This window comes from Sminthopsis crassicaudata, chromosome 3 (assembly GCF_048593235.1).
Source record: "Sminthopsis crassicaudata isolate SCR6 chromosome 3, ASM4859323v1, whole genome shotgun sequence".
In the NCBI taxonomy this organism is placed as follows: Eukaryota; Metazoa; Chordata; class Mammalia; order Dasyuromorphia; family Dasyuridae; genus Sminthopsis; species Sminthopsis crassicaudata.
The window spans coordinates 370,734,953-370,879,131 of NC_133619.1; positions in this window are offsets into that span (position 1 = coordinate 370,734,953).

Below are 144,179 nucleotides of genomic sequence, written 5' to 3' on the forward strand. Positions count from 1 at the left end.
TCTGGGAAGTTAATAAATAAAAATCTTGAAGTCAATCAGTTTTCATTTTAATAATTTCCATAATCAATTCACAATGTTTGTTCAATTTTCTCTAGTTAAATGACTTTGTCTCAGGCACTGAAATTTTATAATACAATGCATGTTAAAGTATTTTGAAGTTTCTCCTTCTATATCTTTATCTTTTTCTTACATACACAAGAATACCTTTGATACAGTGGATAAGTATACTGAACCTGGAGTCAAAATGAATTAAGTTCTATTTCTGATTCAGACACTGAAAAAGTAACAACTTCTGTCTCAAAGTAAAATAGGAATCACAATAGTACCTACTTGATGGAGGTTTTGTGAGGATCAAATTGAGTAATATTTTGAAGTGCTTAGGATATATATATATATATATATATGTGTGTGTGTGTATGTATATATATATATATATATATATATATATATATATATATATTGAACTGTGGAGATGATCTGAGAAACTAAAGAGCTCCTTGAAAGTTTTTGTTTGTTTGTTTGTTTGTTTGTTTGTTTGTTTTATGATAAGAAGAGGATTTCATGTGATTTAACTTTAATGGCCTAAAGGAAAGCTGAAATCGGTATGCCAATGGATTAAAGCAGAGAAGAAATGAGAAAGAGATTGTCCAAAATGTTATTAAAGAAAACTGTAATAATCATTTAAATATTAAAAAGTGTCCAAATGAGTTTCTGAAATTGCTCAAATCTTGAGAAAATAAGGAGTAAATAGGTGATTAGAAATGGGGAAAAATCAACAGTGGACATACAGGCTCAGCCAAATGACCTTCTCTTTTTTCCTTGGGTTAACGCCTGTTATAAGTTAGAGAGGGTTCTAAAAAAACCATATCTGGATATACAATCAATCTATTTTTAGTGTTTTTCTCTGGTAAACTATTTGAAATATTGGTGTAATATGTTAGCTAAATTGTAGTTCTGTGCAACTTAATTTCCATTTCCATTAAATAGGACTTTGATCTTGTCTTTTGATGAGATCAAGATTTTGCAAGTTATGTGCACAGTAACTGTTTTATATTTTATATTTTTAAAAATTTCTTTCTCATAGTTTTTTTTTTTTCTGCTTACCCTAGCCTTTCCAAATAATCCTTCATACTGAAACACTACAGGCTTGCTGGTTTTTTTCATTCTCTCTCTCTCTCTCTCTCTCTCTCTCTCTCTCTCTCTCTCTCTCTCTCTCTCTCTTTTTCTCTCTCTCTCTCTCTCTTTTTTTTTTCCTGAGGACATACAATGTCTATAATTAAAATATAGACAGATAACTCTCTAGAGAGGAACAAATTTTCACTATTCCAGGAAAGAGAACATAGTTTCTGCAAATTGGGTGACAATTACTAACTATCCAAAGGCCCATAATTTCTGGTTACTCCTAGGTTTTGAAACACTCAAAGCTAATTTTCAACTTTGCTCATATATGTGAAATCCTGGACTCCTAAACATATGGCAAAAGCTGGTTTCAGCATCTCTGTTAAACAGTACATCTGTCATTGCAAAATTAAATTATAAATAGCTCTCTGTGGAGATAAACATACTATAGAAGTCAAAGAAATTGAGACTCATTAAAAGTAAATCTTTTAAGATGCTCTTTTCTACCTAGTTTTCCCCTGCTATCATATAAAATATTTCTTCTTAACCAATAATCTAAGTTTTCCCAGTGTATAACCAATTCCCAGAGTATAACCAATGACATACATATAGTCTATCATCCATCCATTAACCCCCAGGAATTGTTAGAAGCATTGTTATAAAGAAAACTTCCACTTGAGTTTTACTTGGATATCACAATGTGACATGGAGATGAATCTTGCTTCTTTTATTACCAGATCATAAATAGAATCTGGAGGAGATAGTGAGACAGATGACTTTTCATAGTTCTGTTTCACTTATTCTAATTCATAAACTAATTCCCAAGTATATATATTACCCACATGTTATCACTAGTCTTTTTTGATAATGAAAGATAAAACAATAATGGATCACAAATGAGACTAAGTCCTACCAAGCTGCAAAGAATTCAAAATCTGGCACACTGAAAGATTATACATCTGTTGTTTGAGGGCTAATCTAGCCATACTAGCCATAGTTTCAGAATCCGGTTCATGACAGGATAAAAATTTTTTGAGACTCGGAAATTATTGACAGTTACAGTGGGGCTACTATATCTGTGTAACGACCCTTACTAATTATATTCTAACTCCATGAAGTATTAAAATATTAGTAGAAGTAGCATATTCTAGGGGAAGAAAGTGTAGATAGATTCATCACTGATGGATTATATTTGAATATAACTGCAGAAAAAAACTGACAAAATGATGGTAAATCACTTTCTCTTTCAACTTTGTTTTCAATCAGTAAATAAATTTTTATTGAGATCTGTTTTTATACATATCTGTACTGATTTTTGGAGAAAACAAAGCATAAGATAATTCTTAATTCAAAGATTTAAAAGTCTGACTATTGCATAATGAGTAATGTAGTCAGGAGAGTAAGAGTCTAAATCAGAAGGGATCTCAAAGGTCACCCTAGCTAACTGTTCCCTGAATATACAAGCCTTTAATTAAAAGATTCCAGAGAAAAGGTATCCATTACCTCCCAAGTGAATTGATTCTATTGGTGGATAGATCTTTTCCGCTATGTCATGCTACTTTGTAAGTTTCTCTTTAAAAATGTACATAGGAATTTATAATCTAGTGATATAACTGTGAACTATAGGTTCTTATGAAAATAATTAAAGTGAAGTTAGTTTAATCAAGGTTTTAAGGGGTGGATAGAATTATAATAAACAGATAAGAATAGCTTTAATAATGTGTTTCACAGGATCTGTGTCCAAATAGGATAAAAAACCTGAGAATTTTGAAAGTATCAAACATGATTTTTTTATGTTTATGTCATTCTTATACACTCAACAGAAACATAAAGGCAAGTGAAATAGACTGTCACCCATTCATCTTCAAGAGAGACTTTGATATCTTTTAGGGAAAAAAAAAGAAGAGGATGAAAGCAGGGACTCTGTTCTCCTGAAAGTAAGAATGATGATCTAGAATTCTATCTATTACTACTACTGCTGCTGCTGCTGCTGCTGTTGTGGCCACTATTTTTATTAATACTACTACTACTATTGATACTACTTCTATTACTAGTTCTACTCTTACTAGTGACACCATTGCTACTTCTACTACTACTTCTAGTAGTAAGTTCTACTACTTACTACTACTGATACTACTATTTTACTACTATTACTGCTATTATTACTATTATTTCTACTACCACTCCTTATAATTCTACTACTTCTATTCCCCCTACTCTTCTTTCTCCTTTTTACACTATTACTACTATTACTACTACTGCTACTATTACTATTATTAATACTACTACTATCATCACTATTACAAATCATTAGTTTAGGAAAATTATCGTTTAGGTTCAAGATTACTGTCTTATTGCTATCCATTAAAACAGACATCTAATCTGAGTCTTGAGGGAAGATAAGGCAATGAAAAAGAAAAGGTGAGAAGCAAAGCACTTCAGAAATGGGGGAAAGCCAGTATAAAGACACAAACATGCAAAACTGGAGAAGGATAAGGATGGACCCCTTTCTATTGCCTTTTATATTTCACTCATATAGAAGATTATTTTTTTTCTAGGCTGAAACAGAATCCTAATTTGAATAGCTAGAACCCTTATTTTTGTACAGTGAGTAGTTCTCAACTTTCTGAATTCAAAATAAATACTGGTGGTCCAAGCCCAGAATAATGCCCCAATTCGTTTTAAAAGTACCTATTTAGCACCTTGTCAATCTTTTGTTTTTCAATTGACTTTGGAAAAGGATTCTTAAAGAGATTTTGAAGGGGATATAGTTCAGTAAGTTGAGCAGCAATCCTTCAATATTATTGACTGTATAGAAGTTATGTAAGGAGAAACCCGAGAGAAAGCCCTAAATGTTTAAATGAAGGAAGTTTTTCCTCTTTTCAGAGGATAATTATTTAATAAAGCAGACAGGAAATACAAAAACAGAAAATATATAGTCCATATGATTCTTCTCCCTGAAAAAAAAAACCCTTAGATTGACTAAAATAACCCTTTTTCTCACCTAAGAAAACAACGATCAAAAAAAAAAATTAAGGAGTAATTAATTCCTCACATGTTCAAGGAATTAATCACTTTAAAATCAAGTCTACATATTCCTTATATTGCTAACTTCTTGATATTTTGGAAAGTGTTGTTGAGGAAAATAGAGTTCCAAATAACAACTCTCCTAATTATAGTCATATATAACCTTCTAGTTGACCTGAAGAAAACAGAAAATAGAAACAGAGTATGAAAGAAATTCAAAGGCCACTTAGTCCAACTTGTATGAGTCTTTATAACATCATCAACCAGGGTACTTTCAGCCTCTATACTACACTTTCAGAGATGGGCAGCTATTCAATGGACACCTCCATAACATATGTCAAGTGAATAAGCATTTATTAAGGGCATCAGGAACTAAATGCTAAGTGATAAGAATAAAAATAGAAGCAGCAGAAAGACAGTATGACACACAAAGACCTTACATCCAAATACGGAAAAATAATACATAAAATGAAGCTGAAAATCTAGAAACAGAAATAAGGGCTCCATTGTTGAATGGAGCCCAATAACAAATGAAAATTGTTCTTTCAGTATTTTTCTTTAAAATAGAGGTTCTGGAAGAAACATCCAATCAGAGCCATATAGGCATTACCCTTCATGATAGTGATACTGATGGTTCTTATATTTTGAATAATATAACAAGCAAGGCAGAATTTGGACATATTAGTTAAGGTTTGTCCCTTGAAAGCATTACCCCTCTCCTTTTTTTAGATTGTTGTCAAGCAGAGTGAAATCTATATTTAGACTAGAAAGGCCAAATTGTAAAACAGTAGGTCTTGGTACTTGTTCAGGTTCAGCTGTCTTCTGAACTGGGATGTTTAGAGTGTGCTCTATGACAGGCAAGTCATTTCACTTAAATGTTCATCAGAATGAATATATATTAAAAGTTGACCCATGTCTGTTATGGTCTAAATGTTTTCTTGAGAATAAATGACATTCTTTTTGTCATTTCTCTCACTTAGCCATTACACAAAAATAACACGTTGAAATGTGAAAAACCTAGTCAGGGCATTGGGCTTTTGTGTCTATGTATAAAATATTAAAACACAAAATTTTATTTTATTTTTTCATTGTTACTCATTTGGGTAAATCCACCAAAACTGACTGGTTATTTAATTCCCCATAAACAAAAGTCTAACAAGAGTTAATAGGCTAATTTTTAGCTATGCCAAAAAGGCTTATGAAACTGTGCAGACCCTTTGATCCAGTAATATTACTACATGATTCGTATTCAAAAGATGTACATAAATGATTATAGCAGCTCTTTTTGTGGTGACAAAGAATCAGAAATTAAGAGGATGTTCAACAATTGAAGAATAGTTGAACAAGTTATGATGAATGATGGTTTTAAAAAACTTTAGAAGACTTGTGGGAGCTAATGAAAAGTAAAAAGAATTAGAAGAACATAGCACAAAGTAATAGAGGTATTATGAGAATGGTGAAGAATGAAAGATTTAGCTATTCTGAAAAATACAATGATCCACATTTCCAAAAGTCTCAAGATGAAAAATGATATTCATCTCCAGAGAGAGAATTGATAAACTCTAAAGCAAATTAAAGCACATTTTTCAGTTTTTATATTTTTCTTGCCTTTTTTTGCAACATAGCAAATATGGAAATATACTTTGCATGACTTCACGTATGTAATCAGTGCAAATATATTGCTTGTCTTCTCAATGGGTAGGGGAGGGACTAGAGAAAGGGGTAATATTTGAAACAATTTTTTAAATTAAAATTTTTAAAAATTGTACATTTAAAAAAGAAGCAAGTGGCCAATATAGGTCATATTTTTTTCATAATATTTTAGGAACAAGAACTTTTTGAATCAACATATTCATTGCTGGTGGATTTGTTGGTTGTTCTGAAATGCTCCAGATCCACAGTTTGTACTCCTCATCAAAACATTTATTTTAAGTGATCTTCTGATTTCTTTATTTTGTATTGCCTAAAGAAGAATTTGGGGACTGTAAGAAGAGGTACATGCAAAGAGCATCTTAGAGTAGTGGAGAAAGTCCTAGTTATACTTCTAGATTCTTAATCCTGGTTCAACCATTCATTAGTTGAGTGTCCTTGAAGACTTATTTTACCTTTATATGCCTCAGTTTATTTTTTTAGGATGGTCAGGATAAAATACTTGATCTGACTACCTGCTGTGAGGATCAATGGACTCAATAGCATTTAGCAAAATTTTAAGAATCATCTAATATATACAAGGCAGTTAGTTGAGCATTGATACTCAAAGACAACAATGAAATAGCCAAATCCCTAAAATCTTATGTTTTATTTTACTCCAAAGATAGCTTATGATAAAGATTTTCTAAGATAGAAATTTTATTCTACTCAATACTCAAATGGATCTGTGATAAATCTGTCTGGTTTCCCTCTGATAATTCAAATTATATCTAACTAAACATATTCATTATATTTGGCTTGACCCAGTTCTCCCAGAAGCCACGGGTGGCATAGTACTGGATAGATGCGGGGGCCTTTCTTACTCTCTCTTGATATTGGTGGAGCACATAGGATGGGCTATGGTTACCTCTTGTTCTCACCATATGACCAGTCCATATTTTTTTTTCTCACTCATATTCATTGCTTTGATGATACACATTAACTTCTTCTCCTCTATAAGATATGAAGCTTCACAAGAAACTAAAAACTGAATGGATGCCCATGAATTGGAGAATAGCTGAATACATTATGGTATATGAATGTTATTGAATATTATTGTTCTATAAGAAACGCCCAGCAGAATAATTTCAGAGAGGCCTGAAGAGACTTACATGAACTGATGCTAAGTGAAATGAGCAAAACCAGGAGCTCATTATACATAGCAACAAAAAGATTATGTGATGATCAGTTCTGATAGATGTAGTTCTCTTCAGCAATGAGATGATTCAAACCAATTCCAATTGTTCAGTCATAATGAGAGCCATCTACACCCAGAGAGAGAACAGTGAGAACTGAGTATGGTTCACAACATAGTATTTTCACTCTTTTGTTGTTGTTTACTTGCATTTTATTTTGCTTCTCCTTTTTTAAAAACTGTTTAATTGGATTTTTCTTGGGCAGCATGATGATTGCAAAAATATGTATGCATATATTGATTTTAATATATATTTCTACCATGTTTAACCTGTATTGGGCTACTTGCCATCTAGGGGAGAGTGTGGGAGAAGGGGAGAAAGAAATTGGAATACAAGGTTTTGCAAAAGCTAATGTTGAAGAATTGTCCATGCATATGTTTTGAAAATTAAAAAAGTTTTAATTTTAAAAAAAGATATGAAGCCCTCCATAAATATGTGTGATTGTTTTTCAAGTCTCTTAAATTAAATTTTATAAAATTCTAAGATCTGATATAGAAATATCATTAAAGAAGAACATCAACAACAAGTGATTGAAGCCAGGATGGATTGAAATTGATCCACTGGATAAAGAGAACTATTTCTTTTGTAATCATGGGTTTCTGTTCCATAAGTCTTTGAACACTTGCATTTCAGAAGTATGTAACTGAAACCTGTGTGAGAAATCCAGGCAAGCTCTCAAAGAGGTCATTTGCCTAATCTGATGTTTTGGATAAAATTAGCTTATGATTTATTTTAAAACCATTTTTCTTCTGAGAGTGTTTGGGGAGAGTTTTCCATTGCTCTCTCCAACACAGCTCCATTTGTTATCAAAACCAAGATCTGCAATGTCACATCCAAATGAAAGCTCAATGCCCAGGCCAGGGTCACATTTGTACATTTCCCAGAGCTGGCACAACTGTTGTCACAAGAATGGATTAATGCCCTGCCATTTGAAGTCCTTGTTATAATCTTTTCTCAAAGAATGAGAGATTGGAATGTTAATGTCATGTATAATCTGTGAATTATAGCACTGTGCTATACTGTTTTGACCTTTTCAGCATTCAGAGATTTGATTGAGCGTCCATTCTCGGTTTCTCTCTTTCAACAGCTCTATTATTCTGTAGGGAAAAGGGAGACTTGCCAGACCTCAAAAACGTACTTTGTTATTAACTTAACTGAAACCCAAGGAGAAAGCCTTTCAAAAGTCACATAGAGGTAGTCTTAGGACACAGTCATCATGAACTGAAAGCCCAAGGTACCATCTTCATGACCAAGGGCATTTAGCAAGGATATGTATTAACTATTAAGGAACAAAAATGATGAAGTGTGGAGTACAGAAGTATGCCCCCCAAATAGGACGTTCTCTAAATCAATTTGTTTTTATAATTAGAGAGGTGAGTGGGATATGAAAGAAATGTTGCTCATCTCCATTGTAGTACAGACATTTTAATACTACTTTTCTCCTCAATTACTAAGGTAATAGCATCGAACTGATGATAAATAGGGAGATAACATTATGCTCTTGAAAGACAGAGAGTCTTATGATATAGCTACTACATCAAAATGAGGATGAGGTTTAGCCATTTAAAGAGTAATGGAAATTATTACACTGTGGTCTTTGTCCTTGATACAGATACCAGTTGGGCATTAAAGATCATTCTCTGGAGACCAATATATGATGAGCTCAGCTTTCTTTTCTTTTTCAGTGCATTTTGAGCATAACAATGGCTGAAATTTATGTAATCTCACAAGAGCATTGTGCTAAAGGTACTAGAGTTATTCTTTTCCTTATTATGCATAAGAAGAAACTGAGACCTAGAGAGGTTGAAAAATTTGTTCAGGGTGATACAGGAACTACTATGTTCTAGAAACAAGATTTGAACACAAATATGTCTGACTACAAGTTTACTATGCCATGCTATAATTGATTTAGAATCAGTGGCAGAAGACTTGGAAATATTGCTTAATAATACAATGGTTCTTTTTGATAATACAAAAAATGAGGGAAGAAATACATACATACATATATATGTATATCATGTAATATTCATGTTCATGGAAGAAAGTGAAAGCAAAGTGAGATCAAACTATGGAGCATAGTTATAAAGGACTTTGACCACTAGAGGTTTCTTTATGTGATTCTGAAAGTGATGAGGGAGCTTTTGGGACATATTGGGGGGAAAAAAAGTATAATATGGTCAGATGTGCTTTAGGAAAATATATTTGGTAGTTGAGTATAGAATGGATTGAAGTGGAGAGAAATAAGACAAGATTAATTAGAGGGCTAATACAATAATAGTTCAGGTATGAGTTGATGGAAGACCACCATCAGGTTTGTAACAGTGTCTTAAGAGATTATGTGACATATAGGAAAGGTGTTATAAAAGGAAATGCAATAGTACTTGTCAACTGATTAGATATGGTCCTTAGATTAAAAAAAATCCATTCATTACAGAGTAAACACATAAACCTATTCTCTACTAGATCTAATGATCCATAAGCACAATTTTAAACTTTTTAGTGTTGCTGTCATGCCATGATAGGGCACCAAATGAAGATGTCTTCTACAATCTACCTTGTTGAGATATTGAGGTCATACTGACTTATCTAAAAGTTATACTAAAGAAACCAATTCCATTAGATTATGAAAATCAAATAATACTTTCAATTAATACAGTGACAGGAGCCAAGATGTTAAAGAAAATGCAATGATTTGCCTGAGCTCTCCCCCACAACCCTTCTGAACACTTTTAAGTAATGCCATAAGACAACTCCCCTGGAGTGGTAGAATCTACAAAAGGAAAATTTTCTAGCCAAAGACAGTTTAGAAAATTGTTAGTAAAAATCTATTATGCCTGGGTGAGAGTAGAGCACAGTCCAAACCAGGATATACCAGCACAGACCCTACCAAAGGAAAACAGTATTAGGTCTTGAGAATTAGCCGTGAATGTGGTGCTTCCAGAACTCTCAGCCCACAAATAGTATGAGAAGCAGACAATGGATCAGAAGAAAATTACTGGTGTCTGTTTGCTATGACTGGGAGTTTCTTTATTCATATTCAGATCTGGGTCACAGTTCTGAGTGGCAAAACCAGTTTGAAGAGGAACAATCAAGCAATCAAGCCATCAAGCAAACCAGAGCTTGTACTTGCAGTAGAACAAGGACTCTTATCAGAGTTCCATAGCAGAAAAGAGTGCTTGTACACAGACCCCAAAGCAGAAGACAGTCCAGGAGGGAAGTATATACTTCTCTTTAGATCATACCACCTTGGAAAAACTGAAAAATTACAGATACCTTAAAGCATCTTGAGAAACAACTATACAAAACTACTGAAGATTGGGACAATGCACTCTCAACTCTGGAATCAAAGTTCTGCTTTAACAAAAAATAGATTGGAAAATGAGCAAACAGCAAAAGAAAATTCATTCCATAGAAATTTAGTACAATGACAAGGAAAATGAAAATATACACTCCAAAGAAGATAACAAAGTCAAAATCTCCAACATTCAAAGCCTCCAAGAAAAAGTGAATTGGCTTTAGGAAATGGCAGAGCTCAAAAAGGATTTTGACAATCAAAGAAGAGAAGTAGAAGGAAAAAATAGGAAGAGAAATAAGAATGATACAAGAAAATCAAGAAAAACAAATCAATAACTTGGTCATGGAAACACACACACCAAAAACAAAACAAAACAAACAAACAAAAAAAAAAACAAAGCAAAACAAAACAAAAACTGAAGAAAATAATACCTTAAAAAACAAAATAGGCCATATGATAAAACATGTACAAAAAGTGAATAAGGAGAAGAATGCTTCAAAAAGCAGAACTGGCCAAATGGGAAAAAAAAAAAAGATTCAAAAGCTCACTTAAGAAAATAATTCCTATAAATTAGAATTGAATAAATGGGAGCTAATAACCTTATGAGAATTTAAAAAACAATAAAACAAAACCAAAGAAATGGGGAAAATGGAAGACAATGTGAAATATCTCATTGGAATAGCAACTGATCTGAAAAATAGACCCAGGAGAGATAATTTTTAAAATTCCATGAATTCTATAGTCAAGTTCCAGATCTTCAAGGGCAATAAAAAAAATATTATAAGCAGCCAGAAAGAAACAATGCTCATGGATCCATAGTCAGAATAACATAAGATTTAGCAGCTTCTATATTAAAGGATCAGAGGACTTGGAATATGATATTCTTGAAGGCAAAAGAGCTAGAATTTCCTCCAAGGATCACCTCCCCAGCAAAACCGAGTATAATCTTTCAGAGGACAAGGTGGCTATTCAGTAAAATAGAGCATTTTTAAACACTTGTATCTATCCAAAAAAGAGAAGAAATAAAAATTTAAAGGACCTATATATGCAAAAAATATTTATAACAGGTCTTTTCAGGGCAAAGAATTGGAAATTGAGGGTGTGCCCATCAGTTGGGGAATGGATGAACAATTATGATGATTACATGATTGTGATAGAATATTATTGTGCTATCAGAAATGGTGAGCAGGATACTCTCAGAAAAACTTACACACATGAACTTATTCAAAGTAAAATATATTATTTACAAAGTAACAGCAAAATTATAAGATGATTAGTTGTGAATGACATAGCTAAACTCAATAATACAATGATCCAATACAACTTTGAAGGACTTATCTTGAAAAATACTATTCATCCCCAGATAAAGAACTGATAATGTTTGAATACTTATTGAAACATACCTTTTTGTTTACTTTATTTTATTGAGGGTTTTCTTGGTTTGTTTTCTTTCACAACATGAGTAAAATGAAAATGTGTTTTTTCTTCACTACTCAATTATATCCTATGTTAAATTGCTTACTTTCTCAATGAAGGGTGTAAGGAAAGGAAGAAGGGAGAGAATCTAGAACTCAAAGTTTTATAAATGAGTGTTAAAAATAATCTTAATGTATATGTGGGGGAAAATTAAAATACTAAATAAATTACAAAAATAAAAACAGTACCAGATTTTTCTGCCATTCATAGTAAAACCTATAGTGGTTCATCATCATGGCCAAAATTATTACTGTCTGTATTATTCAGTCTCACCTATTAACCCTATACTACTCCTCCTACTCAGAAGCTATGAACTCCTGATAGAAATTCACCATATCTAACCAATTCTTGATCTATCCTGATACACTTTAGCCTTATAACTGTCATGCTGCTGGGATCCATCCATGCTAAACATTTACTATCTTTACCCCTCAGCATAACACTTTACCTAACCTTTTCATCTCTTACTCTAGTAGCACTAATCAGATAAACACTGCCTCAAAAGGGAATATCAACTACAATTATCCCTTCCACATCACAGCAAGTAGGAGTACAGCTCCCCAATGATTTGGGAAATACATGTAAAAATTTTTGTACCATTTGTACCAGAAAAGTCTGAATATTTGTCTTTTTCTTTAATGGAGAATTTACCTTATTAAAAAGTTTTAGCGAAGTATTTGGTCATAGATTTTTTTGTAATCTGCTGGCCTCCATATACCATCTGTAGCTTCTGCAAAAAAAAAATTCACTTTTAATTTTTTATCCTACCTGCAATATATTGAAATCACAATGAAGAAAGTTGCAACATAGGAATGATAACTGTAATTGGCCTGTGATACTAATAACAATCCTTCTGATTTCTATGACCAAACCCTGGCTATCATTTCTCTACATGGGTCTTTCTCTATTATAAATATTTAAATTTATTTTAATATACATTACTTTATTAATCATTGGGAGAGAAAAAATAAGAACAGGAAAAACCATGAAAGAGGGGAAAAAAGCAGAAAAAAGAAGTGAGCATATCATGTGCTGATTTACAGTTAATCTCCATAGTTCGTGTGCATACCCTTTGATCCAGCATTGCTACTATTGATTGGACTTATATCCCAAAGAAATACTAAAGAGGGGAAAGGGACCTGTATGTGCCAAAATGTTTGTGGCAGCTCTTTTCGTAGTGGGCTAGAAACTGGAAGATGAATAGATGTCCATCAATTGGAGAATGGTTGGGTAAATTATGGTATATGAAGGCTATGGAATATTACTGCTCTGTAAGAAATGACCAGCAGGAGGAATACAGAGAGGTTTGGAAAGACTTACATCAACTGATGCTGAATGAAATGAATAGAACCAGAAGATCGCTGTACACTTCAATGCTGTATGAAAATGTTTTCTGATGGAAGTGGGTATCTTCAACATAAAGAAGATCCAACTCACTTCCAGTTGATCAATGATGGACAGAAACAACTGGGAAGTGAATGTAAATTGTTAGCACTACTGTCTATCTACCCAGGTTACTTATACCTTCGGAATCTAATACTTAATGTGCAACAAGAAAATTGGATTTACACACATATATTGTATCTAGGTTATACTGTAACACATGTAAAATGTATGGGATTGCCTGTCATCTAGGGGAGAGAGTAGAAGGAGGGAGGGGATAATTTGGAAAAATGAATACAAGGGATAATGTTATAAAAAAATTACTCATGCATATATACTGTCAAAAAAATTTATAATTATAAAATAAAAAAAAAGAGAGAGAAAAATCTCCATAGTTCTTTATCTGGATGCACATGGCATTTTTTGTCCAAATCCTTGGATCACTGAGCAAATGGAAGTTAATAACCTTATGAGAAATCAATAAACAATAAAATAAAACCAAAAAAATGAAAAAAGAGAAGACAATGTAAAATATCTCAATGTAATAACAATTGATCTGGAAAATAGATCCAGGAGAGATAATTTTAAAAATTTTGGTCTACCTGAAAACCATGATCAAAAAAAAAAAAAAAAAAAAACCCTCCAGAAATCATCTTCAAAGAAATTATCAAGGAAAACTGCTCTCTAATATTCTAGAACCAGAAGATAATAATTGTAAATTAAAATAATCTATCAATAGTTGATCATTCTTGCTGTTATTATATACAATGTATTCCTGATTCTGCTTGTTTCACTCAGCATCAGTTCATCCCCCAATTGATGGGCATCTACTCATTTTTCAATTTTTTGCTACCACAAAAAGACATTTTTGCACATGTGGGTTCTTTTCCCTCTTTTATGATTTCCTTGGGATACAGACCCAGTAGTGGCACTACTGGGTCAAAGGATATGCAGTTTTATAGCCCTTTGGGCATAGTTCCAAATTGCTCTCCAAAGCAGAGAGTTTTCCAGAGCTCTCCAGAATGGTTGGAACATTTCAGAACTCTACTAAATGTATTAGTGTCCCAGTTTTTCCACATGCCCTCCAAAATTATCATTATCTTTTCTTGTCATCTTAGCAAATAAGAGAGGTGTGAAATGGTATCCCAGAGTTATATGAAGTTGTACTTTTCTAATCAACAGATATTTAGAGTATTTTTTCATATGATTATAGATGGCTTTAATTTTGTCATCTGAAAAGTGTCTGTTCATTTCCTTTCACTATTTATCAATTGGAGAATAACTTGTATTATAAATTTGACACAGTTTTTTATATATTTTAGAGATGGAAATCTTTATCAGAAATACTAGTTGTAAGTTTTTTTCAGCTTTGTACTTTCCTTTTCATATTGTTTCTGTTGATTTTGTTTGTGCAAAAACTTTTTAAATTTAATGCAATCAAAGATGCCCATTTTGCTATTATAATTTTCTCTAGCTTTAATTTGGTCATAAACCTCTATTAGAAATATAATCTCCTTGAGAGGAGGCTGTGCCTTGACTTTTCTATTTTTGCTCCAAAATTTAATTGAGGCTGGAATATATATTTTTCATTCATTCAAATTTAACCTAAAAGATATGTATTCCTGTTATGTTGAGATATAAAGTAAATAAAATTATAATGTATCTTGTCCTGTTTAGTTCATTTCCTCTCTCACTCAGAGTGAAAATTTCAAAGAGGCCAAAAAGTGTCTTTGCAAAATAAAGCCTAAGTAGGATCTTAAAGAATTAGACATTACTGAAATGACTAAAAACCAACCCAGAGTTGTGAAAATAAAATGGGATAATATTTGTAAAGTGTTCAGAATTTGACATTCAAAAATGTTAAATAAAATCTTCAAGTATGATGGTGTTAAGAAGAATGAAATTATAGGAACATAAATTTAGTCTTTCATTATTATTTTTAATATTTGACATTTTTCCAACCACACAGGGATCCTAATCTAGTTATAATGCTGAGTGATAGAGGTTGATGTTTACAGGGTATCATTTTAAGAATCCTAATAAGGGTCCTATCCATTCACCCCAAAAATAAATCTCACCTTTATGTAAATGCTGTAAGATCACTTTCTTCAAAATACTTATTTGAAGCAAATAGTTTTTATTTTACTTATAAGGAGATGGATATTCAGATAGGTTAATAATTTGTCTATGTCTTAATAGCTGGAAGATTCCAGATATAAAAATTGAAGCCAATGGTCCTGATTTTAGATTTAGCACTATTTTCCTTAGGAGATCTTGCTACCCTACTTCTTATCTTTACCACTTTACCACTATGGTTGCTGGCTCATGTCTGAACTGCATAATTAGAGATGTTTACATTGCCTCAAACTAGCCCTGTGAATTATATAAATAACATAACCAATTCATTTTGTTCTTATAGACATCTTTCATGAAGCCTATTACAAAAAGGCAAATTAATGCTTGTTCACTCATCAGAAAAACTTTGGTCTGGAAGAATGAGCAAATGTTGGCTGTTAGAACTTTTAGTTCACTTTCTTCTTTTCCCTATGGCTATGGGGAGGATGTGGGGCATGCAAAAAAAGAATACATACTGATGCCAGCAGACTGAACCACCCAAAAGAATTTTCTTCTACTTTATATTTGCAAGGAAAATTAAAGTGAATCTCCCAGGTATGTTTAAAATGACCCTATCAAACTGGTTCTCTGCTCTTAACATGCTGACCCTACCACCTGCCAGTACCATGCCCAAGTGGAAAAGGAAAATTAAGCAGATTTTATTAATTGGGTGGAGGGGAATGATTCCTTCTGCTCAGGTCAGACAATTCCATCTGCCACTGAATTCCTCTGTCTCATCTTTCTTGATCCCAATTAAAACCCTGCTAGGTTCCACTTGGATTCCTGGGCAACAAGCCCAAGATTGTAAAGCTCAAACAACGGCTTGTGACAGGCCTCCAGGGCCAGTTGCCATCTGAGTCTCCCACTGGGCCAAGCCTTCTGATATTTTTCCAACTCTGTAGAAACAGCCAGAAGAAGAAAGGGACATAGAAAAAGGTAATACATCCCCTAGTGTACATCATAGAGGGCAAATCAAAGAAAAAAGGAAGCCCTAGGTGGAAGGATTTCACTGCTGATGAGACAGATGACCCCAAATCAAAGTAATTTAGAACAGATTGTAAAGGAAGCTCTTGTGATGTGTAAGTTTTCTTGAAGAACCAGTGGATTTCAGGAGGGCTCTCTTTCCTTCTCTCACCCCCCACCCTATCACCAGAACCAGCTGAAGAGAAAGTTAAAGACTGGGGCGGGGGTGGGGGGGGGAAGTAACAGTTCACTGTTTTTCCAAATCCAAGAATTATTTAACACTTTTGCTTACTCTGTATATAGGATACACTGTACTAGGTACAACATTAAGGATACGAATACAATTAATGAAACAATCTCTATCTGCAAGTGATTTACATTCTAGTAGGGGATATAACAGAATAAATATAAATACAAATTAAATAAGTTTTTTTTGGGGGGAAGGAGGACAACAAGAACTTGAGGGAGTGAGAAAAGGGTTCAAGCAGAAGGTTTAGAGTGATTATCAGAGTTGAGGAGGAAGAAAGTATTCCAGCCATTAGGAAACAGAAAACCAGTTCAATGACACAGAGCACTGAGTATCTCCCATGAAGAATGGAGAAGAGGGGACAGTTAGGTGGTACAGTACATAGAGCACCAACCCCTGAAGTCAGGAGGACCTGAATTCAAATCTGATCTCAGACACTTAACACTTCCTACTTGTGTGACCCTGGGCAAGTCACTTAATGCCAAGGGCCTCAGCAAAAAAAAAAAAAAAAAAATTAAAAAATGGAGAAGAGGGCATTTTGGGTGAATGTCAGAACCCTAAAGCAGAATTTTTGTTATCAGTTTGAAACTGAAAATTTTTAAAAATATTATATTCCAGAACTTGAGCTTTTACTGGATAAAAAAATTCCTAAAACATATAATGTATTTTAGTAGAGGGAGCAAGGCAAAGATGAAAGAATCAAATTAGGAGTCAGGAAGATTTTAATTCAAGTTTTTCCTCAGATGCTTAACTAGATCCTTGATTTAATCTTTAGTTTATGCAACATCCCAACTATTAAGCCATAATTCTGTTAGAATTTTGGATTATGGTGGTGTTTTGGGTTTATGGCTCTTTGAATACCTTTTTGTTTAGAACTGACTTCACAAGTATGGGCAACATCTGGTGTAAAAACTCAAAGAACTGCTTTGGATACATCCCATAAATTTTAGTATGTTGTCACATTATTATCATTCTCTTGGATAAAATTATCAATTGTGCCTGTGATTTGTTATTTCACCCATTCATTCTTTAAGATTAGCTTATTTAATTTTCAATTAATATTTGGTTTATTTTCCTTGATCCTTTATTAAAATTAATTTGTATTGCATCATGATCTAGAAAAGACGCATTTGCTATTTCTGCCTTTCTGTATTTGATTTTGAAGTTTTCCATGCCCTAATAGCTGAACAATTTTTGTTTAGGTTCCATGTACTGCTGAGAAAAAAGTATATTCCTTTCTGTCTCCATTCAATTTTCTCCAAAGATCTATCATACCTAATTTTTCTAGAATTCTATTTACCTTCTTAACTTCTTTGTTATTTATGTTTTGGTTTGATTTATCCAGTACTGATAAAGTATTTCTTATCAACAACATATTGTAGGATTCTGGCTTTTAATCCAGTCTGCTATCCACTTGTATTTTATGGGAGAGTTCATCCAATTCACATTCATAGATTAAAATTACTAACTCTGTATTTACAACAATCTTTTTTTCCCCATGTTATATTTTTCTCTTTCTCCTTTCCCTTCACCAATATTTTGCTTCTGACCACCACTTGCCCTTCCCTTTTATATCCTCTCCTTTTTTCTAATCCCTTTCCCCTTCTACTTCTTTTCTCCCTTCTATTATCTCCCCATTTTCTTTCCCCTTTCTCCAGCTACTTCCCTATAGTATGAGACAAGTTTCTATATTCAACTAAATATGTCTGATAGTCTTGCTTTGAGCCAAATCCTTAAGATTAATGATCACACAATGCCCTTCCTTCTTTCCTGAAATGTATAGGTATTTTTTGCCTCATCATGTGTTGCAATTTACCTCATTTTATCTCCTCTTCCCTCTTCTTCTGTACAATCCCTTTTCCACTCATAGCTTCTTTTTCATATTATCACAATAAAGTCAAATTATACTATACACTCTAAGTAAATCTTTAACAAATATACAGTTCTCAAGAGTTAAACATGTCATCTTCCTGTAGGAATGTAAACAGTTTAAGCTTTGAAAAATATAGGGTATTTTTTCTTCCTTTTTTACATTTTTTGCTTTTCTTGAGTTCTGTATTTGAAGATCAAATTTTCTGTTCAGCTATGGTCTTTCCATCAAAAATAAAGGAAAATCCCCTATTTTATTGAATATTCATCTTTTCTCCTAAAAGATAATGCTTAATTTTGCTGGATAATCAATTCTTAGCTGCAATCCAAATTCCTTTGCACTCCAGAATATCATGTTCCAAGCCCTTTGATCCTTTAAAAGGTAGAAGTTCCTGGGTAATCCGGGTTGTGGTTCCTTGATATTTGAATTGTTTCTTTTTGGGCTACTTGTAGTATTTTCTCCTAGGCTTGATAATTCTAGAATTTAGCTACAATATTTCTTAGCATTTTCATTTGGGGTCTTTGTCAGGAGTTGTTTTATGGATTCTTTCAATGCCTATTTTACTTTCTGGTTCTAGAACATTAGGGCAATTTTCCTTGATGATTTCTTGAAATATGTTGTCTAAGCTCTTTTTTTTATCATGGCTTTCAGGGAGTCCAATAATTTTTAGATTGTCTCTCCCGGATCTATTTTCCAGGTCAGTTTTTTGTTTTGTTTTGTTTGCTTGCTTTTTGAAGCCATTGGGGTTGCTAGGAAGTATTAAATGTCTGAGGTTGGATTTGAACTTAGGTTCTCCTGACTTTAGGGCCAACACTCTATCCACTACACCATCTAGCCACCCTGTGAGTTGTTTTTTTTAAAGGAGGTATTTATTGATTTTGTGTGACTGATTCTTGATGGCTCATTGAATCATTTGCTTCCATTTGTTCAATTCTAATTTTTAATGATTTTCTTCAATTAGTTTTTTATCTCCTTTTATATTTAGACAATTGAACTTTTAAATGACTTGTTTTGTTCATTAGATTTTTTTTTCTACTTCAGAAATTCTGTTTTTCAAGGAGTTGATTTCATTTTCCATTTCACCAAAGCTATTCTTTTTTTTTTTTTTTTTATCATTATTTTTTATGGAAGATTTTTTCAGAATATATGCAGGGATAATTTTCAACATTGATCCTTGAAAAACTTTGTGTTCCCATTTCCCCACCTGCCCCCCCACATTCCCCTAGATGGCAATGTAATTCAATATATGTTAAACATGGTAAAAAACATGTTAAATCCAATATATGCATACATATTTATACAATTATCTTGCTACACAAGAAAAATAAAATTTTAATGAAAAAGAAAATAAAATTCAAGCAAACCACAAAAAAAAAAAAAAAAAGGAAAATATTATATTGTGATCCACTCTCAATTCCTACAGCCCTCTCTGTGAGTGCAAATGGCTCTTTCCATCATAGGTCTATTTGGACTAGCCTAAATCATCTCATTGTTGAAAAGAGCCATGTCCATCAGAATTGATCATCATATAATCTTGTTGTTACTGTTTACAATGATCTCCTGGTTCTGCTCATTCCACTTAGCATCAGTTCAAGTCTCTCCAGGCCTCTCAGAAATCTTTCTGATGTTTGTTTCTTATAGAACAAAGAATAATCCATAACATTCATATAAAATAATTTACAGAGCCTTTCTCTAACTTATGGACATCCACTTGGTTTCCAATTTCTTGCCACTATAAAAATGGCTGCCACAAACATTTTTACACATGTCTGTTCCTTTCCCTCCATTAAGATCTCTTTGGATATAAACCCACTAGAAACACTGCTGGACCAAAGGGTATGCAAAGTTCAAAAACCTTTTTGACATAGTTCCAAATTGCTCTCCAGAATGGTTAAATCCATTCAAAATTCTACCAACAATGTATTAGTGTCCCAGTTTTCCCACATCCCCTCCAATATTTGTCATTATCTTTTCCTGTCATCTTAGTGAATCTGAGAAGTTTGTAGTAGTATCTCAGAGTTGTCTTAATTTGCATTTCTCTGATGAATAATGATTTAGAGCACCTTTTCATATGACTAGAAATGGTTTCAATTCCTTCATCTAAAAATTGTTCATATTCTTTGACCATTTATCAATTGGAAAATAGCTTGAATTCTTATAAATTTGAGTCAATTCTCTATATATTTTAGAAATTAGGCCTTTATCAGAACCCTTGAATGTAATAATGGTTTCCCGATTTATTGCATCCCTTCTAATCTTGTCTGCATTCATTTTGTTTTTACAAAAAACTTTTAAACTTAACATAAATTATCTACTTTTTGTTCAGTAAAGATCTCCAGTTCTTTGGTCATAAATTCCTTTCTTCTCCACAGACTGAGAGGTAAACTCTCCTATGTTCTTCTAATTTACTTAAAATATCACTTTTATGTCTAAATCATGAACCCATTTCAACCTTATATTGGTATACATTGGATCAATGCTTAATTTCTGCCATACTAGTTTCTAATTTTCCAGGCAGTTTTTATCAAATAGTGAGTCCTTATCCCAAAAGCTGGGGTCTTTGGATTTGTCAAACACTAGATTACTATAATCATTGACTATTCAGTCCTATGAACCTAATCTATTCCACTGACCAACTACTCTATTTCTTAGCCAGTACTAAATGGTTTTGATGATCACTGCTTTATAATATAGCTTTAGGTCTGGCACAGCTAAGCCAACTTCATTTGAATTTTTTTTTTTATTAATTCCCTTGAAATTCTTGACTTTTTGTTATTCCAGATAAACTTTGTTATTATTTTTTCTAGATGTGTGAAATAATTTCTTGGCAGTTTGATTGGTATGGTACTAAATAAATAGATTAATTTAGGTAGTATTATCATTTTTATTGTCATTTTTATTATATTTGCTCAGCCTACTGGCGAGCACTTGATATTTTTACAATTGATTAGATCTGACTTTATTTATGTGGAAAGTGTTTTGCAGTTTGTGTCCATATAGTTCCTGACTTTGCCTTGGCAGATAGACTCCTAAATATTTTATGTTATCAACTGTTATTTTAAATGGAATTTCTCTTTGTATCTCTTGCTGCTAGACATTGTTGGAAATATATAAAAAGGTGATGATTTATATGATTTTGTATCCTGCAACTCTGCTAAAGTTGTGAATTGTTTCTAGAAGTTTTTTAGTTGATTCTCTAAGTATACCATCATATAATCTGCAAAGATTGATAATTTTGTTTTCTCATTATCTACTCTAATTCCTTTAGATATATTTTCCTCTCTTATTGACAAAGCTAACATTTCTAATACAGTATTGAATAGAAATCATGATAATGGGCAGCCTTGTTTCACCCCTGAGCTTATTGAGAATGGTTTTAGTTTGTCTCATTACATATGATGATTGCTGATGGTTTTAAATAGATGGAATTGATCATTTTAATAAAAACTCCATTTATTCCTATACCCTCTAGTGTTTTTAATAGTAATGGGTGTTGAATTTTATTGAATGACTTTTCTGCATCTAATGAGATAATCATGGGATTTTTGTTAGCTTGGTTATTGATATAGTCAATTATGCTAATAGTTTTCCTAATATTGAACCAGCCCTGAATTCCTGGTATAAATCCTACTTGGTCATGGTGTATTACCCTGGAGATGACTTTCTGTAATCTCTTTGCTAATATTTTATTTAAGATTTTTGCATCAATATTCATAAGGGAAATTTATCTATAATTTTCTTTCTCTGTTTTCATCCTACCTGATTTAGCTATCAGTAACATGTCTATGTCATAAAAGAAATTTGATATATTTCCTTCTTTCTCCATTTTTCAAATAGTTTGAATAGTATTGTAATTAATTGTTCTTTAAATGTGTGGTAGAATTCACATGCAAATCCATCTGTAGATTTTTTTTTTTTTTTTTTTTTAGGGAGCTGATTAATAGTTCATTCTATTTCCTTTAATAAAATGGGAATATTTAGGTAATTTACTATCTCTTCTGTTAATCTGGGCAATCTATATTTTTATAAGTATTCCTCCATTTCATATTGACATAAAGTTGGGTAAAATAACTCCTAATTATTGCTCTATTAAATTTCCTCTTCATTGGTAGAAAGTTTTCACTTTTTATTTTTGAGACTAACAATTTGATTCACTTCTTTCCTTTTTTTCTTTCTAACTAAAGGTTTATACATTTTTTTGGTTTTTTTTCCCATAAAACCAACTCCTAATTTTATTTAGTTATTCAATAGTTTTCTTAATTTCAATTTTATTAATTTCTCCTTTTATTTTTAGAATTTAAAATTTGGAATTTGATTGGGGGGGTTTAATTTGTTCTTTTTCTATCTTTTTTTTTAATTGTAAGCCCAATTCATTGATCTTCTCTTTCTCTATTTTATGCAAGTAATCATTGAGAGATATAAACTTTCCCCTAATAATTACTTGAGCTGCATCCCACAAATTTTGGTATGTTGTCTCATTATTGTCATTCTCTTGGATAGAGTTATTTATTGTGTCTATGATTTGTTGTTTCGCCCATTCATTATTTATGATTAGATTATTTAAATTTGCAACTAATTTTTGGTTTATTTTCCCCTGACCTTTCAATGCATGTGTTTTTATTGTATCATGATCTGAAAAATGCATTTACTATTTTTGCCTTTCCGCATTTGATTTTGAGGTTATTATACCCTAATCATGGTCAATTTTATAGGTTCCATGAACCACTGAAAAAAAAAAAGTATCTCCTTTATGTCTCCGTTCAATTTTCTCCAAAGATTTATCATACCTAACTTTTCTAAAATTCTATTTACCTCTTTAACCTCTTTCTTATTTATTTTCTGGTTTGATTTATCTAGTTCTGAGAGATCAAGGCTGAGATCCCCCATTAGTATAGTTTTGTTTTCTATTTCTTCTTGCAGTTCTCTTAACTTCTTCTCTAGGAATGCTATACCACTTAGTGCATATATGTTTAGTATTGATATTACTTCATTGTCTATGGTACCCTTTAGCAAGATATAGTTTCCTTCCTTACCAATTTTAATTAAATCTATTTTTGCTTTTGTTTAATGTGAGATCAGGATCACTATCCCTGATTTTTTTCATTTCACCTGAAGCATAATAGATTCTACTCCAGCGTTTTACCTTTACTCTATATGTATCACTTTGCTTTAAATGTGTTTCTTGTAAACCACATATAGTAGGAGTCTAACTTTTAATCCAGTCAGCTATCTGCTTTCGATTTATGGGAGAGTTCATCCCATTCACATTTACAGTTAAAATAACTAATTTTGTATTTCTTGCCATCTTATTTACTCAGGTATGCTTTTCTCTTTCTTTTCTCCCTTTCCCAACTCCCAAGTATTTTGCTTCTGATCACTACCTCCCTCAAATAGTCCTTCCCCCTATGCAGCCCCTCCCCTTTTCTTATACCTTTCACCTACTTCTGTTTTCCTTTCTATTGGACTCCCCCTTTCCTTTCTCCTTTCCCCTCCCATTTCCCTATAAGGTGACAGAAGTTTCTCTATGAAAGCAAATATGTCTGATTTTCTCTCTTTGAGTCAAATCTAATAAGAGTAAGATTCACACAATGTTTATCCACTTCTTTTCCTTGCCTTAATTATACTAGTCTTTTTTGTTCTTCATAAGATGTAATTTCCCTCATTTAACTCCATTTTCTTCTTTTTCTGGTACAATTCCCTTTCCACCTCTAGTTTCTTTTTCATATTATCACAACAAAATTTAATTATACCTTTACTCTCTAAGTATATCCATAACAGAGATATAGTTCTCAAGAGTTCTTTCCTTTTTAATTTTTATTTCTCTTGAGTTCTGTATTTGGAGATCATTTTTTTTTTTTTGGTTCAGCTCTGGTCTTTTCAATCAGAAATAAATGAAATTGTGTCATTGAATGTCCATCTTCCTGAAAAATAATGCTCGAACAAGGATATCATTATATACTTCAACAACAATACTGTATCAGGATGTATTCTGATGGAAGTGGATATCTTCAACAAAGAGAAGATCTAATTCAGTTCCAATTGATCAATGATGGACAGAATCAGCTACACCCAGAGAAGGAACACTGGGAAATGAGTGTAAACTGTTTGCATTTTTGTTTTTCTTACCAGGTTATTTTTACCTTCTGAATCCAATTCTTCCTATGCAACAAGAATTTTGTTTCTGCATACATATATTGTATCTAGGATATACTATAACATATTTAACATATATGGGACTGCCTGCCATCTAAGAGAGAGGGTGAAGGGAAGGAGGGGAAAATTCAGAACAGAAGTGAGTGCAAGGGATAATGTTGTAAAAAATTGCCCATACATATGTACTCTCAAAAAAAAAAGTTATAATTATAAAATTAATTTTAAAATTAAAAAAAAAGAAAAAGAATGCTCAATTTAGCTGGATAGTTAATTCTTGTCTGCAATCCAAGTTGCTTTGCCTTTCAGTATATCAGATTGTAGGCCCTTCAGTCCTTTAAAAGGTGGAAGCTGCTAGGTCTTAGATAATCCTGATCATTGCTCCTCAATATTTGAATTGTTTATCTCTAACTGCTTGCAATATTTGTTACTTGATCCAATAATTCTAAAATTTAGCTATGATATTCTTTGGGGTTTTCATTTTGGGATCTCTTTCAGGAGGTGATCAGTAAATTTTTTCAATGGTTAAGTTTCCTTTTGGTTCTAGGACATCAAGGCAGTTTTCCTTGATGATTTCCTGAAAGATGATGTCGAGGTTCTTTTTTTTCATCATAGTTTTCGGGAAATTCAATAATTCTTAGATTTTCTCTCCTAAATCTATTTTCCAGATCAGGAGCTGTAATGTTCTGGTGAACTTTCTGGAGGTCTCCAGACCAGCCTTAGTCTCAGCAGAATAATAACCACAAGAATGGTCAGGAATAGAGTCCAAAGTCTTTATTATCTCATTTGGTCTCCCAATCTGAAGCAGTCTCTCCCAAAGTGCAGGAGGCAGGAGAGCCACTACTAATCTGATCAAAGATAGAATTTCTGTGGCTGACTTTGTCCTCATTTTAAATACACTATTACAAGTACACCATCATAGGTGTCAATCTTGTAAAATAGGTGTCAACTTGTAGAACAATACTAAGTACTAAGTACATGTAAACTAAAAAATCATTATCTTAATTCACTGAGTTAAAACCTTGTTTTAGGATTAAATCAATCATACTGAACTAGAGAACTATTAATCACCATGCTAAACTAGATAACCATTGTATTATCAATTCTATTGAGTTAACACCTTGTTGTAGTATTAAATCAATCATACTGAGCCTTAAGTACATTTCTCCAGAGTTCCTGCCCTTTACAAGGAGCTATTTCATATTTTCTTTTATTTTTTTTCATTTTTTTGTTTTTGTTTGACTGATTCTTGATCCCTCATTATCTTCAAATGAATTTTTAAATGAGTTGCTTTGTTCATTGCATTTTTTTCCATTATACAAATTCTGTTTTTCAACAAATTGGTTTCTTTTTCATATCTATTTTGTAAGGAGCTATATGCTTTTTTTCATTTCATCAGATCTATTTTCTAGAAAGTTATACACTTTTTCCATTCCACTAAATCTATTTTGTAAGGAGTTTTCTTCAGATAATTTATCTTTTTTCCTTTTCCATACCCTCTTGCAAAGTTCTCATTTTCTTTCCCCATTTTTCTGCTAATTTTTTTTAATATTCTTTTTTAATTCTTCCCAGAGAGCCTTGTGAAATGGGGACCAGCTTATATCACCCTTTGAGGTTTCATCTGTAGCTGATTTGCCTATAGAAACTGTTCTTTTCTCTCTCCATAAAAGCTGTCTATGGTCAGAGTTCTTTTTGCTTTTTTGCTCATTTTTTAAGGGTTGAGGTCTGCTTTTAAGGCAAATTAGCAACAGCCACTTTAGTTTGCCCTGGGTCAGTTCTGCTGACTGATTACCAGTGCTGAGCAATCACAGCCAGGTCCCATATTCTTCTGGGGATTAATGACTTACAATCTGCCTTTTATATTTGCTTTTGAGTGTTTCACAGCAAATCTGCTAAAACACCAGTTGAAACCAGGACAGCATAACATTATAACTTCACTGTAGATTCCCCAGTGCAGATACTGAAACACTGTGGTTTCCTTTCCTAGCTCCTTGCTGCAAGCTCCCTAAACTGTGGACTGAGCTCAGCAGCCTCTCCCCCAGTATGATTTCAACAGACCTGTTCTGAAGTTCTTCCAAAGTATCTTCTTCTGGAAATATATTGTATTCCAAATAACTATGGGTTCTGGTACTTCAAAACCAGGTCAGAGGCTTAATCTGCTGTTGATCTGATGGAAAGCTTGGAGGAGGTCAGATATCTACTCTCTGCCATTTTGGCTCCACCAACTATTCTTTAAAGAATGATTTTCTTCAAATAATGTCTGTATTTCCTTTTCCAGAGCTCTCATTTCTTTCACCCATTTTTCTTCTAACACTATTTTAAGATCGTTTGAATTCTTCCAAGAGATCCTTGTGAAATGGCTCATAATTTATGTCACTCTTTAGGCTTCATCTGGAAATGTTTTGTCTTTAGTTTTCTCAGTGTTTAAGGTCTATTCTCTGTCTATATAAAAGCTATCTGAAGCCAGAGCTTTTTTTTTTTACTTTTTTATTCATTTTTAATGGTTGAAGTCTTCTCTTAGGACAAAGATTGTCCCAAACTTACTCTATAGGTGACAGCAACTTCATGCTGCCCTGTGACTGATGTTGCTGGCTTCCCTCCCATGCTGAATGGGCATGGCTAAATTCCCCTTATGCTGGACTATTTGCTAATCTGCTGATCCACTGGCTTCTGAAGAACAAAGTAGCAAATGCTGGTGTATTTTGACTAAAATCTGCCCACTAGATTCCCTCAGTTTGCAGAAGCCTCTCTGCCTTGGGCCTCTATGCACTGCACTGTGCTGTTCTGCACTTGCCCTGTCTTGCAACCCACCCCCACTGCCTGATTGAGACAGATCTTTCCTGAAGTTCTTTCAAAATACATTCTGCTGGAAATTTGTTACACTCCAAATATTTGTGGGTTTTGTCATTCCAAAACCCATTCAGAGGATTGATCTGGTGTTAATCTGAGGGATTCCAGGAAGAGCTCAGATAAAGACATGACTATTCTTTACCATCTTGACTCTGTATCCTAAATAACAGAAAATTTGATGGTTATGAATTATAAAATATTACTAAATTGCATACAATGACAGTGAACATCCAATTGGTGTAATGAGTGTAAATTAATCCAGGATTTTATCTGTAGAGGGCCTGAGCTCTGAAAAGGTTTTCTTGAATCAAGCACAGAGTGGTGCTTATAGTTAAGCACTTGCTCAGTGTGAGATAACGGTTCTTCAAACATATACTTAATGTGATATGGTGATGTAATGGTTGTGCATGCTCAGTGTGTTGTAGTGATATAATTGTATTGAGATATTTAAGGGAGTCTCAGACACATTAGACTCTCTCTCAGCCACAGACACAGAGAAGAGTCCAGACTCCAGATTCCATACTCCAGACTCACACTTTGACCAGCCTTGTGGTAACTGTCCTGCTTCCTTTACTCCTTCACTAAGACAAAGGACTGGGGCTGATCCCGAGGTCCTCCAGAAAGCTGCTCCGAACATTACATTTACCCAAATCATTTTTCTTCATTTGCCTATCCTCAACCACAGATCTGATAGGTTACAAGGGCTACAATATTTGTGTTTGTTTTTTTTTTTTTCTTTTAAATAATCCTTTAAAAATAAATAAAATGAAGAAAACTTTATATGGAAATACTACCAACAAAAAAAGAGGTTTATTGTAATACAAGAAAAAAATAGATATAATTGAATGATATGAATGTGGCCATACTAACCCTAAAATCGGATGAGACATTATTTTGCTTAAATTTATTGTAAGGGGTATTATAAATATGTAGAAGAACTATAAGAAAAAGTCAAAGTGCCACCAGCTTCTTATGTTTGCAAACAACTGAAAAAAAGACAAAATAATAATAATAATAGAAATGGAATGAAATTGTGCTATTCTAATTGAAAATAACAATTAAAAAATGCATTCCTGTTAGCAAAGCAGCCATTTGGGGGGGGGGGGAAGGTTCATTTATTTTAGATAATGAAATAACATAGAAACAAAGTGTAAACATTCACTGTAAGCATTGGTTGGATTGGCTTTAAAAAAAAAGTTCAATTGCAAAATGTTAAAAGTGCCAGAGAAGTGTCCAGTGCAGAAATAAATCTAAAAGCACAGTATTTCAATTTTCAAAGAATATAATCAAAGAGAATGTTTACATGGATCTACAAAATTTTAATATGGATGAAATCCCAGGATTATTTTGGTGAAAAAATACCTTCAAGAACATATACTTCAAAGAAAGAAATGGGGGTAAAAGAAACTTCAACTGGATCTAAAATGTATAACTACCACCTAAGCTTGTATTGGGAGGTAATACAAAAGGGGATTTATAATTAAAACCAATGTTTGTTTATTAGTCTTAAAATCCTCTCATTCTAAGAGGCACTTAGAATCACTTCCAGTTGTTTGGTGAGCATATAAGAAAGCCTAGATAAGAAAACCTCTTTTCAAAGACTGATTTTCAAGTTATTTAAGCCCAGTTGTTGAAAAATCTTGCAAGGACAACAATTTTCATTTAAAGCATTACTGATTTTAGATAATGCCCCAGGTTATCCAGTTACACTTGGTCAATTATAAAGCAATGTTAGCATTCATTGAGACATGGATAAAGTTCTTCAAAGCTATAAAAATACATACGAAGATTTAAAGAAAGAGAAGACAATTTAATCTATGTTTCTAAAATATTTCCAATATCAATCATGTCTCATTATACTAATATAGGCTTATCTTGAGGTGTCATGTTTGCTTTTTTTTACTTTTTAATTTTTATTTCCTATATCTAATCTCTACTACTTTGTAATGGTTATATCAGAAAAAAAAAATACATTTTTCTTATTTGCTGTTAACATATATTTTTTAAAAAAAGGAAGAGGTAACTAAATGGCACAGTAGATAGAGCACCAGTCCTGAAGTAAGGAGGACATGAGTCCAAATCCCTGATACTTCCCAGTTGTATGACCCTGGGCATGTCACTTAACTCCAATAGCCTCACCAAAAAAAAAAAAAAACCAGGAAGGAGGAAAATAAGTATTTATATATGTGATAGAGCTTTACAAATATTATCTTGTTTGGTTTTCACAAAAATCCTGTGAGGTAGTTGCTCTTCTTATACCATTGAGACAATCAGAGGTAAATTAACTTGCCAAGGCTTACTATTTTGTAAGTATCTGAAGCCACATTTGGACCTAGGTCATTATGACTCCATATTCCATGGTCTATCCACCACATCACTTAACTGCCTCAAGTGCTAATAAAAATAATAAAGAAATTATTTTTAAAAATATTCATTTTATATTTCCATTGAGCTGGAACCATTTGCCATACTTTAAATTTAATTATAATTTTAAATATTACATATTACTTCACCAGTTCACTGTTTATACTAATCAGAACCTGTTATTAGTAAATTTGGCTATTATTTATACTTTTTTTAATCAAGATTCAAGCTTTGGTTTAAGTAAGTTTTCCTTTGATTGAAGTCATTAGCTTCTCTGATTAAAGAAAAAAGATCTTTGAATGTCCATAAGCCATGAATTTTGTAGTAAGGACTCTTTCCAATAATAATCACAGATTTCTGCTGATACCTATAATCCATATATAAGTTTTAGCTTCAATAATACCTAAAGTTTGTTTAACTCTTCTTACTAGAAAAATATTTCCCCTTTGAATTAATGTGATAGATACCTACTTCTGAATAAATAGCACAGAAACAATAAAAGTAAAAACCTAAATTTTATTATTCCTAAGCATAGTCAGGATTCAGAAAAAAAAAAAAAAATTACCCTGAATCCAGACAGGAATTTCTGACAACCTTTATAGAGAAAAATTACATAAGAGAAATAATTTTTAAACAAAAATTTGCTTTATGTCCTTTTAAGATCAAATAGACTTAGAAAAACAGTTATTTTTTAATTTTATGCTTCCTTCAATTAAGGTTGAATAAATTAAGGTAGAATTAGGAAAAAATAAGTTATAGATTTAAATGTGAGTTGGCAAAATCCTGCACTTATAAAACTACAAGACTACATTTCAAACAAATCACAATGAGCTAATTGAGAAGAGATTTATATATCAGCCATGAAGATAACTAAAAGATGGAAACCAGAGGATTCTTTCCATAAATAGTAAGCTAAAACCTCTTAGAATGCTTTAAAATATTTGTAGATGGTATATTGTCTTATTCCCCACTTTTGGCTTATCTCAGGAATGTCAAAAGTCTTCATATAATATTATCATTCCATGTATTAGGTTTTAGCCATGTGAGTTTGATAAGAGGAGAGTCAACTAGATGATGCAATGGGTTGAGCAACAGCCCTAAAGTCAGGAGGACCTGGGTTTAAATATTTCCTAGCTCTACAACCCAAGGGAAGTCACTTAACCCCATTGCTTAAGCAAAAACAAGAGAGATAGAAAGAGAGAGAGAGAGAAAGAGAAAGAGAGAGAGAGAGAGAGAGAGAGAGAGAGAGACAGACACACAGACAGACAGACAGACAGAGACAAACAGAGACAGAGAAAAGGAGAGGGACAGAGCAAAAACAGACAGAGAAAGAGTTAGGGAGAGACAGAGACAGGGAGAAAGAGGGAAGAGAAAGATAGACAGAGAGACAGAGAGAGAAAAAAGAGATCTAAAAAAATAATAACAGTAGAGAGGTAGATAGGTTTCAGGAGTCAGATAGATATTCAGGAGAAGTAGCATAATAAAATTGAATAAAAGGAAAAAACATTACCATAATACTCATCTTACAACCTTCTGAGACAGGAGTTCATGTAGAGCCTATGAACTCTTTTTCACATTTTAATAATGGTACTTCAAAATAATTTGATTCTCATGCTTTCCATTTACAAATAATGTAAATAATGTTCATAGAAGAAGCCCACAGTCTTCACTAGGCTGCCACAGAGGTCCATGACATAAAAAGGTTCAGAAAAGCTATTCTTAACTCTCTAGTATAATTGGCATTATCCTAATTTCACAGGAAATAAAAATGGAACTGATGGAAATCATGCGACTTCCCAGGGTCTCATAAGTAATAAGTATTTGAACAGGGATTAGGGTTCAGGACTCTTTATTCTATGTTGTTATCTTTTAAAGGAACCAGTAATTATCTGTCACAGTAAGAATGCTAGAACACATCTTTACTGAATTCCTAAGGAAAATGTAATAGTAATTTCTACATGATACTTTTTCTTTTCTTTTCACAATAACCCTGTGAGATAGTTGCTCTTCTTATACCATTGAGCCAATCAGAGGTAAAGTAACTTACCAAGGCTTACACTACAAGTGTCTGAAGCCACATTTAAACCTAGGTCATTCTGACTCCATATTCAGTGATCTATCAATCACATCACTGGAAGGAAGGAAGAGGTTAAGTGACTTGCCTTAGGTTGTAGAGCTAGGAAGGAAGGAAGAAAGGAAGGAAGGAAGGAAGGAAGGAAGGAAGGAAGGAAGGAAGGAAGGAAGGAAGGAAGGAAGGAAGGAAGGAAGGAAGGAAGGAAGGAAGGAAGGAAGGAAGGAAGGAAGGAAGGAAAACTATCTTTACATGTATTTATAAAAAAAATAAAATGCTATTAAGGGAAAAATATATTTATGCTACTTTTTGTCAACATTATTATTCAAATAATAAATATCAAAGAAAATTTTGAAACCAGTTTTGTTGGTTGGTAGAGTTTCATGACAGACAAAACTTGTACTACTGAATAAAGTACTAAAAACAATGGACTGCTTTTCTTAGTTATCTCAAAGATAAGATTGTATATTCAATCACCTTTAAGTTGAGCCACTGAATTTTCTCTTTCTTTTAAGTATCTCTGAGAATCCCAGAAGATACACTGGAGGCATTCTTCCCTCTGGACATAATCAAACTTATCCTCCTTTGTTCGGAAAATTAGAGATAAGGTCTATGACAAGAAAACCATCTGTAATCTTGCATATTTTTGCAAATTTCCATTTTATTTTATGGGGCCTTTCCTTAAAACTTGTATCTTATGACCTTTACAAATGAAATCATTTCCATTTGTGAGGTGTAAGGGTCATATAGTTTTAAATCTTCTGTATGGATATTGTTTATATGAAAGATTTAAACTTTTTTTTTTGAAACTTTTTGAAAGAAAAACTTTTGAAAGAAAAACCGCAAGTTTTTAAAATATAATTAACTAAGATCTGTTCACAATACTCTGGGTACTGTCAAATGATTTCTGCAAAAGCACAATATTGGAGATCCATGCAGATTGCTTGTGCGTATGAAAAGCAAAAATAAATAAATAAATGATGATAAAAAATTTTTTAAATGATCTATAGAGACAACTCCAAGTGAAGTAGATTTATTTCAATATGCTTTCCTACTAGACAATAACCTGCAAAGATGAAATATAGCCTGAGGCCAGTTGAATACCACACCTAGCTGTTTTTACAGAAACTCAAAATTCAGAACTTGGGACTTTTAGTCTATGAATATGTTTTCCCAATCACCTGGCTTTGTTCTTGAAAGGCTGACACATTAGAAGTTGATACCTCTAAATAACTTGTTTGATGAGAAAAATAGAATGTTTCCTGCTATTTATAGAAAGAATAGAGCCATTGTGGCCCTAGTGAAAATATGACATAGGCTATCTACATGTATAATTTCAAAGTCCTGGGAATATCACCAATTTGTAGCAGAGCTAAAATGGAAGGCAGCAATCCAGACAAATTCTCTGAACATTCTTTTCCAAATAACTTTAAAATCATGTCAAATTGGGTTTTGGAGGAACTGAGCCAAAAAAAAAAAGTGTGATATTTTTTCACCTCAAGACAATTTAAGTGGTCAGCAGGATTCTAGGTTGGGGCTAGCCCAGAGAGCAAGCAAAAGCAACACCAATGTGTAGTACAAGATCACCAGCTCAAATAAATAAAATTAATTAAGGAGATTTCACAAGGCAAAGGCAGAAAGGAATTTTATTATGATCACACAAGAAAGGATGTTTCCCTCCCAATGAACATTTAGGCAGCTAGAGGCAAGTCCCAGTTAACAGACAAGAATTATACAGGGGCCTGGCTAACACTCCCTATGGGCTGGATCTTTTTCCTGATTAGCCAGGTCAAATGACCTCACATTCTAAATCATAAATGAGGAAAAGCTTCTAACCAGCCACATCTTTAGAATTATTAAATTACCTTATATGGGAGTTTTAATGCCAAGGTGGTCCCAACTTAGTCTCATAAAGAAAAGGTCTCACTCCTTATAAACCATGTGATTTCTAGAGCAAGAAACCCTGGGCCACAGCTGACCTTCACTCAGTCTTTAGAACACTATCTCCATATTGTGAGACAGCTTTCACAATTCACTGCATTCACCAGCAATAGGACTTGGAGGTATTTGCAGCAGTAACCTCGGCAGCTTTGGGAGCTCTCAGCCCAGATATAGCAAGGGGGTTGAACAACTAATCAGAAAGAGGATGATTATGAGGGACTATGTGCTGGTATTGGACTCAGAACCCTATTGTGCTACACATATGCAATTCTGTGTCACAGTTCCAGAACAAATAGGAGTATTAGCACTTGTTGTATAAAGACCAAACTGACCACAAATGTAGATCAGGAAAGCAATCACCACACCTCTCCCCATCACATCATCTTGAAAGTCCTTAAAATTTATAAAAGCATGGAATTATTTTGGGGGGAAAAAACAGTGAGAAAAAAAAACTGAAGCATAGGGCAGGATCTTGCCTACACTTACTCAGATGAGTGCAGCCCAGCTTTAATATAAGTAAAAAAGTCAAAAAGTAGGTTGTAAAATTGGGGGGGGGGGGGACTGAATAGGTAGTAACAGGGAAAATTCAAACATAAACTCAGAAAAAGACAATATGACAACGGTTACTTTAAAGCTTTAAAACTAAATGTTAATTGCACATTGTCAAATAAGAATTGAGGAAAAGTTAAAGGAAGAGGTAAGAGTGGTAGAAGAAAAATAAATGAGAATGAGGTAAGAAATTATGAAAAGAAAATTAACAGCTTGGTAAAAGAGGTACAACATATTACTGAAGAAAATAACACTTTAAACACATAATAGTAACATTAAAAAAAAAACAAAATGAAAAAAAAATTCAAAATCTCATTGACAAAAATAATTCTTCAATAATTAGAATTGGGAGAGGGGAACTTAATGACTAAATGAGACATTAAGAAACAATAAAACAAAGTTTAAAAAAAATAAACAAAATAAAAGGTACAATATCTCACTAGAAAAACAACTGACCTGGAAAATAGATCAAGAAGAGACAATTTAAAGATTATTGGACAACCTTAAAGATTTGATGAAAAAAGATTCTGGACAGTATCTTTCAAGAAATTACAAAAGAAAACTGCTTCAATATCCTAGAAACAGAGGATAAAATAGAAATTGGAAGACTCCACACAATCACCTCCTGAAAAGATTTCTAAATATTATAACCAAATACCAGAGCTCCCAGGTAGTAGAGAAAATATTGCAAGCAACAATTCACATATGGTGAAACTATAGTCAGGATCATACAACTTTTAAAAGATAGTAGGGAGCAAAAGGCTTAAAATTATATTCTGACAAAAGTGCTAGGATTACACCAAGACTATCTTTTCCAAAAAAAACTGAATTTAATCCTTCAAGAGGAAAAAATGGGATATTTAATAAAATAGAGAACTTTCAAACATTCCCAGTGAAAAGATGATATGAATAGAAAATTTGATGCTGACATACAAGACTCAAGAGAAGGTCTTGTAAAAAAGGTAAACATGAAAGAGAAATCATAAGAAACTGAAAATAAAACTGATACTTTCCTATTTGGGAAGATGATACATGTAACTCTTAATTTCATCATTAGTTCATCCATAATCTTTTCTTTCTCTTATAATGTGAGTATGAGGAGGAAACCCCAAAACTCTTAAAATAAAAGACTGCTTCAGGGAAGGGACTCCACCCTAAACACAAACAGTTTTCATCTTTGTTATCTGGCTCAGTCCTGAAACCCACTGCATTCAATTCAAATTCTAACCCTGGCTAAAACCCAGCCAAAGACAACCTGGGACTCCACCCACAAGCTCCTTCAGCTTGCAGCCAAAGCCCCCTATTATAAAAAGTCAAACTAGAGTCCACTATTTGCAGAGATCCCAAACATGGCATCCTTACCCCTGCCATGTCAAAGGATTTCTGTCCACTGGAACCACTCTGGCTCCGGTGTCTTCCTCTCTTTACCTAACACCTTTTAATCTTACTTCCAAACCCCATAATAAACCTCAATCTAGGTTTTCAGGTCTGTAAATTCCTTTACAGGGGACTCTTGCACCGCTACTAGACATCATTTAACTCTGTATCCTTGTGCCTAATCAAAAGGGGTTGCAGGGGAGCTCTATTTGACTCCCTGCACCCCGAACCTGCCACTACACTTCAATTAAACCTAATTTCATTTAGGTACCCCTTATCTCGTTCTCATCAAGTTGCTTGGAAGCTGCAAATGTAGCAAAAAACTGAGCTTTTTTTTTTTTTTTTTTTTTTTCTGCTCCTTTGTTTTTTTTCCTATGGTAAATTTGGAGAATTGTATATATCACTAGAGAAAGTGGGTTTTTCTGTACCCCACTCCCTCTACCCAGTGAGTTACTTTTGTCTCAAAATTTCAAACACTTTCCCCTTTAAAGAGAAAATTGTAATTACATTATAAGTGTAGAACACTTGATAAGTCTTCAAAAGTAGGCCCCCACCAATGAGAGAAGAATTCACGGGTTTATGTGTAGAGGTTGTGGGGTGGAGCCAAGATGATGGAAAAAATCTAGGAAGTTGCCCACACTCTTTCTAATTTCCCTCAGAAATAACATTAAATCAAGTACCTTCATGGATTCTAGAGTGATAGAATCTAAAAACAAAGGTTTAGATAAACAATTTTCCAGCTTAAGATAACTCAAAAGGTCTTCAGGAAAAGTCTGATTCACTTGGGGAAAGGGAAGCACAGCCTAGCACAGGTAATATCCAGACACATCAGCAGAAATTTGTAAGCCACAGCACAGATGAGTAAAGGGGAGGAGGCTTAGAATATCATGTTTTGGTAATCAAAAGAGCTAGGATTAGAACAAAGAATCAACTACATAGCAAAACTGAGAACAGTCTTACAGGGAAAAAGGTGAATACTAAATGAAAAAATTGGCTTTCAAATTTCCATGTTGAAAAGACCAGAATTGAATAGAAAAATTGATCTTCAAATATAAAATTCAAGAATAAAAAGGCAAATAGGAAAGGGAAAAAATATTATTCAGTAAGCTTAAACTATGTATATCCCTACATGGGAAGATGATACTTGTAACTATTGAGAAATGTATCTTTGTTAGGGCAGTTAGAAGTAGATAGATAGATAGATAGATAGATAGATAGATAGATAGATAGATAGATAGATATACATAGACAGAGAGTATAGATAAAAGTTGTTTTTGATGTGACATGAGAATAAACTCACATAAATCATCAGCATTTCTATATGTTACCAAAAATATAAGAAATAAAAAGAATTATAAAAAATTAAGGAGTTAAAAAAAGGATTTTTCCTTGATTATTTTACTGGAAAGGGAGAAGCAGAACAGGGTAAATTATAGCATGTGAAGAAGTACAAAGATCAAATACAATAGAGGATAAGATATACACACACACACACCCCTATATATATAGACTTCATAGTCTGTAGCCCCTATTTACTTCTAGAATTTCCTCTGCTTGTTTCAGAAATTTGGAATAATATAGGTAGTATTTGGGATTAAGTAACTTGCCCAGGGTCACAAGCTAAAAAGTATTAAGTGTCTGAGACCAGATTTTGAACTCACGTTCTCATGGTTTCAGAGCTGGTGCTCTATCCACCGTGCCACCTAGCTGCCCCAATGTGATAGTATATTCAGAGAATCCTTAGCAAATGAACTAAAAAAAATTACTTGAAAGAACAATTTTAGCAAAGTTGCAGGATATAAAATAACTCTGCATAAATCATCAACATTTCTATATGTTACCAAAAAGTCCAGCAGCAAGAGATTGAAAGAGAAATTCTATTTAAAATAACTATTTAAAATAAAATAAAATATTTGGAAGCCTACCTGCCAGAAAATTTTTGAACACAACTGCAAAATACTTTCTATACAAATAGAGCTAAACAATTGAGAAAATTTGTTTATTTTTTCAATGCCACACCAATCAACTTTTAAAAAATATAAAAAATAATAACAAAATTCATTTTGAAGAACTTATGGTCAAAAGTATCAAGGAAAATAATGAAAAAAAATGCAAAGAAAGGTGGCCTATCTATACAAATGTAAAATCACATATATATATATATATATATATATATATATATATATATATATATATATATATATTTAAAATGGCAATCATCAACCAACAGAAACAAGATTTTAAAATAAGTATAAAAATAAGTTGGGAAATAAATTTACAGCCAGTATTTCTGATAAAGATCTCATTTCTAAAATATATAAAGAATTGTATTGAATTTATAAGAATACATTCACCAATTGATAAATGGTCAAAGGATATGAAAAGACAATTTTCAGATAATGAAATTAAAGTCATCTATAGTCATGAAAAAATGCTCTAAATCACTACTGATTAAAGAATACAAATTAAAACAACTCTGAGTTATGACTTCATACCTTTTAGATTAGCAAAAATGATGGGAAAAGATAATGGTAAATGTTGGAGGGGATGTAGGAAAACTGGGATACTAATGCATTGTTGGAAGAGTTGTGAAATGATCTAACAGTTCAGGAGAGCAATCTGGAACTATGCTAAACAGTCACTATCTGGTTGTATAACCCAAAGAAGCTATTAATTTAGTTTCTCAGTGATTCATTTTGCTCTTCTATCAAATACAGATAATTTGCTGACCTATATCATAGGATGTCTGTCAGGATCAAATGCATAAAGGGATTTGAGTACATTTTTAAAAATGAATATCTCTCTCCAAATTATACATGTTATCATCTGTCTGTACAATGTTAAAACCCCTCCAAAAAACTGGGAAGTTTTTAAAAATCAAGTCAAAAATTATAAATTTTAAAATGCCTGTGTACTCCCAACCGAGAATACAGTGGCAATAACTGCCAGGGAAGTTAGCGAAGTTGTTTGCAGGAAAATGATTCAAAAGAAGCTAATAATTTTTTCAAATGGTATTTTCATACCATTGACATATCTTGTCTGAAATCCAGAAATAACAGTTTCTCAGTATTGCTCTTCATTATTCACAAAAGGAAGGAAAAGCATTAATTAGCTACCTACAATGTGTCTGGCACTGTGCTAAGTACTTTGTAAATATTATCTCATTTGATTTTTACAACCCTGAGAGATAGGAGCTAATATTAACCCCATCTTATAGATAAGAATATGGAGGGAAATAGTAAGTGGCTTACCCAGAATCATATAGCTACAAAATTTCTTAGGTCAGATTTGAAGGCAAGTGCTCCCTGACTCTAGGCACATTGCTCTTGGTGAGAAATCTAGATGCCCAAAGTAATATGTACCGAACTTATCTGCTCTCAAATTTGGTGGCCTTATGAATTTTTCCCCTACAAATTATATTCTGAAGACCCTTTAAGACTATGCCGCTTTCCTGGTATTAATTAGCATACAATCTTATTAACATGAAAGTATTTATAGATCTTATTTTTATTAAAAGAGGTTAATCATCCACTGAGCAGCTCTGATCTTCTCAGTTATATTTAGTTACAGGAGGCAACAGGGCAGAAAAAGTTGTTTTGGGATATAATCAAGCCACATTTAAATATTTAAAAGTTTAAGCATCTTCAACCGGGAACTGCCTACATTTATACTTGTCCTCTTCCCTTTAAATTATATACTACAATGGAAACACCCATCATTTGCAACCTATTTGATTATATTCTCGGTTTATGTACTTAAGTTTTTTGTTACTAGATAATTCATATTCCTTCACTTCATGTTGAATTTACATAAAATATTTGTCTTTTTTATCCTGACACTTTAAATAAGAAGACTTTAATAACTAGATGATTACTGAGGTTATTTATTCTTCTTTTTCTAATGTGCCATTAATACTTAGAGATGGAGAAATTGATTGCATTTCCAGGTTTCTAGAGAAAACTCCCTAAGGCTCTGTTCATACAATAAGGTAAAGAATTGGTAATGTTCTGGTTAATTAATAATAATAATAATCACAAGCTTATCTTTCTCTTCTGGAGAGAAAAAGTAATGTTTTGCCCATTACATGCTTTTGAGAAATTTAGAGACTTTAGTTATTATTGAACTCCAATTCATATCTCTCTGGTTATTCAAACTACTTCTACCACTGGTATAGGTATTTCTGGTAATACATTTGGGAAGAGTTAATATAGCAAATGGGGTGATATGTGTTTATTGTTTCAGTTCTTCAAAGCTTCCCTTGTACATTGAATAAAAAAAAAAAAAAGGAATAGGTAAGGCCTAATAACATAACATAAAAAGACATAATTATATAAAATCCTATCTGATCCTTCCAACAGGCTCATTGTCTTTCTAACCTTGCCTGCAAAAACTATACCTTAACTCTTTAGGAGCTATCACAACATTGTGTACTCCTTACTCTATGGAGAACTGGGGCTTTTAGTGTAAACTGAATAAATTTAATACCCCAAGAAAAGAGAAAAAGAGATAAAAAGACAGAGGCAGAAAAACAGAGAGGGAGAAAGATAAATACATAAAGGGAAGAGACAGAGAAATAGAGTGACAGAGAAAAAAGAAAAGAGATAGACAGAGATAAAGGGACAGAGAGAGGAAGACAGAGAGACAGAGAGAGACAGAAACAGAGACAGAGAGATGGAGACAGACAGAGACAGAGACAGACAGAGAGAGACAGAGAGAGAGATAGAGAGAGAGAATGACAGAATAACAGGTGAGAAATTAAGAGATAGAGAATAGCAGAAATGAATCAGTGAACACAAAGATAGAGACAGGCATGGAGAAATAGGAAAAAAATTAAAGAGAGAACCAGAGAGATAAGGAGAGAAGAGAGAAGAGAGAGAGAGATACAAATGGAGAAAGAAAAAGAGAAGACATAAGAAATAAAAAAAATGAGATAGGGGACAGAGACAGAAAGAAACAGAAAAATAGAGAGAAAGAAACAAAGAAATAGAAAAAAGAAACAGATGGAGAGTGTTAGCTCATAGACAGAAAGAGACAAACATTGAATTTGTTTGAGTCAAAATTATATTTCATTTTTCATTCTGAAAAAATATTTTAAAATTAATTGTAAGTTTAGTTAAAAAAAAAAAAAAAAGGAAAAAGTGCCCTCCTCTTTTCTAAGTGATATTAGAGGGTTTTGTTTGTTTGTTTGTTTGTTTGTTTGTTTTTTAATGCAATCTGGAATTTTCTTGGATTTGTGTGAAATCAGTGGCAAGTTGCTGAATGATATTGCTGTTTCAAAGAAAAAAGAGAAATAATGTGGAAGTACTTTTGAATCAAAGAACCTGTCAAGTTATAGCAGTCTTTCTCAATAAAATACCTATCTAGTGGCTTTAAAATGAATTGGGAGGGGGAGTGTCGGGCATATGGGGGAGACAACAAAAATCAAGAAGGAAAAGGAAAAAAGGGAGTGAGGAGTCAGCAAGAAAGTGGGTTTCCATTTGAAATTTAAATTGGCAGCTGGTGCTATTTGAATGATTCTCTATCTAATATAATTTGAATGGCACAGATGATGATATTGCATTTTGAGGAAGCAAACCAAAATCTTGTGTCTGGGAACAGTAAAACCCTTGTTATTTTGCATATTTTACTTCACTGTGCTAGGAAGAAAATGAGTTATAGGTATTTTATCTGTTTTCTTCTTTCCAATAAGATGTGTAAAGGATTTAGACACAAGATGCAAACTATATAATCTTTGGATATTCACAATACCGAAGCAATTTGGGACTTCAACATGATAGGAAAAAAAATGTTTTTTCAGGGAAAAGTGTTCTTGAAAATCATTAATAATGATGCTGTTGTACTAATGTTCATTGGCCTGGTACTGGTATGCAGAAGGGAAAATTCAATTAATTTTAGAATCTTTATTTAAGCATCTTTATGGTTCAGGGAGTATGTCATTGCTTTTTACCAGATCACTATTTTTGTGCAGTTACTCTGAATTAACATTGCAAATGCATACCCTGAAATAATACATGTTCTTTACCATAGAATATAGAAATTTAAAAAATGTTTAGAATATTAAAAATGACTATAAATTGCATAAGAACAAGAACAAGTGCATATGTTTGTTTATTTCTATGAACTTATAGGCAATATTTTTTGAGTAGTGTATGAAACTACTTAATTTTTTATTATAAATGGACTTTTGTGTATGTATGTGTATATATACATGTATTATATCTACATATTATAATATATATATGCATATATAGGAAAAATAAATAAGACTTTAAAACAGTACTCAGAAATTATTTCCTTTAAAATCAGATAAATTGTTTTGCTTATTTTCTTGGAAACCTAATAAGGAACATATGAATTTCTGAATTTGATATTTATTTATTTTCAAGCATTTCTCCCCATATCTACCATCTATATTCATGGGTATGGTAGAATAACAGGACTTTGATCCAGAACAGCCAGATTGAGTGAGCACTGATACCACTTCCATAAGTACTGGTACTTAGCAATAACAGAGTATAGAACCTAGTTATCAAGAATAATTAGTTAAATTAAGAAGCTATCAGCTAGTGTCCTGATATAAACTTTTTTCTTTCATTCCCTTAATCCTTTACTTCATCTCTATTGCCTTTGTTTCTACCTTACTCAGTGGAGGGTATTCTTTGTGTGATTGCTCTAGATATGTTTTGCTACTGGGGCAAAATTCCTAGCTACAGTTTTGATGCCCTTTCATGTGCATGCATGTGTGTGTGTGTGTGTGTGTGTGTGTGTATGTGTGTGTGTGTGTGTTTTCCCTATAACTTATCTTTAGCAGTTTCTTTCCCTTAACTTAAATATAGAAGAGAATACATAATCTCACCAAATTGGGTATTTCCACCAAAGATACAAATTGTAGTACAGTATTAAATAGATAAGCTTTTGCTTTCATGAGAATCTAAAAGAACTTATCAATATGTCTTTTACAAAGGCAACCCAAGTGGATGCAGAAGCAGAGGACCTGTGATCAGATAGCAACTTTACTATTTACTACCCTTGTCCTTCGCTCAATCACTTCTTTGGGGGCTTCATGTTTCTTTATCAGAGAAATGAGGAATGGGAGGGTTAGATTAAATGAACTCTAAAGTTTCTTCTAACTCTAAATCTATAATTTTATGATTCTTTTCTTCCCATTAAAGATGAAAATATGTTTAGGTATTTTCTGTAAAATAATGTTGTCATACTGATACACTGACTTTGTGACAGATTCCAAGATTATGGATAAGGAATGTGACCTTTTTCAGAATAATACTCTATGCTATGAATAATTTGTACAAGGCATTCTAATGCTTTATGAGGATAATTAGAGGAAAGGTAAATTGGTCTTGGAAGCTCTCAGAGTGTTAGGATATGGTTGTCTAGGAAGGCTTGAAAGAATATCAAAGCCTGATTTTAATTCTGGCTTTGCTCCTTAATATCTTTATTATTTTAGATAAGTCACAACTCTGTGGGCCTCAATCTCTTCATTTGTAAATTGAAGATTTAGAATAGATGGCCTCCCAGCTCCTTTCTCACTCAGTATCAGTCATCCTATGATTCTATAATAACATAATTGTGATGAAGTAGAAGTCATATTAAGAAACAGATGAGAAGGTGTTTAGAGAAGTAAGGGAAGAAAATAAGCACTATATAATGCCTACTATGTGCCAGGCATTCTACTAAGCACTTTACATATATTGTCACACTTGATCTTCAAAAATCACCTTTTAAAATGAGTGCTATTATTTTCCCCATTTTACAATTGAGATAATTAATGAAAATAGCTTGCCCAAAGTCATATACCTTATAAGTGTCTAAAGCTAAATTTAAACTCAGTTGTTCCTCATTTCAAGGTCCAACACAATCCATTGTGCCATAAGTTGCTACTAAGGAGGACAGGACTGTGTCATTCCTGGAGGAGAAAATCCAACCTTTTATTCTCATTACTTCCTGTACTCTCAACAAGGTGAGTTTTGTTTTTAATAAGTTAATAATCAAGCAATAACTAAAAGTGATTATCCATTGGTAGGAGGAAATGAGAAGGAAGACCTGAAAAGGCCTCTTTCAGTTTGTGAGATTTGAACTGAGTTTGGAAGGAAGCTAAAGAATTTTAAAAGTGAAGGTAAGAATCAAGAATATCCCAAGAATAGGAATAGCCAATGTTAACCATAGCTTCACTTCTGAGGACATACTATGTTACAGTGATATATACTGAAAATGACCATGGGGAATACCCTCATAAAAAGGGAGTCTGATAGATTACTTCCAGCAAGAATAGATAGAGAATAAAGAAAAATTTTGGCATCTTGAACTGGAGAGCTTGCCAGTTGGAAAATATGAAATCATAGTTGTTTTGGGAAATGAGGGTTAAAAAGAAGACAATTTAGTTATATTGATTATCTAGATCATTTTTAAAAAGTCATTAGTAAAAAGACTTCTAATTATGAAAGTTATAGTGAAATAGAACAGCTGTCTAGGAAATAAAGATTTGTACTAATGATTTGTGCTATATGAGCTATAAAGTTAAAACATTAAAAATGACTTGGATTTTTCTGTGAAAAGCATTAACTTGTTTACTTACATGAGCCATGCACAGATTTATTAACAGTGAACAAATTATAACAATAGTTTGGATTTATTTAATGTTTGCAAAGCACTTGGTAAGTCATTTCATTTGATCCTCACAACCACCCCATGAAATACATCCTATCATTCTCATTTTACAAATGAGGCAAGTCAAACTGAGAGATATTAAATGACTTACAGAGTCACACAGTTAGCAAGTGTATGAGGTAAGATTAAAATTCAGGTCTTCCTGATTTCAAATCCAATTTTCTATCTTATACAGTACCTAGCTTCCTAGAAATATCCTGGCACTCAGGTCACATTTTTGAGTCTGAGGTCCTCATTCAGATCTATATATACTAACAGCCAAGATGAGGTATTTCTAGTTTCCTGTAAAGTAGATGGTACTATTATAAAATCAAATAAGAAAAGTTAGATTTTCAGAATTTGTGTGGCATATGAATATTATGGAATATTATTGTTCTGTAAGAAATGCTCAACAGGATGATTTCAGAAAGGCCTGGAGAGACTTACATCAACTGATGCCGAGTGAAATGAGCAGAACCAGGAGATCATTATATACCTCAACAAAGATACTGTATGAGGATGTATTCTAATGGACATGGCCCTCTTCAACAATGAGATGAACCAAATCAGTTCCAATAGAGCAGTAATGAACTGAACCAGCTACACCCAGAGAAAGAACTCTGGGAGATGACTATGAACCACTACGTAGAATTCCCAATCCCTCTATTTTTATCTGCCTGCATTTTGGATTTTCTTCACAGGCTATTTATACACTATTTCAAAGTCCGACTCTTTTTGTACAGCAATAACTGTTTGGATATGTATATATATATATATATATATATATATATATATATATATATATATATATATATAATTTATACTTTAACATATTTAACATGTATTGGTGTATTGGTCAACCTACCATCAGTGGGAAGGGGTGGGGGGAAGGAGGGGGAAAATTATAACAAAAGGTTTGGCAATTGTCAATGCTGTAAAATTACTCATACATATAGCTGGTAAATAAAAAGCTGTAATTAAAAAAAAAAAAGAATTACCTCAAAAAAAATTTTTTTTCAGAATTTGGGTAAGCCTATAAACAAAACCAAAAACTAACTTTCAAAATGAAAACATGGAAGGCAAAAGATACTTAATGAGTAGGGTACAAAATCTTGTGAAGGGATCAGAAAATTAAAAAAAAAAAAAACTATTAATGCCTATAATATAACTCTAGATTATTAACAATTATATAAGCCTTAGGCAAGGTACTTAGAAATTTCTCATTGGTTATGTGACATATTATTAATTCATTTCATCATTCTGAGGCCAAACAATGTTTAATGATGCCAATAAAAGGGTAATTAAAAAATGTAAGTGTGACTAAGGGCTGAGAATGTGTTTACAAATGTTGCTGAATGAAGGAATGATTGATCTATGTGTCAGGCACTGAATGAATTGTTTTCAATTTTTAACCACAGTGTTTATGGCACTAATGGAAAAGAAGAAGGAATTGATAAGGTTGAAAGTTTTAGTCAGTCCTTTGTTAGAGGATTTTTATTTTGCAGCATGTAAAAGGTAAAGATAGTTTATCCTGGCCTGGGCAGAGTTGGTCAGCCCGCACAGTTGGTGGTAGAAAGTTTCAGATGAATTGCATCTAGAAAAAGCTGACCACATAATTCACTTGAGCAGTGGCCCTAGGGAACCATTCTTTCAAGTTTTTGTTTGGTGGCACTGTAAGGTTAAATATAGTTCATCAATTTGACTGAAAGCAATGGTTATAACATTTAAACAAAGAAGCTGACAAAGGTGAATAATCATATTCTAACATCTTTATTTTAATGATAAAGAAACTAAATCGCTGAGAGTATAAGTGACTAGGTTGTGATCACACAGCTAATCAAGCAATTGACATCTCTATTGTCTAGTTCGACACAATTCAACAAACATGTTTTAAGCAAATATTGCATTAGGTATTTATAAATCAATCAGTCACTCAGCCAATAAAAGCGTATTAATAGTTTACTATTTTTGACTAGGTAAAAGAGCCAGTTCTGTGTCTCCATTCTTACCGGGTGTTGCCTCAGTCAAACTGAGACTTAAAGATCTTAGCTTAAAAAGACCAAGGTCTCTCTCTTACTGCATCCAAAGCCTTCTCCTAACATCCTGATCTATATCTTGCCACTGAATGTAGATAGCTCCAGAGGAGAGAGTGAGGCTTGTAACATTACATAGACCACTCTCATTTAAATTCAACTCATTTGCATGTCATGTCATCACTTTTCTAATGTCAGGATTCTCTTCAAAAGAGGAGCACAAACAATCACATCTATATTCTGGGCTAATTTTTGGACTATAAAGAAAAAAGTATATTGTCCTTGCCCACAAGGAGTATACCTTTCAAAATGAGAGACAACCTGGTAATATAAATATGCACATAATATAAACAAGAAAAATATTAGAGAATATTAGAAAGAAAGCACTTATGGGGGTAAGAGAGGAGAAAAACTAGAAAAAGCCTATTTCAAAATGGGGGATTTGAGCTTCACTCAATTCCTTCAGAGTTTTGCTAAATGAAAATCATGGAATGATTAAAAATTCCCTAAATTGACAACCAAGTCTCTGAAAGGTGCTAAAAGAAAGTTTCTGCCAATAGCTCTAATAAGAGTTTTATACTGACAATTCAAGCAGCAGTACAAGAGTTTAAATCAAAAGGAATCAAATGCCTGACACCTTCCCAATTTAGCTGATTGACTCTGCAACAATTTTTTTTTCCCCCTGAAATTATTGTTATTATCCAATTGTGTCCAATTCTTCATGACCTTATTTGGGGTTTTCTTGGGAAAGTTACTGGAATTATTTGCTATTTCCTTCTCTAGCTCATTTTACAGATGAGAAAACTGAGGCAAACAGGGTTAAGTGACTTGCTCGGGATCACACAACTGCTAAGTGTTTGAGGTCAAACGAATTCCAGAAGATGAGTCTTCCTGACTTCAAGCCAAGTATTCTATTCATTGTGCCACCTAGTGGCCCTCTGTAATTGTAAATGAGCTAAATGAGCTAAAATAGCACTGGCACCACATACTTAAATAACCACTGAGGCTATTGTTATAATTTAATAGACATAGTAAAATATCACACCATAGAGCAGCTCGGCAGAGATACTGGCATGTCAGCAAAGAACAAAAAAAGATTTTGGTTCAAAGCTAAATCTACTATCAAGCAGCTTGATAAGTCTTTCGAATTCCTGATAGAACAGAGTGCTAGCCTTTGAGTCTTAAAGATCTGAGTTCAAATCTTACTTCACATACTTACTAATAATGTGATTAAATGAGCCCAATAATTGCCCTGAGCTTCAATTTCTTCATTGGTGAAATGGGGATAATACCAACTATTTCATAGGGTTTTACATATGTGTGTGTGTGTGTGTGTGTATTAGATAGGATATAGTATATTATCACATATATAAAGTACTTCTAGAATATTAAAGTGCTATATAAATTTTAGTTATTATAATTATTGTTATTATCTGCAAAACTGGGACATTTGTCTCATATTCCTTTGGAAGGGAATAAAAAAGGAGAGAGAAGATTATATTGCTATTTGTTGCAATAACTACCCAAAAAATTACATATTCAGCATCAATAATGTCCTGGGTGCTAACAGAAACCAACTTTTCACAGTTTATTGCAGGATATATCACACTGACAGACACAAATTCCTGTCTTAAGTCTATACCTGGTCAGAGAAGCTGTGTCCTTTTTTCAATAAGTATAAAATATTAATTATCATGGTTTTCTTGAGATATGACAATCCATAAAAGAGAGCAGAAAAAGTAAAATTTGGGCAACTTAAGTTTAAGCATTGCTTCTAAAATGTGTTGCCTTTATCTAGAAGCTGATAGATTGTACTATGAAAGCCATAATCCATAGGAAAAACACATTGTATGTGTGCAAAAGCATGTATCCCATTGGTAACTAAAAGATTCCATCATCATTCCAAATGCCAAAATGCCTTGTTAGAGAAAAAAAACCTCAGAATTTTAAAATGATTTCTTCAACTTCTAGCTGAATCTTGAATTTTATTGATTTAGACTTAATTAACACTATTTAAATCACACTAGTAGCCAGAATGTATAGTAAGTATCTATAATATGATTCATAGAATCTGTCAACATGAATTTAGTTAGGTACCAGGAATTCTGTTAGGGACTGGAAATACAAATGCAAAGGGGAAGCAGTCCCTTTTCTAAAGGAGTTTTATTCCAAGAGGGAAATAAGCCACATATACAAAACTCATGACCAACGAAGAGAATTTTGACCAAGACATTTATAGGGATTGAGGAAAGAAGAAAGGGAAAGGAATTAGGATTCATTAGGTATTTACTATATATGCCAGACACTGGTCTAAACACTTCATAAATATTATCTCATTTGATCCTTATAGCAACCAAGGGAAGTAAGTATTATTATTATTGTTCATTTTTAGCAGATGCAGAAACTGACACAAAAATAAGTATCTTGCCCAAGCACACATAGCTAAAATGTGTGGGAGGATGGGTGTAGCATATATATGCAAAAGGGCAGATGGCAAGATACCCTTGCTGGTTAGGCCCTGGTAAATAAATGGTATATAAATCAAGGATAGGGATTGGTGGGTTGAGGTAAAGTTTCATTTATTCACCAATCTAGAAAATTCAGCTCTGGGTCAGATTTCTTAAGCTAGCTGGTGACTGGTGGTAGTGTAGGTGGAGTAGTGATGAGGAAGAAGGTGAAGTAATGTAGAATTGTAAGTCTGAAAACTCACTTTTCCTATTGAGGAGAAGTGGGGCAGCAACAGTATAGATGGCAACATGCATGTTCTAAATAGGTCCTGATTTTCTGGTAATGCTTCAACAGGATCAATAGCATTTTAGAACTGGTAGAGACTTCAAGTGCCATTTAAACTAACCATCTTATTTCCCACATGAGGATTGCTTGCCCCAAGATACACAAAAGATACCTGTAGAACAAGACTAGAGTATGGATGTCCTAAAATTTTGACCAATTCCTGTTTCATAACAGAGATACCAAGATATAGAAATTTATACCTCTTTTCTCCTCAAATTAGTGTTTCAAAGAATTGAATTAATTACACAATAATGTTTAATCAGTGCCAGTACGTGCATAATCCAAATTATATATCACTCAAAATTCACAATCCTGAAAAGAATAGGTGAATTTAGATTATTGTTCAGGTTTCATTGTTCTAAAATTTGTTCCATTGTATAAACTTTAGAGGGGCATAGCCTGTACTTTATTTATTTTCAAGTTATCAAGGCCTAGCAGGTCTCCTTATAAATAGCAGAAATTTGATAGCCATGTGCCCATTTAATTTGTTGAATAGCATGTTTCCTCTTTCCCATGTCTTCTAAAAGTGGGTCACAAGGAATATTACCAAATTTGTTTTGCTACAGGAAATCATAGAAAGCTGAGCAGTTTTGTTTATAATGAAAAATGTCTTGGCTTAGATTAGAAGTGTGTATACTAATAATTCTTATTTTAAAATTCACAGGAAAAAAGAAAGACTCCCACCATAGAAATTTACTATGGAAACAGGGAGGCTGAGGTTCATCTTCAGAAGAATTAAAGTAAAAAAAATAAATAAATAAAATAAAAAAAAAAGCTTCTCTCCCAAAAGTAATGTTAAATAACTCCCTGCCCAGAGAGAATAGAACTCAAAAAAAGAATTTAAAAAATCAAATGTGAGACATTGAGGAAAAAATAAAAACTATCCAAGAAAAACAATATTATGAAAAAAAAGTTGACCAACTAGAAAAAAGAAATACATAGTCTCAAAGATGAAAATAACTCTTTGAAAATTAGAATTGGGTAAGGGGAAGCCAGTGAGACTATGAGAGACCAAGAAACAACAAAACAGATTATAAAAAATGAAAAAATGCAACAGAATGTGAAACATAAAAAAAAAACAACAGATCTAGAGAACAAAAAGAGAAAATATAAGAATAACTGAACTATCTAAAATTACATTTCCAAAAGAAGAACTTTGACATAATAATGCAAGAAATAATCCAAGAAAATTGTCCTGGAGTGATAGAATAGGAGAAGAAAGTAGAAACTGAAAAAAAAATCTATCAATTACCATCTCAAAGAAATACTTTGTAGAAAACATATAGGAATATTATTGCCAAGTTTCTAAACCCTCAGATCAAAAAGAAAATTTTACAAGAACAAGAAAAAACAATTCAAATACATTGTAGCTACAATTAGAAATGTACAGGATTTAGTAGCCACAATAAAAGACCACAGGTCTTGGAATCATGTCTACTGACATTAAATGAAATAGGCCTGTGGACAAAAATATCATATCCAATTATATTGAATGGGAAAAAATGAAAATTCAATGAACTTACTAATTTTCAGGACTTTCAAACAAATTCAAGCTCAATAGAAATTTTAACATATAACAGCCAATATCCAAGATTAATTTCAAGGAAATTAACAAGGCAAAGTGTTTTATTTTTTACATAGAAATGTATACCAAATATTTAAGAATGACATCAGCAATAGGATAGCTCAAAAGAAGGATTGGGGTAAAGTTAAGGTAAAAATAGTAATTATGTTATACAAATGAGATACAGGGAAAGAATAGACAGAGAGACATGAGAGAGAGGAGAAGAGCTCCTAGTTCTAAAACCTTACACTGGAAATGGATTAAATAGCAAACATTACATATATAGCATGAAGGGTATAGCACCCCCCAAAAAATCTATGAAGAAATAAAGAGAGAAGAATAGGCACAGGAGGAAGCAAAGGATAGGAGAAGAAGACAAGGGAGGAATCCATGGGTAAAGGGAGGTTAAGTAATATCAAGGCAAGTTAAGGAATAGAATTAAAGCAAAGAATTAACAGGGATAGGAAAGACATGTGTGTGTATATGTAGGAGTGGAGGTGAGGCTGTGTCTGTGTATGTGTGTGTATGTATATATGTACGTATACATATGTGTGTATATATATGTGTATGTATACATGTACGTATACATATGTGTGTATATATACATAAATATGTCCTTACTTAATTGTAGCCTGCTTGTGGGATGTAAGAGGAGATGAAAGGGAAAAAATTTAAAAAAGTAAAAAAGTTATACAACAGAGAATAGGTATAGAAGAAAAGGGAAAATTAATCTGATTCTGAATGTTTTTTTTTTTCCCCTTCCTCAACCTACATGTGACTTTCTCTAGAGAATTAGTCAGAATGCTTTTGCCTCATTTGCTACTTGTTAGAATTCAATTTCTTGATCTTATATTAACTTGGCATTAAATATATATGTTAGGATTACTAGGTGAGAACTCAGGTTGTCTGGATAGTGACAAGGTGAGAATTCAGGTTGTCTGGACAATTACAAGGTGAGAACTCAGGTTGACTTGATAGAAGGAGCAATCTCATTGGCTGAAGTGGTTCTTCCCAGAAGCCCTTGCATTATCCCACGCCCATTCTCTGGGAGGATAAAAGAGACAACATTGGGCCTGGAGAGCAGATTGGACTGGAGAAGGATAAGAGTCAAAGAGGAGAAGACTCTGCACTACATCTGGCTTGACGCAGCTCTCTGCAGGAAGGGAAGTCGGCTCTCTGCAGGAAGGGAAGTCACTTCTCTGGACAAGAGTTAACAGCAACTGCCTGGAGACAACGGTTCACTACAGGAAGAAGAATCTGTCCAAAAGATTTGAGTAGACACAGCAGATCTCTTCCCAGAGAGCGATCGGCAGCTGCTTCTGGAGACGACAGCACGCTACATATATATATATATATATATATAATTTTATTTTTTCCAAATACATGCAAAGATAGTTTTCAACATTCACCTCTGCAAAATCTTGTGTTCAAATTATTCTACCTTTCACGATGCCCCCTTCCCAAGATAGCAATCAGATATGAGTTAAATATGTGCAAATCTTCTAAACATATTTCCATATTCATCATGTTGCACAAGAAAAATCAGATCAAAAGGGGGTAAAAACACAAAAAACCAAACACAAGCAAACAACAATCCCCCAAAAAGGTGAAAATATTATTCTTTGATCCAGTTAGTCTCCATAGTTCTCTCTGAATGTGGATGGCACTTTCCATCATGAGTCTATTGGAATTGCCTTGTATCTCCTCATGAAGCATAATCAACATTCCCTAAGCAATACAACTATGAGCAGCATCCCTCTGCTTCATCTAGTGACTCAATAGAGTCACTGAAACTGATCAAGATCTTTTCCTTAATTGAATGCCTTTGATTGCTATGATTCAATCAATATATGCTTCCCAACTGGTTCAAGAAGCAGGCCAGTCATTGTATTTTTTTTTTCTTTAGGTGTAATAGGATAATTTTATTCCTGATATTTGTGTAAAAGCTAAGGTTTGTTGTTTTTAAGTAACTTCAGTCATGTCCAGTTCTTTCTGATCCCATTTGAGGCTTTCTTAAAGAAGTTGTAGCAGTTTGCCATTTCTATCCAGATGATTTTACAAATAAGATTCAGAGAGATAAATTCGTCAATCAACAGGCATTTGTTAATTACTTAACATATGTCAGACACTGTTCCATGTGCCAGTATAAAAAGAAAGGCAAAAGACAAACAACAACAAAAACACAACAGTCCTTGTTCTGAAAGATCTAATTGGGAAGTTTAATTGGGAAGACAATATACAACCAAGAAAAAAAAAAAATATATATATATATATAGGCAAAATAGAGTATCATGAAAAAAGGGAAAACACTAGTATTAAGGTAGAATAAAAAAGGTTTCATTTTTCAGGTGAAATTTTAGCTTGGACTTGAATAAAACATGGAGGGTAGGAAACAATAGGGATGAGGAAGGAGAAAATTCCAGACATCATGATTAGCCAGTGACAATACTCTGAATCCTAAAGTGGAATATTTTATGAGAGAAACAGAAAGAGAGCCAATTTCACTAAATTACATAGTACATGGGCAGAAAAAGTATAAAAAGTTTGGAAAAAGAGCAGGGGGTCAGGGTATGAAGGGCTTTGAACATAAGAGGCTTCTATATTTGACTCTAGAGCAATAGGAAATCATCTGAGCATTGACTAAAGGCATGAATTAGTCAGACCTGTACTTCAGAAAATCGATGTGACAGCTAAATGGAGGGTGGACTGGAATAGGGAGAGACCTGGGTCAGAGAGATCAACTAGCAAACTATTTCAGTAGTCAATATGTGAAGGTTGCATGGATGTTCAAGAATGATGAGCACCTCTGATTTCAGGGCTTTCCTAGCACTTTTCAGGGCTGACCATCCACCTTGGTATCTACCTGGCACTTAAATCTGACTTATGGCTTCTGATATACAGCAACCACATCCCTGGTAAATTATCTAGGTTGAAAGATTATACCAGGTTTTTAAACCACAAACCCTTGAGTAAATTAGGGGAGTATTTGCCCCAAGAATGTAAAGACTTCCCTTGGTGGAATGGGAAGATGAGAATAACTTGTTTCAAAAGCCATGATAGCAGCTAAAGCAGACAGTGGAGAATACTTATAACTTGATCAGCCATCAAAGATGCATGTGGAACATCCACAGTGTGTGTAGATGATCCAAGAAAAGTCCTTTTTACTGAGAACTGACCAGAAAGTCAAGAGGAGAACAAAAATAGAGTAGTGTAAGCATGAGAGTGAGAATGAGAGCAAAAGTTAGAAGTAGAGATAGAGAAGGGGAGGGAAAAGGGGGGAAATGAACCGAGGAGGAGAAAGGAAGAGGGAAAGATAAGTTAGTGATTGACTAAATCATCATTTACAGAGAAATTAAGAAGGATAAGAACTGAGAAAAAGTCTTTAGATTTGACCATTAAGAGATCATTGGCAAGTGTAGAAAAAAGTTTCAGTTGAACAATGAAGTTGGAAGCCAGAATGCCAAGAGTTAAGAAGAGGAAATGGATATATCAGTTATAAACAGCTTTCTTAAGAAGTTTAATCACAAAAGGAAAGAGAGAGATATGGGACTACAATCAGCAAGGTTGGGTTGATAAACTGAGACTTTTTTGATGATTGGGAATACATGAATATATTTCAGGCAGTGGGAATCAACCAATAGGTTGAGGGATCTAGTGGCATTGAGACTAGTTTCAAGAAGACTGAATTCAAATCTGGCCTCAGACACATAATAGCTATGTGACCCTGAAAAAGTCACTTAACTTCTAATTGCATCAGTTTCCTCAACTATAAGGTACTATATAAATACAATTTATTCTCTTTTCTCCCTCAGTTGCTGTTATTGCTGTTGTTGCTGTTGCTGTTGTTGTGCTGCTGTTGTGATTCTTTGTGATCCTATGGACTATGACTATGGAGTTTTCTTTGCAAAGATACTGTAATGGCTTGCCATTTCTTTTTCCAATATGTTCCAGTTTTGCAGAGGAGGAACTGAAGCAATTAAATGACTTCTTCAGAGTCTTATTGTTATTCTCTAAGATCAAATTTGAACTCAGATCTTCCTGATTCAAAACCCAATGTTCTATTCACTGTGGTGCCACTCTTCCCCAGTAGACATGGAGAAATTAAAAATAGGAAAAATATAGAAATGATAGTTTCAGCAATCACCTGGAAAAATAGGAGGGAATGGGATCACTTGTGAATGTAGAAGAGTTAGTTATATTATTCAAAACAAGCTCCTATGTGAAATAGGTGTGAAGAAAACAATAGTGATATAAACATTGTGATGTGATATATAGAGTGAGATTAAATGATTTGTTCATGATATTACAGGCACATTACGCTCTCGTTTTCCTGATTCATACACTATACAAAATAAATGTTTAAAATTTCAACACACGGCAAGATAAAGGCAAGAAAACTTGATGATCTTAAATACTATGTTAGAGAAGACAGAGACACAGAGAGAGAAATGGAGATTGAGACAGAGAGAGACAGAGAGTTCTTTATGGGGGTTGTAGGAGTAAGGTCTTCAGACACACATATAGACACACATTCATAGCACTCTGAATTAACTAATGGAGCAATTGTAATATGAAAATTAGATGTTTGCTTTTATACTTCTCAGAAGAAGTAACCATTTTACTTTCCAGTAGTATTTATTATTCCTTCAATTTGCAAAAGCTGAGTCATCAGGAATTCCACACCACAGATTTAATTGCATGCACATCCACTTAGTGCTGATATGGTAGATTCTGTTGCTGCATATTTTCAAAGCGGCAATGTTTTCTTTTAATTTTTTCAAGAGTAAATCATTAAGGAAGACCTTGGATGATCACACTATGCTGCTAACATCACAGAATTGTTGTTTCTTGCACTTAAAGTTGCTTTTTATTAGTCATATCAGTTTCTTGGCAAAAGACAAACAGATGTTGCTGTTACTGACTCTTGGTTTCAAACTCTGAATGATACAAAGGACAGTCTAGGAAGGAGGAAATAGAATGAATGACTCAATTTACAGGTGACCCCTTCCTCTCCATATAACTCTTAGTAATGCCACTTATTTGATACTGAAACACATTATTTTGGACTGATATTTAATTTTTCACATGTGTCATTTCTCTTTATCTAGATTACAAAATACTTTTAGGACAGGGACCCAAAATCCTTCAGGGAAGGGATCATTACCATTCCCCCTTATGGGCTTTGTACATTTTTGATTGACTGCTTTGTCAGAAGAAGAAAAGTTAACCCTTTGCCCTTGCCCTTGTTTTTAGATAGATAGATAGATAGATAGATAGATAGATAGATAGATAGATAGATATAATTTTATATGGGCTTGTTAGAGCAAATCTCTTTGCATTGAGGAGAAGGAACATTCAGAAAAATACAATTGGAGGCACTGATGATTATCGATCAATATAACTCCTGATTCAAAAATAATTCTAATAATCCCTTTGTAGGGTCTTAGCTGATTTACTTAAAATGCATGTATACACAAGAGGCTCCAAATTCCTCTGCCTACCTTAAAATAACATCACAGAACTTCTTATATCTGCAGATATCTAAAGTGAGTTTATTGGCCTGGAAAGAGTCAACTTTCTGGAAATTTATATGAGCTACACTCAAAATGGAAGACAGAGGAAGAGACATTGAAACATATATGTCCTTGCAATTAGCTTAAAGTGAACATGTCTATATTTCTGACCCCTGAAATCACTAATCTACCTAAATTATCAGAAAGCTAACCTCTTCCATATTATACAGGGTTATGATTGTCTATTTTAATAATATGCTATTGGTGATCAATGTTCCTTCTATTTTGAAGTTTATTAGATTCCAAGCATGAATCTCAGGTTATATCAATGTCAGTATTCCCCTATCTAGGTCAGAAATGTGACTGGGGTAAAAAAGACCAAAAACCCTTTTTTTTTTTTTTTTTTTTTTTTTTTCCCTAGTCTTCTATCTTATGAAAATTTTTTTTTTTTTTTAAGTTCTGAATATAATAAATAAAATGGGGAAAAATTGACCCAGCCAATACCTCGTAGTCTTGTTTTCATATTAATCAAATGAAGGAAAAGGTACAAAAATTAATTACAGAAAAGCATGCATTAAAAACTAGGATGGAAGGAAAAGTAGAAAGTTACATATTTGCGTCAAATGATCAAATCTTGTGTAACAAAAGAGGAACCATTCTCTCTTGTCTTAAACTCCACTGGATAAAGACTCAGCAAAAATTTCATGAGAATTAAGCCAAGAGACAAAAGTACCTTGCATCTTCATTGACCATTTCTCACTCTACTTTCTCAGTCACCCTAACCTCTGCCCTTATTAGATATTTCTTTAGGTCTTTAAAATATCCTTCCCAGACAAAATGTAAAATCATAACATTAGGGCTTACTTCATAATAAACCCATGAGGTAATTATGGCTGGCAAATTTTATTCCAATTTCTTTCATTTTACATGTAGAATCTGTGGCCCAACTGGGTGAAACAGCAAATTATAGAAACAATTAATAATTTCACCCAAGATAATGGCAATGATGAGACATCATACCAAAATCTGTGGGATATAGCTAAAGCGGTAATAAGGGGAAATTTTATATCTTTAGAGGCTTATTTGAAGAAAATAGAGAAAGAGAAGATTAACGAATTGGGCCTGCAACTTAAAAAGCTAGAAAAAGACCAAATTAAAAACCCCCAACCAAAAATTAAACTTGAAATACAAAAATTAAAAAGAGAAATCAATAATATTGAAAGTAAAAAAGAAAAACTATTGAATTAATAAATAAAACCAAGAGTTGGTTTTATGAAAAAGCCAATAAAATAGATAAACCTTTGGTAAATCTGATCAGAAAAAAGAAAGAGGAAAATCAAATTGTTAGTCTTACAAATGAAAAGGGGGATCTTTCCACCAATTAAGAGGAAATTAGAGAAATAATAAGGAGTTACTTTGCCCAACTTTATGCCAATAAATTTGATAACCTACGTGAAATGGATGACTTCCTCCAAAAATATAGGCTTCCTAGATTAACAGAGGAGGAGATAAATTGCTTAAATAGTCCCATTTTATAAAAAAGAAATAGAACAAGCTATTAATCAACTCCCCAGGAAAAAATCCCCAGGACCAAACATTTAAAGAACAATTAGCCCCAATGCTATATAAACTATTTGAAAAAATAGGGGATGAAGGAGTCCTACCAAACTCCTTTTATGACACAGACATGGTACTGATACCTAAACCGGGTAAATAAGATCAGGAGTGAAACAAGGTTGCCCACTATCACCATTACTTCTCAATATAGTACTAGAAAGACTAGCCTCGGCAATAAGAGCCGAGAAAGAGATTCAAGGAATTAGAGTAGGAAATGAGGAAATCAAACTATCACTCTTTGCAGATGACATGATGGTATATTTAGAGAACCCCAAAGACTCTGCTAAAAAGCTATTAGAAATAATTCAGAATTTTAGCAAAGTGGCAGGATACAAAATAAATCCACATAAATCCTCAGCATTCTTATATATCACCAACAAAATGCAACAGCAAGAGATACAAAGAGAAATTCCATTCCAAACAAATGTTGAGAGTATAAAGTATTTGGGAATCCATCTACCAAAGAATAGTCAGGAATTATATGAGAAAAATTACAAAACACTTGCCACAAAAATAAAGTGCTCTTGGATAGGCCGAGCGAATATAATAAGGATGACAATACTCCCCAAACTAATCTATTTATTTAGTGCTATACCAATCAGACTCCCAAGAAACTATTTTAATGACCTAGAAAAAATAACAACAAAATTCATATGGAAGAATAAAAGGTCGAGAATTGCAAGGGAACTAATGAAAAAAAAAAAGTCAGAGGAAGGTGGTCTAAGTGTACCTGATCTAAAGCTATATTATATAGCAGCAGTCACCAAAACCATTTGGTATTGGCTAAGAAATAGACTGGTAGATCAGTGGAACAGATTAGATACAAAAGACAAAAAAGGGTACATCTATAGCAATCTAATCTTTGACAAACCCAAAGATACCAACATTAGGGATAAAAATTCATTATTTAGAAAAAAACTGTTGGGAAAACTGGAAATTAGTATGGCAGAAATTAGATATGGATCCACACTTAACACCATATACCAAGATAAGATCAAAATGGGTCCATGATTTAGGCATAAAGAATGAGATCATAAATAGATTAGAGAAACAGAAAATAGTCTACCTCTCAGACCTGTGGAGGAGGAAGGAATTTGTGAGTAGAGAAGAACTAGAGATCATTATTGATCACAAAATAGAAGATTTTGATTACATCAAACTAAAAAGTTTCTGTACAAATAATACTAATGCCAACAAGATTAGAAGGGAAGTAACAAATTGGGAAAATATTTTTAAAATTAAAAGTACTGACAAAGGTCTCATTTCCAAAATATATAGAGAACTGACCCTAATTTATAAGAAGCAAACCATTCTCCAATTGATAAATGGTCAAAGGATATGAACAGACAATTCTCAGATGATGAAATTGAAACTATATCCACTCATATGAAAGAGTGTTCCAAATCACTACTGATCAGAGAAATGTAAATTAAGACAACTCTGATATACCACTACACACCTGTCAGATTGGCTAAGATGACAGGAACAAATAATGATGAATGTTGGAGGGGCTGTGGGAAAACTGGGATACTAATACATTATTGGTGGAGTTGTGAAAGAATCCAGACATTCTGGAGAGCAATTTGGAACTATGCCCAAAAAGTTATCAAATTGTGCATACCCTTTGATCCAGCAGTGCTACTACTGGGCTTATATCCCAAAGAAATACTGAGAAGGGGAAAGGGACCTGTATGTGTCAAAATGTTTGTGGCAGCTCTTTTTGTAGTAGCTAGAAACTGGAAAATGAATGGATGTCCATCAATTGGAGAATGGTTGGGTAAATTATGGTATATGAAGGTTATGGAATATTATTGCTCTGTAAGAAATGACCAGTAGGACAAATACAGAGAGGGTTGGAAAGACTTACATCAACTAATGCTGAATGAAATGAATAGAACCAGAAGATCTCTGTATACTTCAATGCTGTATGAAGATGTATTCTGATGGAAGTGGAAATCTTCAACATAAAGAAGATCCAACTCACTTCCAGTTGATCAATGATGGACAGAAATAACTATACCCAGAGAAGGAACACTGGGAAGTGAATGTAAATTGTTAGCACTACTGTTTATCTACCCAGGTTACTTATACCTTTGGAATCTAATACTTAATATGCAACAAGAAAATGGTATTTACACACATATATTGTATCTAGGTTATATTGTAACACATATAAAATGTATGGGATTGCCTGTCATCGAGGGGAGGGAGTGGAGGGAGGGGGGATAATTTGGAAAAATGAATACAAGGTATAATATTATTTTAAAAAATTACTCATGCATATATACTGTGGGAAAAAAATTCAAAATAAAAAAAAAAATAAATGAGGAAAATGAAAAGCACAGAGAGTATAGACCAAAAAGTTATCAAATTGGATATTGATTCAAACATTTTAAAATAAAATATTTGCAAAAGGAAAAAAAAAATCTGTGGCCCAAAGAGGTGAAATATCCAATATTCATTTACATGGCTAGCAAATGCAGAGCTGGCATTCCCAGATCCTCTCATTTTTTAGTTTGCATTTGCTATTCTTCCAACCTACCACCCAATCCAGATGTCTATTGTTGTCATCTTAATCCCAGATTGCCAAGGGTCCTTTTGTAAAGCATGCTTTCTTTCACCTGTCTGACTTGCTTATATACTTTCTAAATTTCTACATTATAATGAACACTCTTTCGGGTGTAATCTCAGCTAATATTGAATTATTTCAATCTCTCTGAAACATATCTTTCAGAAGCAAGACCCAGAAACAAGCATAGATGCATGTTGTGTTTTGGATAAACCATATATATTAAAGCAAAACTTGTTCTTATCATAATGAATCAAGAGTGATATAAGATTTGTGGGGTTTCTAGAATGACAAAGCATCCAATCCCAACTAAAGTAAACACCAGAAACACATTCCCATACATGATGACATCTGAGAGTCAGAGAACCAAAGTATAAGGTAAATAAATACTACAATTTCAAAGTGCATATTAGTCTTACACACTTTTATTCAAGCACTGACAATTCTATACAATTATAATAAGCCTCACCCTATCTTTTCTTATGTTTAATAATATACCACAATTTATTTCCTTCCTTGTCTCCCTAAAGTTCCCCCCAGAAATTGTAATCAATAACCTTTTATATGAGCTCACATCCATGACATTTTTGGAGGAAATTACACTATGCCTGCATACCTCTCAAAGACTTTTTTATCACAATTTCTGACAGTTTGGTGGAGAATGGATATCAAAAGGTTTAATTATATAAACAAATCTTTGGTGTTATGTTAGATTATGGCAAGACATAAAGAAAAGGGAATTGGGTTAAGAGAAGAAATAATGGAAGAAAGAAAATAGGATTTGAACTGAAACAATATGGATCTAAATATTGCTATCATGACTTTGATCAAGTAGTTTATTATCCTAGGTCTAGTTTTTTCTCATATGGAATATTAAAATAGCTAATACATAAAGTGTGGATACATAGAGCTTTTAGATCCAAATCTATGGAAGTGAACTGGGTTCTAATCTCATTTTTATTTCTTATCAGCCATGTGACTTGGCCAATCATAAATTTTATGAACAGGACTCGATTTCTGTAATAGGGCCATAATAGGAGGGATTCCCCTTCTAAAAATATCACCCATTTTTATCTTATAGGACCGAATAGGACATAAATATTGTGAGGCCTGAATCTAAACATGGGAAGTTCACAATAGGAATTCAAGACCAAGAAAAAAGAAAAGAAACCAGATAAAGTAAAGCTACAAATGAAAACAACCATTAAATAACTTTGCATCTTCCTTATGTTTAGCAGAAGACTGAACTGCCAAGAGGAGGGCATTAAACCAAAGCAAACTAATTTGGGGGGTTCAGCTGAGCTGATATTATGGCTTTGGGGAGAAAGAGAAAGAGAGAGAGAGAGAGAGAGAGAGAGAGAGAGAGAGAGAGAGAGAGAGAGAGAGAGAAAGAGAGAGAGAAAGAGAGAGAGAGAGAGAGAGAGAGAAGAAGAAGAAGAAGAAGAAGAAGAAGAAGAAGAAGAAGAAGAAGAAGAAGAAGAAGAAGAAGAAGAAGAAGAAAAGAGGGAAGAAAGGAAGAGGAAATAGAACAAACAACAGATAGAGAATATCTTACCGTGTTTCCCCGATAATAAGACCTATCCTGAAAATAAGACACCCACATACTCTTTAATATTCCGCTAAAATAAGCCCTCCCCCGAAAATAAGCCCTATCGAACTTACTATGAAAACGGTCATCATGGTGATCCCCTGCGCTATATGCTGCGTAGCGGTACCTTCAGTAAGCAGCGCCGCCCTCCCCTCCCGGGTGAAACGCACGTCGCGCTCCGAGCTGCATCCAATCAGAGCTGCAGCAGTGAGCGCGTCATCCTCTTCTTCCCTGGTGATTTGCTTGCTGGCGCTACTGAGAGCAGCGCCGCGGAGTAGAGCTGAGACAGGACCATCTAAAAACTCGGTAAGTTCAGTAAGCGATGGAGAATAAAATAAGCACTCAGGGGGCATGATGGAGGCTAAAAGGGGCATGATGGAGGCTAAAATGGGCATGATGGAGGATAAAAGGGGCATGATGGAGGCTAAAATGGGCATGATGGAGGATAAAAGGGGCATGATGGAGGATAAAATAAGCCCTCCCCTGAAAATAAGCCCTCTGGTGTTTTTTAGTCCCAAAAAAAATAATAAGACAGTGTCTTATTATCGGGGAAACACGGTATTATGCTTATCATGCTCAAAGGCGCTAAATGTTGCAGGAGTAAATCTTCAACCTGGGTATGAGGCAGATAGTTTGTAAAGTTTTCCTCACAGAGACTGTGAATTTTGGGAGGGTTTCTTACCTTTCCATATGGAAAATTCCCTATTTTTAATTTAATTTTTTTTGAGGGGGAAGAATAACTTAAGTGCCAAAAAAAATTTCAATCTAAAACACATTTCTATATCTTGTCTTCCAATAACATACAGAGGCTGAATTTTAAAGGCCTTAGAATTTTCTGGCATATCTGAAATATGCCAATCAAGATGTAGAAATTCTAAAGTAAATGTAAAGCAAAGAAAACCAAAACTGAAAGTAATAATGTCTCTGTTATGAAGGCCAAATGAAATAAATTTATAAAACTGAATTGTGAACTACAAAATACCATGAGAATCAAACATAGTTTTATTATCAACATCTCTACTGTGGAATTCCCTCTCTTTCAATATTTCAACCTATGTTTTATCTGAAATGTTTCAATCATAATTTATGCAACTTTTCAGAAATTCTAAAAGGAGAGATTTTAATTCTAATGGAGATTCAGGCAGGTCAGGAGAGGAAATTTTTTTTTTTAAACAAAAGTGAGTTTTTCAATGATCAACAAACTGCAAGCACACAAAAATGAGTTTAGATTTAAATTTTTGAGCTCCTTTCTTTTTCTGACTTTCTTGTCACCCCCTACAGTTGTTTCTGCTGTTTGAAAGTCTTTGTATTATCCCTTTCCATTGTCAAAGATATGCATTCCTGCAAAAATCAATCAACAGGCATTAAACACTTACTGCATGCTAGGCATTGTGCTAAGCACTAAAGATAGGAAGAAAAAGCAAACAGAGTCTCAGCCCTGTAAGAATCTACATGGATTAACTGTGAGGTTTAGAAGGAATACTGATATTAATGAAGGGTTAAAAGGGCAATACTATACACTAAGAAAAGCAAACAGCTTTTCACACACTATGGTAATTCTTGGCTCATAACAAGTAAGTAAGTTTGAGGGGATACTTCAAAGTATTTTCCCCTGATGGAGACATGATAATCTGTGTTATTAGAAAAGTCATTTCCAGTTATTGTATTGGAATTCAGTAATTACTTTTTCAATAAAGAAAGTGAAAACTATTAAAGGGAAAAAGAGAAATAAATTAGCTTTATATCCCACACTCAATTAAACTATCATAGCAAGAAGGTAATGAATTAAGATAATTTGAGAAAAGGAATAGGGTTTTACAGAGCAGAGACTTAAACTGTTCGAAAATCCATTAAAATCTACCATAAGAAGATCAGAGCAATGCAGGCAGTCCACAGACCCTACAGAGAAATTGATGTGTGAATTTTAACTAGAAGTATGTATTGTTTCACAACCTCCCCAAACTCTCAGAGTCTGCATCCACAAAATAAATTAAGCATGCAAAGAGCCTCTCAGCAAGAGTGGACGGGAGATTAAAGCCCAGCTTTATGCTGGCTTCACAGTTTCAGTTAATAGCAAGATAGCCTTGTTCTTCAGGGCATGTGCTTAGTTTGTCTATGGAATACATAAAAGACTGAGGCAAGCCCCAAAATACAAACATCTAATTTACAAAACAAAACAAAAGACAACAAAAACAATGACAAAACCCTGCTATTATTGCCCCAACTATTCTTTGTGCCCTAGTCTGACTTGGGACATTTAGAATCCCTGTGAATTTAGAATTGAGTGTGGGGAAATGATCTATGAAAATGAATTGGGGATATATCCAAATTCCACTGAGATAGGCATAGACATTCAGGCAAAGACTGACTAGTCTAGAGAGTGACATGACTGACAAATTTCTGACCAAATATATCCCAAAAAAAATGCTTCCTTCTTCATGAAGTCTTCTCTGATTTCTGTCAACAATTCCCTACCACCTGCACTGCAACTCACTCTTGAGCATATGGCTCAAATCTTTCTTGTAAATTTATCACACATAATGTAATGCTGGAGAAACTGAGGCAAGATAAAGATTAGAGAGTTTTTAATATTTTATTTGAAAGGGAGAGATTGTGCTGAGTATATGATGTCCCCAGGGCTGATGTCTCAAAGCATCCAGCAGCGAATGTGAGTTCTCAATGACATATATATGGCTCTAAGCTTTTGTAGACAAAGGCAGGGGGGAAGGGGAGTGGTGGAATCCAAACTCTGGTGAGCTGGAATCTCCAGGCAGGGACCATCAATCCGGTTCTGACAGGCTGTGGGTAAGACCATAAATTTTTACAAACTGGGAGGCCTTAGGAAGTGTTCAACTAGAGCTAGGAAGTCTTGGACTTAGAGATATAGACAAAGCCAATTAGATATCTGAGATAGGACATCTGGAGTCTCAACTTCTAGAATGTCAGATCTCCACAGCCCTAATTATCTCAGGTCTAATGAGCAGAAAAGGGAGGTTACAACCAGGGGGATTGAGGCAGAACAATTCAAGGAACTGAGGCAGAACAATTCAGGGAAACTGAGGCAGAAAAATTTAGGGAAACTGAAGCAAGACAATTAGGGAACTGTGGCACAATAATAATTCCGTATAATATACTAGCCTGTGTATATATCATTCCTGTGTACTAAAGTCTATGTAACAAAAGCACCAGGTCTTTTTTGTCTATGTTTTGTACCTCCTTGGGTATTTATACAGTGCTCTGCACACAACATATGCTTAATAAATATTTATTTTTATTGAATTAAATCTGTCCCTCTACTCAAAAACAAATATCTTCACTCACATTGCTTGATTTTATCACTGCATTATATTGTAGTGCTGGAATTCTACCAATTACAAATTAATTTGGGTTAACAAGCATCCTCTTTCAATAATGCAAATTCTTCCAGGAGGGTTTAGGGGTCATTAGTCATTCATATCTTAGTACGAATTAGTTTCATCTGATTGCTATTCTCCTGATATCTAGTTGAGATAATTTTCACTGAAGTAATGGGAGCTTTGATTGGGAGAGAGGAAATATAAAACTTATTTCTGGAGTGTGAACAACTTTGGGTACACTTGTCAAGGTAAGAATAGGGCAGGTCTTCTTTGTCCTATCCCAACAAATTTGGGATGCTGTATTGGAGGGATTGAAGACAATGTGAGACTAATAGAGGCACAGATTAGGGGCACTAGGATGTGGAAGAAAATAAAATAAAGAAAAATTTTGTCTATTTGAGATTTTTTACCCCAAAGATATTCAGTGGTCTGTTGAAGTGAGCTCAAACCAGCTCTGGGGAGGTAATTGTTAAATTTTCAATATTATCATTTCCATATCAGAAATTATCAACCACTAAAAATCAAGATTATTATTTATTTTACTAATTTAACAAAAACATAGAGAAAATATTAATAATTCAGATTAAACTTAAAAGTGTTTCATGTATATGTTTTTCTTTCCTCCCTCCTTGGATCCAATTGTCAAATATTTACAAACACACACTTGCATAGAGTGTATAGGAAAGATTAAAGACCAGGCACAAAATCCTGTATATAATCCTAGTGCCAAGTGTCTAATTCAATAATGGATAGATCTAGGCAATCAAAATAGATAGACAACTGACAGAAACAGAAAACAAAACAAAAAAAAAAAAAATGAATTAGGCAGAACAATAAACAAGGAAGTCAAAATTCAAGAGGAATACAAGATAACCAGAAAGCAGTGGCAAAACAGTATCATAAGCAAAGCAAAACAAAGAACTTCACTGTCACAACAGTATAGGGGTTTGATTGACTTGGGGGTATCTATGCATATTTAAGTAAGTAGGGCAAGCCATGGAGATTGAAAAAATACAAGGACTGCCATTCTGATCACTATGGTATGCTTTCTGATTAGGGGATGTGCATTTGTAGAATTAATCTGTCTCACTTCAATGCCATAGTTACAAAGGTTATAAGTTGGAAGAAATTTAAATGCCACCTAATCTAACCTGCTCATTTAACAAATAAAGAGAATAAGATTTAGAGATTAATTCTAAGGTTACCCAGATAATAAAAGACCCAGGATTTGAGCCTCATTTGTTGGACCCCAAATCAATCAATTACCTACATGCAACTGTGTTAAGTATTCAGCATGCAAAATATCAAAATAAGGCAACCCCTGTCTTTAAAAAGAAGATATTCAATTGAGGGAGATTCACCAATTTATAAATAAGTAAATATAGAATATACGTAAAACAGGCTATATATGGATTTACTAAAAATAAGGATCTAGCAATTGAGGGAATCAGAAAAGCTTCTTGTTAGTATTGGCACCTGAACTGAACCTCAAAGAGAATAAACATTTCCAACATGCATAAATAAAGAGAGCAGAGCATTCCATACACTGAGGACAGCTTGTACAAGTCTCAAGGACAAAGTTTCAGTGTCATGTGTGGGAAACAGCAAGTATGTTGGTTTGGTTGGAGCACGAAGAGAAGAATTTTTAATCAGTCTAGAAAGAAAGACTGGGATCAGATAATAAAAATCTTTAAATGTATGAAACAGAGGAGTTTTTATTTGATCTTAAAAATCAGAAGAACACAATGAAGCTTTTTGAAAAGAAAAAGGAAATTACATGGTCTGGCATGCATTTTAGCATTTCCTTTTGGCCTATGTGTTAATGATGGATGAAAAAGAAGAGAGACTAAATATAGGAAAGCAAATTTGTAGACTTTCAATATTATAGTTGAGAGGTAAGAATGACTCAGATTATGATATCTATAGTGTTAATATAGAATAAGAAACAGATGGGAGATGCTGAAGAGGTAGGAATAATAAGATTGATAACTGTTGAAATTGAGAGGCAAGGGAGAGTGAAGAATTGAAGAACATTACTAAATTATAAACCTTTGGGGAAAAAAAAAATCAGTGCCCATTAAGGATATAGGTCAGTTTGTGGGAAAATAGAATGCCTTTTATTTCAGACATGTTGAATTTGAGATACTGTTGGGACATTAGAGTGGAGATGTTTACCAGGAAGTCAAAGATGCTCCTTCACTATAACATATCAATAAATCTTCAGTCTAAATCTATTGTACTGATCACCACTTTTAAGGCCATTTTTGTTCTGAGGGATGGTTGGATTGGAGGTTGAAGGGATGGGGAAGTCTTTTTCTATTAAGGACACACATCTCTATGAGCAATACAAATCTACAATGTTACAGAGCAAAAAGGAGAAGAGAATAGGGAGGAATTATAATTTTCCAGTGCCTTGGACATGTTTATTTATCATTGCAAATAAAAAGAATATTGCATGCTAAAAAAAAGTACAAGTTAGGAGTTAATTTTATAATATTGGATAATTGAGTCACCCACCTGACTAATTTTTTTTAAGATGTCTCCATCATGATATAATGTCTCAAAAACCTTATCATGGATCACACGGAAGGCACAGTTCATAGAATTCTGTGCCTGAAGTCATAAAAATCTGAATTCAAATCTGGCTTCAGGCACATACAAACTGTGCCACCCTGGGCAAGTTATTCAAATTCTGCCAACCTCAGTTTTCTCAATTGTAAAATAAGGATAATAATAGCACCTACTTCCCAGCATTGTTGTGAGGTTCAGATGAGAAAATATTTATAAGGCATCTGGCACAGTTATTAGCACTTAGACTTAGTTTTAAAATGTAACATCTGTAACAATTAGGTAGGTTGGGATAGATAGAATAATAGATGATGGATGGCTATGGATGAGTAGATGGATGGATGAGTGGAAGGATAAATGGATAGATAAGTATCTTTTAAGTTTTTGGTGTGAAATTTTGCAATTTGCTAAATGCTGGGTCTACAAATACAAGCAAATTAATGCTCCCTGTCTTCAAGTTGTAAAGAGACAGGAGAGATTATTCATGATAAGGTAGCAAAATCAAGAACAAGTCAATTCAAAAGTAAAGTGTGCATGGTTGAATCCCCTGATGAAATGATAAAGAAATAGCTCTTTAATATGACAATTATTTAAATCCTTGAAAACAACCATCATGGCATTCATGAATTCTCTCTTCTCCAGGCTAAATAATCACAGTTCCTTAAACTTTTTTCATAAAGTATGCATTCAAGATACTCCAAAATCTTGATTGCTATCCTCTGAATGCTCTCTAGCTTATCAACATCCTTGTTAATATATAGTGCTTAAATCAGAATGCAGGGGTCTAGATCTTCTATCTAGAACAGAGAACATCAGGATAATGATCTCTTTATTCCTTGAAACCAGTTAGACTCCATTAGCAACATTTTGAATGCTATGTCATATTAGTGATATACATCATTAAGATTAAAATCTCACTAAGTTAAGATTTCTACCTAGATATGACTCTTCCCTCTTTTACTTGTGAATTTGATCTTTTTATTTAGAGGGAAAGAGTACAATTGAAGTATAAGACTATACATTCTCCCTCTTAAACATTGCTCAATTCAGTCCAAAGTTCTAGTTGTTTTGTGTTTTTTTTTTAAGTCCAACTCATCATAGCATCAAGATTTTATCAATTTCAATTCAATATACATAAGTATATACATATATGTTTGTACATATACATGTGTTATATTTGTTTTACTGAAATCATCTCTGTTTACTTTTACCTTTGGCCAAGAATGAAACCTGGCTTAGAATATCTAGAACATTGTTAATATGCAGACAAAAATGTAAAGATTACATGGCTCTCTATGTCAATATAAATAGAATCTTAGTAACACCATGAGTACCACATCATGCTCCTACTATATCTTTTGTTAAAGATGTCTTACACTATGTTACTACATTTTGCATAATCAGAAAATATAATATGAGGAAATTGAAAATTACCCATAGACAAGTATGGGACTAAGTTAATAAAATAATTGCTTTAAAACTTTTCTATAGCTAAAATTCATTCATTTCTGGCTTGCTTTTATAGGGTATACATAACAGGAAAGCGAAAATAATGATAAAATGTGTACATCTAGTGTAGCTAGTATTTTCAAAGGAATTGTTGAGCAGATTTGCTGAATAGTGGTAGAATTGGTGTTAAATGGGAACATGAATAATAAGTATGAGGAAGCCCAAAAAACATAAATGCAGTGAACCTTTCAACAATAGGTTAGTCACCTGAAAAAAGTCTGGTCAGGAACCAGTTTTAAATAAACTTCCTAGGTGTTTCTGTGTCATATAAAAGTTCCAAATGGAGCTGTGAGGTCAACCTCATGGGTATTGGTAGATGGTTTCTTTGTTTCAAGATTTAGTACAGTCTATCCTGTGTGATCTTAAAAGGCTCTAATGGGAGGAATTAATCAACTTGATCAAATTAGTAATCATACAAATGGTTACACAAAATTTACAATTTGATCCCAGTCTTAGCTAAATCAAAGAACATAATTTTCCATAGAACTCTGCCCTTCACCCCCACCTTCATCCCCTGCCTTCTTATTTAAACTACGGTTTCTGTGTCACAAATGCTGAGGTATTGTTTTTGTTGTTGTTTTTGTTGTTGTTTACATGATTAGCTCCTGGCTATAAATGAGTGACAGTCAATCTTTCTAGTAGTGGAAGTAAAAAGTTGGACAAAAGAGAAAAATAAATAAAACATTAAAAAATGAGACATGAACTCATTAGCTCTGATCTGTTACCCCAGAAATACCATTAAAACAGATATGTAACCTTGAATCACTCAATCTTCCCAGACCTCTATTTCCTGACACCTAAAATGTTTCAGTATTTCAAGAATATGTATTTTAATAGGTATGGATAATCCCCTTTTAATATAGAATATGATGTGTCTGCAAATCACTATGTGATTTCAAGAATTACTACAACTAGAGCCAAGATGACACACTAAAGTCAGATACTTGCCAACCTTTCCCCCAAACCACTCCAATTTTTTTTTTTAAATAATGACTCTAAACAAATTTTAGGGCATCAGGACATCCAAAAAGATGAAGTAGAATATTTTCCAGCTGAGGGAAACTTAGGTCAGCAGAAAAAGTCTGTGACATCAGGGTGAGTGTCCAGTGTGCTAATCTGGCCCCAGCCCTGACTTCATGCCAGCAAAATAGAAATGGTTCTAGGAACCTGTGATTCAGCAGCAGTATTGGTGGCTTCCAAACCTCTCAATTCAGGTGGGAATCTAATATACAATGTCAGTGAAGATGGTACTGAGCAGCCTGGGTCCCAATCTTGGCCCCAACACTAGTAAAGCAGAACTCTATTACTTTAGCACATTAGATCTTACCACTGTAGTGAGGTCCTAACAATTCCAGGACAGAAAAAAGTGCATATGGTCAAATCTCTATAAGGATCTCTGGAAATAGTTGCATAAAATCCCTGAAGTTTGGAACACTGCAAGCTCCACCCTGGAAAGAGGGTCCCATTTTAACAGAGAGTTAAAAGCTGAGTTAATAGTCTAGGAAAATGAGCAGTCAACAAAAAAAGTTTCTGACTATAGAACTTTACTATGGTGACAAGGAAGATCAAAACACACACTCAAAAAAAGATAACAAAGTCAAAGTTTCTACAGCCAAAACCTCCAAGAAAAATAAGAATTGGTCTTAGGCTATGGAAGAACTTCCTTAGAGGAAAAATTAGGAAAAGAATTGAGAGTGGTGCAAAAGGAAATGCAAAAAGTTAATGAGGAAAAGAATACCTTAAAAAGCAAAATCAGTTAATTGGGAAAAAGGCTATGAAAGCTCACTGAGGAAAATGAATCCTTAAAAAATAAAATTGAGCAAATGGAAGCTAATGATTTTAGGAGAAATCAAAATACAATAAAGCAAAACCAAAAATATAGAAAAATGTGAGATATTTTGTTAAAAAAAAAACTGAACTAAAAATAAATCCAGAAGAGGTAATTTTAAAATTATTGGTTTACCTGAAAGTCATGACCAAATAAAAAAGCCTGATTTTTAGAACTAGAAGATGAAATAGAAATTGAAAAAATTCACTGATCACCTCCTGATAGAGATCCCAAAAGCAAAGGAGAAAATATCACAAGCATCCAGAAAGAAACAATTCAAATATAGTGGCGTCACAGTCAAGATAACAAGATTTAGCAGCTTTTAAATGAAAGGATTGTAGGACTTGTGATATGATATTCCAGAGAGCAATGGAGCTAGGATTACAATTAAGAATCACCTACTTAGCAAACTTGACTATAAGATTTAAGGGAAAAGGTGGACATTCAGTGGAATAGAGTATTTTCAAGTATTCATGATGAAAATACCAGAACTGAATGGAAAATTTAATTTCTAAACACAGGAGTCTGGAGAAGCATTAGGGGGTAATCAGGAAAGTGATATCTTAAGGGACTTAATAAAGTTAATCTGTTTACATTTCTGCATGGGATGATGATACTTTTAATTCATTACAACTTTGCATTATTAAGGCAGTTTGAAGGAGTATATAAACAGGGTACAAGTGTGAATTAAATTATATGAAGGGAAAATATCTCTTTTTTTAAAAAGTAATGAAATGAAGGAGTGAAAGAGGAATGTACTAGGAGAAAAGGAAAGGAAGAAGTGGAATGGCATAAATTATAAGAAAGAGATAAGAAAAAGTTTTTACCAAAAAAAAAAAAAAAAAGTTTTTACAGTGGAGGGAAAAAGTCAAAGGAAAGGATAAATGAATGAATTTTATTCCACCCTCAGAAGTGGCTCAAGAGACAAAACAAAAACACTCAAAATTAATATAAAAATCTATTTTACCCTGCAGGAAATAGGAGGAGAATGGGACATCTGAAAGGAGAAAGATGATTTAAAAAACAAAAAAAAAAAAAAAAAAGGATATATTGAAGGAGAGAGTAGTTAATACCAAAACAATTTTGAGAATAGACAGAGTGAAAGGAGAGAGAATAGAATAAGTAGGGAGAAATATAGTTAGCAATAGTAATTGTAAAAAAGAAATTTGAAGCAAGTTTCTCTGATATAGCCTTAAGGGAACTGAGTCAAATTTGTTAAATAATAATAATAATAAGAGCCATGCCCCAAATTGCTAAATGATCACAAGATATGATCTATCCTCAAAAGACTATAAATTTACGCATATTCTTTGCTCTAAAAATACCACTCCTAGGGATGAAATTGTAAAGATAACCACCAATTGGAGAATAGATTGTGGTATGTGTTTGTCATGGAATATTATTGTTCTATGGGAAATGATGAGCAAGATGTTCTCAGGAAAAAAAAAAAAAAATCTGGAAAGTCCTCCATGAACTCAAGCAAAGTGAAATGTACTATAAAAAGTAATAGCAATGTTGTGGAATGGTCAGCTGTAAATGACTTTGCTGTTCTTAATATTATAATGATCCATGAGTACTCTGAAGGATTTATGATGAAAAATCCTATCCATACCAGAGAAAAAACTGATTGTGTCTGAATACAGACTGAAGCATTCTCTCTCTCTGTTTCTCTGTCTCTCTCACTTTATTTTTCTTGAGTTATTTTTTTGTTATTGTTACGGTAGGAGTTTGTGTATATTAAGGAGAGAAGCTGAAACTCAAAAGTTTTAAAAACAAAATTTTAAAAATTGTTTTAAATTTAACTGTGGAAAAATATTAAATAAATAAATATAATTTCAAAAAAAAGTTGCTACAATTCATAAGCAGATGTTCAGGTCCTACGCCACTTTGAATTCAGTCAGACTAGTTTTCCTACTACATTAAGGAGATCCATAGCCAGACTTATGCTCCAAGACTTGCAGAGTTAAGACTTTTCAGAATTTTCATTTATTTGATATGAATGTCAAAAACTTATGATTTACTATCAACCCAAGGAGAGTTTAACAGTGTTGTTTTCATAATAAAATGTAGGTGTAAAAGTGTTGGGCTAGCTTTCTGGAGGTCCTCTGGACAAGAATAGACTTTATTGTCTCTTACACAGTCTGTGTCTTTCACAGTCTGACCCAGTCTCAGTCTGACCCGTCTCCTCCAACAGTCTGACAGTCTCAACAAATCTCCCTCTGAGTCTGACCTTGTCCCCAGTTTAAAAACCCTATTACAATTACATCATTACAGTATACTGAATATAAGCCAATCTAGAATGATTATATCAATGTATCAAACTAGAGGGATTATATCATTATATCATACTAGACATATGTGAACTAAAGAATCATTATCTCATCAATTCCATTGAGTTAACACCTTGCTTCAAGTATACTTCTTCAGAGTTTGAGCTCTCTACATATAGATATATAGCAGGAAAACTGATTTGAAAGCTAAAATCTGTAATAAAAGAAGGGAAGAAAACATTAATTGAGTACCTACTACATGCTAAACAGAATGCCAAATGTTTTACAAATAGTGCCTCATCTGAGCCTTACAACTCTGTTAGAGAGGTACTGTTATTATCACTATTTTAGAGTTGTGGGAATTAAGTTTCCTCAACTAGTATCTGAGGCTGAATTTAAACTCAGTTACTTCTAACTTCAAACTCAAACAACCTTGCTGCCTAAAAATTCATAATACCAATCATTTATTCATTTTTCTGTATTTAATTTTATTTTCCTGAGGTTGTATTCTTGAGTCAGAGATTGACACATTTAGTCCTTATTCATCTCTGTGCATAGTATATCTGATGGGATGTACTCAATTCTATTTCCATCTTTTAGGATTGCAGCAATGGTGGATCTGATTACTTATCACTGATCCTGTTAAATGAAAGGATGGTTGGCAAGAAGGGAGGAAGGAAAAAATAATTTATGACAAGTATATGCTAGGTACTGTGCTTAGCACTTTAAAGATCATCTCATTTAATCTTCATAATCCTGGTAGGTAGATTCTATTATTCTCTTTTTACAGTTGAGGAAGTTGAGGCAGATAGATTAAATAACTTGACTAGGAGAACAAAGGTGGTAAGTATCTGAGGCTGAATTTGGACTTAGATCTTTCTGAATACAGCATTTAGGCAAGGAAGATATTATTCCTTATTTTCAAAGAAAAAAAATGAGTTAGAGAAAGACTGCATAACTTTTTATTGATTGAGGACCAGAATCCAAGAATCTTAGACTCAGTTTCTATGATATGTAAGCATTATCTCAGCATTTTAACTAAGGTATCAGTTCCTCCCTAATGTTCACATACCAGCCTAATATTCACTCCTTAGAAAATTCAGAAAGAAACCAAATTAGTCAGTTTTAAATTATTCCACTTAAATTATTCCTCCATTGAGATCTTATCTGAAATAGTTGGAGTTTAAATTTAAAATACCTATTTCTATATTACTTCAGTTTATAACTTCAAATTTCATTTTGGAACCTGTCATATTATTCTAGCTACCCATGTCACATTTGAAATGATCATAGTCCTTGATTGCCCTAAAATTTTATCTTACATTGTTGCAGCCAGGAAGGTATGGGGGTAAATGTGTTCAGTGACCACTGTAAAGGTATGGTTTTAGAATTGGGTTGTAAAAATTTCTAGTAGAGGAGGAAAAAATAGTGAAACAATTTAGGATCTGTTCTGAGAACAAAATTAGGTAATAGTCCTAAAAATGCTTTGAAGGGGGAAATGAATCTATAAATTTCAGGTGTGTTTTAATGATGATTATGAGATTTTAGGAGAGAGCACTGGACTTGGAATCAGGAAGACCTGTCATCATGAGCTCAAAAATAATTTCATATATTACTATATGACTGGGCAAGTCATTTAACTCCTAATGTCTCAGTTTCCTCATCTATAAAACAAGTTGGAAAAGAAAACTGAAAACCAGTTCCATGTCTTTGTCCAAAACAATGGAGTCACAATGAGTCAGATGTGATTGAAAATGATTGAAAGAACAATAATTATTTGATTAATTATACATTAAATTGCTTCATGATTTTACAAAAGACATTTATTGAGCAGGCATTTGAAGCATTGTACTATATGAGAGTTTGATAAGATAGTAGGAAATCAAAGAATCAAAGACATTTTCTTTCCCTTCCAAAAACTCAATGTCTCTAGGGAGATAAGGCAAATATTAATATGAGTGTGTGAGACATATATACAGATGATGTCTTCTCAATTGGGTCATAAGTTCCTGCAAAACTGAAACATTCTTCCCTTTTTAATTTTGTATAGCATTTTTGTACATAATAGATGCTTAATCATTAATTTAATTATTCATTTATACTAACCACTTTCACCATCATGGCAAGCACAATGCTAGAAATTTAGTATTAAAGAATTCTTAAAGCAATATCATTATAGGCTATCCTTATCTCAGAAAGCTGAGATTGAGCCTCAAAGAACAAAGGATCAAATATTTAAAGGTTGGTTTCTCATATTTAGATGGAAGTCTGTGTTTCTGAGTAGATTTTAACATTTTAATATTTTTAATGATAACTTTTTTTTCAAAACATATGCAAAGATAGTTTTTAACATTCACTCTTGCAAATCCCTTGTGTTCTAAATTTTTCTCCCTCTCTTTCCTAGACAAAAAGTAATCCAATATATATTAAGCATTTTCAATGTTCATCTTAATATTAATAAACTTGAAGGGATAATGCATTTTTATTTCTGAATGTCGAATATAAATAAGCTTCTTAATGACTACATTCAACATTAACCTCTCAGGTGTTCTCTGTGGATTAGAGTAATATGCTAAAAATAAAGTGACATTTTAGTAATAAGCAAATGACTAAAAGCAGGCCTAATATTTAAACATACTTTCATTATTCTTGGATAAAGTTTCCTCCCAGGTCTTAGGAGCATATTAAAAAAAATATGGATTCTGGCTTCTAAAATTAAGTTGGAACTTAATTTGACTAATTAAAAAGCAGGTTCTAAAAAGAAGATATAACAGCCCCAAAGAATAAACAAGGTAGGCAAAAATAACTTTTGATATAAAAACAAGCACTAGGAATGTGCACTAAGTTATTCCCCATTCAAACGGGGCACTCTTATTATCCCATGGTGTGATGTTGGGAGTAGAAGGTTTTGATAAGAGACCAAACACCATGTAGAGAGTGATCACCATAGGGACTATGCTTCACTAACATAAAGGCAGATTTGTTGTAAAAGATTTTCATATACTTCTACTAGGAGACATGCTTTGAGATAGGTGGTGAAGTGAGATAAAAGTAATATTTTTCATTTTCAAAATGCTTTCACATCAAGTATCTCATTTGATCCACAGAACAATTCTCTCACGTAGGCAAGGCAAGTATTGTCCTCACCTATATTGTTCCTATAGCAGTAACTCTGGGAATTCTTAATAAGAGAAGTAGCAAAGGTATGAATGTGAAGTTAAGTACTATTTAATGAAATTAAAAAAAAAAAAAAAGCCAGCGTTTTGGCAGCTTGCTGTGAGGAAATTAAGATATGCTAGCAGGTCTTCTGTTAGCATCTTTAATATATGGATCTGGATGGGGTTGGTATTCTAGACTGATGCAGGAGTAAGTAGTAAAATTAGGTTTGGAATAATTTGGGACAAGTGGTAGACAAAACACATTAGTTTGTTAGTTCATTTATGTATTGTGGAACTCAGCTGGCATCAAGGCTACTCAAAATTATGAAGGTAAAGTTCAAGACAACTACAGAGAGAGGGCTTGGTACAAAGCACTATAAGGTGTTTTTTTTTGTTTTGTTTTGTTTTTTTGTTTTTGTCTGATTATTGAATCGGAGAAAACTTCAGAGAGAAACAATCTAATATCTGGATAGGTCCTTAGGCATGAGGTGATATTGATAAAAATCTAAGGGCATTCAGAGTCCTAAGCCAAAATGAAAGGGCTTCAAATACCACACAATTATTTAATCCTTAAAGGAGTAATAATAATACTGGTACTAACACTATGACCAACAAAAATAACTTTAAATCATATTACTTTATAGTTATAAATATATTGTTTTGTTTAATTCTACCAACAAAGGGACCAAGTTAGACCTTCAAGTGTTAACCTTATTTTGCAAGCAAGAAACCTAAGGCCTAGAGAAAGTAGAGGATTTGTCTAAGGGAACATCATTAATAAGAGGCACAGTTGAAATTGGTGTTGAGAATCCATCCATCTGGACTCATCACTTTTTTCCCCTATACCACAGCTATGAAGGAGATTCACTACAAAAACATCTTGAAAGGAAGTTAAGAGGATTTCTGTGAAATGACCCCATTACCATACAACCAGAATATTATATTAAATTTATTAGAAACAAAAAGTCTGTTAAATATTTACTGCCCTTGCCTTCATATTGATTATCAGTATGTGATATGAGATGAGGCTATGAATACCATTTTTCTTTTATTTATGAAGCTCATTCACAAAGGAATTCAAGGCAAAGCATTGAAAATATTTTGAAATATTAACTGCAGATTGCTTTTTGCCACCTTTCCTCATTAGTTGTGATGTCACTGAAAATTATAAAAGATAAACGATATCAAGATTTTAAAACTTTCTGTTGAAAAATAATGCATATATATTTAGGATCATACATCTTAAATTGGAAGGAAGCTTAGGGGCTAAGTAATACAATCCCTTTATTCTACAGTCAGTCAGCCAATAAACATGATTAAGCTCTTAATATGTGCTAAGCACATGAGATACAAAAATAAAAGGGGGGGGGGGAAATCAGTCCCTGCTTTCAAGGAGTTCACATTATAATAAGGAAGAAAAACACAAACATTCATGTAGAGACAAATGCACTCTTTCCCTCTTTCTCTCTCTCTTTCCATATATATGCATATATATATATATATATATATATATATATACATATATATATATATATACTAAATATACACACAAAAATACACATACACACACATATAGATAAATTAGAAATCATCAATAGAGTAAAGACACTTGAATTAAGGAGAGGATCAATAAAAATGATGAAACTAAGGCCCAAAGTGCTGAATTGATTTGACTATGACCATTAGGTAGATAGCAGCAGGTCTTGTAAAGTAAAAGTTCAGTACACTTCCTACTAGCAGGATATAATTTACTCTATAGGACCAAGTTCTCTAAGACACATATTAAAATACCAGGTTATAAATTAATATTATAAATTAATGCAGGATGTTTTGAAGAATAATAGCTCATATTAATATAACACCTTAAAGTTTGCATTATGCTTTATCCTTGGAAAAAAATGAGGGAGTGAATCAAAGGACAATTCTAGGGGAAAAGCAAGCCTATCAACAACCAGCAAAAATGAGACAGTCCCTTCTCTTCTTGTTCTGAAGGAAAGAATGGAAATTTTGGGAAGAGGCACAAGAAATACACCATGATTTCTAAGATCATCAAGCTCATCATTTCTTATAGCACAGTAGTAAACCATCACAATTATATATCACAACTTGTTCAGTCATTTCTCAGTTGACTTCCATGAAATACTGAGGAACAAAACCAGCAGAACCATGAGCACATCATGTACAGTAATAATAATATTGTTTTATGAACAATTTAGAGTGACTGTCATTTTGACAATTATAAATATCCAAATTAACTTAAAAGGACATATGAGGGAAGATGCATTCTGCATCCAGAGAAAGAATAGATGAACAGAAGTATTTATAGAATGGCTACACACATACACACACACACACACACACACACACACACACACACACACATACACACACACACACACACACACACACATTTGTGCCTAATGGTAACCATCTCTAGGTCAGGGAGAAGGGGTGGGAAGAACAAAAAGGGGAGAAAAAGTTACATGTTACTTTATTATATATTTAAAAGTAACAGTAAACAGTATATAATAGGTTTGCAGTTTCACTAATAATCATTTCTTCCCCCCCCCATTCTACTATGTTATAGAAATACTTGCTTTATTTTTTAAGCTCAGAATAAAATATTTTTTTAAAATAAAGAAATGTATTATGAGATATGAGGGAGAGAAGAAAAGATTGTTCAGTGATTTAATTTAAATCAGAAGAGTGAAAGGAATGAGATAGAATGGAACCTGGAGAGTAAGGCAATGGGCTATTATTATTGTGAAGTGGTTATTACTAGAGAAGGGCTGGGTTTTACCTTTGTCTCTACTGCCTTTACCTACTCAGAAGAAACAGACTAAAGCTAACATGAGAGATGTGTGTATCTACTCATTATAGAAATTCTCTCTTTTTTAAATTATTACTGTTTTATTTGTTTGTATTTTGTTAAAAATTTCTCATTTATATTTTAATTTGATTCAGGCTGCACTCAGGAGTTTTTTGTTATTATTAAAGCTTTTTATTTTCTAAACATATGCACAGATAATTTTTAACATATACCCTAGCACAACCTTATGTCCCTCCTCCCACCCTCTCCCCAGATGGCAAATAATCCAATATATGTTAAACAGGTGCAATTCTTCTATACATAGTTCCACATTTTTCATGCTGCACAATAAAAATCAGATCAAAAAGGAAAAAGTGAGAAAACAAAATTCAAACAAACAACAACAAAAAAAGTGAAAATATTATCTTATGATCCACACTCAGTTCCCACTCTGAATGCAGATGGTGAGGTGATTCAGGTAATGGAGACATCACAAGACCATTGGAACGGCCTGAATCACCTCGCTGTTGAAGACTCACATCTGTCAAAATTGATGATTGTATAATTTTGCTGTTGCCGTGTACAGTCTTTTCCTGATTCTACTCACTTCAGTCAGCATCAATTCATGTAAGTCTCTCCAAGCATCTCTGAAATTAGACTGCTGATCGTTTCTTGTAGAACAATAATATTCCATAACATTCATATGCCATCATTTACTCAGCCTTTCTCCAACTGATGAGTATCAGCTCAGTTTCTAGTTCCATTAACTGTTACAAACCTGTTTGCACATACGGATCCTTTTCCCTTTTATGTTATTTCTTTGGGATACAAGCCCAGTAGAGATACTGCTGGGTCAAACGGTATGCACAGTTTGATAGTTCCATAGTTCCATGTTGCTTTTCAGAATACTTGTATAAGTTCACAACTCCACCAACAATGTATTAGTGTCCCAGGTTTCCTACATTCCCTCCAATAGTCATCATTATCTTTTTTCTGTCATCTTAGTCAATCTGAGAGGTGTAGTGGTACCTCAGATTTCTCTAATCAATAGCGATTTAGAGTATTTCTTCATATCACTAAATATGGTTTTAATTTCTTCATCTGAAAAAATTTTATTCATATTTTTGACCATTTATCAATTGGAGAATGTCTTGTATTCTTATAAATTTGAGTCAATTCTCTATGTTTTAGAAATTAGGCCTTTATCAGAATCCTTGAGTGTAAAAAATTTTTTCCCAGTTTACTGCTTCTCTTCTAATCTTATCTACATTGGTTTTGCTTGTACAAAAACTTTTTTAACTTAATATAATCAAAATTATCCATTTTGCATCCATAATGTACTCTAGTTTTTCTTTGACACAAATTCCTTTTTTCTCCACAGATCTGAGAAGCAAACTATCCTTTATTTTTCATATGCTTATAGTCATACTTATGATTATGTCTAAATTATTAACCCATTTTGATCTTATCTTGGTATAGGGTATTAGGTGTGAGGTCAATGCCTAGTTTCTGCCATATTAATTTCCAATTTCACTAGCGTTTTTGTCAAATTGTAAGTTCTTGTTCCAGAGGCTAAGATCTTTGGGTTTACAAAGACTAATTACTATTGTCATTGACTATTATATCTTGTAAACTTAACTTATTCCACTGATCAACTATTTCTTAGTTCCAGATGTCTTGATAATATAGTTTTAAGTCTGGTATAGCTAGACTACCTTCATTTACATTTTTTCTTTAATTTCCTTGAAATTCTTGACTTTTTGTTCTTCCATATGAACTTTGTTATTATTTTTCCTAACTCTGTAAAATAATTTCTTGGTAGTTTGATTGGTATGGCACTGAATAAGTAGATTAATTTAGGTAGAATGTCATTTTTATTATATTAGCTCAGCCTACCAATGAGCAATTGCTATTTTTCCAATTGTTTAGACATGACTGTAATTGTGTGGAAAGTGTTTTGTAGTTATGTTCATAAATTTCCTGATTTTGTCTTGGCAGGCAGACTCTCAAATATTTTATATTATCTACAGTAATTTTAAATAGAATTTCTCTTTCTATCTCTTGCTGATGGACTTTGTTGGTAACAAACAGAAATGTTGATGATTTCTGTGAATTTATTTTGTATCCTGCAACTTTGCTAAAGTTATTGTTTCTAGTATTTTCAAGTGATTCTCTAGTATTCTCAAAATATCCTGTCATATCATCTGCAAAGAGTGATAATTTTATTTCCTCATAACCTAATCTAATTCTTTTAATTTATTTTTCTTCTTTTATTGTTAAAGCTAACATTTCTAATAAAATATTGAATAGTTATAATGATGGTGGACAAACTTATTTCAACCCTGATCTTACTGGGAATAGTTCTAGTTTATCCCCATTACACATCACGCTTGCTGATAGTTTTAAATAGATACTACTGATGATTTTAAGGAAAACTCCATTTATTTCTATACTCTGATGTTTTTAACAGGAATGGGCATTAGATTTTGTCAAATGCTGTTTCTGTATCTGTTGAAATAATCATATGATTTCTGTTTGTTTATTGATAAATTGAATTATGGTAATAGTTTTCCTAATATTGAACCAGTCTTGCTATAGAATTTCTCTTAATAGAAAACTCATACAGATGATGAAGTTACAGCTTCCCTTCTTCTCTCCCATTCAGGGGAGAGTCTGTTCCCATCCCAAAGTTTATCTCTATTCTTTAAAAGTATAATTATAGATTCTGTTTAATTAGTGTTTAACCTGTTGACAATAGAAAATGCTCAATCATATGTTCATCCAAATAGTACTCTCTATTGTTGCAGAAAGGAAGCCAAAAAAAAGAGGCTATTTTGGCAAATATAGAGGAAAAATAAATGGGACACCAATTTGAGCCATTGGGATTTAAGACTTGAATGAAAGGGAATATTATAATTTTTAAAAATAATTTTGCAGCGGAGCCAAGATGGCAGAGAAGAAACACACGACTCTGTGAACGTCCTTACTCCCTCACAACCAATTAGATAAATCAGCCTCAGAAATAGCGTTGGACTGATAGATATCCCAAGGACTGGAAGCACGACTTACCAGCTGAAGAGAATCTGGAGTTTCAACAGAAAAGGTCAGTTCCCAGGGGAGGAAGAAGAGATGCCAGCACAGACAGTCGGGTGCTAGTATACTGCGCCGATCACACTGGGAAGGGCTCTGGGATCAGAGAAGCCACTGAGATAAAGGAATTTGGCACAGGCTGTTAGCTCTTCTCTGCTTATAATACAGCAGTTCAAAGGAGAAATCTAAACTACTTTAAAAATTCAAAGATATATTAGATCTTCCCGGATCCTAGGGGTGACTCAGCAGATCTCGGCACTGAGGGGTGTGGCCCCTAGCTCGCACCTGAGACTAGTTAAGAGATTGAGAAGGGGGCGGATATGGCCCAAGGCAACACACACTGCCTAGCTCAGCTGGAGGGTGTGGAACTCAGCTCTGGAAGTCCCAGAGAAACAGAACCTTTGAACTAGGGACCGCGGTTTCTGGCAGACACTTCCAGTTTGAGCACAGGGGCTTTTCACGTCACCTACTATTGACATCCACACCCCACCAGGAAGCATAGGCTGGGCTTTGTGTCGCCTTTACTGTTCAATCTCAAACCTCATGGAAGCCACTAAAACACAGTGCCCTCAAGGCACAGCAGTGCTAGTCACCTCTGAGGCACTTCCAGGGAGGGGGTGGGGAACTCTCTCCCAGAGCTCTCTCTTAGCTCAGGTGCAGGGGATGCTGCATCCATCCAGTCTGGGAGGAAGCTGGTAAAGAAATAAATAAATAATTTCCTACCCCAGGGACAGACCCCAAAAGATTTTTCAAGTATGAGCAAAAAGCCCAGAAAAACCATAGATTCCTTCTACACAGAGAAAGAGCGGGTATCCAACCCCGAGGAAGTTAACAGCATAGAGTCAGCAGATAACAACCTAAAGGGGAATGATTCCTGCCCCCCATCACATAACTCTCTCCTAGAAGAGACTATTAAAAAGTTAAGAGAGTTTGAAGAAAAATGGGGAAAGGAAAGGGAAGCTATGATAGAGAATAATAATGTTCTGAAATTGGAGTTGGAAAAAATAAAGAATTCACAGGAGATGCAGGGAAACAAAATTTGTGAATTAGAAAAGGTTAAAAATCACAGGAAAGTAGGATTTCTGAATTGGAAAAGATAAAAAAGTCTCAAGAAAGTAGAATTTCTGAATTGGAAAAAGAAAATAATTCTCAAAAAAAATTAGGGAAATGGAAAAAAATTCAATAGAGCAAAATAATTCATTTAAAAATGAAATTGGGCATTTACAAAAAGAACTAAAAACTGTGAAAGAAGAAAATAACTCCTTAAAAGTCAGGATGGAACAAATAGAAATGAATGATTCACAGAGAACCCAAGAATCAGTCAAACAAAAAAAAAAAAAAAAAAAAAAAAAATGAGAAGCTGGAGAACAATGTCAAATACTTACTGGGAAAATCTATAGACCTGGAAAATAGATCTAGGATAGATAATCTGCGGATCATTGGACTTCCCAAAAACTATGACCAAAAAAAGAGCCTAGATTCTATTTTACAGGAAATTATCAAAGAGAACTGTCCAGAGATAATAGAAACAGAGGGGAAAGTAGATGTTGAAAGAATTCATCGAACTCCTTCTGAAATAGACCCTAAAAAAAGAACACCACGGAATATTGTGGCTAAGCTGCAGAATTACCACACAAAGGAGAAAATCCTGCAAGCAGCTAGAAAAAAACAATTTAAATACCTGGTTCCACAATAAGGGTCACACAAGATCTGGATGTCTCCACATTAAAAGATAGAAGGGCCTGGAACCTGATATTCCGAAAGGCAAAAGATCAAGGACTGCAAGCAAGAATGAACTACCCAGCTAAGTTTAGCATCTTTTTCCATGGAAGAAGATGGTCATTCAATGAAATAGAGGAATTCTATATGTTTCTAAGAAAAAAAACAGACTTAAACAAAAAATTTGATCTACATCCACAAGACTGAAGAGAAACAGAAAAAGGTACACAGAACCCTTGAGAACTGTAACTCTGTTGTGGGTATATAAAAAGTACTCATGGATAATTTGATTTTACTGATATAAAAGAAAAAAAGGGGGGTGTAGAAAAGGGAAGGAGGTCGTTTCAGAAAAAGGGGAAGGAATGATAAAAAGAGGGAAACTACATCCCAGGAAGAGGCATAGAAAATACACCATATCTGAGGGAATTTAGTGAGGGGGAGAATCATTGTGTGAATCTTACTCTCATCAGAAGAGGCTCAAAGAGTAAATAATTGACATATTGGTTTTTCAGAGAATTTTCTCTCACCTCATTAAAAGGGGGGAGAGGAAAAGGGAAAAGGAAAAGGAGAATAAGGGAAGGGACTTGGAGGGAGGGGGGAGGGATACTAAAAAAAGGGAGGGCTGTGCGTCACAAGGAGGGGTCTGTAAATTAAGTATCAGGGAGGGGGATCAGGGGGGTCAAGGGAAAAAGCATAATCTGGGGATAATATGATGGCAGGAAATACAGAATTAGTAATTTTAACTGTAAATGTGAATGGGATGAACGCTCCCATCAAATGGAGACGGATAGCAGATTGGATCAAAAATCAGAACCCTACAATATGTTGTCTGCAGGAAACACACTTAAAGCAGGGAGATACATACAGAGTAAAGGTAAAAGGTTGGAACAGAGCCTATTATGCTTCAGGTAAAGCCAAAAAAGCAGGGGTAGCTATCCTTATCTCAGATCAAGCAAAAGCAGAGTTGATCTAGTTAAAAAAGATAAGGAAGGAAACTATATCCTGCTGAAAGGTAGCATAAATAATGAAGCCATATCAATACTAAACATATATGTACCAAGTGGTATAGCATCTAACTTTCTAAAGGAAAAGTTAAGAGAATTGCAAGAAGAAATAGACAGTAAAACTATAATAGTGGGAGAGCTATACCTTGCACTCTCAGATTTAGACAAATCAAACCACAAAACAATTAAGAAAGAAATTTAAAAAGTAAATAGAACATTTGAAAAACTAAGTATGATAGACCTTTGGAGAAAACTGAATGGCAATAGAAAGGAATATACTTTCTTCTCAGCAGTTCATGGATCCTATACAAAAATAGACCATATATTAGGACATAAAGATCTCAAAATTAAATGTAGGAAGGCAGAAATAATAAATGCCTTCTTCTCAGATCACAATGCAATAAAAGCTACATTCAGTAAAAAGTTAGGGGTAAATAGACCAAAAAGTAATTGGAAAATGAACAATCTCATCTTAAAGAATGACTGGGTGAAACAGCAAATTATAGAAACAATTAATAATTTCACCCAAGATAATGACAATGATGAGACATCATACCAAAATCTGTGAGATGCAGCTAAAGCAGTAATAAGGGGAAATTTTATATCTTTAGAGGCTTATTTGAAGAAAATAGAGAAAGAGAAAATTAACGAATTGGGCCTGCAATTTAAAAAGCTAGAAAAAGACCAAATTCAAAACCCCCAACCAAAAATGAAACTTGAAATACAAAAATTAAAAGGAGAAATCAATAATATTGAAAGTAAAAAAACTATTGAATTAATAAATAAAAACAAGAGTTAGTTTTATGAAAAAGCCAATAAAATAGATAAACCTTTCGTAAATTTGATCAGAAAAAAGCAAGAGGAAAATCAAATTGTTAGTCTTACAAATTAAAAGGGGGATCGATCCTTTCCACCAATGAAGAGGAAATTAGAGAAATAATAAGGAGTTACTTTGCCCAACTTTATGCCAATAAATTTGATAACTTAAGTGAAATGGATGACTTCCTCCAAAAATATAGGCTCCCTAGATTAACAAAGGAGGAGATAAATTGTTTAAATAGTCCCATTTCAGAAAAAGAAATAGAACAAGCTATTAATCAACTCCCCAGGAAAAAATCCCCAGGACCACATGGATTCACATGTGAATTCTACCAAACATTTAAAGAACAATTAGCCCCAATGTTATATAAATTATTTGAAAAAATAGGGGATGAAGGAGTCCTGCCAAACTCCTTTTATGACACAGACATGGTACTGATACCTAAACCAGGTAGATCGAAAACTGAGAAAGAAAATTATAGACCAATCTCCTTAATGAATATTGATACTAAAGTCTTAAATAAGATATTAGCAAAAAGACTTCAGAAAATCATCTCCAGGATAATACACTATGATCAAGTAGGATTTATTCCAGGAATGCAGGGCTGGTTTAATATTAGGAAGACTATTAATATAATTGACCATATTAATAATCAAATTAATAAGAACCATATGATCATCTCAATAGATGCAGAAAAAGCATTTGACAAAATCCAACATCCATTCCTACTAAAAACTCTTGAGAGTATAGGAATAAATGGACTATTCCTTAGAATAATCAGGAGCATATATTTAAGACCTTCAGTAAGCATAATATGCAATAGAAATAAACTGGAACCTTGCCCAGTAAATCAGGAGTGAAACAAGGTTGCCCACTATCACCATTCCTATTCAATATAGTACTAGAAATGCTAGCCTTGGCAATAAGAGCCGAGAAAGAGATTCAAGGAATTAGAGTAGGAAATGAGGAAATCAAACTATCACTCTTTGCAGATGACATGATGGTATACTTAGAGAACCCCAAAGACTCTGCTAAAAAGCTGGAAATAATTCAAAATTTCAGCAAAGTGGCAGGATACAAAATAAATCCACATAAATCATCAGCATTTTTATATATCACCAACAAAATGCAACAGCAAGAGATACAAAGAGAAATTCCATTCCAAACACATGTTGAGAGTATAAAGTATTTGGGAATCCATCTACCAAAGAATAGTCAGGAATTATATGAGAAAAATTACAAAACACTTGCCACAAAAATAAAGTCAGATTTAAATAATTGGAAAGACATTCAGTGCTCTTGGAATAGGCCGAGCGAATATAATAAAGATGACAATACTCCCCAAACTAATCTATTTATTTAGTGGTATACCAATCAGACTCCCAAGAAACTATTTCAATGACCTAGAAAAAATAACAACAAAATTCATATGGAAGAATAAAAGGTCAAGAATTGCAAGGGAACTAATGAAAAAAAACTCAGAGGAAGGTGGTCTAACTGTACCTGATCTAAAGCTATATTATGTAGCAGCAGTCACCAAAACCATTTGGTACTGGCTAAGAAATAGAACGGTAGATCAATGGAACAGATTATTTACAAAAGACAAAAAAGGGTACATCTATAGCAATCTAATCTTTGACAAACCCAAAGATATCAACATTAGGGACAAAAATTCATTATTTGGAAAAAACTGTTAGGAAAAATGGAAATTAATATGGCAGAAATTAGATATGGATCCACACTTAACACCATATACCAAGATAAGATCAAAATGGGTCCAAGATTTAGGCATAAAGAGTGAGATAATAAATAGATTAGAGGAACAGTGGATAGTCTACCTCTCAGACTTGTGGAGGAGGAAGGAATTTATCACCAGAGGAGAACTAGAGATCATTATTGATCACAAAATAGAAGATTTTGATTACATCAAACTAAAAAGTTTCTGTACAAACAATACTAATGCAAACAAGATTAGAAGGGAAGTAACAAATAGGGAAAATATTTTTAAAAGCAAAGATTCTGCCAAAGGTCTCATTTCCAAAATATATAGAGAACTGACCCTAATTTATAAGAAACCGAACCATTCTCCAATTGATAAATGGTCAAAAGATATAAATAGACAATTCTCAAATGAAGAAATTGAAACTATATCCACTCATATGAAAGAGTGTTCCAAATCACTACTGATCAGAGAAATGCAAATTAAGACAACTCTGAGATACCACTACACACCTGTCAGATTGGCTAAGATGACAGGAACAAATAATGATGAATGTTGGAGGAGATGTGGGAAAACTGGGACACTAATACATTGTTGGTGGAGTTGTGAAAGAATCTAGCCATTCTGGAGAGCAATTTGGAACTATGCCCAAAAAGTTATCAAACTGTGCATACCCTTTGACCCAGCATTGCTGCTATTGGGCTTATATCCCAAAGAAATACTAAAGAGCAGAAAGGGACCTTTATGTGCCAAAATGTTTGTGGCAGCTCTTTTTGTAGTTTCTAGAAACTGGAAGATGAATGGATGTCCATCAATTGGAGAATGGTTGGGTAAATTATGGTATATGAAGGTTATGGAATATTATTGCTCTGTAAGAAATGACCAGTAGGACAAATACAGAGAGGTTTGGAAAGACTTACATCAACTAATGCTGAATGAAATGAATAGAACCAGAAGATCGCTGTACACTTCAATGCTGTATGAAGATGTATTCTGATGGAAGTGGATATCTTCAACATAAAGAAGAACCAACTCACTCCCAGTTGATCAATGATGGACAGAGGTAGCTACACCCAGAGAAGAAACACTGGGAAGTGAATGTAAATTGTTAGCACTAATATCTGTCTGCCCAGGTTACATGTACCTTCGGAATCTAATGCTTATTGTGCAACAAGAAAATGGTATTTACACACACGTATTGTATCTAGGTTATATTGTAACACATGTAAAATGTATGGAATTGCCTGTCATTGGGGGGAGGGAGTGGAAGGAGGGGGGGGATAATTTGGAAAAATGAATACAAGGGATAATATTATAAAAAATATATAATATAAAAAAATAATAATAATAATTTTGCAAAGTCCCCAATTAGTATAACAAATTACTTGATCTTGGACATCAAGAGTCACAAGGTACAAACCAGATGAAGCTGAGGCTTTTGGTTAATAAGGTCAAGAGGCATAGGAAGCAGCAGCTTACACAATTTTATTTCTTACATTCTTCCTTGATCAGTGTTAAAGTGAACTACTCCTAAGCATTGCCTCTAAGTAAGGTACTGAGTTGAGTCCTTGCCTAAGGGAATTTTTTTTTTTTAAACCATTTCTGCAAGGGGACTTTCCAAAAGGTCATTCTGTCCATAAGAAAGTGTGAACCACCCAAGGGGCACTAGAGAGTTTTCTATTAATTTAAACACTTCCAAAACATGTCATTTTACATATAAATGGGGACATTTATATTCAGAATGAGTAAGACTAGCTTACCCTAGATCACAGAGATACTGAAACTCTGAAGAAAGATTAAATTCCACATTTACTTCACTCTAGCTCCCCAAGTTTTATCTCTCCTTTGTTATCTTGGCTCATATCACTTTTCCAAGTTTCAGTGGTTTAACACAGATTAACAGAATGTCTTTACCTAAGTGCTTCCTAATTAAAGGGTGATTCTTCTTTATTCAAGGTAGGTAGGTAGCAAAGTAGATAGAATTCAAGGAAAACCTGAATTCAAATTTTTCTTCAGATGTTTATTAGCTATGTGACTCTTTTCCAAGCATCTCTCAAATGAAGGAAAGTTATCTAATGTTCCTTCTCATTCTCAATTCATGATTTCTTATTGATTTTATTACCCACACTGTGTATATCACATGCAGTTGAGGCTGGCTTAGTTGTATTAGGCAGTGTTACTCAGGATGCAAAATGGTGGCTCTGGATCTATCTATCTCATACATTTCAGAATAGCTATAGAAGTTAATGAGTGCAAGAAGGGTGATGAGAACTTTACAATTTAATTCAGTTTAGGAAAAAGTATAACATAAGATCTGTCATAAAACAAGGCTTTAAAAACTCTCATATACCTATGGGTCAGTGAGGTCATCAAATAGTAATTTTCCTGGCCTATGTTGTTGACATAATATCAAATCTGTTTTTCTTTAATCTATCATTGTTAATACTCTTAATCCCAACTAGTTTACAAAGAATCAGAATTTCATTAGGGATCTCAAAAGTCACTAGCTTATCCCATACTTCAAAAAGAATCTTCTTAAAACAAAATTTAGCTAATAAATGACAATCCAAGCTCTTCCTGATGGCTTCTATTGACAGAAACTGAGTCACTATTTTTTTTTTTCATATTGAGCTGAAACATAAATAAGTTTACACTGATTTCTGGAGATTCCTTATCACATAAATTGAGATAGTAGTTAATTACTTCTACATCCTATTTCAATAAAAGTCTTTTTCCTACTAAATTTCATCTTTTTTTTTTTTTTTTTTTAATATCATCCTGGCCTATGGACATATTAAGGGAGATCCATGATTATTGTACAACGTACTAGTTATTCCTTTAAAATTAGGCCCATCTGTGTTTATCTGCACCCAGAGAGAGAACTATGGAGACTGAATTAAATTAACACATGACATGTTCATTTTTTTTTTTCTTTTTCTTCTGGTTATTTTTTTCTCTCATGGTTTTTCCCTTTTGTTCTGATTTTTCTCTCCCAACATGATTCCTAAAAAAAATGTTTAAAATGGATATATGTGTATAACAATAACAACAAAAAAAGATGCTATTAATGCTTCTAAACTGCTCAAAAATATCCTTGGTGATAGTAGCAACTGACCTTGACTTACCCTTCAGATGTCATTTATGATTCATGGAAGAAAACTAGGAAACCAAAGGTTCACAGGATTATAGAACTCAAACTGTAAAGTATCTCAAAGGGCAATTTGCCAAACACCTTCCTGAAGAAACAGACAGGAAAATTAAGTAACTTACCTGAAATCACATGGGTGGTAAATATTAGAGGCTAGATGTGTGCACACATAGGCTGACTCTAGAACCAGAGTTCTAGAGTCAAGCTGCTTTCTTAATATCTAGTCCAATTTCTTCATCTTATATATGAAGAAAATGCCTTCCAGGAAGCTGTTCTGATTAACTATACTCCATATAGATAATTCCTATTCCCATCACAAATATTTCAGTTTATAAAATGGATAACTTTTGATATGGTAAAATATTACTATGTAACTAAGGCCATGTCACTTCGTATAAGTATGTTATCCTCTTAGATAATTACTTTTTAAAGGGTAATAGGGACTATGTCTTCTTTCTCATTGTGCCATTATGGCTAGTACATTTCCATGCAAAGAAAATAATGTTAAACAGTATTAAACAACATTCAGAAAATTGGCAACAAATACAGAGACTTCTAATAATTATAGAGAAATATTTCTCTTTATTTTATTACAATGTTGAAATCCATATCTTTCTTTAAATATAAGACAGTTTTAATCCTATATTTTAAAAAAGATATGGATTTCAACATTGTTTAGGGAAGCCCTTTTAAATAGGAAACATTTTCTTCATGATAAAATTCAGCTGGCTGAAACTCAGCTTAGGCAAGATTATAGTAAGACTCATATGTAGAAGGAAGAGTTTTCAAGAAGAAAAGAAGTGTCATAGCAGCAGGGATTGCTGAAATACTCTAAGATTTAGGAAAATTCTAATCATGTATGTGACATGGTCCTAACTCCCATCACCAAAACTAGAAACTAAAATGTCTTATATTGGGATTGAGTAGTTTGAAAGGGAGGTTTTGAAATTTGCAAGCTCTATCTTGCCTGCACCTGGAGAAAAGTAATTTTTTTTTTGCATTCAATCAAACAGTTTATTAATTACAACTACTATTATCTCCAGCACACTGCTGGGTGCTTTGAGAATCTTTGGTATTGCCAATCTTACAGAAATGGCCCATAAATGAAAATTTAAATCACAACAAAACAGAGCTATTTTTATGGTTGTTTTCTGTTTCTTATATTACCATGCTATCTTATATATACCTTATATATACCTATCTTATATATGCCTTCCTATATAATTATGTTTAAATATATAAATAGATATAGATATATAGGAAAGAGTCAGCCTGATTGATCAATACATTGAGAAAGTCTGAAAACATGTGCAACATTTAACATGCATAGACCTGACCCCAACAAATGAGTAAGATGAGTGTCTTCTCACATCTCTTTGAGTCACACTTAGTTTTTTTTTTTATAATTTTGTTACATTTACTTTTAATTTGTTGGTATGTCATTATTCTATTTATGTTATTGTAGTTACTATTTGTGTATGTATGTATTTTTTTTATTTTTTTTATTTTTTTTTATTTTTTTTTTTGGCTCTGCTAGAGGCTATTACTGGACATCTACTTTGTTTCCAATTCTTGGGCATCACAATCAATGGCTTCCTTGCAAAGCCAGGAAAAGAGTCTCTGGTTCAAAGAGTACATTGTCAGGATGCACATGCCCACTGTTATTTAACCCTTTCTTTTTTCTATTAGAAGACATCTTGTTTTTGAGAGTTAAGGTCCAATAAACTTGCTGAGTTTGTCATAATAACAATTCTTTGCACTCACCCTCTAGATGATCTCAGTCACAACAAAATCACATAATTTTTTCAAATCAATTTGAAGTGATCTCTGAGCTTGGACAAATATTACCCATGATCCAGTCATGAAGTTCTACTATAAATCAAACCCATCTCATTGTTACTGTTACCCCTCATTGTCAGGGCTACAGCTCACTGTGTAGCCATTGGTATATGCATTGAGATTTGACCACACTAAAGCAGTTCTACTATATTTTTAGAGTAAGCAGTTGCAGAACTGCTGTGACATTTTGGATATTTGGTCAGAATTGATGACATTTTATTCATTTCAATTGTATAATTCCACATTGGAAAGCAAAGTATGCTACTTGCTATATGAGTGGTAAAGATCCTAGATCTGGGGTTGGAAAGGACTTCAGAAAGCATCTGGTCTGATCTCTATACTTTATAAATAAGGAAACTAAGGACTAAATTGTTAAATGACCTGTGCAAGGTAGTAAGCATCAGAGGTAGAATTTTCACTCAATCTATATGAATTTTAAGGCAGAATCTTTCCATTGTACAATTGTTCATCTTCCTGGAGACAAATTATAATAGAATCTCAAAATAAACATCATAGGTTGAAAGGATCTATGAAAGCCTTCAAGGACATAAGTCTTGCTTGAACTGATCCTTCTAAAATGGAAAGTTTTATGTGGAAGAAAAGATACAATTAAGACAGGAAAAATAGCCTTGTACATCCTGAGAAGTAGGAATAAATGAGTTCTGCTTAGTTGGTAGTAAGTAAACTAGTCTGACTAGAATCCAGAATTTAATTTGGGGAGCAAAGGAAAAAAAAAAAGAAAAATGGATTGTGGGTAGATTGTAGAAGGCCTTGAATGCAAAGCCCCAACAATGTGTGTCTATCTTGTAAGCAATGGCAATTCCATTGAACAGTTTTGTAATTTTTTGAACAGTTAAGTAATACTATAAATGTTTATCTGTAATTTCTTATTCTTTCTGTGAAAATACTCTCTTCCCCAAGCTATTTCAGAGGGCATTTGGTTTAGAAAGTCTTACCTTATTGAATCAATCACAATTCAATCATTCAATGTTCCTTTAGCCCTTAGGTCTAATATATTGTTTGCTCTGCTTTCACTTATATTTCTTTATGTACTACATTGTAAGTTTTTCCTTATATTATCCTGTTCTGTGTTTACGCTCATTATTACTAGAACTCAAAGACCATCTTTTCTTCCTCTTTTTATTCATAGTAAATTCTTCATTCTGATTTTTTCATGAATTTTCACTGAAGAATTGCTGGTTCTTTTTTGACTAAAAAAATAATTTCTTCCTAACTAAGTGGTCTTTAAACAATAAGTTAGATAATAAGCATTTATCAAGTATCTACTGATAGTGTCAAGTGTTGGGTATACTTACTCTTTCTAGGGATACTTTTCACCCTTTGACAAATTTAATTTTTGAAAACTTAAAACAAATTACCATTTTTGTTACATGAATATCTTCTTTCTTTCTTCTTGCAAAGATTTTTAATAACACTTTTTCCAAAAGGGTATATAAGCCATTTTTGTAAAAGATTCTTAGGTTTGGTCCTAAAATTCTTTTGGTAATGTAAGTATGGAATTGAATTTATCACAAAATTTATCAAGAATAATTATCCTCATTCTGGAAAAATAGAAGAAAGATTGGTGATAGAGTTATAAAAGGGTAGGTTAAATAGAATAAAACAAATATGACCATATAATCCTACCTGCTCCAACTCGATAAATATCCAATGATCCACTAAGGAATAAAAATTCTTTCTTGGAATTTAAAGTACTTCAAAATCTGATCTCTTTCCTATTTTTCCAGCTGCCTCATACTTTTATCCACTTGTTATGGGATCCAGTGCCATAGATCTTCTTGATTTTCCTTGCCTAAGACACACCATTTCCTACTTCCTCATCCCTTTTTACTGTCTTTTTTACTGTCTGTTCCACATGCTTGGAATGTTTTCCTTTTTTTTCTTCCTTATATCTGCTGGTTTCCTTGGCTTCTTTTAAAACCAGTTCAAATATGACCTTTTGCAAAAAAATATTTTCCTATATCCTCCACTCCTACTACTAGTGCCTTCCCTCTCACATTACTTCTAATTTATACCATATATAGGTTTATACACACATACAACGTAGAAACATAGTTTTTTTTTTAATATATATTGTCTTCTTTAGCAAAATGTAAGCGCCCTAAGAATAGGCTCCATGTTTTTGCCATTCTTTGTATTCTCAGCACTTAGCATAGTGCTTAATAAATGTGTATTGACTGAGAAGTAAAGTGAGGAATGATTTGGGAGCACTTAACTACCTTCAATGAGTTCGGTTTGGCAGGCATAGATAGATTGTTAGGAGAAAAAATGATGCAGAATGTGATCACTGAGCCACTGCTGATTTTTGAAAAATCATGGAGAATATGAAAGGTGTCTAGGATAAAAATTGATAAATGTCCCAAATCTTTATTTTGATTCCTAGAAACATCCCCATGTTATTATGCATTTTTTTTAGTAATCTGAAAGATCATCTGTGATCAATGTGATCTAATATGTATCCTTGATTGGTGATTCATTGTAAATTAACATCATTTAACATGTTTTATAGAATTCTACATCAGTAGATTAAGGGTTTCCCATAAACATTACATAGATTTGAATTTTAGCAAGACATTTCACACATTCTCTCACTTGTCACTTGCATTCAAAAAGGAAAAATAGGGATTTGATTGTAGTATAATTTAATGAATGCAAAATGGATATCAAAAGCCATCTGCCAAGAATGATAATTAATGAGCTGATATGAATTTAGAACAAGATTTCTAATAAATGTACCTCAAGTTTTTAATTGCACCTAGTCTATTCACTCTCCTCTTTTTTCCAATAACTTGGATAAAATGTGTATATATAAATGTACATATTTTGTATATATGTGCATATATAATATGTATATAAAACATGTGAATGAAATATGTGTGTATGTGCATACATATACCAAAAATGTTTATCAAGTTTGCAGATAATATTAATCTCAGAAGAATAGTTTTATCATAGAAGAAATAATCACATCCAAAAGGATATCAAGGATCTAAAAGGATATATCATAGTAATAACATCAAATTTAGTAAGTATAACAGAAAAATTCTATATTTGAATATGAACAATCTATGCATATGTTGGTAAAAATATGTGAAAAAGGACTTTGGATTTTAATGGGTTATAAATTTAATATAAGTCAGCAATGCAACATGGCTACCAAAAATAATTTATTAAGACAATATGCCATAGAAAAATAAAATGAACTTGAATAGTGACCAAAAAAGGTAAATGTGTCCTGAGTGAAAGAAGATAGCTCAAATGTATTTATTAGATTGACATTGTTCTATTGTCTTTAGTTCACAGATACCATATTTTGGGGAAAACATTGACAATCTAAAATATTACAGAAATAAATTGGCAAGATGATGAGTGAAACTTGGAAAGATAATGATTCAGTGAAAGATTAGTTTTTTAGCAAGGAGAAAGATACTGGGATATGAGAAAAGACATAATAGGTATTTGTGGGAAATACTTCAAGCATTATAGGGCTGTCATATGGAAGAAGAATCAATTTTGATTTGTTTTGCTTACACCTAGAAGACAAAACTCTAAGCAATGACTAGAAATTGATAAGACCCAGATTTTAAAGGAAATCTTTTCTAAGATGATGGCTATTCAAAAGTAAAATGTATTACCTTTTGAGGAAGTAAGTTGCCTACAATTGAAGTTCTTTAAGCAAGGTCTAGACAAGCTTAGTTGGAGATTTCATAAAGGGGATCCCTGTTCTGACCATAAATAAACTAAGTAACTTTCAATGTCCCTTAAATCTCTGAAATCCTAGGTGATCACAATTCTAAGTACAAACACTCAATTCTAGTAGACAAGATAATAGAATGAATTAATACCAGCTATAATTTCTTTTTGATATAAATTTGTTATGAATAAGTACTGCATAACAAAAGGAAATTAAACTGTTGCTTGATGAAGATGAAAATGATAATTTTAGTAACAAAAGTTACACAAAATATTTCTACATCTCTTGGCTGCCATACCTAATGTACAGAAATTGAGACAACACAGTAACAGGCTGAGCATTCTCGTAGATTAAGGTATATGCCAGAGTTCTTCAGAACAAATTACAGAGACAGAAGGTAATTAATCAAAATGTTATGAGGCTATACAAAAGATAGAGGAGGCTTTGACACCCTGAGAGTGATGCAATTGCTGACTAACCAAGGAAGTATGGATGCCTGCAGCAGAAAATGGTTAAAAGTAATTAGAGGTGAGTGATTTATTAAGGAGGGAATAGAATAATGGGAAGGTTTAGCGGTATTTGTTATAGAGGGAAGATTTGAGGTGGCATATAAAAAAGTGAATTCACAGTCCAGTAAAGGCAAGTTTTATTATCTGTGTGTAATTCTAACATTTGGGAAGAAAGATTCTAGAAAGATTTAGCAAAGAAGATTCTCTCAGCAACTAGCCTTAGGTGGTTTCTCTTGTTCATTCATCCATGCCACATGTTTTGGCTCCTTCATGCATGGGCCTGGGGGAGGCAGATACTCCAAAAAGAAGAAACAGATTTTAATAGTTTTATAATATTCCCAATATTTTTTCTGAAATGTATTGAACTGGAAAAATCTATCATATGCACAGTCCTGTGTCCTTAAACTTGTTTGCTTATTAGAAATATTGCAAGATTTGAAAATCTCAAGTCAAATTTGTATGTTGCTACTTTTATGGAAATACATGGTCTTTGATAGTCTTCTTAAAAATGAATACTTCTCTATTTCTAATAATATCCCAAAGGTTAAATATGAGATGTCTTCATTTCCCATCATAACATATGGCTAAAGCAAGAGGGAAAAACCTTTTACAGATAATTACTTATTAATATACTGAGTCACTATGTCCTAAGGAATTTATTGTATCTGGGAACATGAAGCCACGAATCATCTTTGTCTTCTTTATCAAGTCATTTGTTGTTAGGATGATGAATCCTCCAGGATGATTCTTGCCATTGAATAAGGAATTTTACACTGATGAACAATGAACTGCCTTCAGATAGTTGTAACTACCACCCAAATCTGAGGTGAATGAGCCCAGTATCCACTTCTAGAGGAGCAAGCTCATGTGGCAATGTGTCAGTGATTTGGCTGGACACCTTCCAAGTCACAAAAAGACAGATTGATTGAATATGCTACCATTGTCTTCAAAGAGGAGGATGTTGTGAGCTGTCAGAACTGACTTAGTGGGCACATATTCCCTATGGAATCTGTCTGCTCATGAAAGTTCAGTAGTTCAATTTCCTTTCATTATAGTCCCTCAAAGAATATTTCTTCAAAATAGTCTAAATGAATTAGCCTTAAGGAGTGGCACTTACCCACTACAATCACTGGATAGTCGGTAAGCATTTGGGCTAAAGTGGACATTTACACAATGCCAATAGCCAAAGTCCTTCAGTATATCTGACACTAAAACATTTTTTTCCCTCCTACTGCAATCATATATTTTCATTTTATTGTGTAACTATCTGTATATAACTAAAGGCTATCAGGAGGTACAGCTGAAGCATAGCAACAGTTATCTGAATGTTTTAATATGCAAGCAGTGCTTGGAAATGCTCTTTGTTATTTGGAGGAAAAGCCCCTCGAGTCAGCACAAATTTCCTAAGCAGGAACTGAGCTGGGATGGGGGTTGGGATAAGAGTGGAAGAAGAATTAAGGAAACCATCACCATGGAATAGTAGTCTCCTATGTAGATAAACAGTTGCCTTTGGGGTACATATCTACAGCCTCCTTCTTCCCTTCCAGCCCAAGAAAATCAAAATAATGTGCTCAATTCCTCATGCCACAGTTTAGGACACTTTAATCCTAAAATATTCTCAGATAGGAATAACAAAGTTAATAAGGGAATCTGAAGTCCAAGGTTGGAAGGAGAAAATTTTGATGTTAAACCTAGAGAAGACTTAAAGTGCCATGATGCTTGACCACAAATATTTCAAATATTGCCATATAGAAAAAATGACTTGATTTGTTTTCCTGACCCTAAGAAGGCATAACTTTAAAATGATGACCTGAAGGTTCAGGAAGTAAGATTTTAGCTCGAGATTTTGATTTTATCTTCTTCGTTTTTCTCTCCCTTTTGTTATGCCACAGTCTCCTTGAGCTGTTCTACCTCAGTTTCCCTGCACTAGTTTCCCTCATTGTCCTGACTGAGTTTCCCTGAATTGTTCTATCTCAGTTTCCTTAACTGTTCTGCTTCAGTCCCCTAAGTCGTAAACCCCTCCCTTCTCTCCCCCCCCCCCATTCATTAAGACTGAGGACAATTTGCTCTAAGGTTATAAATTGTCAATGGGAGATGAGGAGCAGATCAGACTTTCTGGCTCCTAGCTCCTTCTGCCCCCAAGAATTTATGACACTGCCCCTCTAAAATATTCCAAAAGATAAGACTATCTTGGATACTTCACTGACATCTTTACTTCTGTTATTCAAACATTCTGACTCTGGGTTTTAGTAAAAATTTACAACTTCCCCCCCCCATCCTGAAAAGGCTTTTAATTTTCCTGCTCTTTTTTCTTTCCTTTGTCTGAAGAGCTATAAAAGTGTTTATCATTCCCCCATTCATTACTGGATACTTTGAGACGAGAGTCCTGTCCAGTCAATTAAACTCTCCAATTAATAAAATATTAAAAAAAACTCTCTAATCTCTATCTTGTCTCAGTTTCTCCGGCATTACACTTTCTCCTTCTCTCCCTCCTTGCCTCTCCCTCTTTCTCTCTTTAAAATGTTATATAATATATATTATTTAGTTTTTAAATACTTCTAATTCTAAAGTTCACAAAGGGATTTACATCTAATTTGATTTTCAAAATAACACTGTAAGATTTTTGTTTTATTTTGTTAATATGGTTACTTACCATATTATCTCCATTTTTCAGATGACAAAAATAAGGCTAAGAAAACTTAAAATTAAGGAAATTTAAGAGGTGGGATTTAACCATAGATCTTTTTCAAATATATCTCTCTTCCTTAGGGTGAAGACAATTCCTCATCATTAAAGTTCTTAATAGTCTAGATGATTATTTATATAGAGGATATCATATAGACTACATTAGGTACCTTATAACTTTCTAGTTCTAAGTGTCTGAGCCTATAATATGCCTACTTTAGTTCTCTAATGGACCACAGCAACAGAAATAAAATTCATTTTTGTAGTGTTTTATAGATGACAAAGTATTTTCATATCCAAGTTTTTATTTGAACCTTAGAACTACACTATGAAATAGAAAAGAAACATATTAAAAAAAGAAAAGACATATATTATTATGAAAGGCAAGACTATCTCCATACTGGAGCAACCATTGATGAGGACACCCCAAAACTCTTAAAATCTCCTTGGACTCTGCCTCAGGGAAGGGACTCCACCCCAAGCACAAACAGTTTCCTTCTTATTGAAAAACCCATTGAATTCCATTCAAATTCTAACCCTGGCTGAAACTCAAGCCCAAAGCCAACCTAGGACTCTGCCAAGGAGCCCCTTCAGATTGTCCAAAGCCCCCTATTATAAAAAGTCAAACTAGAGTCCACTATTTGCAGAGGTCCCAAACATGGCATCATTACCCCTGCCATGTCAAAGGATTTCTGTCCACTGGAACCATTCTGGCTCTGGTATCTTCCTCTCTTTACCTAACACCTTTTAACCTTACTTCCAAACCCCACAATAAACTTCTTTTATCAATCTAGGTTTTCGGGTCTGTAAATTCCTTTACAGAGGACTCTTGCGCCACTACTAAACCTCATTTAACTCTGTATCCTTGTGCCAAATCCAAAAGGGTTGCAGGGGAGCTCTATTTGACTCCCTGTACCCCGAACCTGCCACTAGACCTCAATTAAACCTAATTTCATTTAGGTACCCCTTATCTAGTTCTCATCACTCTGACAATTGGAATTGATTTGACAAGCAATTTTTTTTTTTTTTTGTGAAATTGATGAGGTTTAGGTTTTGGGGTTCCCTTTTGTCAGGGAAGCAAATGATGAGGTCTGGACTTAGGGAACCAAAATGAGATTAGGATTCCTGGTAATAAGGGAGTTAAATGAGGAAGTCTAGTGGCAAGTTCAGGGTTCAGGGAACCAAATGGAGAGGTTTGGTTCCCCTACATCCCCGTGGGATTCGGTGCAAGGATAGGGAGCTTTAGGGAACCCCCTTCAGGTGGCACAGAGATTCTCTGAAAAGGAATTTACAAACCTGAAAATCTAGATTGATAAAAGAGGGTTTATTATGGGGGTTGGGAAGTCAAGTTCTAATAGAGAAATCCTGACAGAGAGGCATTAAGTCTTGTTAGGGAAATAGGTGATAAAGAGAGGATAGTGCTAGAAGAGAATATTATCCCAGTGGGCAGAGGTTTCCTTGGCACAGCATGGCATGGCTCTGCAAGGATTAAGCCCCAGGTTGGCTCTTTTTATAATAGAAGTCTTTGGCTTTGACAAGCCAAGTCTGCTCTATGGGGGCTGGGCTAGTGGGTGGAGTTCCAAGCTGGCTCTTTTTATTTATAAGTTGGATTTCAGTTTGAGATGGAATTTGAATAGGATTGAATGAGTTTCTTTAATTCAATAAGATTGGAATTGTTTAGCTCTGGACTGAACCAACCCCACCTAAATTCCAGAATGAAGCTGTTTGTCCTCAAGCAGGGTCCCCAACAGACACAGTTCTAGGAGAATCTCTCCTTCAGTTTTAGGTCCCTCCTTCAAATCACAAGGATATTTAAGAGGCAAAATGTTTGAGAATATAAAACATAGATATCACAGTTTCAGAATATAAAGATAGAAAGCAAAATTTTATAACACCCTTGACATTTTTCCTCTATTGCTTAAACTATTTCCTCTTTAAAAATGTAAAACTGCCTTATAAAATTAAAGTGATGCTCAGAATAATCTATTTTCTAATAATTCTATTTTCTCTTGTTAAAGCAAATAAAATCATTTGGCTTTTGTGGGGTTTTTTGGTTTGATTTTTTAACAGTGACCATTTTGAAGATAAAGAAATTCAAGTTCAAAAGAGATTAAACATCTTACCTAAATCACAGGGTTAGTAGCACTGGGACTACAATCCAGGTTTTCTAACTGAAGTTTATCATATTATCATCACAAAGCCAAGGCAGTTGTTCTATAGAGAGAGGAAGGAAGCTCTCTGGCAAATAACCCTATCATAAACATCATCTTCTCTTTCTGTTTCAAAATGGTCCCTGGATAGCTACACATGACAAAGGCTTCTAGGTTGGTGGCTTCTAATCAAAGTTTTCCAGACTCCTTGTAATGCAGAGAAGAGTGTATTGGTAGGAGGAAGAGCAAGAGAACCTTTCAGATCCTTTGCTTGTGTGAATTTAGAGCAGTCTGATTTCCTGGGTGGCTTTCTCTGTGTATATCAATATGTGCTCTCTCTGATTTTTTTTTGCATTTGACCCTTGGAAGAGCTTTAGCCAGTATAACATACTTCAAGGTATTATAGTAAGGCTTTAAACCATATAACAAAAGCTTAGCTGTGTTGATTCTGTCACCAAACTAGTGAAAGCTCTGTCCTTGACAGCATCTTCTGAACTTTTTCACATTTACTCAGAAGTGCTGGTGACAGAGATATTGGCATCTCTGCAGTCAGATACCCAAGGATCCTGAAAAGTTAGTGATTCTTTTTCTCTAATGTTTATCATACTTTATACTTGAATAATGCTTATGTATAACAACTTCACATTCCCATTCATTTATATAGACTCTTATATTACATTATGACAATTTACATATAAACAGAGCTCTATGAAAATATATACTTGGAGTATGTCCAAGTGGATGGGCCCATTCCGTGCAATTCAAAGCCATGAGTACTGTTAGCTTTGGCATGCGTTTACTTGGACTCTAATTCTATTACTGATGGGGGTTGAGGTCCCTTTAAGAACCTCCCCCCCCTCCCCATGGCTGACCTTTGATTTACAAATCCTGGTCAGTGGGCTTTCCCCATCCCCCACCGGATCTGAGCTAACTTGGGTTTTCCCAACCCCCACAGTTTAAACTCATTGAATTCTATTCAATGCTGACCCTGGCTAAAAGCCCGCTAGGGGCCTGGGACTCCATCCACCTTCAAGATCATTATAAAAGGGGCTAATTTGGAGTCCATGTTGCAGAAATCCTAAGCATGGCATCCTTATGTCGGTCATGCCAAGGGTTTCTCCCCGCCGGACCTAATGCGGTGCCCTTTTATCTCTACCCTCAACTTTACTAACTAAACTTTACTTCCCAATCCCTATAATAAACCCTTTTTATCAATCTAGGTTTTTGGGTCTGTAAATTCATTTACGGGAGACTCTGTGCTGTCATGGGACTATCTTTGTGCTAATCCAAATGGGGTTCCCCTTCCCTAACTCTCATCATTATCTTTCTTTGAATTTTGAAGCAGTGTGATCAAAGGTAGAATATCTTGGAAATATCTTCATATGTCCTCCTTATCATCATTCTGTTTGTTTTTCTTGTTGAAGGCAAATAAATATTTAAATATGATAAGCCAATTTTCCAAGGGTGTGTTGACCCTAAAGGTGATTTTAAATGATTCTTGATATGGGAGGTTGGCCCATGTGATTAGTACAAATGAATGAATTTCCCCATATGGACCATGCCATAAATGAAAATTTTTTTATTTATGTTTCTTCAAATAAAAATGGAAGCTCATATGAATAGAATAGCTAGCCATCCACATGGGAAATTATGTATTAATGAGTCTGAAAAGATGGATCCATGATTTTGATTCTGTGTATTAATCAAGTATTGATCAATTTGTATTTATCTATTTTAAAAGGAAAAGGACTTATTCAGGCTCTCTTTCATCTGTATTATTTGTGACAGTACAGAAGAAAAGTTAACTAAACCTGGAAGCAAATCAGAATCTCTCCACCTTCAACTGGTATTCCTTCTTCCTACTTATCTGGCATTATTAAAACATTCGTGCAAAACTGGACCTTCTCAATGGGGTCAAAGTCTATTTCTACTCAGCAGCAACTTAAAATCCTTGAATAATTCACTTGAAAGAACATTGTTATAAACATTTCAGGAATAAATCAAATGTGTGGATATAAATCATATATGTAGATTCTTTATATCTTTGTTGATTCTTCTCTCTGCCCTCTAGTCTTCTTCCTCCTCTCCCCCACTAACTCTCTCACATTTCCTCCTCATCACTTTGCTGATGAATAGATGAAGCACATTTATTTTTTAAGGACTTATTGTTGTGCCACAGTTTTCTTTTATTGTCCTGTGTCAGTTTCTCCAAATTGTCCTGCCTCAGTTTTCCTAAAAATGTCCTGCCTCAGTTTCCCTAAATTGTTCTGCCTCACTTCCTTGAATTGTTCTGCCTCAATCCCCCAGTTGCAACCCCCTCTCCTAGGATTGATATAATTTAGGACTGGCTATTATAAGGTTATAAACTGTAAATGTTTAATCTCAGATGAGAGGAAGATCTTCTATTTTAGACATCATAGCTGCAGCCCTTCCCAAATTATCAGAGTGTCTAGTGCTCACTCTGCCTCCTCCTTTCTGTTTTTGTTCTTCCTTATCACTAAAACCCTATAAAGAATGTCTGAAATCTCATATTCCATGCTGGATCCTTGGAGATGAAAGTCTAATTCAGCCCTGGAAGCAGAATGGATTCTGCTCTGCCTCCAGACTATGTCTCCCTCTCAGAAATCCAAATAAAATATTAAAAACTCTCTACTCTCAATCTTGCCTCAGTTTCTCTGGCATTATATTACTAAGTGCCAAAGACAGTGTGAAGCATGGAAGACTGAATACAAAAATAAAACAGCCTTTACTATCAAGAAGCTGACATTCTACAGAAGAGTCATCACTTAAAAGGAGTAGTGAAAAGGGAAGGGAGTTTTTTTGGGGAAATAACAAAGACAGAAAATAATAAGGAAGGCAGGTGACTTAGCCTGTTGAGAAGTAATGGTAAGTTCTGATATGATTACACAAATTACAGAGAAAAGAATAAAAATTTGGTGATAAGGAAAGGTAGGTTAGGGCAGAAAATGTTTGGATGAGAGATTAAAACATATTCTATCACCCAGAAAAGACAGGTAACAAAGAGCTGACTTCAATGTAAAATGATACATTACAAATTTGGCTCTGTGTACACACTGAAAATAATTGGATCAAAAGGGGAAAATGTGTTTTTCCCTTTCTTCTGAACAGATAAGAATCTCTAGTTTCCTTCAAAATTCAGCTCAGGGATTTTTAATTTATTATTTTATTTTCCCCAATTACATGTGAAAACAATTTTAAATATTCATTTTTAAATTTTTTTCAATTCTGTTGCTTTTTTTCCTCTCCAGCCCCCTCACTGAGAAAGTAAGCAATTCTATCTATATAGGTAATATATGTGTAGTCATGTAAAACATATTTTTATATTTATCATATTGTAAAAGAAAACAAATGAAAAATACAAAATAAAATCCCATATAAAAATAAAGTAAAAAAATACTTTAATCTGTATTCAGATATTATGAGTGATAAATAGCATTTTTCATCATAAGATCTCAGAGTTGTCTTGTATCATTGTATTACTGAGAATAGCTGTCATTCATAGCTGATAATCATCCAATATTGCTATTACTTTGTACACAGTATATTTCACTTTGTATGAGCTCATGTAAGTCTTTCCTTATGTAAGTTTTTTTGAAAGCAACCTATTCTCATATTTCTTATATTATAATATTATTGCATCTTAATTACATATCATAATATATTCAACCATGACCAATAAATGGCCATCCCCTCAATTTCTAATCCTTTGCTACCAGAAAAGAGCTATTGTAAATATTTTTGTACATATAATTTTTTTTTTCCTTTTTTGGTTTTTATTTCTTTTTGGATACAGACCTAGTAGTAGTAGTACTGCTATGTCAAAGGGTCTGCATGGTTTTAGGGCTCTTTGGACATAGCTCCAAATTTCTCTACAGAATATCTGAATCAGTTCACAACTCCAACAATGCATTAATGTCTCATTTTTCCCACATTCCCTCCAACATTTATCATTTTCCTTTTCTATGCCATTAACTGGTCTAATATATATAGATAGTAACTCGGAATTGTTCATTTACATTTCTTCTATCAAAAATGATTTGGAACATTTTTTCTCATGGCTATAGATAGCTTCTTTTATTTCATCTGAGAACTGTTCATACCTTTTTCAATTGAGCAATGGTCCTAATTTTTATAAATTTTTACAAATTTGGTTAATTTACACATTTGAGAAATAAAGTCTTTATCAGAGAAAATTGCTTCAAATTTTTCCCACAGTTATCATTGCTAAATATCTCTCTATCCTCTCTCTATCTTATTCCCACCATTTATTCTATTCTCCTTTCCTTTACCTTCTTCTTTCTCAAAAGTGTTTTATTTCTGACAACTCTCTCCCCCAGTTTGCCCTCCTTTCTATCACACAATTCCCTTCTCATATCCCCTTCCCTTCCTATTTTCCTGTAGGGTATCCAAATGAGTGTTTATATTATTCTTTCTTTGAACCAATTCTGATGAGAGTAAGTTTCACTCACCCCCTCCCAATTTCCCCCACCTTCCCCTCCTCTGTAAAAATTTTTCTTGCTTCTTTTATAAACCTTCTATTTCATTGAATGTCTATATTTTTTTCCTCCCTGAAGGAATATACTCAGTTTTGCTAGGTAAGTGATTCTTTGTTGTAATCCTAGCTCCTCTACCCTTAGGAATATCATATTCCAAGCTCTCTGAACCTTTAATGTAAAAGCTGCTAAATATTGTTTTATCCTGCCTGTGGCTGAATGATAATTGAATTGTTTCTTTCTCTGTGCTTGCAATAGTTTCTCTTTGACCTGGGAACTCTGGAATTTAGCTATAATATTATAGGGAGTTTTCATCTTGGGATTTCTTTCTTTTTAAAATTTATTTATTTTTAATACATATTGCTTTATAAATTATGAGAAAGAAAAATCAGAACAAAAGCTAAAAATCATGTGAGAAATTAAAAAAAAAAAACAGAAAAAAGAAGTGAACATAGAATGAATTGATTAACATTCAGTCTCTATAGTTCTTTTTTTTTCTGGATGCAAATAGCATTTTCTGTCCAAAGTCTTTGGGACACTGAACCACTGAGAAAACCTAAGTCTTTCACAGTTGATCACCACACATTTTTGCTGTTCTTGGGTACAATGCACTGCTGGTTCTGCTTGTTTCGTTCATCATCAGTTCATGTAAATCTTTCCAGGTCTTTCTAAAATCAGTTTGTTCATCATTGTTATAGAACATTAATATTCCATTATCTTTATATATCACAACTTGTTCAGAATTTCCCCAATTAATGGGGAATCTATTCATTTTCTGATTCTTTGCTATTGTGATTTCTTTCAGGGGTGATAAATGAATTTTTTTCAATTTCTATTTTATCCTCTGATTCTAGAATATCATTTCTTGAAATAAGATGTCTAGGTTCCTTCATTGATCATTGGTTTCAAATTTTAGGTTTTCAAATGATCTCTCCTGGATTAATTTTATAGGTCAGTTGTTTTGCCAGTGAGATATAGTACGTTGTCTTCTATTTTTTTCATTCCTTTGGTTTTGTTTAGTTGTTTCTTAATTTCTTATGAAGTTGTTAGTTTTATTTGCTCTGATTTTTAAAGGATTATTTCCTCAGTTTCCCTGAGGAAATAATTTTTTAGCCTCTTTTTCTATCTGATCAATTCTGCTTTTCAAGCATTTCTGCTTTCTGGCTTTTTGTACATTATTTTTTGTCATTTGGCTTACTTTTTTTAAGGTGTTATTTTCTTCGATATTTGTGTGGATAAGGCTTCTTTACCAACTGTTGATTCTTTTTGTTCCCATGATTTTCTTGCATCACTCTCATTTTTCTTTCCAATTTTGCTTCTATGTCTTTTACTTGAAATTCTTTTTAAGCTCTTCCATATCCTGAGATAAATTCATATTTTTCTTGGAGGCCTTGGATATAGAAGCTTTGACTTTGTTATTGTCTTCTGAATGATTTTTTTTTTTTTAATTTTCCTGTCACCATAGTAACTTTCCATGGTCATATTTCTTGTTGTTGATTGCTCACATTCTAAGTCTATTACTTGACTTTTAACTCTTTGTTAAAGAAAGGATCCATTTCCAGGGTCCACTGTCCCAAGCTTCATGGTTTTATGTAACTATTTTTAGAGATACTTTTAGGAAACTGTAAATTTTTAGTTCTTTCAAGATATTATGATTTAAGGAGAGTTGTTTGCTATTCTCCTGGTCTGTACTTTAATCAGTGAATGACCACAAGCGCTCTTTTCTGCCCTAGAACTGTTTCCCTGTGGCCACAAGCTCTGGTGTGCTACTGGTCCTCCTTACCCAAGAACTGCCACCCAGGATTGCAACCCATATCTGAGTATAGGAAAAACAACAGTCCTGCCTAAGCTCCTGAGGCATAAGTTGTTGCTACTGATTTAGTGTCTCCCAAGGCTTGCTCCTAATAAGCTAGGCCTGGGGCTATGTGGCACAACCTGTGTTGAAATGTACTTCTCTCACCTAGGTTTGACAGACCTTTCCTGCCAACCTTCTAAGTTTTCTTTGACTGAAAAATTATTTTTTTTCCCATTCTTTTCTGGTTTCTACCACTTTGGGAATCGTTTTATATCATTAACTTTTGGGGAAAGCTCAGGTGAGTTGCTGCCTTTTCTCAACCATCTTGGCTCCAAGGTTTTTGTTTTGTTTTGTTTTATTAAACCATTTTATGCTTATCCCATTTGCGAGTAGCTTCCCCCTCTAATATAGTTGATATTTATTTTGTATGTGTTAGCTTTCATACATATATGTGTATATAACATATACTTATATGTGTGTGTATATATATATATATATATGTATACTTCATACACATATGTGTGTGTGTGTATATATATATATATGTGTGTGTGTATATATACATATATATACATATATATGTATGTATGTATAATCTCCCAGTATAAAATGTGTTAGGATTACTAAGTGAGAACTCGGGTTGTCTGGATAGTGACAAGGTGAGAATTCAGGTTGGACAATTACAAGGTGAGAACTCAGGTTGACTTGATGGAAGGAGCAGGCTCATTGGCTGAGGTGGTTCTTCCCAGAAGCCCTTGCATTATCCCACGCCCATAGCCCATTGGCTGAAGTGGTCAGCAGACAGGTCATATTAATGGATTTATGTTTCAAGGTCATGACTGTCCTATGTTCTAAATCAAAAGAAAGGGGGAGATGTTAGGATTACTAAGTGAGAACTCGGGTTGTCTGGATAGTGACAAGGTGAGAATTCAGGTTGGACAATTACAAGGTGAGAACTCAGGTTGACTTGATGGAAGGAGCAGGCTCATTGGCTGAGGTGGTTCTTCCCAGAAGCCCTTGCATTATCCCACGCCCATTCTCTGGGAGTCTTTTATTCTCCAAGGGCTTCTGGGAAGAACCACCTCAGCCAATGAGCCTGCTCCTTCCATCAAGTCAACCTGAGTTCTCACCTTGTAATTGTCCAACCTGAATTCTCACCTTGTCACTATCCAGACAACCCGAGTTCTCACTTAGTAATCCTAACAAAAATGTATATTTTTACATATGTAGATGTCATCTACCTTGAAAGCTCCCTGCAGTCAGGAAGTGTTTATTTTTTGTATATGTATCCCCATTGACTGGCAAAGTACCCAATATATAACAAATATTTGTTAATTGTTTGATTGTTGATATAAAATAGAATTAAATTTCTAAATGTGATTATGTTTGATAATCACTATGTCCAAAATTTAGAGGATACTTTATACCTATTACAAAATTTGATTCCCAAAATAAACCCTTTGAAATGGGTAATGGAAGCATTACTAGCTCCACTTTACAGATGAGAAATGTACCAAATAGCGATTAGATGATTTATTCAAGAACTTGTGCAACTATTAAGTGGCAAGTCTGGATCTAAAAGCCAAATCACCTAGTTCTGTGTATTTTCAATATAGCAATAACCTCTCAATGATTTTGACAGAACTGGGTGGCTTATGTTTACCACGTATTATTTTTTTTTCCTTCAAATTTCTTCAAAAACTAAGATATATTTTGTTCCCTCCATAGTTCTTGCTAGCATGCTAGCTCTGGTCTTTATCAACTTATTCTTGGACTATTTCAATAGCTCAATAAAAATGCTTTGCTTTATCAATGCCTGGTTTAAAATACCATAAAATTATTTTTTTTAATTGTAGACTCAATACTGGAAATGAATTTAGAGATTAATATTCCTTATCTCAGTTAAATTATCTAGTATAATAACTAGTCCCCAAAAATAATTTTACTAAAGGTTGTTGATAGGTTGATTGCTTTATCATGTGAAGGTCTACATCTTCATTTTGGAATATTGTAATGTAGCCTCAAGCTGTCTACTTATTTCCTATGACTTCCTAATACAAACCTACTGTTCTAGTTAATTGAGTAATGCAGAAGTAGTAAATAAATAAATGAATGAATGAATAAAGAAGCTATTATAACTCAGATGGTATAGACAAAAGTAATCTTTTCAAAGCAAGGATGGACAAAGTCTTACTGTATTTTTCTCTGGTCTGACCCCCCAGATATCTTTATATTATTAATTCCATGTCCTTATTCATTTTTATATAATTTTCTTCTATGTTCCAAATAGCTAATTTCTTCTTTTAAGGTGAAGTTAAAATTCCACTTTCTTTTAAACTACTTTGGGTTTCCCTTCTCTGAATTCCAGTTTATCTATATCAATTACATTGGCATTTAATAGCTTGCATTTGTAGATCTTTAATCTTAACATATTGGTTTTTCTGAACATGCTATTTCTTAAGCTACATTTTAAGGCACTGGAGAGGTCCTAGAGGAATTTTTTTTTCTATTTCTGTATCAACCCATTTTCTTAACCTCTAGCAGTAAGACAGTGCTATTTATTCATTATTCAACAAACTTATAATGAATCATTATTATATGTATCACATTATGGAGAAACTTGCTACAAAGAGATATTCCATGGTCATTGGTATTAAAAAACTTTTTAATCCAGTAGGGAAGCTAAGACTTGCACATGCCAGGGACACATGAAATACCACTGAAATGAATAATAAAAGATTGCTGTCCATGTATTTCAGTAACCATGTAGTCAAAACCTTTGGAATTTTTCACTGAAAAAATACGAATGAAGCATATGCTGTTGTTTATCATCAAATCACACACACACACACACACCTGGAGATGCATAACTTCTCAAGGTCATAGCTGTATAGAAAAAGCTATTAAGAAAAAATAGTATTTTGCCCATCTAACACTCTTGCTTACATTCAGAAGTACATCTTCATTTCCCTTATCACCTGTACAACTAATCAAACATTAAAATAAAATTACCTAATAAAATAGGAGATAATATAAAGAGGAAATGCATAGTCTACTTGGTCATTTTACATAACTATTTGTTACAATACCATGAGGGTAATAACACAATGGATAGAGTGCTGAGCCTGGGTTAGGAATACCTGAGATCAAATCCAGTGTCAGATACTTACTAGCTGTGTAACTCTGGGCAAGTGACTTAATCCTGTTTGCCTCATTTGCTTCAACTGTAAAATGAGTTGGAGAAGGAAAAATCAAATCACTCCAGTGTCATAGCCAAGAAAATGAATAATAAAGGAGTAAATGATAATAGATTACATTTCAAAAAAAAAAAAAAAGTAGATGCTGCAACTATTATTCTTCAAAATATAATAATAAGCACAATTTCAATCACTTGATCTGACTCAGTTAATGCTATCTTGATGCATTCTGCAACCTAGAGAAAATAGCTGTGATTTAAATAAATATGCCATTAAGTAGAAAACAAGAGTCAACAACTCTGTAATTTGAAATAGTGATTTAATCTACTGAATACTCTATTTGGAGATAGGATCACAGCTAAGACCAAGTCTGTTAACATTTTTAATGCTTAGCTCTCTTATCTAAAATAGCCATGAAACTTGTAGCACCTACCCAACTGGGTAGTTGTGAGGTTCAAATGTGATAGGAATGCAAGGAAATTTGCAAACTTCACAATAAAAGGTATAGTACAGGGAAACATTAATTCTGGAAACAGACAAATTCCTTAAACTCTCTGAGCCTCAATTGTCTGGTCTTAAAATAAAGATGGCAAAACCTTTGGATAGGGACTGTTGTATGTATCAAATGGTAAAATAGTGTAAAATACATTGCAGACTAGAAAGAAATGAGCAAAATATTTATTAAGCACCTATTCTGTGCCAAAAACTATAATTAGAGCTGAGTATACAATAATCAGCAAGCAGCAGTCCCAGTCCTCAAAAAGCTTACATTTCTAAGAATAAATAGAAGCTAGAAATCTGGTAAAGTCAAGGTAGAGTCTGGGGCCCAATATAATAATGCCAAAAGCTCAACTATCAGAGCTGAGGGAACCTAGAAGGGAATCCAAGTTCTGTAGTATAAATGTGAGCTCTCATCTTTGACTAATGGATATTAGCCTTTTAATAGATTTTAATTGTCACAGAAACAGGCAAGTATAACCTAAGGAATAGAGGACATGCTGACTTTAGGCAAATTAGAATTTTAGGCAAATTAGGCTCCTTTTAAGAAGCCAAGATTTAGATTTTTCATTATGTGAAGCAGTATTTAAACCAGTTAACTTTGCAAAAGAAAATTGTTTCTAGTTCAGAATGAGCAGGTAAAAGGAAGATTCTGATTCAATAAAAGAATGGGGAGAACAAAAGGGTAAGGGAATAGATAGACATTTTAAAAGCACAATTGCTTGCTAGGAAATGAAAAACAGTGAGACATGTCAAGCTTCACAGTGTAAATACTATGAAAATATGAAGCTTTATAGATTAAAATGAAATATCTTTCACTTTTTTTTGATGTTCACTGAAAGACTATTCAGTAATGCCATTTAAACCATCCAAGAAACTCCTTAAACAGTATTTACCCAAAGCAGCTGTGAGGGCGGAAAAAAAAAGCAAGCTTTTCATTCTCACGTAGCATAGCTCTCAGTATTTGCTGAGCTCTGTGAGCTCTGTGAACTGTTCCAAATCCCTCCCTACAGATTTCTCCTTTGAGGGTTCTACTAAAGAAGAATCAATATAAGGGGCATGGTATTTTGGACTCTAGAAATATTGCTAAGGATTGTTTGTTTGTTTGTTTTTGGAGGTAGAGGAAGAAAGTCCACTAGACATTGTAGCAATAATTATATTTCTTATCAGAAAAATGCACAGCATCACAAAATTAGAAATTATCCAATTTTGGAAGGTTCTCAGAAGCCCTATATTCCAACCAGCACCTCACCAATAAAAGTTCCAGTTTACATACAATTTTAAGATTTGTTAAATAATGCATATATATTTAGATTCACACAATTCTGGCTAACACAAATTTTTTCACTCCTATTTTACAGTTGAGGGAACTGAGGCTTTAAATGACTTGTTCATGGTCACAAATGCATCAAAGGTGAGATCTGAACTTAGTTCTTCCTGACTCCAAATATAGCTCTATCTACTAATATATGCTGACCTCAAAGAATCTTTTTTACAACAAACAAATAAGTTTTACTTGACAGCCTCTAATAAGGAAGAGTCCATTTTGTCCAAAGACAGCCATTCTACTTTGTGACAGTTCTAAATATTAGGAAATTTTAAATTTCACTTTAAAAAATAAATAATTGCTGCTGCTACTATTATATATATATATATATATATATATATATATATATCCATTGATTGTAGTTCTGCCCTCAGAGACTAAATGAAATAAATATATCCCTCTTTTACAAAACAGTATTTAAAATTCTTGAAAACAATTATATTAACACCTCTAAAAGTAAAAATAGAACAAAAATAAAAAAGAAAGATCTTCTCTTCTCTAAGCTAAATATCCCTATTTCACTCTTTACCATATTAACCATATAGTTCCTGACTGTACCATGGGACTAGCTCAAGATATTTCATTATGATTGCATTCCTCTGTATGTCTTTAGCTTATCAATGTCCTTACTAAAAGGTGGCACTCTGAAATGAACACAATACTCTTGATGTGGTCTGACGAAAGCCAGGGCAACCACCAAACATTAATATCAAAAACTATACTTTTTAAATGCATCCTACCAATACTTTACCCTTCTTGGCTACATTTGAGGTTAGAATCCACTAACAACTCTGGATCTTTTAAGATGATTTATTCTATAACCATATCTCTTCCAACTAGTACTTGTGAATCCTCTTCTATACTTAGAAGAACCAAATAATGCTCCCTTTGGGGCATGAACAAATGAATCCTTCTCTTTATTTCTCCAGAGTTTACTCTTTTAAGAATAGTTCAACTTTGATCACAGAAAGGAAATGAAATGTGAATACCAGGTGCTGTAACAGTATTATATAGTTGAGGGCTTGAGTTTGAAGGAAACAAATAGTCATGTGATCCTATTTCCCTTTATATGGGAATCTGAAAGACAGGAATCTACCTCATTCTAAATTGGAAAAAAAAAATTACCAAAGTTTTTTCAGGTTCATTAGAATTCTGTGCTTACATTTTCCTTTTTTTCCCTTCTTTCTTGTTTATGCTCTCACTGAGAAAATAAGAAAAATAAAACCCCTGTTAGAGGTATTCATTGTCAAGAAAAATAAATACTCACATTGTCTATGTCCAAAAAATAAATATTTCCATCAGCACTCTGTGTTTATCATCTGCAGAAGTTAGTAGCATATTTCATCATGAATTCTCTGGAATTATAACTAGCCATTTTGTTGATCAGAATTTCTAAGTCTCCCAAATTGGTTGTAAATAATTTTTTGTCCTGTTTCTTTTCATTTCACTTTAAGCCAATTAATACAAGCCTTCCTAAGTTTCTCTGAAACTATAAATCAGTAAGTTATTTGAAAAGGATAGATGAGTTACCATAAGGTGAACATGAATCTTTAAAAAAAGAGATGTGCATTTTCATTAGAAAGCAATACAACAGCCTTTTAGACCTCATATAAAGCATATATACATGAACACTTTATTTCCAAAATTGTCATAGTTGACCTAAATTTTTTAATCACCACCACCTTTTTTCCTAAAACCCTATCAAATCATCCTCCCAACACACACACACACACACACACACACACACACACACACACACACACACACACACTTAATTGGCAAGGAAGAAAAGCACAGAAAATGTTTAGGGATCTATAAATACACTACTATTTAAGAAAATACCCAAAAGTAACTTTGCAAAAGCTTTTTGAAACCAGCTTAAAATGAACCTTAGGAAAACCTAGAGAATATATTGGCTTGATTTATGAGATGCCGTTACAAATCATGAAGCTTTTAAAAGTTAATATATGGAAGTCAAAGATTTAGAACTAGAAAAAAAAAATTAAGTCCATTGAGTTCAACCTTTCATTTTGTTGGTGAAGAAACAGATATATACAGCAATTAAGCAACCTACCTATTTTACATAACCAAAAAGTATCTAAGATAGGATTTGAACTAAGCCCCAATTAATCTAAATCTAATACTTCATGCTGCCCCTATGGCATAAACTACACTATAAACTGTTCAGAAATTCTCTCATTATCTGTTGAGTACTCAGAATTGAGGGAGCAAAAGTTAATAGTGAATGGAATAATTTTATGTAGAAAGTCTCTTCAACTTTCTTTAAATAACATATTTATATAGTGCTTCAAGATTTACAAGGTATTTTATATATATATCATCACATTTGTCTCTGACTGTAACCCTAAGATAGCTAGTATGAGATTTTTTATCCCTATTTTATAGATGAGAAAATTGAGGCTCAAAAAATAGAAATGATATCCAGTGTCATAAAGCTAGTGAATGTCATCTAACACCTTTTTCAATACTATCATCTTTAAGATCATTTAGATCCTAATAATGGATCAGCTCCTTACAGAAGTGAGATAGCCCAAATATCTGGCTTTTATAACCATATGTTCTGGCATGATCACTAGAACAGAGGTTGAAAAATTGCAGCAAAACAAAGAAGACAAAGGTTATGGTAGCACACAGGCTGATAGAATTCCCAGAGTGAGGAAACCCTTTCTATTTATCAGCACAACTCCCTACTTCTTCCAACAACAACCAAAGTCCCTATCATTTCCCCACTACCAATATGCAGAAATGTAAGATCCCCAAAAGGAAACTGTAAAAATATCTTCTAAAGTGGTCTTATCGAGATTAACTATTTCACTGAATTGTTGATGAAAGTTAGGAAGAGTTAGGAATCTCTGGGATAAATTCTTACTTCTGATTTTAACTGTATGCTTTTGAACAAGTTATTTCATTTCATCTGTAAATTACAGATGTTTACTACCAGTGTAACCATGGGACAGCTATCTGAGCCTATGCTTACTCAATTATAAAATGAAACAGTTAGACTAAATGATTCTTAGGTTCCTTCTAACCCTACCTCTATGATCTTACAATCTAACCTATTTCACAGGTTATACAGTTCAAATATAATTGTATGTAAAGTGCTTTGAGAAACTTAAAATGCTACATAATTTCAAGTAATTATTGTTACTGTATAGGGAATCTCTCTGTTACAAAAGAGCTGAACAGCTGATGATTTTCTTGAGAAGGGATTTACTCAGTTATCTGGACAAACAAAAAATTGAACATCTCTGTCTTTCTCTAAGTAGAACACAATAGGCAGGAATTAATATAAAATGGTCCTGGTGGGATAAATTTTTGGTAGAGGTCAGTAATGTCCTTCAAAGGGTAGGTTTCAAATAAAGAAAAGTCTCAATGTCTCCCATAATTGGTTATTACTAATTATTTCTCTCATGCATTCATATATATGTGTGTGTGTGTGTGTGTGTGTGTGTTTAAAGGCAGACAATACGGTTGCTTACATGATATTGTATTATATGAGGAACAACAATTTCTGCCATTTCTACCCACCCACCTGATGAAGTCTTGCTAATTCAATATGAATTCTTTGGGTTAAGCAAGATCCTTTATGGTCCAGTGTTTGAAGGTATTGTTTTATTCTGTTTTAAGTCAACATAACCCACATAATCCTGGTCCTTTGATGTAATAGAAACATTACCAAATATGAAGTCAGATGACTTGGATGCAAATGATAATTCTGCTTTTGCCTAGGTATTCTTGAGCAAGTAATTAAATGTTTCTGAACATCAGCTTACTCAATTGTAAAATTTAAGAACTATATTAGAGTCTTGCTCTTTTACCTCTAAAATCAATGATCTCATAGGAAAATTTGTACAATATTGTACATTGGCCAGTAAATAGCAAATGCATGCTTTGAGGCTAGAACTAAATTTAAAGTTATGAGGGAATACATCTAATCAAGTTAGAACAAATATTTTCCTTCCCTTCACTATATTACAAAATATCTCTGTCATACCTTCCTGGAAATCACCAAATTCCTTTTTAGTAGAGATAGGTTTATTGCAATTATTAGATATACTTACCAGAATAATAGAAGGCACAAGTCAATTCAAATTCAGTCATATAATGTGTTATGCCAGTCTCCATGAATTGTTCTACCTTAGTTTCCCTGAATTATACTATCTCAATTTTCCTGAGTTAGTATGCTTTCCCCCCCCTGCCCCCATTTTCTATTCATTAGTGCTGAGATAATTAGGGCTGTAGAGATCTGGCCACTCTGACATTCCAAAAGATAAAACTTCAGTTGTCCTATCTCAGATACCTAATTGGCATCCTCTACCTCTATCACTCCAGACTTCCTGTCTCTAGCTGAATATCTCCTTAACTCCCAATTTGTAAGAATTTTTAGTTCCCCAACCTGTTGGAACTAAATTTATGGTCTGTTCCTGAAAATTCCCACTCTCTGACTCCTGCCTTTGTTTCTTTTCACTGAAATCCTATAAAAATCCTTGGAATCTCACATTCAATACTGGATACTTTGAGATTCAAATGCACTCCAGTCAACGAATTAAGCTCTCCATAAATAAAATATTACAACTCTCTAATCTCTATCTTGCCTCAGTTTCTCCAGCATTAAAAATGTAGTATTGTGAGTGGTATATTTGAAGCTTAATTTGATTATATATTTTATCCAAAATTGCTTAATTATGTGCATTAAAACAAAGCATATTTTAATATTTTCTTCAGTACCTAAAGTAACAAATTAAACATTTTAATATTTTCAAAATAGCTGACATTTTTTGGTGAGACCCTGAGAACACAGCTTTTAGAAAAGAAAATATCTTATAGTTAGTCAGTCAACAAGAATTTATTAAACACACTCTGTGCCGAGTCCTATGCTAAGAGCTAAAAATTACAAATATAAGTAGAAAGGAAGTCAGAAAAAAATTGCTTTAAAAATAAATATTACACTGGTAGACTCTTTTTTTAATCAGTGTTTTTATTGTTAGAAAATGTGACTATGTTTCTCTCGTAAAAATTGGAATTAAAGTGTAATAAGAAAGAAAAATGAGAGAAAGAAACTAAACTATAGAAAAACATGTTAATTTAGGCTTTTACTTAACTGTAAAATTCTTTTTTTTTTTTTTTTTTGAGGCATGTTTCAAACTAAGAATTGTGAACTAGCCATTCAGTGAATAAGGATAAAACTCCTAGGAGATAGTATAAAGACAACATCAAAGAGGTTGTCATTAACACAGCTGTCTACCTCTACTTTCCTAGAGTTTTACATTAATTTATCTGATATTTAGTCAAGAAATAATTTCCTATAATTTGAGCTATATTTTCATTTAGACAGTTTTGTTAGGATATTACTTCAAACATGGCCTCCCCAATTTGCTGTGAGTCAGACATAATTTTTCCATCATTCCATCATTCCATCATTCCATCAGACTCATTCCATCATGAGTCTGGTCTCATTTGCAGTCTGTTGGGTGTTGGGAGGAGATGCTATCAAAGATTTGAAATCCATCAAATCAGGCCCAAATGTACTTGTTTATCTTTTTATCTGTTCTGCTTTTTCTCTTCCTTTGGACTGCTCAAAAACATTTATAGCAATTTTCCAATTTATTTTCCCAATGTATATTTCCAGCTGAGATCTCTTTTATTAGTCTATAGTACCTCTTGTAGAATTCTTGGTTTTGTTACTTGAAGAATTTGCAAACCACTATCCAACTCCTTAGTAGTTCCATACAATTATGCTGAGATTTTGAAGACAAAGGAGAAGAAAGGAGGAGATGTGTTTCAATGTGCTCAGATAGTCTTGCTTGGCAATTATATTAAGCAGAACAAAAGATATAGAAAAGCCACATTCTTTTTTCAAATGTTCTTTTTAAGCTGTTGTTTAGGGCTTTTCTCCAAATCTACTCTTTAAGGGAAAAATAATCATACTAAGTTCTTGTTCACTCTAGTTTCTTCCTGGAATCTAGGCAGGAAATGATAAACCATACAATTAAAACTGTTAAGGCTGTTCGTAGTTATAAGCCAACAAAAACCCTGACTCATAGAAAGCAAAGAATCTGTTCCATGAAAGAATTCTTCCACCCACAAAGAGCAATGTGTGGGATGGCCTTCCGAGGAGGCAAAATAGATAGCCACTTGAGCAGTGGAGTACTGCAGCTGGCTCCTATCTGACTCTCTAGGACTGATTATTAAATTTCAGCTCAAGCATTTAAACCTTGGAAATCAGCAAGCACTACAAATCAGAGGCTGATTTATTATTTTGTTGATTGTCTAGACTAAAGAATATTATAGAGAAAATGTTAATTATGCAGATTAAATTTCAAAGTGTCATGTCTACATTGCCTTCCAAAGCCAATTGGAACCTAAGTTAGAAAAATATTAGGCTTGATTCAAAAACAAAAACAAAAATAGAACCAATAGATTTCCTTATAATTAGGGCTCTCCAAAAAAATGAGATGGCCTTCTTTGGGAAATAAACTTCTACTATGGAGTTCTTCAACTACCAAACAAAGACAGAATAATTACTTCCTGAGAATGTGATAAAACAGACATTGAAATACGGGTTGGATAAAGTGATCTTCAGAGTGATTTGTATTTCTGAGATTATATAATTTAAATTCATTATACTTCAAGAGGTACTAGGCAGGACTCCTTTACCTCAAACAGTAAATCAACTGCCTGTTAATCTATTTAGCTTCATTTCTTTGAGTCCTGAAGGTTTTTTAGTAAGTTTCCTCTTTCAAGACAGATATCCTCCCCTCAGAAAGGGATTGGGGGGAAGAGGTTTAAAAAAAAGATGATAGAGGGCAGCTAGGTGGTACAGTGGATAGAGCACCAGCCCTGAAGAGGACCTGAGTTCAGATTTGACCTCAGACACTTAACACTTCCTAGCTGTGTGATCCTGGGCAAGTCACTTAACCCCAATTGCCTTAGAAGGAAAAAAAAAGATGATAAAAAGGAGATCTAAAGTTAGCAAATAACACTTAATATACTTTATAATTGTGCCTATGTTCAACCCTGGTAGTGTCAAATGTGGGGTGAGGATCCTCCCTGAGGATTAAATCTAAGAAGAGGAAAAAAAAAAAAAAAAAATCAGGGCCTTTTAAAGACATAAGCTTCAAAGTGCCTCCATGTTACTTTTATACAGCTCTTTTTTTTCTAGGACAGGGATCCTAATTTGGGACCCAGAGGCAAGTTTCAGGGGTTCCTCATCTATGAACTTGGATAATGAAAAAACAACTTTATTTTCACTAATTTTTGGTTTCTTTTGAATACTAGGCATTTTACAAATGGCCTAGTATGAATGAATTTACAATTTTTAAAACATTGTTCTGAGAAAAATACCATATGGTTCTCTAAACCGCCAAAGGAGTCTAAGCTACACATTTCTGTTATAAGGAATTAGCTTTTATATGTACCAGAGAACACATAAAGCCTCCAAACATATGACATAATGTCCCACTATTTTGTCTCTAAAATTGGAGGATTTCTTTATTATAATCTATTCCAACTCATTCATTTTATAGATTAGGAAACTGAGGCCCAGTGAGATTATGCAGTTTCCCAAAGTGGCTGGCTCTGCCCATCCCAACAAATCTAGAATTCAAATTTGGATTCTGTGGCTCTCTCCACCTTGAGTTCTTTTTACTGTATCAGCTTTATCTAGAAAGCAAATGATGAGTAACATATTGATACCAAACTAAAAATCTATAAGTAAAAAGGAAAAATTACTTTGAGATCAACGTGCATTTAATTTTACTACATAAGTGTCATTGAGAGTCAGCTCTTTCTCCACATAAAACACACACATATATTTGGTCAGCTGTTTTCAGTTTTTGTCATCCAGAGATCTTCAGGTCAAGATTTCTCCAGATTAGCATTTTTTCCCTGCTGAGACTAGGACTACAATCTTTCTGTTTTAGCACCTCAAAGGCTATTATTGTTGTGGTTGTTTGTTTTTTTTGTTTCTAGTGCCCCTCAAGCTGTTCTCTGAATACCAAGTCTGACTGGTGACTGACTTTTTGTCAGGCACCCAGAACACTTTTCTGTGGTGCCCTAGCAATTCCTGAAATGTCTGAGCTACTGTTCACTTGGACACTGAGCCTGCTGCTCTGTCCTGCAATGTGTCTATATGTTATATTGATTTCTTTTCTTGCCTGCCTTCTCCACTCACTGCTACCCTGACCTATATATTGTGCTGTCCATGCTATTTCCCCAGGCTTGACTCCTCATCCTGCTCTTGCCTCAACTCAGATGTGCACAGAGAGACAGGGCCACCCACAAGTTCTCACCTAGACAATTATTTTTCTAATAAGACACAAATTTACACAGCAGGATACCCCGAGAACAGTGAGAAGTGATAGCTGCCTGTAGATGGAAGAAATATAGAACTCCAAAGAGCTCACTCATTTTACTGTTTGCTTTTTAGTTGTTCATTAGAGCAGTCTAAGCCATTAAGGGTAGAAACAGCCCTACACAATTGAGTAGACACTGTGGATATCAATCACTGTGTTAAAATTATAATTGATGGTCAGAACATAAACTCTGAGTCATCAGGACAACGTTAAATTATGTTCAGCATTTACTATGTAAAAAGGAAGAGAAATGTAGCTTATAATTCAGAAAGATTTCCATTCAATGTTATTTCAGTTAAAAAAAAAAAAAACATTTGATGACAATCTAGAAATTTTGATTTTGTGGAATAAAATAAAAAGAGCAAATGATTTTGATTCAAAAGATCTGAGTTCAAAATTTAGATGGCCATTTAATTTCTATGTAATGTTAAAAAAAATCACACATTTCTTCCAGACATCAAATTGGCAAAAGTATAGATAAGATTAATTTCTAAGATTCCTTCCAGCTCCAGTTATGATTAGTTTAACTATGTCCTTCTCTTTGACTTTTAATTTCATATACGCATCTGGGGTGTACTCTAAACAAGCTTATTTTGTCCTTTTGTTAAGAAATGCTAAAATGAGCCTATCATGCTCCTGTTATCAATCATAAACTCTGCCCACAAAAAAAAAGGTCAGCTTTCCCAGATTGTCTTATTAACATAGTTAAAACAGTCATGATGTGAACTCTAAAACAGCTCATTCTGTTCCCCTTGGCTGGAAATGCTAGAGGTCAGTTTTCTCAGACTATCTTGTTAGCATATAGGGATGTGAATCTGAAACTCTGAATCAGCTCACCTGGCTTCCATTGTTAGTAACCCTAATCCATCCATCCAGTCTCCAATTTCTGAGACTGTCTTGATTAACATATCTTTAGATAAGTCTGGGCCAGGTTATTCACACTTGGCTCCTTCTTGATCCCTCCCTGGTCTTTCCCCAGTTCCTCCCATGCTTCTTCCCTTACTCCCTAAACCTTGTCCTGCTCCTTCTATCCCCTGAAATTTTTAAGGTTCCCAAACATGGAAGTAAGTTGTTTAACGATTTTTGATTATGCTCTGCCTTCCCAATATTTGGCTAAGTCCCTGAGCTGTTTCATGTAATAAATGGCAGCCCTTTGTATCCTATAATAAATGTCTGACCTGATTGGTTCAGGTAGAAAATTGAATCATTTTGCTCTCCCAAATCTTTTGTATTTTTACTTCATATTACCACTTCATATATATATATATATATATATATATATATATATGTATATATATATATATATATAAGAATAATGTTTATAATAATTGTTATATAAAATAAATTATGTTTTTAAGGAATAATTTGCCTTCATCCAGTTATAGTAATTTTGTACAATTCATTTTCTAGGTTCATTGAATTTGCATTAAATATTCATTTACTTTATAGTTTTGAAAGCAATATAATACTGCCATGTTGAATATGACCACTTTTGTTTATTCATTTATTCATTCACTCATTTATTTTTTATTTATTTTTGATATTTAATGACTCCTCAATTGGGTAGTGAAGTAGGGTGAGAATAGGGTAGAACTTGAATTCATTGGCAGGCTTCAATATTATTGCTAAATGTATTGCTATTGTATTTCATTACTTTTCTATAATTATTTTTCTGCCAGGTTTCAGTCTTTTTTTTTTATTGAAAAGAATATAGCAATAACTATTTATTAAGTTCATATGTACAGATACCTATTTTTAAAAATTAATCATTTATACTTAAATAGATACCTAGCATTTATATAACACTTTAAGGTTTACAAAATGCTCCATATATATATAATTCAATTGTACTAGATATGGTGAGTTATTAATATTATCCCCATTTCACAAATGAGGAAACTGAGGCAGACAAAGATTGAGTAACTTCTCTAAGGTCTCACAGCTTAATGAAAAATTCCAATTGAATCACAAATGTCAATATATTTGCGTATATAAATATATACATATTTAACATGCAAAATTGTATAGATTTTAAATGTATGTTACTTTCTGTTGAGAGAATATGTATGTAAATGATTTAACAATCATTCAAAATTGTTCTTTTGATATGAGGTAACAAATTCTCCTAATCTCTATTTTTAATTGAATAAAAAAGGGAGAGGAGCATATTAATGTACATTTTAGAACATCTGTTCTACAATATACCTGAACCTGTAATGTTATTTTAGTTTTTCTGCTGTCATGGAAACTACCTATTTTATATGGACTTAACCCTCCTTCCCAGCCTACACCTTTTCATCCCAGAATGTAAACTTCTTAAGAGTAGGGATTTGTTGTTGGATTTATTGTATTTATATCTAACACCTAGTATGGTGCCCGGCTTATTAATTGACTTTTTTTTTTCTGCCTATGCCCCATGCCTGGAATGCTCTCCCTCCTCAATTCTGTGTAATGACTACCCTGGCTTTATTTAAGTCCCAACTAAAATCCTTTATTTTAAAATAAGCCTTTTCCCATCTGCTTTTCACTCTAGTGCTTTCCCTCTATTAATTATTTTCTATTTATCCTTTATATAGCTTGCTTTTGTACATATTTATACAAAATGTTGTCTCCTCCATTAGGTTTTAAACTTCTTGAGGGAAGGGACTATCTTTTGCTTCTTTTTGTATCCCCAGCACTTAGTCAATGCCTGGCACTTAATGTTGTTTGATTTATTGACTTTTAGTAGACACAATATTAATTGATTTATTGACTGATCCTATTAATCTGTGATCCTTCCAGAATTATCAAAGTACCTCTTTCCTTCCTATTTGTAAATATTTGGAAAGAGCAATAGGAAACCTCAAAAAAGCACTCAGACTGGAGTTTAAATAAATTAGTCAATGCTGCAGTTCAACTGTGGATGACTTATTGAGCAATCTGGCCAACTCACACTGGATACTCAGTTCCTTACCACTGTTTATAGCCAAAAGAAACTAATATATTGCCTGACAAGGATTTCCCCTCTTTCTTGGGATATACAGATAAGAAGTACCTTTCTGAAACCTATTGGTGTGAGAGCCCAGGGAAGATATAATAATTCAAATATACTATAATAAAATTCAAACTACTGGATATGGATTTCTCTGTGGTCACCAACTTGATCCAAAGTTCTGTCAAAAAATTATACAGTTTCCCTGCTGCAATCACTTACCCTAGTAATGATGCTAAGGTAAGAAATCAGATAAGACTAAGATCTCCAGCATTAGAGTACATCTCCTGCTGATTGTTTTTGACATTTTATTCCCTCCCCCACACTTCAGAATTTGAGCTCCTTTGGGGCAGTGTCTATTTTTGCTTTCTGTGTATGTGTCCTTGACTCATAGCATAGAACTTCCAATTCATAAGTGCTCCTTGACTGACTTTCTCTGGTGCTACACTGATAAGGATACACTACAGTTGTTTCTGCCTTGTTTATTTGTTCTATCCAGTACTTTCAGTTACTAATGCAGCTGCTCTCTTTTCTATGATAGGAGTGCCACTTATCAACAGTCAATTAATAGACATTTATTAAGCATTGACTATATGCCAGGCACTTCACTAATTGTTAGGGATATAAAGAAAGACAAAACACTGTTCCCAAAGAGTTCCCAGTCTAATGGGGATAACAAAATACACTTTTTTTGTGTATCACCAAAAAATCTAATTACAGAATAAATTGGAAAAATCAAGAATATTTATTCAAAAGTATGGAGGTGTGCCTGTGAAGACAGTAAGAAAACATTTTCCCCCAATATTACTGATAAAAATGTTATCATAGGTAATAAAGAATAATTATTATTCTTACATTCATAAAATAATATGATATATTAATTAAATATAACTAAATATAATATAATATTAGGCAGCTCAAGTGACATAATGAATACAGCTTTTTTAACCTAAAAGCAGGAAGTCCTAAGTTCAAATCCTATCTTCTTAGCTGTATGACCCTGGACAGGTCACTTAACTCTCTTTGCCTTTTTCCTAATCTATGAAATGAGCTGAAGAAAATGTCAGACCACAGTAGTATCTTTGCCAAGAAAACTCCAAATGGGGTCTTGAAGGACCAGACACAACTGCAATGACTGAACAACAAAAACTTGCTCAAAGTCACATTGCTAATGTCTGAAACAGAATTTGAACCCAGATACTTAATCCAAATTTAGTACTGTCTTCTGTGCCATTTAGATTGATTTATCAGGACTTGTGGAGAATGTGGTACTTTGGTTACCTGAAAATTAATTTAAAATATATTCTGCCTCAATTTTCCTTTAAAATATTTCTAAAATGAATTTTGTGGACCAATACATCTAATGGAATTTCTTTGACACTCCAAGACCTTGCAGGTAATCAAGGACATCATTCTAAATATCAACTCACACTTCTCAGAACTAGAGGAAACTTATAAAAGATTAAAAGGTTGGTCAGTTTTTATTGACCAACAAGATGTTTATTAGGTTTTGTTTGCTTTTTTCCTTCCTTCCTTCCTTCCTTCCTTCCTTCCTTCCTTCCTTCCTTCCTTCCTTCCTTCCTTCCTTCTTCCTTCCTTCCTTCCTTCCTTCTTTCCTTTCCTTTCTTGCTTGCTTTCTTTATTTCTTCTTCTCTTTTTCTCCTTTTTTTCTTTCTATATTCTTTATTTTCCCTTTCTTCATTCATTCCTTCCCTCCTTTTTATCCTTCTATATTCATTATATTTTTTTTTCTTTCTTTAAAAAAAAATAAAAACTATATCTTGAGTCTAGGTCTTGGTATTTGGTTTTCTCCCAAAAGAGTAGTAGAGGAAAAATGTATACTTAATTGAGAGTTCTGCTGAAATTATGTTCTGCTTGATTGAGGTTTTGCTGTAATATTATTCATTTTCCAAGTACAGAAACATTTATTTCTAAGGACAATGCAGTATTTCACATGATTAGGAAGGGAAAACCCACTCATACTGATTTAGTTGAAATATTGGAGAAGCAAAAGAAATACTTATATTTTCTTAGTATTAAAGAATATAGAATGAACAATTAAAATTCATAAAAGATTAATGCTATTAACATGTCCCAAATAATATAATATCATCTTGTGACTTATCATTCATCACTATTGTATCACTTGTTTAAGAAATATGTAACTGGGAGACACGGTAGATTAAGAAAGCTATGAATTCTGTCTTTTTTTTCTTTTTTAATGAGCCTTCCCCAAATCTGAATGTGTCTTAGATCCAATTGGCTAAAAACATGATCGGCAAGAATGGCAAAGCCTGGTAATAATTTCACCATATGTTACATGAGTAGAATATATGATACCAAAATGTGTTATTGTAGAAGAATTCAGAGCAATTTAAAAGAATGAAATGATAAGAAATGGGAAAAAAAGTGGGATTTTATTTTTTAGAAAACATCGTTCTTAGGAGTTATATTAAAATTCCAGAAACAAGCCGGGCGTTATTTAAAGTCTTCCATATTAATCGCAGGCACATCTCTTAGACTATTGGCTGGGTTTTAGGCTTTTCTTCATAAAAAGTGGTTCAACAAAATTCAGACATATAAATATACACAAAGTCTGGATTCTGCAAAAATTTAAGTTTTCTTTTAGCCACTGTAAAACTGGGTCATCATTCCACAGGTTCTTAACTTATTTTTAATGCCACGTTCCCCTTCTGCAGGCCAGTAAAGTCTATGATTCCCTTCTTAGATTAATTTTTTAAACTAGATACAATAAAATAACAAGAATTACAAAGGAAGCCAATTATAATGACTAAAGATATGTGTCTTATGTAAAGATATATATGTATTTGTGTACACATTTATACATATATACTTTTATATTTGTGTATATATAGATAGATGTAATTTTAATTTATATTTTCCTGATTTAAGTTTATAGTCTCCCTAAAATTTATTCACAGACCTCACATTAGGAACCCTTAGCAGATTCTTTCAATATTTGACAATTTTCTCAGCATCATGTAAACACTAATAATTTTACAAATAAAATAATATAAATACGACTAGGTGGTTAAAAATTAAATAAAAATGTTTTACAGGGAATTTGAAAAATTAGATAAATGGAACAAAGGGAGGAGTATAAGGTCATATTTTCAAAAGCAAAATATACCCACTAATAGTATAGTTATATATATTATTGAAACAAAACAGAAGGGTTATTAGGGCTAAAGAATTAGAGCTGTAATAAAGCAAAATGGGCTGTTTTAGAAGATCGTAGTTTCCCCATTCATAGGAGTTATTCAGTTGGAGGTTGGATGATCACTTATCAAGAATGTCTTTGAGGACATTCTTCTTCAGGGACGGATTGGATTAGAGAACTAAGATGCCTGAAATTTTCTGAAATTTTGTAATTTTTATGATTATGAGTTACTCTGAGGAATCAGACTATTTCTAAGACTGACCCAAAATAAGGATCCAGATAAATCATAAAACTTCAATGGTTCTGGGAAAATAGATATTTGGACCAAGTTCATTATAAGTACATTATGCCCCTTTTGTGGCTTCCTTATTTTGAATACTCCCTCAAGAATCTTCAGAAGCCCAGAGCAGCACATATATGTTATCTTACAGCAAAGGATCTAAATGTGTGATAGCTAACTTAAGGCCAAGGAGTCTAAGGCTTAATAATGACTCTCAAAATTTATCTCTCATTGCCTCTAAACCTCAGGCCTATTACACTTTACCAGAGGAGGTCCAAAATATGATGATCCTGGAGGAGAGAGTTGGGTCCAAAATCAAAATACAAATGAGGATAAAACAAAAGACAAAGACAAGTCATTTCCAGATTGCTTAGGTACAAAAATAGAAGTTATTAGAGAGGAAGGTAGAAAAGTCTGCTGAAAGAGCAGAGATTCAGTCTGAAATAACTGTACCAGTTCAGGTGACAAGATATAGGAAACATTGGAGAGTTCCCCATTTGTCTGATTCTACTGATTTTTCTGAAATTTTCCATTTTCTGTAGAGGCTACTTTCATTTGCCACTCCCTTGAATTGATCAGATGGCTTAGTCACTATCAGGGTGACATAAACCTTTAACTTCATCCCTATTCATATATGTATATATATATATATATATATATCTGTATATATACAGAAAGAGAGAGAGAGAGAGAGAGAGAGAGAGAGAGAGAAAGAGAGAGAGAAAGAGAGAGAGAGAGAGAGAGAGAGAGAGAGAGAGAGAGAGAGAGAGAGAGAGTGTGTTTTTATTGAATACTATTAAACAAGTTTGGGTGGAAAGAATTTTTGAATCTCAGTAGTCTTTAAAGTTCCATGCGCATAGCTTTTTGTTTAAATCTGTTTAATAATTCTAAAATAGCCTAGAAGAATCATTTGTATATAATTATATTTAATAAATATTAATTGAATGAATGAATGAATGAGAAATAAAATATAAGAATCATCCTGGGTTTTCTTCCCTGCTATTCATTCCCAAACCCAAAACAATTCCTTATCTAGTAATTTTATGAAAGAATCATTACTTCATTCTGTCAACATATAGATATAAGTACCAGCATACATATGGGGTTTATTGGGGCTTAATTAGGACAGCTTATGGCTTGAGCCTTCAACATTAAACTAAAAAAAAAAAAAAAAATCCCTTTTTCTGACATGTAATCAGCAGCTTTCACTTCACAATCTATATTTAGGGTATAATGATTGGTCAAGATTCAGATGGCCCAGTTCATGATTGCTCTATTTGTATTACACAAAAAAATCCTGAGCATCGAGTTATGTTGGCTATTTTCTTAGAGTGGATGGCCTGCTCAGTGAGGCCTGTCCTAATGAACTAAGAGAAAAGCTAGTTGCTGGCCATTACCTATGGGTGGGAGAACTTCAGGGCAAGGCTTCTTACAGAGCTTAGGAATATTACAAAAATACCAACAAATAAGTTTCATGAGAAAGAAAGGATACAGTGAACTCTTTTATGTTTCTTGTGGTCAATATGAATAGGAATATTATATATATATAATATATATACACATATTTTATATGTGCATATGTGTATGGATATGTTCATATTCACACACAAACATACACATATATTTACATTATATGTACTGTGCATACAATAGGTATATACATTTGTTACATAATTATATGCTATTATATTTGTGTATATAATATACCCATGTGTATATAAGTGTGTATACATATACACATATACATACACCTATATATACATGTATATATAAATGTATGTGTATAATCTCCCAAATTGCCAGAATTCATGACTGATTTAATAGTCACTCATTAATGTTATAGCTAGCACCTAGTACATGGCTGGAGATTCTTATTGAGAGTTCAGAGCTATAAAAGGTAATCTGAATTCTACCACCTAAGAAACACTATCACTGACTTTTTTTTAAAAGGTGATAAACTAAGAATTAAGAAACCTAATGTGTCCTTTGAGCAACTGGTAGCAAACTAATAACAAGCATTAGAAAAAGTTATAACTCTTCAGAGAAGCCAATAATAATCTAAATTAATTTTTAGGGATACTTGGACTTGCCCCTGGTCATATCTAAATCCCAGGTCTTTCATTAATATCATTTCCAAATAATCAATTATGAGGTAATATGAAAAAAAAAAAAAGTCAGAAAGCTATGAAAAAGCTGCCTCCAGAACAAAAATGACTTCTAAAATATTGCTCCCTATATGAATCATATTCATTCTCTCTAAACATCAATGTCTTCCATTTCTTCTTCATAGTCTATGACCCTTGTTGGTTTCCATACATTTTTTTTTATTTTAATTCTGAGGAGGTAATTCTCAGCTCTTTTGAAGAGCAAAGACAGTTGACTTATTTGAAGACAATGAAGTTTCCTTCTTATTTTCTTAGGTTCTCTTTGATGAATTCTGCCTGTTTCCCGTTATAATTTTCTCCAAGGTGATTCTGTGTGTTATGTGTTTATGTATTTCCCTAGAATACAGTGATGATTAAGCTGTTGATCTAATAACATAGAAAGGTATGAAGGATAAAGAAGAGGGTGATATTCAGAGGAAAAGTCCCTCATAGGAAGAAATAAGCAAGGGAGGATCTCTATCTCAGCTGGTATTGGTCCAGTATAATCAATTTGCTTTTTCCCCTTAATTCTAACATTAGATTTTTTTTTTTTAAGAGAAAACTTCACTAGAAAACTTAAAAGTAAGATTAATAATATATTCTTCTCCAGTTGTTGTCCAGGCCACTCCTCCCAGATATTCTTAACAAAGTCCCAGAAAGCTCCACCCTGGAAACTCAGTCAGGGCTCAAGACTTCATAGATTGGAAGTAAGCCTCCACCCCAGAGTCTCCTTGCTCTGATTCTTCTCAGCACCTCCCTTTTAAAGACCACCCATGCCATCATTCCTCTCCAGGCTAAACTCCAAACTCTCCTCTCTATAACACCCTCCCTGCCACCAGCTAACTCCATCTCTGTTCCTTGATGCCCAGTTTCTCTTTGAATTTTTTTTCTCACCATTAACCTATAAGTTCCTTAAGAACACGGACTGACTTTATGCTTCGTTTTGTTCTAAGGAGTTAGCATAGTGTCTGGCACATAGCAGGTACTTAACCAATGCTTTCAATTTGACATGACTATAGAGAACAGTCATTTTAAAATTTACTTTATTTTTTGTTTTGAACTTATGCCCAGTAGAATGGACACTTGCAAATACTTAATAGAAAAGAAAAAAGATTTTATATAAAACTTCAGTTCTCTGTTATGTATAATTTGATTTTCTTCTGAAGCATTTAGCAAGCTCAACCTATCTCCTTCAAAACTATCAGAAGGCTGATCTGGCCTTCTTTCTGAATTTCTTTTCAAAGCACAACATCATGCTAAAATAACTAAAATCTTCTAGACAGTTTGATAACTAGCTTAGATTTTGAGCACAGTATAAAAAACTGTTAGGGGTTGAAAGTTGCATCAATATGGACAGAACCAGCTACATCCAGAAAAGGACTGAGAAATGAATGTAAACTGTTATTTTTACCTTCTGAATCCAATTCTTCCTGTGCAACAAAAAATTCGGTTCTACACACATATATTGTATCTAAATTATACTGTAATATATTTAACATATATAAGACTGCTTGCCATCAGGGGGAGGGGGTTGGGGGAGGAAGGGAAAAAATCTGAATAGAAGTAAGTGCAAGGGATAATGTTGTAAAAAATTACCCATGCATATGTACTGTCAAAAAATGTTATAATTATAAAATAAAATAAAAAATTTAAAAAAAAAAAAAAAAAAAAAAAAAAAAAAAAAAAAAAAAAAAAAAAAAAAAAGAAAGTTGCATCAATAGCACTGAAGAGTAGACCAGCTCTCTGCCATACTTGTGTTAGTAGCAGCCAATACAGCAAAGCAGAGAGAACAATACATTGCTGGTATCTTGGAAAATGGCCCATATCATAGTATTCAGAACATAATTTTATATTGTTATAAGAAGAAGCAAGGAAGTAGGTAGGACCCCTTTGCTGCAAAATAATAATGATGATATATTCTTGGGAGCTTCTTCTTATGTGAATCTTTTTTTTGTTTGTTTGTTTGTTTTTATTTTTCCTGAGCCAATTAGTATTTCCTCAAGAAAAACTTGTGCAATAGATCAGACCAGGTGAGATTGAATGCCCCAAAAGTACTATATTGACATGGTATTGATATAGAACCATAGATGGATTAAGCTAAGCTTATTGTGAGGGTTATTGTGAGGATCAAATGAAACAACGAAAAACACTTCATATAGGGCCTAATACCTAATACTTGAGTGCTATACAGATGTATTTGTTGTTGTTATTGTTGTTAACTAATATTATCTTACTAGACCCAGCAGTGACATTAACCTCAGGTTGGACACCTTAGGATTATCCGGGATATACAGTGGTGATAATCTGTCACAGCTGTGCACTTGAAGGTACTTTCTTTTCTTTTTTTTTTTTTTTTCCCTGAGGCAAATTGGAGTTAAGTGACTTGCCCAGGGTCACACAGCTAGGCCAGCTGAGGTCACATTTGAACTCAGGTCCTCCTAATTTCAGGGCTGGTGCTCCATCTACTGTATCACCTAATTGCCCTCTTGAAGGTACTTTTTGAGTTATTTTCAATTCTCTGGGATGTGTCCATGTATAGAGGGTAGAGCTGTGACAGCTTAGAGGAAACTCATATTCTCATTCCTGTTTTAAACCTTAAAGCTATCTGGGTTGGATATTAGACAGGTATATGCTGAAACAGCATATTTGATAAATAGAGCAAAAAGTAAAATTTTCAGTGTGACCATTTACATCTTGGTAATTGATTAACACTGAAAATCAAACATGATTTATTGTTTTATTAATTTATAGACTTTAAAAAGCAATGGAGATAATGTTAATGCAGATTAAACTTAAAACCATTTCTTTCTTTCTTTCCTTCCTTTCTTCCTTCCTTCTTTTCTTTATTCTTTCTTTCTTCTTTCCTGTCTTTCCCTTTTCCTCCTTCCTTCCCTCCCTGCCTTCTTTCTTCTTTCCTTCTTTCCTCTTTTTCTTTTTCTCATTCTCTTTCTTTCTTTCCTTTCCTTTCCTGTTCCCTTTCCTTTCTTCTTCCCTTTTCTTTCTTTCTTTTTTCTTTCTTTCTCTCTCTTTTATTCTTTCTTTCTTCTCAGTTATTAAACATTTATCCACATGCTCCTGATACTATTAAGGCTCCTAGACTGAGGGTGATTTGAATTGGTATCACTGCTGGGTCTGGGAAGATAATAACAATAGTAATTATATGTAATGTTTTTTTTGTGTGCCAGGCACTGAGCTAAGCAATTTATTATTTTTTGTCTCATTTGATCCTCACGATAACGCTGTGAAGTAGATACTAATATTATTCACATTTTACAATTAAGAAAATTGAGGCAAACAAAAGTAAAGTAATTTACCTAAGATTTGAAGCCATATTTAAATACAGGTCTTTCTAATTCTAGGCCTAGCATTCTATGCCCTGTGATATCTAGCTGCCTCTTTTAAAATGTATTTTTTTCTAAGCTTCATATCTCAAGGAATAAAATCCCAGGAAGTTTTTTTGGATTGCTGTTTCTCTTATGTTTTGTAGTAGACCTGGTCACTATGTATCCTTGATCCCTACTTTCTAGACCCCTGGATAAGGAAGACATTTTTCTAGTTTGCCTCCAAGTTTTATTTCCTGAGTTTCAGCATGCTCTACATCAACCTTCCAGAGGATTCCAGTGTTCTTTCTGGACAGTCATAACACTTCAATCCTTGGAAATTTTTACCAATACCATAAAATCAATTTTCTTAAGATATTTTTCCCCCACTGATTATCATGTCCAATTCCATATTTAGGTAAAGTTCAGGTTAATTTACCTATGATTCTGTATTAATAACTGGGTCTTGAACACAGAGTGGGTGCCATTTTCCTTGGAGCTTGTCTGCATCAGATTCCTCTAATAACCAATCTGTTTCTTCTATTTATTTTTTTAAAATGGCCCTTGTTGCTTCCATCTAATTTCCTTTTTTCTGCCTGATAAGATACATTCCATCTCACAGCTCATTTGCAGATCAAAGGTGACTGATTTATTTGAAATCAATGAATATTCAAGTCCTTCTAGGCTCAAATGTCCAGTTCTACCCCTTTAATCAGTTTCCCTTTGAAGATTCATGCCTCAGTTTTCTCTCCTTTTCCTCTCTTGGAAATTGGCCCCAACCCAATATAGTCTCTATAATTTTACCATAGCAAAATGTATGTATGCTATAAGAATAAAAGAAAATACTCATCAAAAGCAAAAGAATATTTATTTTCTCACAATCATACAGAGAGCCAATATCTTCAGAGCTGAAATGAAGAGATCATAAGCTAGGTAGACAGAAACAGTAGCCCAGTGATACATATTGCAGGACTATAACTTCAAATGCAGCAGTACCCTGGGGACTTGATTGCTGGAAACCAAGCAATGAGAAATGGGTTTCCTCCATCTGGACTGACATAGCAGTCTGAAGGAAAGGCAGAAATCTAAACAGCTAGAGATATAGTAAAGAGTAGTCACCACTACAAACAAAAGAACAACCTTTTACACACACCGAATTAGCAGTTCAGTGGTAGTCATAAATTGACACTGTTAGCAGTGCCATCTTTAGTAAGTCCAAATCCAGATGGTTTAATAGCTTCATAACAGTTTGATATCCAATATATAAAAGAAACTAATTCAAACATAAATAGTCATTACCCAAGAAATAGGTCCAAGAATATGAACAAGCAGTTTTTAGAATAATTGCAAACTATTAATTGTTCACTAATAATAAAGGAAATGAAAATCAAAATAACTCCAAGTTTCACCTTATACTTAATAACTTGACATATGACTGATGGGGGACTTCAGTAGGTTACCTACCTCTCAGAATGAAGAAGTTACTGAGGAAGTCAAATCCCTTGAGTTGTTCTGTCAAATCAAGGGCTTCAATAAGAGTCAGAAGCCTGGAGGATTTTAAATATCAATTCTTATTTCCAAAAGTTAATAAATATAGGTTTCCCATTTCCTCTTCCCAATGTCTGACCTTGGTTGATCCAGATAAAAATCCCCTAAAAAACTAACCATCAATACAATCCAATTTAATAAACATTAATTAATCATCCACTACATGCCAGGCACCAAGATAACTGCTAAGGATGCAATTAATAAAAAGACAGTCCCTGCCCTTGAGGAGTTTATAATCCAAATGAAGAGACAACACACAAAAAGAAACAAGAAAAGGTAAGGGGAAGACAGGACAGTAAAAGGTTCTCTGTGTTGGGGCATATTGTTCTACATAGTTGAAACCAGAAAGGGAGGCAGATGCAAAGTTGAGTGAATTCAGATCTTCCTTCTGAAAAGGAAGATATTAGGAGGAATTTGGTACTCCAGCACTTCAAATATAGAGGAGAGGAGGCTGAAGGAAGTGGTGTTAATTCAGGCTATACTCAGCAGCATAGAGATATGATTGGAAGAGAAGTTTAATCCCACTTGGGGCATCATGATCTGAGGAGTAGAAACCAAGTAAAGCAGCAGATACAAAGTGGAATCAACTTGCCTCACCAATCTTACCTGAAGTTTTAGCAAATCTCACCTGTATCCATTTCCCCAATGGAACTTTCTTATTTTATTTTTTAACAATAAAGCTTGTTGCTTTACTTTCTCTCTGACAACTTTCATGTTTTGTCTTTTTGTTTTCAATGCTTTCTTATATATACTTTGGAATCCTGAACTTTACTCATTTGCATTAAGACAATGGACAAGAATGGTAAAAGTTAATGATGAAGGGACTTAGAAAGACAGATATACTATTACACTCTTGATGGATCTGTGATTTAATCCAACTATTCTGGAAAGCAATTAGGAGTTCTATTAGATTAAAATGTCCATATTCATGTGATCTCTATACCTGAGATATACCCCTGGGAAGCCAAAGACAGAAAGATTCCATATATCTCATGATATAGTAACACTTTGTTGTGCTGGAAAAAAAAAAACAAAAACAAAAAAAAAAAACAACTGGAATCAAAGAAGAGGCCCATCAATAGGAAATGATTAGATAAAGAGTGGTACACTAATATAATAAAATATTATAGCTCCTGAAGAAAAAGAAAATGAATATAAAGAAGTCAAAGATGCAGAAGAGAACCAAGAAAATGATCTATGCAGTGACTAGAAAAATATCAAAGGGAACAACAAAAAGAAGCTGAATGCTGAATTATTATAATGATAAGTTTGGCCCTGGGGATGATGAGGTGAATAAGACCTCCAGAAAAATGCCATATTCCTGATAGCTACTTAGTGTCTAGAGGGGCCACAGGGAGGGGCCTTTGTTGAAGTGGGTCTTTCTTGAATTTATTGCAATCAGGAGACCAAGCTACTCTCTTCGGAGGCAATCTGAGAGAGGCAATTACAGGATTGTCTCATCCTCAAGTTTGCTTTTTTGTCTTTAAGTGATCCTTTGTTGCAGTAGGACCTTACTGAATATGGCCCCACAGTTACTATAAGCAATCAGAGGGCTAAGCTATAGATATCAACCCCTGAGGTTATTTTTCTCCTATAAAAGAACCTAGGAGTACCCTACTTCTTCTCCAAGTCCTTTTAGGAACTTAACTTACTTAATATCATGAGTTCTTTAGGAACTCTGCCCTTCTTATGGTATAGCTGTTTCATTAGGAACTTAGCCTACCTTATGGCCTCTTCCCCCTTGTTATAACATCTTTCTCCTTATTAATGGGGAGTTCCACTAAGAAACAGCCTGATCCTTTCCCCTTGTTAACTGCTAAACTCCATTGGAACATAGCCCACTGACAACAGTATAATAAAATCTTTATCTCTTGATTTGGAGATGGTTTAAGCCTGAGAATTCTTTTGAAAGACCCCTTTATAGTGATCTCAAACTCCAATATATTTTGTATATATACATATATTTGACATATACTGTGTATTTGTATATTGATGACATATATTGTCTTGTGGTTTGGTAGCTAATTTCACTGAAGTATTAATTTTCCTCTTTGTTTTTTGTTATGAGGAATGACTCTATGTCAGAGAACAATATGATTATAATAAGAAATGAAGATTATATTTAAAAAAAAGGATGAGAAGTTTTTTGTTTTGTTTTGTTTTGTTTTTTAAAGAAGAAAACACTGTCTAAATTACCTGTATTTTATTTATCTGGTTATTATTTCTTTTCTGCAGCAAGTTATATATAATACACACAAGTAATTCCTCTGGCCCTTGCTCCTGTGACACTGACTCTCTAAAAAAATTTTTTTGACTTGGTTTATTTCAGGGAGGAATTAGGATGAGTAACTGAAGCAGAGATCTGGGATGATTGTATTCCTTGTGCTATTTATTCATTCAATAACTATTATTGAGCACTTCATATATTCAGAACAGTGTTCTGGGCCCCTAAGGGAAATACAAAACTAACATTTAAGTGATTGTATTCTTTTGGAGCTTAAAGTCTATTAAGTACAATTATCCCACCCACATAAACTTCTAAAAATAATTAAATAAAATGCTACAAAAAAGATCCAAGATCTTAGAGAAGAATAGGGGTGAAGGTGGAAGTTTATGTTTGGGCCCATTTCTTTTATTGTTGGGATTCAGAATACTATTTTGACTTGTTCATTCATTAGACAAATTGTACAAGGTCTCTACTTCATGTCATAGTCTTGCAGATCAGAAATAAGAGTCCAGGAGATATTCAAATTTTTTTTAGCAATATGTCATTAAAACAAAGCAATATAAAGGTTTGCTGAAATTCATCATTAATGGCATATTTGTCTCTCCAGGCTATGTGATCTTTGATGATTAATGTAAACAAAAAGTCACTTTAAAAAGTAAACTTAGATTGTTTCTACACATTAAAAAATGTTTGAAAAATAATAATGACTTACATTTTTGTCAGTTTAGGATTTGTATAAAGCATTTTGCATTAATTGCCTCTGATTCTTACATCAAAGGTAGCTAGATGGAACAGTGGATAAAGTGCCAGGTCTCAAGCCATGAAGACTCATCTTCTTGAGTTCAATTGTGTCTTCAGACACTTACTTATCATGTGGCCATGGGCATATCACTTAACTATGTTTGTCTAAGTTTCTTCATTCATAAAATAAGCTGGAGAAAGAAATGGCACACACTTCAGTATGTTTGCCCCCAAAAATCCCAAATGGGATCACAAAGAGTCACACATAACTGAAATGATTGAACAACAACAAAAAAACTGACAACTCTGTGAATTGGATGCTATTAATATCTCCCTTTTATAGATCTGGAAAATGAGGCTGAAGCTATGTGATTTGCCCAGGATCTTGTGCATATCTACATATTCAAATGCATGCCTTTCTGAGTCTAATTTCAGTACTCTATGCACTATTTCAGGCTTATATTCCATTAGAAAATATAGTTATCTGGTCCTTTGAAAGAAATAATTTCATTTGTCAAAATCAGTTTCTGGTGAATGTCAAGAATGACTACTTCTTTTTTTTTTTTTTTTTTTTTTTTTGAGGCTGGGGTTAAGTGACTTGCCCAGAGTCACACAGCTAGGAAGTGTTAAGTGTCTGAGACCAGATAGAGAATGACTACTTCTTTATCCTTGGGAAGTTTTCAAAGCATTTTCATATCCACCATTTCCTTTAGCTCACAAAACTCTTGGGTGGGGGTAGCACAAGGTTATCTTTTCCCATAATATATGAACTTTTCAAAGTATTTTCACATGGTCCAAGTTAACTGTATTAATTGATCTATAATTCTAGAATCATGGAATATTGTAATTGGATGTTATTTTTTAATTCAACCCAGTCCAATTACATATCAGGAAAATGAGGCATAGAAGAGTCGAAGAGGAAAAAAAAAAAGTGTTAGAAAACATTGAGGAAGTAAAGACATCACATTTATCTAAAGGAAGAAAAATAACTGTAATCATGAAAAAAATGTACATATTGTTATGCCATGCCTTCCTTTGATTGTTCTACCTCAATTTCCCTTAATTGTTCTGCCTTAGTCCCCCTGGTTGCAACATCTCCCTTTCCTGATCATTAGAACTGATATAACTTAGGGCTGGCTACTCTAAGGTTATAAATTGCCAATGTTTAATCTAGATAAGGAGAAAGATCTTCTATCCTAGACATCATGACTCCAGACCTTCCCAATTTATCAGAATGACCAGAGCTCACTCTGCCTGGGGAGTGACACTTCTGTCATTGTTCTTCTTTATCACTAAAATCCTATAAAGAATCTCAGAAATCTCACATTCAGTGAACTATACTTTGATACTTATTCAGCCATGGGGGCAACATGGATCCTGTTTTGCCCTCAGCACAATCTCTCCCTCTCAAATAAAATATTAAAAACTCTCTAATCTCCATCTTGCCTTAGTTTCTCTGGGATTACAATATCTGGGAGTTTGTTCCATGTCATTTATTCATTCATTTATTTGTTTGTTTGTTTGTTTGTTTGTTTGTTTGTTTGTTTATTACTGCTTACGAGTTATATGCATGGGTAATTTTACAGCATTGACAATTGCAAAACCTTTTGTTCCAATTCTTCCCCTCCTTCCCCCCATCCCCTCCATGCATTAACTGCTTGCACTTTGGATTTAGATAGCTACCATGACATTCAACTCAATTGTGTCATATTTAAAAGGCAAAGAGACTATTGCTAGGTGCCATTGCTTGGGCAATCTACATAGAAAATTTATAGAAAGGACTGAGACTTTGAGAATCTTTTAGCTCCAGTGATTTGTTACAGATGATGATTGTTGAGGGGATACACATGGACCCTTCTGCTCCAACCAAGATGACATCCCATATCCTTACAATGCCAGTAGCTCAGTCTTGGCTCAGGGTATTTTTAATTTTATTTATTTTATTTTTTTGGCTGATGCAATTGGGGTTAAGTGACTTGCCTAGGGTCACACAAGTAGGAAGTGTCAAGTGTCTGAGATCAAATTTGAACTTAGATCCTCCTGAATTCAGGGTTGGTGCTCTCTCTACTGTACTACTTAGCTGGCCCTCAGGATATTTTTTATAAAGATCTTTGCTTTGCCAATTTGGGCTTCCCATCAAATTCTATTTATCCCTGGCTGAGTTTCACTTCCTCCCTGATGTTTCCCTTGACCACTCAAAATCCCCATGAAAATTTGATATTCAAAAACAGAACTCTTAAGAGTCACAGAGAAGTTATTAATATAGAAATATAGTAACACAGAATATAGATCTGAGTGAGAGAGGGAATTGAACACATTAATCAAGTTTCCTCTACTTTCTCTTTTTCTCCCTTCCTCCCCTTCCCTCTTTTCCTTTCCCATTTTTTTTTTTTTTTTACTTCCCTGCCCTGTGCTCCCTTTCCTAATGGTTTAGCCACTCTGTATCTAAGCTTCAGAGGGAAAAGCTGGCTGCCTTTTCACCTTTCAGAAGTGAGTAGTCCATAATTCCCATTCAATAAGTCTAAGCTCACTATCAAGCGAAGGGACCTAGGCCTTCCTTTAGCGTTAATTGGGGTCAAGGCACAGTCTAGAATCAAAAAGACAGAAGGCAAGACCAAGCAGACAGAACAATTAAGAATAAAAATTAGGTTACCTGGTTGGAGTTTAAAAAAATGGAAAGCTTAATGTGGCATTGAGATAAAGAACTGAGATGACAAGAGTAAGTACAAAGATGGAACCTTAAAGTAAGCTGAAATCTGCAGGGTCAATTTCTTGAAACACAGCCTCTTCTTCAGGTTAATCTTACTTGCCTAGTAAGCCCTCTCTCCTATTTTATCCCTGACATTCCCCAATATAAAGAATGTCATCAACTATCTGCTATGTAAATCTTCAGAAAGAGTCTTTATCACTTGGCTTTTACATCATTAAATTTTCAACTCAGGCTAATCTTGAATTCTTCTCATGATATCCAGGGCTCCCCAAATGTCCATAGAAGGTCATTCAACAGCCCAAACAGCTACCAGCTTGGGATCAATAAGGGCCAATTCTACACAAAGAAGTCAAATATGTGGCTAGGGTATGAATAAGCAGTCTAAGAAATTGTAAAAAGGTCAGGTAGCAAGTACCAGTTCTGTAACTAGCAAAAGCATGTGTACATATTTGGCATTTTACAGAAACCCCTAGGCTTAGTTTGATTAGTTATTAAAATTATGGTGGGCCTGTGGGGAGAATCACGATAATTGGTATAGGTCATAGATAATCAAAAATGTTGCTCCCAGGGGGATGAAACCTATTAAAATCAGATATTTAAATCTCTTGGCCAGATCCACATTCCACTCACGTGCAAAATGACTTGTCCCAAATCTTGGTCTCTAAGGAAGAAGGCAGACATTTTCCATTGTTCTTTATTTGGTGCTAATTAACATTTTCAAGTGGGCTGACTCAGACAAAGCTGAGCATACCACCAAAGAAATCATTCTATTTAGCTTCCAGATCATAGCTCTATCTTATTAAAGAATTAGCTTTTAATATTCTGAATGGTTGGATTATTTCAACCCATGTCACCAAAGCCAGAGATTGAACAAATAATCTTGAGTCTAATGTCACCAGAGCAGAACAGAAAGCACTCCTTTCAGAGAGTTGCATTAACTCTTTCTAGTAAAAGGTAGTGTGGAATAATGGGAAAATACTGGATTTGGAGTTAGGTATTCTGCATTAGAATCTTAGTTCTGCTAGCTCGGTGATCTTGGGCAAGTCTCTTCAAATTCCTGGGTCTTATTTTATCTATAAAATGAGTAAAATGAAGTAGATTATTTTTGTATTGTTTCCAGCTCTAGATCCCACGAGTATATTTTAAACTTGTCATTTGAAGTATCAATGCTTGTACCTAACTCCTTGCTAAACCAGCAAGTGGTACCTCTGTGTAACCCTCAAAGTTCTAGATGCTCCTCTCATACTTCCCAAAGTCCTGTGAAGAGGACTGGGCACATTCCTTAACACTTTCTCTCAATATAACACTCTCACATCATTAATATCACTTAGCTTCTTCTCTTCCTTTGAGGTTAATTTGTACCTGGTCCATATCCTACTAACAGTTATTTATAGACCCCAGGAGAATATCTCTGATTTTTTCTATAGTACCTCATGCACAGTTCTCATCTGTACACCAACCCATTCTCTTATACTAAGGGACTTATGTATAACTCTTGAACACCTTGGTCCCTAAGTTCAACAAATTTCTCAATTCTCATGACCTCCATTTTCATTCTTCCTTAACCACATATGGATATATCCTTGATTTGTCCATTATCACATAATTATTCCACCTTTATGACCTAAAACTCTGGAATTCTTCTCTAATGTAGATACTCATTACATCTTTCTTGGACTATTTTAGTAAACTTCTCTTTGCTTTCCTTGACCTTACTCTTTTTTTTTTTTCCATCAAACTGACAAATTAACATTCATACAACACTCCTCTCCTCATTCAAGAATTTTCAAGTCTTCATTGCTTTTAGTATCACAACAAAATTCTCAGCCTGGAATTTAAAGCACTCCACACATTAACAACTACCTAAGTTTGTTATTCTCTTTTATACTCTCTACTTTAAACTTGCCATTTACTCTTCCCTATTTGGATCATTCCATCTTCAGATCTGGTTCCTTATCCCACAGATTATTTCTAATCTGAAATTTTCTCCCTATCACTTTTCATTATCACCTTAAGATCACTTGTGGTGATGGTGATGTTCAGCCATTTTAGTCATGTGTTACTTTTCATGACCCCATTTGCGGTTTTCTTGGCAAAAATACTGGAATCATCTGCCATTTCCTACTATACCTCATTTTACAGAAAAGGAAATTGAGGGAAACAAGATCAAATAACTTGCCTAGGATAACATAGCTAGCAAGTGTTTGAGGCCTGATTTGAATGCAGGAGGATGAGTCTTCCTTATTCCAGGCTGAGTGCTCTATCCAAAATGCCATTTTATTGCCCTTAAAATCTCTCTCTCTCTTTAAAGTCACACCTTCATGAGACTTGCCCTTATACCACCTAATAGCTACTGCCCTCCTGAATCATAAATTATGTTCCATTTATCTGTTTTGCAGATTATATTGTCTAGTGGGAAGTAAGTTCTTTATGTATAGTATAGTTCCTATGTATACCTTATGTATGGTTTTGTTTTGTGTTTCATTCTTATATCCACAGACATACTATAGTACTTTGCAGATAGCATACACTTAATAAATATTTGTTGAATCAAAATGAAATGAATTGAATGGAATCAAAGCTGTGGAGTATTTATTCATCATGATATAAAAGGTAACAGCAAGGCCCTTTCCTAACTCCCAATTTTTCTCAAACTAGACTTCATATCTAGAAGACTATTCAGTTTCCAAGACATTCTATTAAAATGCAAATACCCCCAGAAATGTTAACAACTTAAGCTTTTTTCAACAAACAGCTTGAATAAATTATCAGGCCAGTTTCTTGACTGTTCAAGTTTTGATGGAGAAGAGTGGGGAGGAGGAAAGAGTAAAAAGAGGCGAGGTGAGAGAACATATGGGCAGGAAGCAAAGAGACAAGCCATTCTGCCTGTTGTCCCACTCATACCTCCTTACCACTCCTTTCCTCTCCTGCCCATCTCCCAAGAAGTTTTATCAATCTGTCCCTGCTAGTGAATCTTGGCAACTCTATTTAGGCCGGGCTGACACAGGCGGGGAGATCCAGGGAACTTGGAGTTAGAGACAGGAAAGCAAACTGAAACGGACTGTTCTGTACTCTAGATGTTTAATCCTTTGCTCAGAAGCAGGATAGCAGATTAAGCTACCAGGTGGAGGAATATCTGGGTTCAATTCTTGGATTTCCTACTTTACAAATTAAAGTACTGAAAGACTCAGTATCTCTGTGCCTCCAATTATGCTTACTTCTCTGAGTAGCTTTTGCCCTCCTATAGGCTCATTCAGGTTAGAGTGTGTTTTCAAAGGTGTATTCGCTGTATTGTACACTATAGAGTACATAATCAAAGAATGAACAAAGGGAATTAGGAGAACAAGTTTAAATTACTTATGGAGATGTATAATAATGGCTCCATCTAATAATTATACTATATTCTACAGGACGTTAAATGTAAAGGCATA